This window comes from Diplotaxodon limnothrissa, linkage group LG15, assembly GCF_057381915.1.
Source record: "Diplotaxodon limnothrissa isolate DT_005_m linkage group LG15, D_limnothrissa_male_GT1.1, whole genome shotgun sequence".
NCBI lineage: Eukaryota > Metazoa > Chordata > Actinopteri > Cichliformes > Cichlidae > Diplotaxodon > Diplotaxodon limnothrissa.
The window spans coordinates 23189848-23312359 of NC_140610.1; the positions used below are offsets into that span (position 1 = coordinate 23189848).

The 122512-nt window shown below is 41.9% G+C and overlaps 4 protein-coding genes, 1 non-coding gene and 1 pseudogene across 10 annotated transcripts in view; 3 read left to right on the forward strand and 3 right to left on the reverse strand.

The window, feature by feature from the left end:
- Nucleotides 1-47076, forward strand: part of LOC146617540 (polypeptide N-acetylgalactosaminyltransferase 14-like) — a 243147-nt gene extending 196071 nt beyond the window's left edge. The window contains exons 11-17 of the mRNA XM_085373147.1: nt 2435-2538; nt 13591-13717; nt 19011-19103; nt 19992-20075; nt 22372-22516; nt 30788-30907; nt 46918-47076. Coding sequence (XP_085229273.1) covers nt 2435-2538; nt 13591-13717; nt 19011-19103; nt 19992-20075; nt 22372-22516; nt 30788-30907; nt 46918-47076 — 832 coding nt within the window. The remainder of the gene's footprint in view (nt 1-2434; nt 2539-13590; nt 13718-19010; nt 19104-19991; nt 20076-22371; nt 22517-30787; nt 30908-46917) is intronic.
- A 4253-nt stretch (nt 47077-51329) lies between these two features.
- On the forward strand, nt 51330-59519 carry LOC146617542 (RNA 2',3'-cyclic phosphatase angel2-like). Of its 5 annotated transcripts, none has more exons than XM_085372351.1 (9): nt 51330-51532; nt 52880-53775; nt 54251-54462; nt 55063-55132; nt 55660-56090; nt 56351-56486; nt 57506-57575; nt 57707-57840; nt 58493-59519. In XM_085372351.1, the coding sequence occupies exons 2-9, from the start codon at nt 52887-52889 to the stop codon at nt 58654-58656; spliced, it is 2106 nt and encodes a 701-aa protein (XP_085228477.1). In that variant the 5' UTR covers nt 51330-51532; nt 52880-52886; the 3' UTR covers nt 58657-59519. The 5 variants fall into 5 exon arrangements, with proteins under 5 accessions (XP_085228477.1, XP_085228479.1, XP_085228480.1 ...); XM_085372353.1 differs by having other exon boundaries at nt 58520-59519; XM_085372352.1 differs by lacking the exon at nt 51330-51532 and adding an exon at nt 52071-52260.
- Nucleotides 59520-71115: 11596 nt separating this feature from the next.
- Nucleotides 71116-104961, reverse strand: LOC146617543 (tubulinyl-Tyr carboxypeptidase 2-like). Its single transcript, XM_085372644.1, has 9 exons — nt 104796-104961; nt 103297-103734; nt 88498-88586; nt 88239-88295; nt 87859-87933; nt 82361-82598; nt 82130-82273; nt 76489-76607; nt 71116-71347 (listed from the first exon to the last, which is right to left on the reverse strand). The coding sequence occupies exons 2-9, from the start codon at nt 103615-103617 to the stop codon at nt 71278-71280; spliced, it is 1113 nt and encodes a 370-aa protein (XP_085228770.1). The 5' UTR covers nt 103618-103734; nt 104796-104961; the 3' UTR covers nt 71116-71277.
- On the forward strand, nt 86133-86205 carry trnat-ugu (transfer RNA threonine (anticodon UGU)). The gene has a single exon. It is a non-coding gene; the product is annotated as a tRNA-Thr (tRNA).
- Nucleotides 104962-106221: 1260 nt separating the features above from the next.
- LOC146617545 (cytochrome P450 2K1-like) lies at nt 106222-110412 on the reverse strand (annotated as a pseudogene).
- Nucleotides 110413-111379: 967 nt separating this feature from the next.
- On the reverse strand, nt 111380-114735 carry LOC146617546 (cytochrome P450 2K1-like). 2 transcript variants are annotated; one of them, XM_085371984.1, is made up of 9 exons: nt 114432-114735; nt 114166-114328; nt 113933-114082; nt 113687-113847; nt 113388-113537; nt 112947-113088; nt 112544-112728; nt 112058-112199; nt 111380-111984 (listed from the first exon to the last, which is right to left on the reverse strand). In XM_085371984.1, exons 1-9 carry the CDS (start codon nt 114636-114638, stop codon nt 111797-111799), a joined length of 1488 nt encoding a protein of 495 aa, XP_085228110.1. In that variant the 5' UTR covers nt 114639-114735; the 3' UTR covers nt 111380-111796. The 2 variants fall into 2 exon arrangements, with proteins under 2 accessions (XP_085228110.1, XP_085228109.1); XM_085371983.1 differs by having other exon boundaries at nt 113388-113567.
- Between the last annotated feature and the right edge of the window lie 7777 nt (nt 114736-122512).

Consider the following 122512-nt stretch of genomic DNA (forward strand, 5'->3'; position numbering starts at 1 on the left):
ATAATAATAATGGATTGGATTTATATAGCGCTTTTCAAGGCACCCAAAGCGCTTTACAATACCACTATTCATTCACTCTCACATTCATACACTGGTGGAGGCAGCTACGGTTGTAGCCACAGCTGCCCTGCGGCAGACTGACAGAAGCGAGGCTGCCATATCGCGCCATCGGCCCCTCTGGCCAACACCAGTAGGCAGTAGGGTAAATTTATTATATTACACTATATTATATTATATTATATTATATTATATTATATTATATTACATTATATCCTCTTTCACATTAGAGCCACGACAGGACCCACTAGAACATGGGAACAAGTAAAAGTGAAATATAAGAATATTCTACAGAATGGTAATATTTATCACTTATATTGCTTTTAGTCTCTTGGAAAGAGACCCTGAAATAATCTGTTTGTTTATAACAGCAACCAAGAAAAGGGCAGAGCAAACAAAGACAGGTGGTGGTCCTGCACCCCCTCGTCAACAAGTTGGTTAAGTAAATAATACCCTCACGGGAAAATCGATATCTCTCTATGAGCACACTGTCGCGCTGAGCTAAAGGATCCTGTCTATCCCGCAATATACGCTGAATTCTGAAAACTCTCCTTATCAATCTTGCACCTTCCGCAATGGGTTGCTCGCGTATACGGACAGGACATGGCTGCGACAGACTTCCCAAATCCACCTTCGCTTTTATAGCCGTGGTCTCTCATCTTGATTACACGAAGTAATTTACAATTACTACTCTAAAATATGAATTACATCTGAAATAATCAAATACATGAAATAGAATGATTAATAGTACATTTCCCTTTTTTTAGGAAATGACCTGTATGTATCTGTATGAAATCAATAAAAGGATCAAATACTGCATTAACTTTAGTTACATTGATAATATTTATTTATGGTAAAACAGTGGTAAAATATCGCTGTTGCTTTCGTATAAGTGAAGCGGACATACCTGAGTGGCCGCGATTTAATCCTGTTTACATAAAGTAAGCCTGCTCCCGAGCAGGTTTACGCTTACGGATCTGTTGCTATGACAGCAAGTCCCGGATGAGCTTTGGAGAACCGAACGATCCAAGATCACGCAAAATCGTCAACAATCAAATCCAGCTAACTTACTTAGCGCGGTACGAAGAACGGACCCCAGGTCAATCTGTGCTTTGGTTAAATTACTGCTGAAAACACATTTTTGTATGTATGCACACTTTTCTAATGTGTGTTTTCTCCAAACTGAAAAGCACTTTGTATCTGTATCAGAAACTGCAATACAAATAATAATGTTATTATTATTATTGTTACTCATTTCAGTGAAACTGCTCCATAATGCAGTGATTTAAACATTTGTCTAACAAGAAAAAGATCCTGTAAAAGCTCGAAGTGTGCAGACAGACTCGCTGTGGTCACCTTTTGTGAATAAGGGAGAAGCTGAAAGTAGCTTTATTTAAGTGACACTGCGGTAACGTCATCTGAAAAAGGAACGCGGTGGGCGGTCGATTGTGATGAGGTCTGCATTCCCGTAACCTTTGAGCTTAATTTCTTAAATGATCATTACTGAGATTTCTGCTGTTCCAGTCCTATGTCACATCATCGCTGCTGCACTGTGTGGTGTTGTCCGATCGGCCTCGACACTCTAGAGAAAAAATAGCCCTCGAGCATCAGTCCTCATAAAGATAGGGACACATACACATAAATGTCCACAAATAAACGCAGTCTTGTTTGTCTCATCCTATTCATTGCATTTGCCAAGTTATTTTATGCCATTTAACATCCTCACTTTCTGCAGTCAAAGTCTTATACACACACACACACACTGCTACATTCCTTTAAACACACAAGGACAAATTGAGCTTGAAAAGAGTTTATGTTCTGCCACCCACATACGGACACACACACTCGGGGTGCTATTTGCAGGCGATGACAGCGGGATAATTGTTGATAAACAGAGGGTATTTGATGGCGCGTGCTGGCCTTCAGCTATTCAGTCGTCTCATTGTCCTGCATGTGTCTGTGTGATTGTGTGTGTGTGTGTTTGCGTTATGGCAAACAGAAAGGAAACGGCAAAACTCAAAGAGAAACTACACAGGAGCTCCTCGTGTTTGGATTAGATGTGATGAGATTCTGGAGAAATGTGAGGACAAATGTAAGCAGCACAAGCACGTGTGAGGGCTGAAGCTTTTACTTTTCTTTCACATGTTTATGTGTAACTAAAAAGTTAGGGTAGTGAAGGTAGTGAAGATTTATGCTTTTGAAACTCCCTTTTCATAAATGTTTTTTTTAATCTGTTTTGTCATCTCTGGATGTTTTCGGGTCAGTAGTGAGACATAAATCTAGTAGACATGCTTAGGACTTAATTACAAATTACAAGGAAATGTTTTTCTCATCTTGTGACTCCCTTATTTCCCCCCTTTTGTTGTTTCTCTCACAGGACCCCCATCATTGCAGGCGGACTGTTTGTGATTGACAGGTCCTGGTTCAATCACCTTGGAAAATACGACACTGCCATGGACATTTGGGGTGGTGAGAACTTTGGTGAGTCATCGTACTTGGAAGAAAGGTGCTGTGAAGTTTAGAGGGAACTCGTAAAACATTGGAAACTAATATTAACGGTTTAAGCAGTAATATTAATGATGTTTTCTGTTGAGTAATTACATTTTTGCCACTTCTACATTTTTAAAATCATTTTATTTTTGTTGTTACAGACCACCCATCTCAAATGGACTAAACCAGTGAAACCATTATATCCTAACATTAGCAAAAAGTCAACCATCCATTTATGAAACACAAAATAAATAGCTCAAGCTGCATTTTCATCAGTATCTTTTGGTTTATTTACATTCAGTCAGTCCACTCTCACTGCAAAGAAACTGGAATGTATCTTTGGACCAAAGGAGGCCCACATTTTCAGTTTCCTATGAGCTGCATTAGGCTTTAACTGCCAGTGTTGCTTCGGGGTGAGTCTGGCCACAGTGACACAGTCACAACTCCACATCTGGAGCTCAGCTCAGATTAGCCCACAGACTATTTTCCTGTGCCATGACTGGGCATAAGAGTCCAAAGTAAATCAGATTAGGTCCAAATGTGTCTTCTGTCAGGCTGTGGATGGTGTCTTTGTCAGTACGAGGGCCATAAAACTGATTCAGACATAAGTGCAATTAAATTAGCTCGAGTTCGAACCATGACTGATGATTGTCATGCATTTTTAATGATTTAGTGCAAGGTGTACTTACAATGTGCATCAAAACAGCAGGATAACCTGAGTCATTTGTATGGGATCAGGTCCACTCTAACCTGGCTGATCGTAGCCAGGTTAGCCAAAAACGTTTAATTTACTGAATGCCAATGTGCAGACTTAAAAATGCATTTGTCCTAGCTGCCACTGGTCTTTTGAACAGTGTTTTTTATGTTTTATATGATTTGTTATTTATTGCATTTTGCTTTATGGTTGTGTGATTGATCCTTTATCCCAAAACATTTAAAAGTCCAAATATAAGGTGTTCTTCCCTGCAGATTTCACATTATGCAAAAACACATCAAGTAACGCAGATTGGTCCTTTTATCAGAGGAGTTATTACCAAATGTAAGGAGTTAACAAATTCTACAGATTCTTCTTCTCTCTTCCCTTATCGTCTCTTCTCTTCTGTGGCAAATTAAGGTATTCTGTGTTAAATTAAATGACGACTGCATTCATTATTATTTCTCAAGGTACAAAATATAAGCAGGAAAAAATATTAGTCAAGCACTCAATCTTATTTGCTAATGTTTGCAACATGCAGCTTACTGCCAGTTGCGCTGATTTTTAACACTGGAAAAACGCATGTAGGATTTTTTTACGTTTATTGAAATGAACTGACTTCTCCTGTGTAACTACAAAATAAGTCGCCAAACTGACCATCTAAAAACATCATAACATCACAGAGAAACCTGCTGGATGTCTGCAAACTTGAACATCGTCACAAAATTTGTAGGATTATTACCTTAAGGGAAAAAATCATGGTTTTAGTTAAATATTTAAAACGTTAGCTTTCACTTGAAGGAGGAAATGGGCTAGTTTGCTTTTTTCATTTTATACCAAACGCTGCTATTATTTCCTAATCATAATCAATCTTAAATAACAGTGCGAGGGGCCCGGCCCTGGAGCGGGGTGCCGCCGGTGCGTCGAACCACCTGGGGGGGCTCTTCAACTGGTGGGGGAGATGGTCACATCTTGCAGGAGCTTTCCTCTCTTCAGGAACTCTCTCTGCAGGAGGGGGAGATACAGGAGAGGTGGAGGAAGATCTCAGCCTGGGCGTTTACTGTCTTATGTAGTCTGGAAGATGAGTGGATGATGGGGTGGGTGCAGTTTTCTCTGTGGTGGGGTTGGGTGGACTGTCCCGGGCTCTGTGGGGCCGGGAGGCGCTGCTGCACTGGGCCCCGGTCTGGATGGGCCTGGGCCCCCTTTCCCTGGCGGGTCGTGGAGTGTGGGAGTGCCTACTGGGGTCAGCGGGGGAGCTGGCCCCAGGGAGGGGTTACCTGCCCCTCCCTTCCTTCCCTCCCCATCTCCAGCTGCCTCTCTCTTCCCGCTCCACCACAACCACCCACACATGCAGGGCCTTGGAGTAGGGGTATGTCACCAGGGTGCAGAGGAGGCTACCCCCCCCTCTGTCCCCTTCTGGCTGCCTCTGCCTCAATTTTATCCCACAACTTAGACATTCACATTATTCACACTCTCATTACACATACATATAGGATCTTGGGGGTGGGCACAATCACGGAGTCCAAATTACCATCAGGGTGTACACCTCACCCCTGGCGTCGTTGCCCACCTCTCAATTTTAAATACACGTAGACATTGAGGGCTATCAGGAGGGGCTATGCGCTTACCTGCTGCTCCTTGGCAGGTAGCTCCATGCCCTCCTGGGTTTTAATTGCACCTTAGAACACACATGCATCAACACTACAATGAGCGGGTGGAGGGAGGTTTGGAGTCTTCTCCCACCCCCATTCTCTGCGGCCTGCTGGAGCAGGAGGGCTAGGTGGAGTTGGCCGTCCGACTGCGGTCTGGAGTGTGGGGCCTCCCTGCTGCTACGGAGTCGGGGTGGTCTGCCTCTCCCCACCGCAGGGAAAAGGGTAACACCACCTGGGTCTAGGTGCAGTTCCCCCCTCCAGGAGCAAGGGCACCTAGACCCGGTTTGTAGAGTACGCTTGGGGAGTGTGATCGTGTGTACAGCGTCTCTTTATGTCTGTCTCCACGTTGGTTGAGTGTGGAGTGAGTGCATATGAGAGCATGAGGGGGGGAATGGATGTTTGTGTCTGTGTGTGCCTGTATGTCTGTGTCTATATGTCAGGTTGGGTATCAGACGCCACCTCTCTGGGGACACCTCAAGCCCTCCAAGGTTTGGAGGCCTATCTCCACCTACCACCACTTCCCCTGCCGGTGGCGGACTCCCTCAGGTGTCGGTGCATTGGTGGTTCTTTGTGTCTGGGGATGGGCGTCCAGGTACACACCGGCTCACTCCTTGGCGGCCGCTTATCGGGGCCTGGAGCCTGGGGCTCGCTCGGGCCCCTTCGGGGGTGGGGTGCCCCCGGCCTCTCGGCCTGGGGCTCGGTCACTCAGGCACAGCTGGCGGCCGGCGGAGCTCACGGGCGCGTCACTGCAACTCCCCCTGGCTTCTGCTCCACGGCTGCTGAGTGAACCCTCATCTGGGACTCTCCTCAGCTCTTACTGGAACAGTGGCGCGGCTGCCCCTCTGTTGGTCTTCCATGGTTTCTTGTGTTCTGGGGGCCTCTGGATGTCTGGAGTTTTGATCTCCTCCATACCTGCTTCACACCCTGGAGGACGGGGCTGTGGCCCCCCCACACTCCCTAGCAGATCGTTACATGGAGAAACCTTTGGAATACAAGCGCGCTGATCCACACAGGTATGCACACGGGTGTTCACTGCTCGTAGACCCAAATTACACCTTTCTTGGCTGCTACTTCGAAGCACATCTGTCCTGCGTGCTGCACAACAACATTGAATATTTAGTATTTACTGCTGTTTACACTTAGCTAGATTAATGCGATGGTGTTGTGTTTAGTATGTTGCTTTGTTTTTTGTTTTTTTTGTCTTTTTTTGCTTGTTTTCTATTCTTCTCTCAACAGGTGATCCAGGAGATTTTTATTTTTTTTCTCCCCCCCTTTCTCACTGTCCCTCTCCCCTTCTGTTTTTCCTTTCCTTCCTCTTTCTTTCTCCCTTTCCTATCTCTCACTCATGTCTGTCCCGTCTGTAACATCTGAAAATAAAATATAATAAATAATAAAAACAAAGATCGACCAAATGGACCAATACGGCAATGCCACGATGATCCATTTGGCAAAGTAAATCCATTGGGTATCCTTGTTGGTCTTCAGACAACAATTCTGATGGCTAAAGAACCAAATGGGACAGGCGGAAAAAAAAAAAAAAAAAAAGAAAAAAGAAATGAACTGACTTCTCCTGTGTAACTACAAAATAAGTCGCCAAACTGACCATCTAAAAACATCATAACATCACAGAGAAACCTGCTGGATGTCTGCAAACTTGAACATCGTCACAAAATTTGTAGGATTATTACCTTAAGGGAAAAAATCAGGTCAGAATCAGTGAGTGGATGAATTATTAGCGGGTATGAGTTTCTCTCATGTTCAATAAATTTGGTACCTAACAAATTAAAGGTATTCATCACATTAATGCCAATTCCTATAAAAACCCAGAATTGCCATAAAGCAGTTACCGTATCACTTTGTACCATTGCACACAAAGGTCTAATTTGCCCAGAGATAAGGCACTATATCATGATCAGCTTTAATGAGCTCAGTGCTTCGGTTACAAGAAAGCCAAACCTCCTCTTCACCTGCAGTTCTACTGTTTCACATCTAAACTGTATTTTCTTCACTATAGTTTTAGCAACCCTGTCTTCTCACCACCAACATTCAGAAATGATTAATTTACCCAGAGCAAATCTGTGTGGTTGTCATGTTCACTGGCAGGATGATGCTTTAATGCAAGATTCATGTTTTTTATGGTTTTAGTTAAATATTTAAAACGTTAGCTTTCACTTGAAGGAGGAAATGGGCTAGTTTGCTTTTTTCATTTTATACCAAACGCTGCTATTATTTCCTAATCATAATCAATCTTAAATAACAGTGCGAGGTGCAGCCATAGTTAATAAGCATGCCTAAATTTAATTCCTCATTGTGCTTCCAGTGCTGCTGAAATTTTTAGATGGCTATTATATGATGGATGTCCCATTTTGATGGCTTACACCTACAGTCTGTGATTTCACCACATGAATCGAAATTGCACCAACTTCAGTGTCAAGAAGACTCGAGTTTCATGTCAGGTATCATCACTTGTGATGAGAACTGTGTCTGTCTGCAGCTCTGAGACAAAACAGCAGTTTTCAGGAAAAACAGAGACTCAGTGTGCAAGTTTGAAGGTTAAGCATCAGGTCAGGGGTATTACAGTTTTTTACAGCCGCTAGGACACATTTCCCAATACTTAGGTCACTTTTGCAAAACTCTTCACACAATCCTCCTAACTGACCGTCAGCTTGGCAAAGCAGTTCATTTCACATTCAAAATGCACTACAACTACCAAAACACTTCATTCAGGTCTCAAATAAACTCATTCTTCCAGAACACTAGCAAAGGTTGACAGCCGACAAACACACTTTGTCACCCACAAAACAATGACCTGAAAAACACTAACAACATGTAGCATTACACAGTGTTTTCTTGTGTAAAACAAGGACACATCTCTGTTTATAATTTCAATATATGTTACTGGAATGAATCAGACATCATGCAGAATTCGTTAATATTTGTTTATGTATTTCTATTTTTTTCCACTAAGTAATCCCAAAATACAAGAATTTGTATACACACCATCCACTGATACACATACAATAGTAATGCTAATCTACTCGGTCTTCTCCATTTGGCCACAGGTTCTCATCCACATCACATCTTATGTCATCTAGGGCAACACACCTAGGAAAGAATCTTCTGGCATGCCAGAATTGAAGGAGTTGAACAATTGAAGGAGTAACACCTGTGCAGATGTTCATCTACAATGAGAATCAGCTGTGGCTGGTTAAACTGCATTTTTAGATTTAAAATATGTTTCAATAAAATATTGCTGTTGAATTTTGCTGTCTTTTCAAGTTTTGCATTGTGTTATTGTTTTGGCCATAAGTTTAACAGTTTTGACAACAGTATGTAAGCACATGCAAAATGTCCTGTACGTACAAAGATTTTTGGCAGTTGTTGTGTCTGAGTGAGAAGATAATTCATGAAATTTGAGAGATGTAGTCATTGAATGCATTTTGTGCCAAAACAATGATAACTGGTCCTCAGTTTAGCCCACATAGACTTCTGTTGTGCTCACTGTGTGAGGAGTTTTGCAAACGTGACCTAAGTATTGAGAAATGTGTCCTAGCGGCTGTAAAAAACTGTAACACGAGCATACTTGCCATTTTGTTTTGACTTTCACAACACACAAAGACATTGTTGCCCAGAGTCACACTGTCATGGCAGAATTATACCATCATGTCCAGTGGTGTCTGAAAGATAACATCTATTGCAAACCAGCTGAACTGTGCATGTGCCACTGTACCCTAGCACACAGCACAACCTTCACTTACCACGAGCTCGACCAGATGCTCTCTGTAACCTTGTCCTTTTCCACAGAATTAAATTCAAGTTGAAGGTTTGGCCTTTCGACACAATAGTGGGTATCCAGTGAGCATCATTGACGCATACAGAATTTGAGATAGTGATCTAAAAGTAGGAGGACAGCTGTGCCCGAAGGAGACAACTTTAAAGGCGACTGCTCAGTAATTTAAATCAGATTTGAATTCAGATTTGTAATAGTGGAGTGACAGAGGGGGGAAAGTGAGGAGATAACAGCTTGTAGTTTTAGCATACACCTAGCACTGCATCAGATGCATGACTTGAACAGTTTCCCTGGTGTTGACTGTGTGATCACAGACAGCTGAGCCGATTGCAAAGACAGAGGGATGATTAAATTAGTGAGATAACTGCCAGAAACAAAGGTGAAGTTTTCATTCAACAAAAAAAAAGTCTTTACCTTCTGACATCCATCCAGCAGCAGCATCTGGCGCTCCTGCTGCTACCTGCCTCCAGTCATCTGAACTGTGCATGTGTGTGTGTGTGTGTGTGTGTGTGTGTGTTTGTGTCTGTCTGTGGGTGTCTATGGTGTTGAATTCAGTTTGGTGATTGTTATACTGCTGCCTTTTCTCTGATCACTGAAAGATGGTTAGCCTGTTTTTCATCTCCCTTTGAGAAACGTGCGCACACAAACACGCACACACAAACACGCGCACACACACACACACACACACACACACACACACACACACACACACACTCATTTGCTCTCTGTCATGTTTCTGTCAGTCTCACAGGCTCTGTGTCAATATCTCAGCATCTTGCTGACTTCTCTTGTTCTCCTTTGTACTCTCTCGTGTTTCATCTTTGCCTCCATCCCTCCTCTCCCTCATCAAACCAGTCCATGCTCTAATTTTCACTTCCTCTCTCTTCCATGCTCTCACTCTCCCTCTCTCCCCCCCTGTTACTGCAAAAACTTTGTGAAATTTTCAGCTTCTCTTTCTTTGGGGGAACGCTTGTTTCTTTTTTTCTCTGTGGACAGATAGAAACTCTGAGAATTAACACACACACGAGGAATGATGTGAAATGAAGTGAAGTTAGTTTTGTCTTTCATCTGTGTTGCAGTGCTCACATCAGAGAATGAGCACAGTGTAAGCAGGTCATATGAATGCATCCGCACACACATTCTAACACACATAACTCAAACAAACAAATCAGAGTCCATCAGTGTGTCATCAAATATTTAGGGAGGGTTGTCCCACTTAGCTGTGATGTGCCGAATAGAAAAGATACAAAATAGAAAAAAAGGACAACACTTCAAATAAATAAGCGTGAGAGACAGAATGGAGGTAAATTTAACCAGTTAACCTGACACACTTGATGTTTGCCTCCCAAAAGTATGTTAAAACTGGTTTCATCCCTAACACCACCTCTTACTTTAGTGAAGCTTGTTCTAGACATTTAAAATGAACCCCATGTCTGTGAAGGTTCTCAGTCATCCAGGTCATTGTAGTCAAATGAGCTTACAAAGAAAAGCGTCTGGACTTCTTTAAGTTGCTTGAAAATGGTAAATGGCCTGTATTTATATAGCGCTTTACTAGTCCCTAAGGACCCCAAAGCGCTTTACATATCCAGTCATCCACCCATTCACGCACACATTCACACACTGGTGATGGCAAGCTACATTGTAGCCACAGCCACCCTGGGGCGCACTGACAGAGGCGAGGCTGCCGGACACTGGCGCCACCGGGCCCTCTGACCACCACCAGTAGGCAACGGGTGAAGTGTCTTGCCCAAGGACACAACGACCGAGACTGTCCAAGCCGGGGCTCGAACCGGCAACCTTCCGATTACAAGGCGAACTCCCAACTCTTGAGCCACGATCGCCCCACAAAGTGGAAGTGGAAGGGGTTACATGAATAGGATGAATAGGATGAGGGATCTATGGATTCTTCGATACCCAGCATCCAGATTGACAGTCAAACCACTAGTAGCTCAGTGTTCCAACATTCAGTAGAAGGAAATATTCTCATGTCTAGAGTTTGACAAGGTACAACACTAATGCTACGGCAAGGGGGAGCCAGGATGACGGCTCATGGGGGCGATATCATCACCTCCACCCGAGATTGGGTACCAAGCCCCAAGTGCAATGGAAGGAGGATTGTTGAGTGCTTGAGGAACTGTCCTGAGAGAGGGTATCATGGCAAAGCTTGAAACCTGGATCCTCCGTAGCTGGTTACTAAGACTAAGTGAAGTACCATCTGAGGATCTGCTAGATAATGTGAACGGAGTACTATGGACAGTACCTCTGAGATTGCAAGTCCAGACTGACCAACCTGTGCCCTACCTGGATTGACTACAAGAAGGTCTATGACTCCAGTGCCCTGCACCTGGATCCTGGAATGCCTAGAAATAAACAAGATCAACAGGACCCTAAGAACCTTTATCAGGAACTCCATTGGGATGTGACGTACAACACTAGAGGCCAACTTCAAGCCCATAGCACAAGTCACCATCAAGTGCACGATCTACCAAGGAGGTAGTCTGTCCCCACTGCTGTTCTGTATAGGCCTGAACCCCCTCAGTGAGATCACTGACAAGACTGGCTATGGATACCGACTACAGAATGGAGCAATCGTTAGCCACCTCCTCGTTAACCAGGGGGAAGGAAGAAAGAACTTATGGGATCATGCTACAAGTATCTTGGAATCCCACAGGGAAATGGGAACCACTAACAGGCTGCTAGGAAAGCTAGAACCACCAAGTACTTGCAGAGAGTGAGGCAAGTCCTGAAGAGTCAGCTAAATGTTAAGAACAATATCCGGGTTATCAAAACCTACTCCCTGCCAGTGATCAGGTACCCTGCTGGGATAATAAGGTGCCCAAAGGAGGAGATAGAAGCCACAGACATCAAGACAAGGAAGCTCCTGACCATGAATGGAGGGTTTCACCCCAAGCCTAGCACCCTGAGACTGTACACTAAGTGCAATGAAAGAGGCTGAGGACTAGCTTGAACATCCACACCCATGAGCACATCAGGAAGATGGCCTTCACTGACAGCATGCTTAGTTAATACTTCAGGCAGCAAAAATCCAAGAAAAAAGAGGTGCAATAAGGACATGTAAGGACAGGTCCTTGCAGATACCACCAGCAGATAGAAGAACTGTCTGACAATCAGAAATCCTACCAGTGGCTGGACAAAGCTGGACTGAAAGGCAGGAAAGCGGCACTAATCATGGCAGCACAGAAGCAAGCTCCAAGTACAAGATCCATAGAGGCAGGGGTCTATCACACCAGGCAAGACCCCAGGTGCAGGCTGTGTACAGTTGCCCTTGAGAAAATCCAGCACATAACAGTAGGGTGCAAGATGCTAGCAGGCAGGGCATACATCGAACACCATAACCAAGTGACCAACAGGAACAAGTCCTGAGGTCAAAATGGGACACCTAGGGTAGTTGAGAATGACGGATCTAAGTTCCTGTGGGACTTCCAGATACATACAGACAAACTGGTGATGGCTAACCAACCAGACATATTAGAGGTGGATAAACAGAGGGAGATGGCCGTAGTGATAGATGTAGCTATAATGAATGACAGCAAGATCAGGAAGAAGGAACATGAGAAGCTGGAGAAGTACCAAGAGTTGAGAGAAGAATTTGACAAGATGTGGAGGGTGAAGGTAACAGTGGTTCTAGTGGTAATCAGGGCACTCAGTACAGTGACCCCCAAGCTAGGCGAGTGGCTCCAGCAGATTCCAGGAACAACATTTGAGATCTCTGTCCAGAAGAGCGCAGTCCTAGGAACAGCAACGATACTGTGTTGGACCCTCAAGCTCCCAGGCCTCTGATAGAGGACGTGAAGGATAGACTGAAAAGGGGATTTTGAAGTGCAACATTTATTATTTACTGCTTCAGCCATGCCATTTGAAGCACTTTGGGCTATGTGACAGGTGCTTTGTAAAAAACAAAGCTTAGGATGAAAGGCGACATTTATTTAGGGTGCCTTTCAAGAGCAGAACATCACAAAGTGCTTCGCAGAAGAAATAAAACATTTTTGAAAAATTACATAGTGACACTGATAAAGATACACAGAACAGATAACTCTATTCTTGGCTTTGTGTAAGGGATGAGCATTCTTGGGTCAATTGTCATTTTGTTTAGGATAAAAGAGAACCCCCCCCCCCCACACACACACACACACACAACTTTAGCTTTAAAAAAACAAGAAAAATAAAACTTACATCACTGAATAAAGCTACTTCAGCCAAGTCATAAATACTTTTTTTCTGATCCCTCTTATTACAGTTGAGCATTAGTGAAAATACAGAGAAATATTTGAATAAGTATAATTTTACCATTCATGGCAGTTAATTGAGCTGGATGCCTGAATATCTTTAAACAAAAACATCCCGCGTCTTCATATACGAAATGTCTCTACCTGAATTTAATTATTTTTGACTTTGCAATCAAATTTTGCTGTAAGGCTTTTTATTAGATATTAAGCCTTCAGTTTCATTAAAGTCTTACAGACAGATTTACTCTTCGTCATTATTTTATTTTGAGACGTTTCTGTATTTGACTATAAGAACTCTCATCATCAACTTTATGCCATTAATACAAAATAATCAAAGCTGCTCCCAGTGATCAGCTCAGATTGTTTAAGTTTACAGTTTGTCACAGCTGCATGAAAACCAAACCAAAATTATCAGTGATTTTATTTACATTTTTCAGTACAACAGGAACAGTAACAGACTGAACTAAAGTAAATAATACAATATATTACAGAGTTACAAAATATAACAAATAGCTCAATTATAAATATCCAGAATATTACAGAGATTAAATATATATGATTGACATTTTATACAGCTTTAGTGAAACTTTAATAATCGCTTCATATATCAATATCAGGGAATTTAAAAGTCTTTCTTATGTCTGTTTGTGTTGTGTGCAGAGATCTCATTCCGGGTTTGGCAGTGTGGCGGCAGTCTGGAGATCCTGCCCTGCAGCAGAGTGGGTCACGTCTTCAGGAAGAAACACCCATATGTGTTTCCTGAAGGCAACGCCAACACATACATCAAGTAAGTGTCTGAAGGATAATTTATAGAACTATTTTTATCACGGTTTAACAAAAAAATCAGTAATACTTGAGCATGAACCTTTGTGAATTCACTTCACCTGTTTCGGTGCAATTCAGAGGGACAACAGAGGTGTTGGAGAGGTGGCAACAGACCCTCTTCTTATTCCTCCTGACTGAGTTTTTTCTACTTTTTCTTTTTGCTCGTTTCCTTGTCACTGCTGATAGTATGAGACGATACCTGCAGCAAATTTAGGCTGCACATGTAGCCCAGCTCCTCCACAATATTGTAAGGTTTGTTTAATCTCTGGGAACAGACTCAAGAGCATGGAGGAGATACCAAGAGGTGGCTCCTGTTGCTGCTGTGTTGATGCCTTTCTTTGTCACTTTCATTTGTACTAAAGCAGATGAAACTGATCTATAATGGCTTATGTTTCTTTTTTTTTTCTTTCTTTTTTTTGCCATGTATAAGAAATATTTGAGAAATTCAATGTTAGATTGAACAAAGTTATAAGTATCACAATTTTTTAAAGTGCTACACTTCTTGCAGCAAACAAATGTATTTTTTTTCCCGTCTGCTCACTCATTATTGACTCAGTGTCATGAGTCGACAGTGAATCACTATAATGACCATTTGGACCGAAGGAATCTGCTCTGTTCCTGACATTTAGAAGATCACAGTGTTAACACGCAGCCGTCTGTGTCCACACTCCAATGCTTTTGAACTCTCTCCTGGAAAAATTCAGTGAAAATATATTTTCAATAAATAAACCCTTCCAAGTGTATCTGTAGGCTCGGGACAAGAAGAAGCAGAGGGTTTCTGCTTGTACTCAACTGGACCAATCACATTTGAGCAGGCTTTGATTGCATCCAAGGAAAACATCAAACGCAAAAATAAAACGTTTACCAAAATAGAATCAGCTCTAACCCAAAGTCCAGAAAAAGTGGTCTTCAGACCTGCATATACTGGGTCTAAAGACTAGCTGGTCATAGGAATGACAAGAATTCAGCCTCAGCTTTGCTATTAAATCTCACAGCTAAGAAGTTTACTTTCTTCCATCAGTGGTCTCATTCATACTTGGCTCATATTTGGCTCTTTTCTTCACTTTTTTTGTCTTCACTTTCTAAAATGCAGCTGCATAAATATCAAGAATAACGGATCCCCTTTGAGGATATGTGCAAACTCATATTCCCACAGAATCTTTGATTTATATTATACCATTGCAGCTGTTATTAACATTATGCATGTCCTACCTTCTGTGTTTGCTCAGTCACTCAACATCTTTAATTTAATATGCTGGAGGTAAATTAATTATGTGAGGAATATCGTGTCTGTCTAGTTTCTGCTATCTCCGTGGTGCTGACCTTCTAGCCTAAATACTGTTTGTTAACGAACTTTGGTACTGAATTAATAACATATCTGACTTTTTTGTAAATTTATATAATCCTCGAGCATGCGCTAACCTTCCTGCCTAACTAATAATACGAGATCACTTTTGTGTGACTGAATTGCTGTGGCATGCAGAGGAAACAGACATGCAGCATTGCCATTCGGAGCTGTGTGTGTGTTGCAGCCTCCAAATGATGCTCCCATCATTGTTAAAGTGGATTTACAGCTGCCTGGGAGCCTTTGAGCTGCGAGCACAATATTATCCTATTAGCATAAGCTGTATTCTTATTCTGCCCCTGTCAAAGAGTTTGAACAGAAAGATGCTTTCAGGCAGCCCAATAATCCATTAACAGGACTAATGTGCTCAGAATGCTTCCGAATTGGTCTTGTATAAATAGATCAATCATGGCTACAATAACAACTCCATTTAGATTACAGGGTCAAGAACAAAGTAAACATGACTGCAAGGTGTGTTCCTAATAATGGCACGGTTTGGGATTTTGATCATGTTTGTGTCAAGTGATTTACTCAATTATTTTGTACTCCCATTAGTTTTACTTCCTTCCTTTGTTCTTCCCTTCAATTTCCTACCACACACATGCAGACACGCTTACAGTATAAGAAGTTTCTTGTTTTCCTCTCATTAGTCAGAGTAGTCAAGCTAGTTTCCTTTTTTTCTATTTATTTGAATATTTTCCTTGTGCTTATAAAAGGATTTCCTTGGGTATGACTACTGGCTACTTTTATGCTTTTATGCTCTTCTGGATTGTTTGCCATGTTTATTGACCCCTTGTGTATGACCCGAGCCTTCAAATTCTTCCCTTTTGGACTTTTACTTTGCCTCCCGTGTCCCGTATTTTGCTTTTCATCTTATGCTTTAGACTCTTCAATGCCTATTAGGGAACATGAGCTAAAAATTTACATTAAAAAGTTGCCACAAGAGAGAAACTCAATTTCTTCATTTAATATTAAAACCCATTAGTTTAATTGGGCCCTTTGCTAGTGAATATCCAATATTATGTTGAAGCATGTATTAAAAGTCATTCTGGGAAACGCTTAAAATGACAAATGAAAGTAGAAGACCAGTGAGAGGTTATCGAAACCCAAACTGCGGTGCTTTTTTTTCACAAATTAACTCACGAATATATTGATGATTTGTCAGGTGATTTTTTTTTCCTTTAACAGTTCACTAATTCATAAACCTCAGCATGCAAGCAAGGCGCTAGCACTGCCAGCGTTGGGAGTTGAGGTCCCCTTTGTGGCTTAATGGACAGAGCAAGGCACTAAAGATGCCAGAATGAAGGGTTCTGTTCCCAAAATGAGCGCTCCCACTGCTAAATGGCACTTTGGAGCGAAGCCTCGGCCAAATGGCTCATATAAATTTATTGTTTTGTGTCAAGCAGCTAATCCATGCCAACACTGATACTTTTTTTTCAGTTGGGCTGTTTAGTTGCTCATTTTGCTCCCTGTTGGCCGTTACCGAGGCAACATCTGTTCTGCGCAGAAGAAGATGACTTTTATTTGTATCACGATGGCCTGATGTTTGTGATCAACGCTGTCCTCCCAAACAAAGCTGCTGTTGTCTGCTCTCGTGTTGCTCTGCTGGTTAATTAGCTCGAGGCTTCAGTGCTGGCAGTCTGGATTATGAATATGCTAAATAAAAAGGGGCTGCTTAATAATTCGATTACAAAGTTTATGCTGTTTCCTCCCTCGCTGAGGTCTGCTGCTGTGACCTCGTGTTTGCCTGCTTGCGTGTGCACAGTGAGAGGATTTAATTGTAAGCCTGCATGTGACACATATTTATGTTTATACGCCTACAAGCATCTCATATCCCCTCTCTCTTCCCCTTTCATTAAGCTGCCACAGCCAGTGTGTGTAATGCCTGTAATGGAGGGTTTCTGTCATTTCAGTGAGATTGTTCACAGCTCACAGAAACTCAGCTAATAGCTAATTACTACAGAGAGACAGAGGGAGGGAAAAATAGAGTAAATGGAGATGAGAGATAGTGAAAATGTGGTTTACTGTTAGCGCTGTGTGGGTGAATAAAGTGCAGTGAGTTGAACCGAAATGATGAGATACAGCAGTAGCTATGACTTACACTTGGTATCAACATGGCTCTATATGTGGAAGTCCTGCCTGAATAGAAGAAAACATGATGTGCTTGAATGCAAATGCAGAAAACATCGCAGCCAGCCATATGACAGCCTTTGTTGTGATCTCTTCTACACACTGCGTTACAGCTTATATTGTATGTACACTGAATGCCACTGAACTGTACAGTAAAAGGTGGATACAACCAATGTTTAAGTGCCTTAAACTTGCATTCTTTCTGATGCAGTCACAGGTTTCGGGTCATATTAATTACACTTTGATCGTGATTTTGTAAATTATTGACTCGTTCAGCATCTTCTCAGTGAACAAGTTGCCACTGTACATGTATGAACATGCGGTCAAGATGGTGTTTGCCAAAATTCTCAGCTCAAGGCTTTCAAATTAGACTTTAAAAAGTGCGTTAAAGAGATCTCACAGAGGTTATGTGTACGCTTGTATCTGTTATACACACTCCATGGTTCCATGGTTTCTCTGGTGCCCAGCTGGATTGAGATCTGGAGCATCTGATATTCAGGAAGTTGTTTTTGAGGTCAGCAGATCAAATTGTCCTATGGGGACGAGCAGGGGTAGTGACGTTAGAGAGTCCTATTTTTTCATTGTGGTGAGGGAGTGTGCTCGAATCAGTGTTGAGGTGTGCGGTCCAAATAACGTCTACATGAATTATTCCCTGCAGCTGTCAGTTGTTTGAATATCATGGCTGATCTGTTTGTAAATGTGCACGCTAGGGCAGGTGAACATGCAAAGAGACTCCAGTGAGGTCAGAATGGGATCTGATTGATCTGGCTAAGGTTCTGATTGAGCAGGTGATCCGGCTCACTTGGTTAAGTATGTGATCTATATACCAACGGTGGTGCAGGAACCAGGGTTTAGGTCTCCTCCAGACCTTTTTCTGCATTTATGTCCCCCTACTCTCTACCTGCTTTCTTGTCCACTCTGAGCTGTCCTGTTGAGGCTAAAAATGCAAAAAAAAAATACATTTTAAATAAATAAATCAGCCAGACCACATCTAGAGGTGGGTTGTTTCTTTGTGTGTTTAAAGGCAGCAGGTAAATGATGTCTGTTTTTACTTCCTTCCATTTCTCCTTCCTCCTGCAGCCGCTCATCTGTTCGCTGTGGTTAAAATAACAGCTGGATCATATTCAGAAGTAGTTCAGACTGCAAATGAGGGCGAGACCTGACCTTACATATATATGCAAATACTACATTACATTACAGCACAGAGGTTGTGTTGCTGTATCTGAGATGAAGCTGTTCTGTTTGTTCTCATTCTGTTTGTATGTGATTAATAAATTACCTCTTGGTTTCACAATGCATTTTGTCAGTCATAATCACACATGCATAAAATGATTTTTGATGTCTCACATAGTGTTAAATAAAAAGGCCAATTATGCACCTCCTGTTTTTATATTTATGAAAACAAAATCTGCAGCCTGAGGATCAAATTAGAGACATAACATCATTTTAAGTCCCAAAGCTCTCTTTCTCATACACAATTAATATATTTCACAGAGCTGGGAAACACAAAGTTGAAATTAGTCTTGGGTCACATTCTTATCTGAGTGATTAAAGCAAAAACCTTTGTTGCTCAAGAAAACTTTAACATGAAAAATTTCTGTTTTCCAACTAAATTGCAAAATGTCTTTCAGGAACGTGACGTTAGCTTACTCGTTGTCTGGTTTAAATTTGTCCAGTGACCTTGTATAAATCAACAAGAGGAATATTCAGAGTAGCACATGGTCACCATTAATGATTTTTAGCCTGAGTGTGATGTAAGTGTGTGGTTGTGCGTTTGCAGGAACACACGTCGTACAGCCGAGGTGTGGATGGATGACTTCCGGCTCTTTTATTACTCCGCTCGCCCGGCAGCACGAGGCAAATCCTACGGAGAGTAAGAACACACAAGTACATCTGACTCTCACATGTCAGTGTGTCATCTGCGTTGCCTCTTAGTCCTCAGATATTCAAACAGGACTGGTGTTTCTTTATTTGCACCAAAGCACGGGGACTTGTAGTATCGTCTTACCACAAGTAATTTAATGGAAATGTACCCTAACTTTGTTCACCATTAAAATTCAAGCATAAAGTAAAAGAAAGGGACAGATTGTTACATTTTACCAAAGTTAACTCACAGAAGTATAAACTCCTTCCTTTATCAAGTTAACTGCCCCTAGCAGCTACCACAATCAAACTGAATTAGGGCACAGAATAAGGCCATAAAATAGTGTGTTCATTGATTTGCACAATGGAATAATACAATCAGAGAAACTAAAAGGGTATTTCCTTTAACTCTTAGTTATTTAATGTGCTCTGAAAGTGTTGCTTTTGTTTTCTTTCAGCAATTTAAACAGTGAGAGGACTGCAGCTCAGCTTTTCAGCCTGGTGTGTTACTCTTAAAAAAATAAGGGTTAAGCCTAAAATAAATGGTTTATCTGTTTTGATAGCAGAAAAGATATGAGTATCAGAAATGCAGCCAGTAATAGACGCTGGCGACAGTTGTCGGTGAATACATGTCAGTGATTATCAGTCCTGCACATGTAGATGATGCTGCAGCTCTGCTTTAAGATTTTACCTGTTTTCATATCACACACCTCCGTTATTGGTAATGGTTGAACTCTTAGTTTGTCATTACTTGTGTCAGTTTTATTTTGTGTAGTTGCCTTATTGCTTTTTCTCCCCATATGATAGTGGCAGAGAAAAATAATTTTAATGAAAGTTGTTTGCTGATCATCTGCCAGCTTCTGTATCAATCTGATTGTCTGTTTCTGCCTGTGTTCAGTATCCGAAGCAGAGTGGAACTTCGGAAGAAGCTCAACTGTAAATCCTTCAAGTGGTACTTGGACAATGTCTACCCAGAGCTCAAGTAAGTATGTGTGTGTGTCTGTGTGTGTGTCTGGAGACTTATCTGTCTAGGAAAAGCTCCTGCTGAGTATGCAAAGTGAGAAGAGAATTTTTAAAGCTAATGCCGAAAGTGGCTTAAATACTGCCTGGCTCATTGTTATGATAAGATAATTTCTTTTTGTGCTTTTCTACCTTTTTGTTTATCCTCAACTTCTAAAGAAGAACATTTTGCTGTATACACTTAAAGTTTACTTTGCTCCCCATAGGGGATACCTCTATCTCTGCGAAGCTTTTTAACAGCTTTGTAAAACTGAGTGAGTTATTCCTTTTTTAAAAAAACAGGGTCACAGACAAGTTTTACAGATTAGCCATTATCCAGGTCTACGCCAGCCTCTGCTGCTGGAGTTGTAAATGCTCTGTTTTTAATCTGTGTCCTGGATTCTTTAACGCTAATTCTATTCATAAAAAAGTGATTTATGCTTGGCCAATCTCCCCTTCGAGGACAACCACTTAAATCACTTCAACCACAAGTGCCGTTGTGACCATTTGTGATTTGTCAAACTCAGGCAGCCTTCATTTCAATGTTCACTGCTGTTGATTATATCTCATGGATAAATCAGTAAAAACACCCAGAGTGTCTAAACCATCAGGTTAGGTGTGGGTTTTTTGTTTTTGTTTTTTTTTTTACAGTAAACCATCAATGCAGGTCTCAACTTCAATGTCACGAGACATCTGAGGGAACATATGTTTTAACTTTTTGTACAGATCAATACAATAATTGCTCCCCAACCACTTTACCTAATTGATTTTAATGCAATGGCAGCACCGTTTATAAATGCATACATATGAATACTACAAGTAGTAGTAGCAGTGTAGAGCCACTGGTGCATAACTAGCGATAAAGCTCAGCTTGGTTTTTTGCGCTCAAAAACACAGCTGCAGCAGCTATAGCATGGCTGCTCATGAATGGAGTCTGATCAGCACTTTGTATATGGCTTATTTAGCAACTCACAAATGCATCACAAGTTTTACTAATGTTTGCATTCACTGCCGCCACCTTGAAATGTTTGGAAAGCAGCAATGGTTAAGAGACGTGTAAGCAGTTTGCATCATTTCCAATGTTAACAGCTATGACACCCTGATTTGAGGGTGTGAAGAAGCAAAGGTCCCACTGGGTTTGCGTCAATGTGGGACCTTTGCTTCTTTTTTTTTCCCCCTCACTTCTTACTTTCGCTTCCATTAAAAACTACTTGGTTGTGGTCATGAAAAGAGGTTCAGGTTAAAGTATGCCCTTTCACACCAGTAGTGAAAAATGATGAGTTGTAACTGGTCGCTCTCATTTACCTTTGCATAAATGTGCAACTCAAGCAGTTTTCAACCACATCTGCTCACATATACAGCCCATTTTCATGTCCTCTTCAACGCCTAACTGTCTCTGTGGGTTAAATGTCTCCCCGTGTCCTGATTGGCTGAGTTCCCATGGGATCTGCTTCCTCAGACTGACTCCCCTATCTGCACACAACACACACTCACACACAAATATAACTAAACGGCCACACTTAAGTGTGCCCTAAGCTCTGGCAGTGACTCTTCCTTACAAGCACACAACCTAGCAATGCAAAATACCTTTAAGACACATAAACACTTTCATTTAAATGCTTCCTCTCCCTTTCACACACTTTAGCACACACACACACACTCCCACTTAAATACCGGTACCCATTTATCCACTGGAGGCTGGTGTTAATCCCCCAGAATGGAATTAACACGGTTGCTCTCAAGGGAAGACAGACCTGACCCTTAAAACGCAGAATAACCTTTAACGGGTTATTAAAACAGAGAGAGATAGCAGATTGAATTAATGCTACAGGGCTTAAGCCCGAGTTTATAGCACAGTGGAGACTTTAACAAGAAAGAGTGAGAAAGTTTATCACAGAGGAAGACAAGGAAGAAACTTTCTGAAGTAATGAGTTTAGAGAATCGTAGCCTTCAGCAGATTTTTTTAAAGGTGCAGAGCATCTTTTTTTTTTTCCCAAACACTGATAAATTTCTGTCAAATTAAGAGTGTGATCTTGATGTGGCTAATGAGACCATGCAGGAGATGATTAAAGTCTCTGGTCTCATCACAATGACATTCCTATTATAGTTTAACTTTAGGCCAAACTTCCTCTAAAGGCTATTGCTTCTTTTTCAGATATGTGTGTTCTTGGAGATTAAGTACGTATTTTAGTGGTAGAGTTTTTATGGTTTCATGTTGCTCCACATCCGTACGATGCAATGAATACCTTAACTGAAAGGAGTCTCGTTTTCTCCATCAGGGTCCCAGACGACTCCGACTCACAGTCTGGAGTGATCAAACAGAGGCAGAACTGTCTGGAGTCCCGCAAGGTGGAGGGTCAGGAGATGCCCGTCCTCACATTAGCTCCCTGCACGGGAACTGAGGGCGTCCCCGCCATCAATCAGGTGGGTCAGTCAGCAGTTTGAAAGGAAGAGACAGAGCTTGGAGGAAATGCTGAAACTGTCCCTACTGTGAATCAGCAGGGACTACTAGAAATGAAAGAGTGCTGTTTCTTTTATTAAAAGCAGGATGGCAGTTTTATATTTCAACAGTTTAGTTCCTGGTTTGCATTCATTTGGTTCTACGGAGAATTTTATTTTGTTACAAATTTTAAAAATGTGAAATAACTTTTACAAAAGTTGCATTGATGCTATATCTAGGGAAATCTAGGAACAAAGCAAGAAAATGTTTGAAATGCAGATCTCTTTCTTCATAATAATACAGTATTTTTAAAAAGTGATGTGTGAAGGGGTCAATCATCCAAAGCAGGGGACAGTACAGAAGAGAGGTGAAGAAAGAAGAAAGTGCAGGCAGGGTGGAGTTGGTGGAGATGCATGTCTGGTTGACAGAAGGATAGAACCAAGAGTGAAAGAGAAAGTTTACAAGATGATAGTGAGACCTGCTGTGAGGTGTAGTTTGAAGTTGGTGTCACTGATAAAAAGACATGAGGCGGAGCTGAAGATGTTGAGATTTTCATTGGGAGTGACCAGAATGGACAGGAATGAGTACATGAGAGGGACGGCTCAGGTTGAGATTTCTTTTATTATAGTGGATATATTGGACAAAGGATGTTGAAGCTGGAGCTTCTAGGCAGGAGGAAAAGAGAGAGACCTTCATGCGGTGAAGGAAGAGATGCAGAGGATTGGTGGGACAGAGGATGAGAGCGAGGTAGATGATCTGCTGCCAACACAGCCCCTAAAGGAAGCAGCTGAATGAAAATGTAACACATGAAAAATTCAGTCTTCAGCAATAGCATTTTGTTTGCCAAACTCAAAACTTTAGGGCAGGAGAATAATTTGAAATCTGTTGCAATAGCATGGAAAATTCTTCTTATAGTGGCTTTCACCTGATTGTGAGTGTGCGGAAAAGCTGCAAGTGCAAAATGGTGGGCTGAACGGATTTAAAAAAGAAAGAAAGAAAAAGGATGAGGAAATACTGCTCAACCTCAGCTTTCATTTTATTGTCTCTCACTTGCCATTTTCCAGAAAATTGTTCCCCTAAAACACACTAAGGTTTTAAAATGTGTGTTTTTTTGTGTTTGCGACCTTTATGTGTGCATGCTGTGTATAAAATCTGCATGTACAGACAGGATTTAAAGAGAAAAAAAGCTTCTCTTTCTGACCTGGAGCACACAACAGAAAATAGTTGGTCATATACTTTCTCACTATTTGACTGTTTGGTTTAGGTGAAGGTGCTGCTGAAATAGAGCAGGCAGGAGCAGGACACATGGCGCCCTGTCACTCGCTGTAAATTCACAGGACGTCAGTGCGAGTGTGAAAATGTCTTGTTTGTGTTCAGCCAGTTATTTTTTACTCTTCTCTGTGTTTATGTGTGTATGTCTGACCTGCTCTCACTATGTTCATTTTTACTTACTTTGCACAGCAGCATGCTGAGGAGCGTGTGTGTGTGTGTGTGTGTGTGTTTCCCTTTCTCTGAGCTATAATTAATACCCGTAGGATTCTTGTTATTCCATGTTAAGAACAAGTGTGAAGGCTGCGCTTCACTCTAAACAAGCCGCTGCGCAGAAAGCAAATGTGTCAGCAGCTGGGATGCCTAAAGGCTGCAGAGCTTGGCTTGTGGCTGGAAGGTCGCTGGTTCAGATCCCTGAGCTCAAAGGGAGAACCGCTGAGATGTGTGTGAATGTGAATGAGAAACTCTCAGTAATCAGCAACGCAAGAGAAAGGCCTGAAGGGGGGCTCTTAATCCCTGTTTGTTCGTGTTCAGAAGTCTGGTTTGAACTGGGCAGCTCCCAGGTGGGTATAATTTTGAATTTTAATTCATTTCCCCCTTCTGTCATGTTAAGGTTTTAAAGCAGCCCAATTACTATAAAATGAAGGAATTCAAATGAAATATTTCTAATATGAATTACTAAATTTACCTGCGGTTTTGGTCATTACTCCTATCGAGGTATAGTTATAATCATGTCCTGTCAAGGCCGTTCTCAACAGAAAATCGAGAGCATTGACAAAGTTGGATACTGATATATAATTTCAAAACTATCTGGCTGTAAGATAGTGTCTCACTTTGGAAAGGGAAGTAAGAGTTTTTTTTAACATTAATCAGTGTAGCTTCAAATGTATGTAGTTAACCAAACCCAAATCATGCCATGCTCAGGTGGTTACAAATGTGCTGACATCAGTTCTTTTAGGGATAAAAGTCAATTCAGAAATCAGAAAATAAATGTTTATCCAGTCACTGGTGAATTCAAGCAAGCAGCCACAGTATAGTCACGCTGCAGTAGTCCTGTAGTGGGTTTGTTTTGTACTCATTGGTAAGGTTGTGCCATAAATAGTGCTTGGGGGTAGATGTGATATCTATCACAGTTGAAATAAATTTTAATCCCAGTATCGTTTTTGTCTTTTTATACCCAGATTACGAGAATGCTTTAGCCATATGTCACTGATAACACGGGCCTTGTAATCAAATATAAATACTGAAGTTGGCAAGATACCTTTTGATTGCAAATTTGTTAATAAAGTCTTCATGAGGCCAAAGCTGTTGCTATATAAATAAAATGTAATTTATTTAATGTAGTAAGAGAGATTCCATTGTATCTGTCTCTTGACCAAGTCTATACATATTGACAATTCATCATATTCATTACTCCGTAAGACTTGTTGGCATTAATTTTCAGTCCAGTTCTTGTGTAATTTGGCATGCCTCAGCCCTCCCTCCCTGTTTCCTTTCCTTATGAATGACTTCTTGACAGCCGCTTTTCCACTGAGACCATTTCTCATGAGGCTTCAGCAAACGTTTGATGGATCAGCTGAAGGGCCCGATGGTTCCCTCAGGTCCAGCGTCAGGTCTTTGCTGGATTTTTCCTCTTTTTAATATAATATAATTTTCAGATACTGTTCATTGGCTGTAGAGAATTTGTAGGCCTGCAACTTATCTTGACCTCCATTTGTCCAGTTTCCTGAGATTGACAGACTGCACACCGTCCTGAGCTATGCCAAGGTTTTAGCTAATAGCTTCTTGAGAGTCATCTTGTTGATGTGGAACTACTACTTAGTATTACTTAAAATTTTATTTCTGTCTATCTGTGTTATCTTAGATGTTTTCTGCAGATCTGTTTAAAGACGTGTGAGCAAATTATGTGTTTTGCCACAGGATGTTGTTGTCTGTTGCATGTATACAAAACCCTGGTTAATCCCTGAGTTGGTTGTCTTTTTTATGCTTGAATTATTCACCATTCAGTCAGTGTTAAGTGGTTTAACACTGATTCCCCCCAGGAAATCCTGGAGAACTGTTGCTCAAAATCATTTTAAAAAATTAAAAATCTTTTTCTATGGAAGCAAAATGGAAAGAGAGGAGAGTGACTCAAGACTATTAATATTTTGTGCATTATGATGTAGAGTTTTTACAGACATTTTTAAACAAAACCAGGTGAATTGAAAATAGGGAAGAAGTGAGTAAGACCCACGAGGATTCATGGGCAGCAGAGGATGGCTCATTCATCTGTTTCAGAAAGATTGTATAGAAATCTTTGAGAAAATGACATTTGTGTTGATTTTATTTGAAACTTTGTAAACCTTTCCTTATGGATTTATGCTCTCCATCACAGTTAGGAATCTTATTTAATGTAACGTCCATTTTGTAGCTATTACTCACATTTCCAGTGACGTGGTAAAGTGGGGTCTACTTCCAGACTTATCGAAGATTGCTACGAGTCAGTCATGCAAATGTTTTGTAAGCCCACACATCTTAATTTGAATAGTAATTTCCTAAATAGTAGCAAAACCTGTGTTAGTGTTTGAGTAACATAGCAGAGGCCAGAATGGTTCCACCAGCTGATATACAGTACTAGTCAATAGTTTGGATCCTCTTAGCCTGTCCAAACCTTTCAGTGGTTCTTTATTGTCGAATGAGGGTGAAGAAGTTTGTAAATGTCTTTGTTTGTCTCACTTTGGACTCGGGGTGTCCCCTGGTCTCTCTTCCAATTTGTTAGATGAGGATGCTGGATTACCAGCGCAGGCAGCCAAACATGAAGTGAAAAGCAATTCAAAATAGCAAGTGAAAACAAAGCTCTCCCACAGGACATCAACTTGAAAGTTGACGAGAAGTTTTTTGGCATAAGTAATGAAATAATAATGGAATATCAAATATGGGACATTAATAGTGTAAATAATGCAATGTAAGAACAAAAAATAGCCATTCTGAAGCTTAAAAATCTGAAGCTTCGGTCCATCAGAAAAAAAAGAAAAGAAATGTCTTTAAACCTACCATTTTGCACCAACTTTCACATACAAGGAAATAAAAATCAATAGCAGAGGCAGAGAGACCATTTTATAAACCCACAGCAGCAGAAACTAGAACTGAATCCTGCAAAGCAAGGATTCAAATGCATTATATGAGTGTATTAATGGGAGGTGGACAACTGTGTATAACATAGCAGAAATGTAAGATGAGGTACAAGAATGATGGGTATGAAATCCAACCCACTGAGCCACAAAACCATGAATTTAAACACAATTTGCTCCAAATGTAATGAGTGCACAGGCATGAAGTTGTACTTTAATCATTTCTGCTGTCGACTCTGAATGTGCACACAAATAGAAAGTAGTTCGGGCAACTTTCTTTTTTCTTTTTTTTCAGGAAAGAATAAAGCTTACACTCACAGCTTTGTACACAGAGCTGCAGGTGTCATCATTATTTTGAGCCAAAGTCCACTTTGCTTTTAACCTTTTAGCTATCTGGGGAACACTTGTGCTGAGCATGCAGACCTTGTTTCAGTGCTGACCTGCTTAATGTTTAACAGCATAACCAGTGAGCGTGTTTACCCGCAGCCTGATTCCCATCACAGTTAGCAGTCCGCTTCAACCTCTGCCTAACGTGTTTACATGCAGGCGGTGACTTTCTAAAAATATTCCCGAGATACGCATACGTGACATGTCAGGATTGTGCAGAAAGTCGAATCTTGTTGGAACACATCTGAAATAATAAAAATCCTTTTCTCACGTCTGAAACCAGGCAAATTCAAAAGAAAACAGAAGAATAAGGCATGAGTCAGCAGCGAGGCCAAGAGATTATAAACGTTAGGAATAATTATTTGAAAGTAATGCAGGACCACCGTGAGGGCCACACTGCCTTATATTCCAGGAAATATTGAAGTGTGAGTCAGTGCCTGATTTTCGTGTCTTTCTTTACTTAAATAAAGACATTTTCACCAGAAGCTGAAACAGAAAAAGCAGGCGGAATCCTCAGGCCCAGCTATTTAATATGCATCTACGAAAATTATAATAGAAATGTGCTCAAATTTTTATTATTGTTATTATTACAGTAATAACAACAATGATCTTGACGGATTTAAAAATGCTTTAGAATTCTCATTGGAAAACAGGTGTGTTAGTTACATCCCAGCCTGAGCAGTGGTGAGGTTACTGGTTTTATATTGTTGAACACTGACTCTTAAGTACGAATCCTGGGACGTTCCAGTAGAGAGAAGATGTACTGAGCTGCAGGACCAATTAACTTCTAATGTCATTCTCTTTGCTGCAGTTCAATAAATCAATCATGTGATGAAATACACCCCGCAGCGTTGAGATATTTAAGATAAAATGTCATAAATCACCCAGCTGGTTTGAAAAGACCTCCCACTGTTCTGCCATCTGACTCTCGACCTCCATTATTCTATAAGGTCAAGTCAGCAGACTTATAGCAGTATGATTATGTTAATAATGTTTGAATATGAAATGAAGGGGGGGGGGGGGGGGGGGGGGGGGGGGGGTTAAAAAACACATTACTTATTCACTGAAAGATTTAATGATTAACTGAAAAGCAAGTCAACAGAAAATTAATGAAAAGCTAATCTGAGAATAGAGTAATCCATTAAGTTAAAATGCCAAACAAAAAAGAAGTGTTTGGAGTTTAGGTAAAAGCAACAAAGCTCCAGTACAGATCACAAGTACAGAGCTGAAAATTTCATGTTAATGGCTGTAAACACAAAATCACTCGTAATTTGGAAATGTGGCCCTGAATGTTGTACCAATGTAAAATCTAGTATTTTTTTCTTAATGATATACATTCATCTGTATGTACAATTTCCTCAATGAAGCTGATCTAATGTAAGGTGATATCTAATGATTTTATACTTAATACTATTCATGATTAATTATATTTAATATAAAGCTGACTGTTGAGTAGCAATTTTCATGCGTGTTGAATATAAAATGGTAATCTGTTAATTAACTAGTAACTAAGACAATTAAAGTACACCAGTTCCCTGCAGACTGCAGACATTTGTAGTAACTACTAATCATGTCTTGATGACCATTAAAAAAAGCTAATTCCATTGATTTATGAAAAGTATTTGTGTTTTTCTAAGTATCTGTTTTCAACATTGCTCATAAATGTTTGTCTGCAACTCTCTATCTAATTTAAGTTTTTTAAAAAAAGGTACTCGGACTGAGTCTGATATAATCATTTTGGACAAGACGTTCGAGCTTTGTGAGTTATATATTGTCTGACTTTAATCTTGATACATTTATACAATATGCGCTACACAGTGAGCTACACAGTGAGCTACACAGGTCTGATACTCTCTCACAGGCTTCTGAAAGAAATGTATCTGTGGCCGGAGCTTAGTGAGATCGTTTTTGTAGACTGATTATTCTTGGTGATAAATGTGCTACAAATGGATTGACTGATTTTTCTATTTTTTGCTCTATTTTATACAATTCCAGCAGTTTAAAGAAACAACATAACAAAAAAAACGTATTCATGCATTTTTTGCTTCACCAACGAATACTTGAAGATAATGCTGATAATGAGATACACAGTCTGTAACTTGATAGCAGGACTTCTTTCAGTGCTTTCTAAACACAATCCATAAAAATGTATCATTTCAAGCTGTTTTTACCTGAAACTTGTAACACTGCCTGCTTCAGACAAGGTTATATGTCATTATAGTTACCAGGGTGATCTAGCCAGGTGTCATCTTTGTGACATTGAAAACTCTGACTTTAAGCCTTGCATCTGTTGCTAGCTCATTATTCACAGTAAACCCTTCAGGCAGTTCTACAGGAGAGGAAGGTCTGAGCATCTTTGCTTAGACCGCTGCTCCTACAACCTGGACTCAGATAAGCTGGTGAAAATTGAATAATGGAAGACAAAAAGACTGCTTGGGCAAAACTGCTCTGTAATCACTCGGACCATGCAATCAGCCATGAACTTTTCTTTATACTAAAGTATTCTAGAGTCAAATGTGAGGCCATCTGTTCAACAGCTAAAGCTGGGCTTAAATTGGATCATTGCAAAAGGACGATGATAATAAACACAGCAGCAAATATGCAACTGATGGCTGAAAAAAACAATCAAGGTCCTGCAATGGCCCAGTCGGTCCAGACCTCTGCCCGACTGAAATGCTGTGGCAGGACCTTAAGAGAGGTGAGCAGAAATGAATGCCTGCAAACATCAATGAGGGTAAAACAGTGTCATAAAAAAGAGGCAACATTTCTCTACAAGATTTCTCCTTATAAGACAAATTTGACTGAACTATGAAGGAAAATATCACGGAGTATTCTTTTTACCTTTTAGGATCCCGTGAAAACTTTCTTTGTCATGTGACTGTTTATATATATTTATTAAGGCAAGAAATAGCTGCAGGAACTTTTTCAGTATTTTCATATTGAAATGAAAAGTTATAAGTCAGGATCATCCCTAGATTGTTAAATGCCCTTTAATTCTAATAAAGATATATCAAAATCAAACACGATTAAGACGATTTAAACCATTTGCTTTGACAAGCATGTCAGCATTGTTTGTTTGGTCTATAAAGAAATGGCTTTCACAGTTTGTTGTGGATGGCTGGCCTGGATAGAGCCCTAATTTCCTCCCCATTCAGCACATTTGTGCTGAACTGCAATGCCAACTGCGAGCCAGGCTTCACCGATACTCTTGTAGCCAGATGGGAGCAAATCCCTGCAGTCAGGTCTGGTGCAAAGCAAGAAACAATGGGAGTTGAGGATTAAATTCACACCAATTTAATGTTGCTTTTCCACCTGTCTCTACCGCTGTTGTGCTGTCTTTAATGACTTTATCTTCATGACCGCTTATCAGAAACAACACCAGAGGCGGGGCTGCACTTGAAAATGTCAGCTTTCAAAAACCAAACCCACACACAGCATTTCAAAATTCAGAGCAGATAAAAATGATTAACTCCATCTTCCTCTCTGCAGGAGTGGGTGTACACTCACGGACAGCAGATCCGACAGCAGCAGCACTGCCTGTCTGTCTCCACCACGTTCCCTGCCTCCCAGGTCCTGCTGCTGCCCTGCAACATGGCGGATGGCAAACAGGTCTGAGCACATACACGCATACACTTAGACAGACACACACAGTCGAGGAAGACAGGTGGTGCGTATCTGCTGGCGGGTCATAACCGTATATCATATGGCTGATAAATTAATCTAAATGTTAATTAATCTGAAGGCAAATTTGTCTAAAGATGATTGTTATACACACACACATACTCGCACTAACACACACACACACACACACACACACTCTGCAGGAGCAGATGCTTGACAGTTTTTTGGACAGGTAGCTAGAAATACAGACACACATACACACTCGCTCTTGTCATTACCTGACCACTGGGCACCTTGACGGCGTCCCAGAAGCTCCTGCAGCACAGAACGACCTGACAACCAATAAATCACCTGAGAGAGAGAGAGAGAGCGATGGAGAGAGGCACAGGTGGAAAGGTGAAGCTAGACAGACAAAAAGAAAAGATGAGGAAAATAGAAAGGCAGAGGGACACAGAGGAGAGGAAGTTAAGGGAGAGGTATTGCAGAAGATTAGCTCATTACACCCCACCAACTGTTCAGTCTGCATGGAAAATGCACCTATGTGTAAATGTTCATCTGTGTGTGCGTGTGTATTTGTGTTCATCCCATCTGGATTAATAGAATCTACTGGACACGTGGGCAGGATCAGACATTAAAAACCATGTACAGGTGCTAGGGTGTATGATTCACTCAGTGTTCGTCATTGCTCTTATTATGCATTATTTGATCCATTAGTCATTGAAGCGCAAAAAGCGGGGGGGAAAGGAGAGACAGGAAATTGAAGTAAAAGGAGAGGTAATTAGGGGAGCGACAAGGGGCTAAAACCAGGACGAGAAAGACTAAAGGAGTAAGAGAAGAGAAATGGAGGCTGAAGGAAATGTTGATGTGTGATGATAAAAGAATAAAGAGTAAATACTGATAAAAGAAAAGAGAATGAAGGGAGGAAAAAATGTGGATGTGAAAGGAGAAAAAGGTAAAGAAAAGAAAAAGAACAAACAAATGACCTCGTAGGGCAGCCGTTCATCATATAACACGTTGCTGCAGCACACAGTGTACATCAACAAAAGCCCAGAGCAAAAAGTAAACACAATAAATCAAAATAAATCTTGTCACAGGATTCAAGAGTCTTTGTGCATTTGTTCACTTAATTCCTCACCTGAAGAACAGTCCGCCCCATTTTAGCCTTTATGAGTGAGGCTCAGGCTTCTAGGGGTCTGCATATTTTTATACCTCAGCAGTAAGCTCCCCTGTGGCAGCAGCAGCAGAAGAGGATGTGCTGTCACCAAACGAGACAAAAACTTCAGATACAATAGATGTGCCAGCTGAGGGAATCTGGGGAGAAAGTTGTTGCTCTTCTGGATTGTTAACTGGATGTGACTCTGACAGACAGGAGCGTACTCTCCTGCACGTGTGCTCTTTATGGAGACACTCTCAGTACACTGGGGAGAGGGGTTTGGAGGTAAAGCAAGAGGAAGAGCAAACAAAAAGATCTTTATCAGCAAAACTGATGGAGGAAAGATGGAAAACAATGTTTAAAAAAATGAGGAAAGTGGAGAGAAAGAATGACAGAGGTGAAGGATGTAAGGATAGAGAAAATAGAATGATAGAAATACATAGAGGAAGTTAGGAGAGGAGAATGGGAAAGAAATGAAGGAACAAAGGATATGGGAAGGAAAATATAATAGGGACATCAAAGAAAGGAGAGAAAGAAGGAAGAAAGCAAGGTATAGAAAAGAAAGGAAGATTGGAAGAAAGGAAGAAAGAATAGGGAAGGAAAAGAAAGCCCGTGGGGGCATGAAAAGAAGAAAAGAAAAAGAAAGAAGGAAGGAATTAAGGATAGGAAAAAAGGAAGGAAACAGGTAAAGAAGGCAGGGGAAAGGAATGAAGGAAAAAAGATATGGGCAGGGAGGAAAGTGTAATGTGGCATGGAAGAAAGGAGAGAAAGAAAGAAGGAGGACAGGTGTAGGAAGGAAAGAATAAGAAAAGTGAGGAAGAAACAATAGGAAAAGGAAAGAATGCATGCAGGTAGGTGTAAATGGGACACGCAATGAAGGAAGGACGGTAGGAAGGAAGGAAGCAGTGAATGAAAGGAAGGAATGCTAAATAGTAGGAAGCAAACAAAGAATAAATTTATCGAAATGGTATGGATAAAAGAAAGGGAGAAAGAATTGGGAGGGGAGGGAAGGAAGGAAGGAGGGGAGCTATATGAAGGAAGGAAAAAAAGATGGATGATGTAAAGAAGGAATGAATAACAAACATGCATAAATGGGCGAAATGGAAAGAGGACATTAACAAGGAAATAAATAAGGTAGCTTGGGGAACTAAATAGAAAAGGATGAATGAAGAAAAAGGAATAAAGAACAATGTGGAAAGGAAGGAAGGCTAAATGGCAGGAAAGAAAAAGCAAACAGAAATAAGGAAGGGAACAAAGGAAGCAAAACCAAAATAGGGAAAGGAACAGTTTGAAAGGAGGAATTAAAGGAAGGAAGGAAGAACGGAGGTTTGTGGCTAATGATGAAGACAATTGAACACAAAAAGCGCACAGGCAGGTGTTTAAAGCTGGAGTCCTTGAGACTTAAATTAAAGGACTGAAACCACACACACACACACACACACACACACACACCAGTCACTGTGTATGTTTTGTTTGTGTTTTTTAGCTGAGCCACTAAAGCGGATCTCTTTCATGCAACTTTTAAACTTTTGTACCGAGACACACACACGCACACACAGTGTTGTTACATGTCCCACTTGAGAGTGTGCATACGTATGTGTGCGTGCGTGTTTGTGTGTCAGAAGGCAGGAAGTAGAGGGATGATAGCTAATTAGAACGGCGATCCACCAGAGAAACAGCCCAGAGCTGACTGGTAGAGAGACTCAGACCCAGAGAGAGAGAGAGAGGAGAAAATGCAGAGAGGTTAAATTGAGGCTAGAGAAATGTGGGCGCGGTGATGGGACGAAAGACACAGAGGAAGACAGCAAAACGGGGAGTGAGAGTGAGTGGTGAAGACGGAAATAAACAGACCGTGACAGACAGAGAAGGAGAGAGAGGCAGGGTGAGAGAGGTAAAGAGAAGGTGAGAGTAGACCGTTCAGTATGAGAGGGAAAAATTACGTTTGACCTGAGGAGCTGAGAGAATGTAGCCACTTAGATTCGCACTTACAAACACTTTGATTAACATGCGCTGAGTGCCATCTCGTCACTCACAAACCCAGTAGAATAAGCATCCAGTCACATACACTTCCACTAACCTCAGTTTTAGTGACAAACACCTCCTATAGCATACAATTACAACCACAGGCAGTTGCACCACAGATTTTATTTCCTTGCAGATGCACACACATCTGTAGAAGCCCAGCATGCAAGAAGCCTATAAAATTCCTCTTCATACAGTATGGCTATGCAGCCACTGTACTGCAAGGCCACCAGTGCTTCATTGCGAATAGACCAGAAAATAGTATAATAAAACAAGCATTACTCACCCACGCATGACTGCAGGGACGTGTAGGAACACTCACACCAATCAGGAGGGTCAGGGGCATGGATCGGGCCAGTGGTGGAATGTAACTTTGTCCATTTACTCAAGTACAGTTTTAATGTACTTGTACTTCAAGTTTTTATATGTTTTGTTACTTTCTTATTATTTTGCATATTAGAAAAGACATCTTTACTAATATAGCTACCTAATAGTATTAAAAGATTTTTTTGTTAAAAAAAACTTTATTTGTGATGGTTAAACATTCGCTCCGTGAAAGAGGCTATTAGAAGGAGCAGTTTTACCATTTTGCTAAGCACTTTTTCAACTTGAAAAAAGTTTAAACCTTGGAGGAGTGCCATTTTTCATGTAACACCATCTGCATGGCGTATTGCTGCACATGAGCATCAAAATCAAGCCAGATTTTTTTTCTACACTGTGTTTATTTATTATCACATACACTTTATGGTTAAACGTACTGTGTTCCACCTCTTCATCTTTGAATTCAGGTGTTCTTTCAGTCCCATTTCCACAGATGTATAAAATCAAGCATCTAGCCATGATGTCTGCTTTTACAAGCATTTTTGAGAGAATGGGTCGCTCTAAAGAGCTCACTGAAAAACAACAGAGGTGTCTCAGCACAAAAATGGTGCACCCGGAGCTTCGTGGCATTAGTTCCCATGGCTGAGCAGCTCCTGTAGGTGTAATGTGGAGATGGCTCAGTACTTTTGTACACAATACATAATGAATTGTTCTTTCATGCAGATCCCTGTCCCTTGTTCTTGACACATTCTGTGCCCCCAATTTACTTTTAAGTGAAAGTTCCAAATGAGGATAACTTTGATCTATTTTCAAGGTGCACATATTAGTGAAAGTAAATCTAAACACCATCAAGCTTTCTAATGTATAGAAAACATTATCGTGAGACCAGTGCATTTAAGTGTCTGACCTTCATGAAGGTCAGATCTGCTCTTACGTTAGACTGAAAACTGAAACTTCATTATTATTGTGTTAAAAATAGAAACTCTGCAGTAGGACCTCAGAAGGCAGTGCACTTTTTTCCTTTGCATGTGCACATTTATTATTGATGGCAGACTTAGTTGTCCTCGACATGAGGGTGTGCTGCATAGGTTTCTGGAGGGATGTTCTTCCATTCTTCAGAAACTTCTTTTTTTTCCAGCTCTTATTTGCTGGAGGTGCTGTGTTGCTCTATTTTTATCTTTAAAACCCCAAAAGATGTTCTGTTGATTTCAAGCCAGGCAGCATCCTGGGATGTCAAAGTTCTTCAGAAATTCCTGTGTGAAATATACATTTTTATTCTTTAACATTTGAGTGATTTTGCATGGAGTGTGTTTCTTTTGTATACTTAGACTTCCTGTCACACACTTCCACTCGCATATTTTACAGATTACTTAAAATCTCAGCTTTTTCTGATTTCAGTTTTCCACAGAAGCATATCGGCTTGTGTTAACCAGATATAAATCACAGCTTGTGGTTTTTCTTGAACAGTAGGTTAGTAGCACAACTTGTCACAAGGTAAAAATAGGCAAAAACATTGAAAGAAAGTTGGTCTTTCTGTCACGTCCTTAGGATGTTTCTCTATCACAAATCTGTTTTCTTCCTCTGAGGCACCAGACTGTTTTTTCCTGGAACTCATTTCTGTTCCTGGTGCCATGTCTGTTGGATTAGAACGACAACTTGCAGTCAAATCGAAAAATCACAGCACTAAAGAGATGGAGTCGCAGATGTTCAGAGTGAGAAGGAGCAGCAACCTTAATATTGTCAGAAAAAAGCGAATGGGCCTCATGCTGGAAACCAGATTTATTTTTGAATAGAGTACATGAGTCAGAAAATGGTTGGTGTTCACCTCTCTTTTAAAGGTTTGAGTTGTCAAACCTGCCAACATGTCCTCTATTCACCAAGAGGGAAAAAACACAGACACACAAAAACAAACTAAAAGCCATTTGTTTGATGAATTCACCTGAGATTTAAATGATAAGAAAGTGCAGTGGTGCACTTTAGATGTTCAGATATATTTCCTGCAAATCCATCATTGAGGCTCATCAGTGATCAGCCCCAGATTCATTCTGCAGTACATCGACAAGCCCAAACATCCAGCCTGAGTCATAAAGAACTATTTTCAGCCACAAGAAAAACAAGGAGTTCTCCAACAGATGGTTTAGCCCCCACAGAGCGCTGATCTTATCATCATGGAGCCGGTCTGCGTTTTCACAAAGAGACAGTGAGACAGCCTGAATTCACAGAAGATCTGTGGCATGTCCTCCAAGATGCTCAAAACAAAACCACCTGCCAAGCAGGTGTGCCTGCAGATTTATTATTTCAGTGTTGCTTCCTGTTTGCTGTGAATCTTTGAAAGCATCCTTATCCTTTTCTATTTAGAGCCAAAAACTTTTTTCAAGGTGTTTTATAGCTGATTAGATGCAGAAGTAACACTTGACTGTATTACTTTTACAGCTGCTGTATTCAGCCTCCGGTGGACTCTAATGAGACAAGTTCAGCATACTCCCTGTGCAGATTCTTGCATTTTGCACTTTGTTATCTCGCTCTTGTTCTTTTGTGCAATAAAATATAATAAAAATGAAGCTTTATAGTTAAACTTTCTAGCTGGTGACTTTGCTCTCACGCTCTCGTACAAATACGATAATTTCCATTTCCACCCTTATGACACAGTGGCTACATCCACCTTTAATGTACAGTCTCTTACCAGGGTATTTTGATACCTGTAGATTCCTGGAGAAAGGTGATTTCATTTCAGCCTGTGTTGTTCACCAGGTTGTAAAAGACTCCCATCTCCCTTGAGTCATCCTGAAAGGCAACAAAAGGCTTATGAACTTTAATGTGCAGTACTTAAAAGAGAGACAGTGATGTGTAGAGAAAGACCAACGCAACATGTTACTCTCTATAGTCTGCTGGAGCCGACACTAATGAGTTGAATACTAATTAATTTACTTTTAATTATCCCACCGTCTTTTTTTTTCAATTAAAAATCTCGGCGGCCCGTCGCTGTACTCTGATGGGCATGTCATCTTGACAATGCCGCAGCAGACCCACAATGCACTTCTACAGAACAAAGCTGATTTGTGTGTGTGTGAGTCTGTGTGACTGTGTGTGTGTGTCTTTACAATGCCTCATGAGATCAAGATACATGACAGTGATATGCTTCAGAGGCTCAGCAAATACAACATGGCCGCTCCGAGCCAACGTAAGCATAAAAACACTGATACAAGGAGATAACCACACAAACGTGCAAATTATGAAACACAAAGATACAGATATCACACAAATGGCACACACACACAAATAGTTTCTATTTTTCCCTCGTTTTGTCTCTCTTCTTTTATCTTTTATTCTGTTTTTCTTTGTCTGTCTCAGATGGCTGGGTTTCAGACCCACTGCTAGATAAAAGCCTCTTTTCATGTCTGATCATATCTACTGCTTTGTTTCACAGCTAAAGAATCCAGCTATGAATAATACACACACACACACACACACACACACACACACACACACACACACACACACACAGTGTCTATCTGGTCAAAGAGCCACTGGATTGTTGAAAAAGTCAGGAGACTTCTCCATCTAGTGGTGACTGTGGGGAATCACATGCTGTCCATTGTAAACTGAAAGCGGTCAGAATTTATGATTACCTTTTAATCAATAAATGTAGAGAGTATAATTAGATGTGGAAGTACAACCATAAATATGTTTTTATTACCAGGTGGCTTCAAGTAAAGTTGGTGGAGTCATGTGAAAAATGTTAGTCACTTTGCATCTGTAGAAAATGATTTTAATGAATATTAAAGGTGAGAATAATTTCGCTCCTGACAAAAACACAGCTTTTAACATTAGTCTGAATGATTCCAATCAAACAATACAAACAATTATTGAAGTATTATTTGAGTAAAAAGGGAACAAATATCATCAGTGAAAGCAGTTGTAAGCTATTGAGCTGGCACATTTAATAACTCCACCAGGGAGCCTGAATCAGTGTTTGATTTGTTTTTATTATTAGGATTACTTAAATTACTTTCTTTTTTCATGAACATTTTAACAGCAGTTGAGCTTGACACAACTTAGAAGTGATTTTTGGAAGAATATTTTACCATTGTAAGATCCTAATCACTTATATGGACATGGGTCATAGACAGGCTGGAGCCCAACTCAGCTATAGGAGTGTGAGAGGCTGAGTACACCCAAGAGCACAGCCATGCACACCTAAGGCCAGTTTAGAATCACCAATTAGCCCGAGTCATGAGTCCCACTAAAACCCACTGTTCAGAAGGGTTAAAGAAATCTGAGCTGGCAGCAATCACTTCAGAGTGTCGGGTCAGGACACTTGCAAATGTTCAGATGTGAGAGGAACAAACAGGCAGAGTCCAGGAATAAAGTTGTCATTCTTTGTATTTTCAATTGAGAATGTGCCCGCAGCTGGGCGAGATAGAGTGTGTGTGTATGTGTGTGTATGTGTGGTTTCTGCAGACAAAGCATAATAATACAATCAATTAGGAATCAGATTACATAATAAACATAAAGATACAACTGAGGTGTACTCAAGTACAGTATATAGCTAAATAAGCTGACATTATACTTCAGCCTGGTTACATAAACTTAAAGTCAGACATTATGCATTAACACACCGCATACAACTATGCACTGAAGGCAACTGTACATTGGTTTATCATCTGTTACACGGAGCACAGAATCAACAACACGATAACAACGAATCTCTCTCCTAGAAGCTAATTAGTAAACAAATCTGTTATGCTAGCGAACTACCACTTGTACATAATGTCACATAAACAGAAGCAGAAACTGCTGGTAAGTCATCAAATACACTCATGGCTGAACACCAACACAACTGAGTGAAGTAAAACATTAACTTACGGTCTTATGAACGCACACACTGTCCGTTGTTTGGCTGCCGTTTGTCTCTGAACTAAAGTTGCGGACATGCACCCCGATGGTGCATTCAGGGGGCATAGGAAATCCCATACACAACCCTAACCCTTTTGTACAGCCGCCCCCAAATTTGATGTACAAATTTGACCTTGATGGAATGTCCTCTGCACCTAAGCAGAATCCCGGGGTAGAACAGGCAACCTGATGAGCCGGGCCACCGGGCGAGTGTAAGTTCGGTCCTTTACTCGAACGACTGCAGCTCTGACACGATCATCGGCCCCCGGTAGGATAGTTTTCACAGTTCCTACTTGCCAGAGCGCTCGTGGGGTCTGCTGATCAACAATGAGAACCACAGATCCAACTGCAATGTTGTCTGTGTCCTTGTGCCATTTCTGCCGTGGTTGCAAGGTGGGCATAAAATGCCGTATGAAGTGCTTCCAGAATTGGTCAGCCAGGACTTGAGTGTGTCTCCATCTCTTACGACTGAGCAGCTCGGATTCTGGATAGAACACTTGGGGTAGAGAGCAATCTGGCCGCCCCATCAACAAAGAGTAGGGCGTGATGGGATCTGGGTCTGCGATGTCTGAAGAAACATAACCCAAAGGCCTGGAGTTGAGTATACTCTCCACCTCAAGCAGGACAGTCCTCAGCACTTCCTCTGACACTATCTGCGCTCCCAACGTGGTGCGCAGAGCGGTTTTCACAGATCGCACCTCTCTCTCCCAAGACCCTCCAAAGTGTGGAGCACTAGGGGGATTGAAACAGAATCGGATCTGTTCTGCTGCCAGTTGCTGTCTAAGATCTGGCGTTAGGGCGATGAATGCTTCTTGTAGTTCCTTACTTGCACCTCGAAAGTTAGTACCCTGGTCCGAACGGAGTTCAAACGGCTTCCCTCTACGGGCTATGAACCGTCTGAGTGACATCAAGAAGGAGTCAACATCCATGTTTACCAGCAGATCCAGGTGAACTGCTCGAGTAGTAAGACACTTGAAAAGGATGCCCCACCTCTTTTCTGTGCGCCGACCCACTTTAATGAGCATAGGGCCGAAGCAGTCCATTCCAGTCGAATAGAAAGCAGGTCGGAAGAGCCTCAAACTTGAGGGCGGCAAATCTGCCATTTTCGGGACCTCTGGTTGACCTCTCCACTTCTTGCATTCGGGACAGTAATGCTGATGTCTTCTGACTGCTTCTCTCCCCCTTAAGATCCAGTATTTCCGGCGCAACTCAGCGAAAACACGTTCAGCTCCCGGGTGGTTGAGCTTATTGTCACATCGCTGGATTAGAAGCTTCGTAACTGGGTGAGCAGGCTCTAGAAGTACAGGGTGTAGTACCTCAGGGCTCAGGCCTTCGCATCTGCGGAGTCGACCTCCAACTCTAATCAAGTCAGAAGCCTTGTCATACTCAGGAGTGAGGGTAATTAGCCTGCTACTGGATGGAATCAGCTTCTCTGATTTAAGTAATGTGAATTCTCTCGGGAAGCTCTCCATCTGAGAATGTCTAAGCAGGGCCAGCTCTGCCCTTTTAAAGTCATCAGCATCAGGGTGACTGGTGTCATTAGCCGCCCCGTGCATCACTCGAGCAGTGGCTTTCAGGAGTTCCTCATATGTGCTGAACTGTTTGATGTCAGGTATCGCTGGACTAGCGGATCCAGTAAGCAGACCACAGAACACTGGCTTCTTCAGCTCCTCCACTTCCTCCTTAGCTTCTCCCACCGGTGCTTGTGGCCAAAGGCTGGGTGGCAGCTGAAGAAATGGTGGCCCCCGGCTCCAGCGATTTGCACCAGCAAGCTGAGCCACAGTTTTCCCTCTTGTGATATCGTCTGCTGGATTGGTTCCTGAGTCCACGTACCGCCAAGATGCTGCAGCGGAGAGTTCTTGTACCTCTGCAACTCTGGTTCCCACAAAGACTTTATATCTGCATGAATCTGAATGGAGCCAGTTAAGCACTGTAGTCGAGTCTGTCCAGAACACCACATCTTGGATGTCAAGGGTCAGTTCTTTCTTCAGAACAGAAGCCAGCTGTGCTCCTGTAAGGGCTCCACACAACTCTAGCCTTGGAATTGAGAGTTGCTTCTTGGGTGCAACTCTCGACCTCGCAGCCAAGAAAGCCACCTGGACCTTTTCTTCTCCTTGGTCGGTGCGTAGATATGCCACAGACCCATAGGCACGCTCAGAGGCATCACAGAACACATGAAGGCTCCGATGGCTGTGACTACAATCCGAGCGTGAGTCAGTGTAGCATCTCGGCAGCGTTATCTGTGAGAGCTGGCTGAGTTCACTTTCCCACAAACGCCAGGCGTGGAGCAGATTCTCAGGTAAGTGAGGATCATCCCATCCTCTTTTCTTGTCCCAGAGGTGTTGCACGATGACCTTTGCCCTGGTTGTATATGGAATAAGAAACCCGAGAGGATCATACTGCTGGGCGAGCAGCCGATAAATGTTGCGCATTGTTGGCTCTGAACTGACACTCTGCTGATGCTTGTACCGGAGTGCATCAGTCTTACAGTGCCATACGAGTCCTAGAGTGCGCTCTTGCGGATCGGCTGACTCCTGGGAGAGCCAGAGAACGCTACCCTCTGACTGGGATTCAACTGGTAGGTGGCTGATGACCGTGTGGACATTGCTAGCCCATTGTCGTAGTTCAAATCCACCCTCCAAGAGGAGAGACTGCAGGCGATCCACCAACTCCTTGGCTTGGCCTTCTGATGGGAGGCTCTGCAAACAGTTGTCAACATAGAAATTACGTTCTATGGACAGACGAGCATCCTCTCCTGGCTCAGTGTGTTTCTGGACATGATCTTGAAGTGCAAAGGTGGCGCAGCACGGACTGCATGTAGTCCCAAAGGGAAGCACCTGCCATTGGTAGATGGTGGGTTTTTCGTCTACCTTCATGTCTCGCCACAGGAAACAGAGAAAGGGTTTGTCCTCATCTAGCAGACGGACCTGATGGAACATCCCTTTTATGTCACTGCTGAAGGCGACTGGGTGTTCCCTGAACCTGAGAAGGACTCCCAACAGGCTAGCTCCCAGTGTAGGCCCTGGAAGAAGGCAGTCGTTCAGGCTCTGACCCTTGTAGGTGAAGGAACAGTTGAACACTATCCTGTCCTTCCCGTTGTGGTGCACCATGTGATGGGGGATAAACCACGAACAGTTACTCACTGCGGCCTCTTCCGGTGCAACAGCTGTGACGAAGCCAGCCTGCAGCAGTTTTTGGATTTCCCGAGAGTAGGCAGCTGCCTTCTGTGGTTCTCTGGCAAGTCGTTTCTCTGTACCACGAAGCTGGGCCAAAACTGCCTCTGGTGTAGCACGAAGAGGGGGAAGATTCTTCTTCCACAGTAGTGGGGTGGCGTAGCGATTTACTCCATCAATTGTTACTCGCATTGTCCTTTCCTCAAGTCTCTGAATGGCCTCAGCGTCTTGTCGGGACCTAGTAATGAGCCGCTCACTCCGGTATGGCAAGGTATCCATCTTCCAGAGTCTCTCCACATGGCTGAAGAGCTCAGCTTCTGGTGAGGCCCCAGAGGTGAAGAGACACTGCTGTGGGGTTAGCCGCTGACGTAGGAATCTCGATGGACCCTGTAAAGTCCATCCAAGTCGGGTGTGCACAGCTGCAGGTCCACCTGGAGGACCTAGACGTACTGGCTCCACAGGAGTGAGAAGATGTGGATTATCTGACCCAATAAGCAGAAGGGGCTGTACCTCCTTTATGTCTGGCAGTGGCAGGTGCTTAAGGTGACGGTACCGCTCCTGTAATGCTTTTATCGGGTAACTATGGCGTGCTAGGCCAAGTTCCTTTGCTGTGAAGGCTCGGTGGATCTGGAAGGACTTGTTCGGCTGTGAGGCAGGAGAAATGGAGAATGACACAGCAGCACCATGGATGGTACAGCTATCTTGACGGACAGTGCGGAGTGCTAGGTCCTCAGCTTCCCCGTGCAGCCCCAAGCAATCAGCCGCTTCGTGCAGAAGTATGGTACGCTCTGATCCATCATCCAGTATAGCATAGGTTTCAACCATCTTTGTACTGCTCCTAATGATGACACGACTTAGCTTGAGTAACACCTGACTGCTATTGGTTTGCCGGTCTACGTACAGTGTCTCAGAGGTGGAACTTACTAAGCATGTGCTTTCCTCTGGTGCACTGGTTGAATCAGAGGCTGTAGCATCTGGGCTGATATTGACATCATGAAGAACTTCAAGATGTCGGCGCCCACATGGTTTACACTTGGCTTTGAGGTTACACTTAGCTGCTTGATGATCACGGGCGCATCGCCAGCACCTCTTATTCACCTTGATCCACTCTGTCTTCTGCTCCTTCGACAAGAGTTTGAAGTTACTGCACTGATTCAGGTAATGCTGCACTGTATTACAGAATGGACAGTACTTCTTGGGCCTTTCTTGTGCCGCTGACATGTCACCTTCCATCTTTCTCCTGGGCTCACTACCATGGAGAATGGTGGCAACCTTCTGAAACTTATGCTCAGGACGTCTTTCCTTTCGTGAAACTTGCCTCTCCCTGTCAGAGTGGCCGCAATATTGGTCTCCAATTACCTGGACACGCACCTCATACTCAAGCCATTCAGCAAGATGAAGCAGTGTTGGTATAGGAGTGTTGATGGGATTGACAAATCTCTGGAAATTTGCTCTTAGGTCATAAGGTAGCTTAGCTAAGAGGCGAGATACGTGTGAGCCACACCTCAACTCTGTCCGACCTTGTTCTCCCAACTGGTGTAACATACCGACTAGCGCACGGACTTGTAGTGCAAAAGACTTGAAGGCTCTGATGTCACCACTCCTAATGTTGGGTCCATCCATCAGTTTGGTAATCCTTTTTAAGGCCAGATGTTGAGGTTGCCCATACATTTCTGTAAGTGCTCTCATGGTGTCAGCAAATGGGAATGGACTGTTACTGTATGAGTCAGCTACAAGTAGTGCATCTTCACACTTAAGGTGATCTGTCAAGATTTGGAACTTGAAGTGTTCAGGAGCATCAAGTGGAAGTATGTTATCTAGAGCTAGCTTTAATCTTGCAAACTCACGTGGGTCCTCGTGCACAAGGTCGGGGATCGTTGGTTGAGGTCCACGATAAGTCTCTATCGGTTGGGCTCTGCTGAGAGAGAGTGGTGTCTGAGGGCACCCACCTGGTTGCAGGCGATCGGTTGGACACTGTCGGCGGTCATCTGGATAGTTACCACAGCGCCTGTACGGATAACTCGAATCCTGATACCCATATCCATAAGGAGAACGATAGTGACTGTCAGGGCAGCTTGGGTGACCAGGGGTAGGATGCCTGTCATCTTGTCTGTAGTATGGATCATCTTCATAGCAGGCCCCTAGCCTTGGCAATCTAGGAGGAGTGGCAGGCTGACTGCAGTTCCTGTGGCGACGAGCATACACCTCGTCAACCCTTCTTTGGCCTGCATGATACGGTGATCGTCCCCTTGCTGCTGACGCTGGAAGTGGAGAGGGCCTCTCACCTGGTGTCATTGGTGAAAGAAAATCTTGAGATTCAGGGCATGAGTCGACTGAAGGTGATGGTGACTGTGCGCTGCGCTCCCTGTCAAGATCTGCGTCATTTAGACTGTGGGTGAGCTCCTCAATCAGGCCATGCTGGCTGTCCTTTGGATGTTGAGACTCATCCCCAAATGGCACCTGTGGAGCACTTTCAGGCTGATGTGGGCTCTTCTGACCTTTGATTGGCACCAGCTTACTAGTGTGGGCAGGTGTGGTTGACGTCCCATCCTCAGACCGTGATGTGGCATGCTGTGGAGCTAGTACAGGTGAGCTAGAGATCAATTCTGTCAGGCGTTGCACATCTAGTCGGAGTTGATTGTGTTCCTCTTTCATATGATGAATATATTGGAGAATTTCAGGATGAGTAGAATGCTTGCCCTGATCATCATGTGAGAGTCGGTTCTTAGTGAGGTCATCCACTTCATAGTTCTGGAGGTATGATGGCAGCTTGCTATGTCTGTGCGGACGGTCAGACTCTCTGTATGGGTATCGGCCTTCCATTCTGAACATATAAGGCTGAAGCAGTTGCTCACCTCCGGCTCGAAGGACCAAATGTTCAGAAGGGTTAAAGAAATCTGAGCTGGCAGCAATCACTTCAGAGTGTCGGGTCAGGACACTTGCAAATGTTCAGATGTGAGAGGAACAAACAGGCAGAGTCCAGGAATAAAGTTGTCATTCTTTGTATTTTCAATTGAGAATGTGCCCGCAGCTGGGCGAGATAGAGTGTGTGTGTATGTGTGTGTATGTGTGGTTTCTGCAGACAAAGCATAATAATACAATCAATTAGGAATCAGATTACATAATAAACATAAAGATACAACTGAGGTGTACTCAAGTACAGTATATAGCTAAATAAGCTGACATTATACTTCAGCCTGGTTACATAAACTTAAAGTCAGACATTATGCATTAACACACCGCATACAACTATGCACTGAAGGCAACTGTACATTGGTTTATCATCTGTTACACGGAGCACAGAATCAACAACACGATAACAACGAATCTCTCTCCTAGAAGCTAATTAGTAAACAAATCTGTTATGCTAGCGAACTACCACTTGTACATAATGTCACATAAACAGAAGCAGAAACTGCTGGTAAGTCATCAAATACACTCATGGCTGAACACCAACACAACTGAGTGAAGTAAAACATTAACTTACGGTCTTATGAACGCACACACTGTCCGTTGTTTGGCTGCCGTTTGTCTCTGAACTAAAGTTGCGGACATGCACCCCGATGGTGCATTCAGGGGGCATAGGAAATCCCATACACAACCCTAACCCTTTTGTACACCCACACATCCACAGGGAGAACATGGCCCAGCTGGATGGAGGATATATATAAATCAGTGAAAACTTGCACTTTTCATACTTGTAAAATCTGCATACACATGCACTTCTAAAAGTAAAGATTTGATCACCAATAACAGCGTTCAGGATTCAGTGAAGCGTGCTTCTCCGACGGGTCCTCTGATGAGAATTGTGGTGCTAACCTCTGTTTGGTGGTCATCGTGCGGCGTGCGGTTCCTGGGGATTTCTGCTGAAGCATCCTGTTTTTTTTTCTTAGATGTTATGTTGGTGTATTGTTAGATTCGGTGGCGGCTGTATAGCCTGCATATTCCATGCTTTCTAAATTACTTCAGTGACTTGAGCGAGGCCTGCCATTCAGTGCCGTGTGTGCAGGTGTAACCCCTAAAAAACGTTTTCTTTTCATTTTCTTTTTTATGCGAAAGAGTGTGACATCAGCTCTGTCATTGTCAGATTCGTGTTTCTCAGCATATTTCTCTGCGGTCATACAGTAATACACCTGCTCAGCAGAGCATGACTGAAGACCTTTTCACAGCTGCTGCAGGTTTCTGCATTCATTAGATCCTCCGAGCAGCTCTTGACTGCAGTACAGCAGCTGGATCAATAGTGAGCAAAAAAAAAAATGAAGCACAGCAACAACAACAAAAAATTAATTTTTGGACTCCTTATTTGTGGTATGTTTTCCACACTAACCAGTAAATGTTTTGTTTTCTAATTTACATGAGATGATAAAGTAGTTAAGATTTTAAACGTTTGTTTTTAACTTTTTAAATGTTTTTTTTCTTCATTTTTCCTGCAGCGGTGGCAGAAGTCAGGGACTCACTTGGAGCACCTCGTCTCCCGGTTCTGCCTGGACTCGGAGATGGCTCTGGACGGGATGGACGATTCCCGAATGTTGGTGATCAGCCCCTGTGAACTGAGCGCATACACGCAAAGATGGGAAGTCCCCTTCTCCTGACCCCTGACCATGTGACCTTTACTCCCTCTTAAAAAATGTGCCCTGTCACACTCATCCCTCAACTCAAAGAGAGAATGCTGCTCACACACTGACCATGCATGAGCAATCATGTCACAGTGCTGCATCGAGGATATCTGAATAGAAAGCTGATGAAGACTTTTTTATGGGTCTTTGTAGCATGAAAAGAAATGCAGACCTTTCAGGTATAAAGACCTGATTTATTTATGAGCTGCACTGGTTTGAAATAATGTTGCTCCAAGAGAAGCCGGAAAATTGTGTGGTTTGGAGATTCAAGTGTCTGTATTGGAGAGTGAAAACCAAGTGCACCTTAAAACCCAGAACTTTCAAATAGCTGAGATGGACAAAAAAAACAAACAAAAAATAACAATCATAGAATGTTTCCTGTGTCTTTTGCAATCTGCTTTTAAAGGATGTTTAATAAGCTGGAAATTAAAACCAAGCACAGCTCGAGGTTTTATTTCAGTTGGTCAAATACCTGTCACTGTCTTTACTGCAGCATCCCAGTCGGTTTCTTACTGGGATCTAACCAGAAACTCACCAAAGTAAAGCCCCAGTAAACTGCACAAAATGTGAAATCTTTAGTCTGTCACACCAAGCGGGATGCAATCATCTCCAGTCTGGAATATATCCTAAGGTTTTTGTTTGTTTGTTTGTTTGTTTGTTTTGTTGCTTGGCTTAAGCTTTCATTTACTGCTTTGGGAATAGTCTCAGTTATTGAGGTTCTCGATTATGAGAACACTTTATGTACAAGTAACCCCTGTGATCCTAAAGCTCTGGCTCCACCCTGCTCTAAATGCTCCGTTTCATACCATTTTTTTCAACGGTAGGCTCTTTGTGATGTCAGTGAGAGAGGATATTCCTAAAGTGAGCACAAAAGCCCCACCCATCTTCTGTTCAAACCTTCTGTTTGCAAGGGGCAGCCAATCAGAAGAAAGTAAGCTTACAACAGCAGCTCCTAGTTTTTGTGGCATATGCCCCATTTTAGAAGCGCAACACTCTCGAGAGTTTAAAAAAAAACGAGGATGAACGATAACAAAGGATCTTTGTGTGAGGTACAACTCCTCTAATGTTGACCTTTAAAGGTCAGTGCAGCAGCATCAGCTAACTATTTTTGTATACTCTGCCTAGTAAAAGCAAACCCAGTTTCACTTCATATTTTTCACCAGGTTGACAGTGTCCCACCTGCAGTGGCTCTGTGCCCCACCTACAGGACCTGCCCCACACTTTAAGAAACATAGGCTTAAAGGGTGGGTGGCCTTAAAGGAACGGGAACTAAAATGGCCTGTTTCAGAGAGGATGAACTTAGGAGCTGTACCAAGTATGAGATAAAGAAAGATTATTTTGAACTATGAATGATGCAAAGCCACCTTAAATGACTAGAATTGCTCAGTGCTCAGAGTAGAAAAGCGCTATTTAAATATGCCAAAACATTTACCATTTACCAAATAAAAATTAAGAAATGGGAAAAGGAATGCTGACTTTTAGAAAGCTTTGCACCTAAACACAGTCTAGATCTAGAGTAGTTTCTGTACGCCAACCAAGGCTGCCTACTCTGGGACTGCTAGAATTCCCATATTGTTAGTGTTATAGGGTTTGCACGGTGGATGGAGCATTTTAATGGGTTCTTTAAATGACTATAACTTCCCCATTGAAACTTGGCCTCATGCAGCTCTCTTGGCCATGTGAATAGCTTTGATTGCAGAAATATGAGGAAGAGGATGAAAAGGAAAGAAATAAACAATGAGGGGAGTCACATTAGGTAACACAAAACCTGAAATTTAGAGCACGCCCTGGCTTAACTACAGGATGTAGCATGAAAGCAGACAGGACAGAGCTACAGGTGCAAATATGGACAAACAGTCACAGTGGAAAAAAATATGTAAGAGGAAGAACAGCATGAATGCAGCACATGTCAGAATATCTACATGCTGGTAAATCAAATCAGCAAATTTCTGATTCCTGTTGCCCAAATGAAGCAGCTGCTTCACACAGCTGCTGTGCATGTGAGACTTTTTATACACAAATGAGATTTTTTCACCATAATTACAAAGTATTGATATTTATCAGGCAAGTTTGGTAAATTAATAAAAATGATGCTATTTAGGGTTTATTTTAATAAATGTGTCCACTCTCGAGGTGTGCTATGATGCAACCAAACCTTTTGTTTTTCTCCTACTTGAGATTATTTCTGAGCACTCTGAATGGGCACGAGGTTGGGCTGGTGGAGCTCAAACCTGTGGGAAGAGTCAAAATCCAAACTGATGTTAACTGCAAGTCTTCTCTAAATCGCCTCTCTGTCTGTTCACAATGATTTTTAAAAATTGTAGAACTTCTTTGCGGTTCAGTTACATAATGTGTTTGACATCTTCAGCATCAGTTTGATATCCTGTTTGATTCCTGAATCCTGAATAAAGCTTTTATAATGGCTGTTTCTATTTTATTGACATGCTTATTGTGCAAACTGTGAGCTGCTGTTGGTGCAAACACGGTGCTGCTCAAAATATTTACAAAACTACAACTAATCTTTTCTTATGTTTTACCCTTTACACAGTTAGGTCCATGTTTGGACTATGGCACATTTTCTTGTGATCGTGCATCCTCACAGTAGACTTTATATTAATTCATTAAATTTAAGGGCTTTAAAGTACTGCAGAAACAGGTTAGAATTACACAGCCTCATGTTTGTTTATAATGCAAGTATGGTGTCATATATTAGCTTCAGAAATACAAGGGTATTTCCTTTGAGATCTGCAGCTGTGGTTGTGAAAGCTCTGTGTTTAACTTCAACAGAAATCAGTTTATCTTATGAACCAACTGGTTTTGAAGGTCACACCTTTATAACCAGTTGTACATCCTTTATAACTAAGAGTGTCTTTGACAGTGAGGACCTGACTGTTCACACACTGGCTGTTCTGTCCTACATCAGCGTCACATAAAGCAGAAGCCCTGGATGAACAGTCATGTCAAAACACTCCTCAAACCACGCAAATCTGCTTTTAGGTCCACCATATTACCAAATTCAGGGGGCAGTCCAACACAGTTGTGGACCTGAGCATGCATTAACAAAAGAACTAAACACCTTCTTCTCACACTCAAAGTCCACTTTAATCATTCCTGTACCCAAAAAATAATCTACAAACAGCCTCAACAACTTCCACCCCAATGCACTCATACCTGTGATCACTAAGTCCCTGGAACAGCTGGTCTTAAAGCACATAAAGGCCACCCTTCCTGTCTACACCCCCCACCTCTCTGCTGACCTCTCCTGGGCTGCAAACACCTCCACCTCCTACCTGAGAGTGCTCAAAAGGAACAGCATCTCTGCAAAGCTGCTGGTGACCTCCATCACTCAGTCATCCAGAGCATCCTCACATACTGCACCACAGTGTGGTTCACACACTGCTCCCAGGATGAGTGGAAGAGGTCAACACAGTGCAGGAGTTCATCAGCTGCCCCCACCCCTCGGTTGCAGACATCTATACATCCCACTACTGCTGCAGAGCTAATGCAATCACACAAGACTCCACCCATCCTCCATCCCACCTCCACCTGTTTGATCTGCTGCCCTCTGGGAGACTCTACGGGTCCATCCAAACCAAGACTAGCAGACTCACGAACAGTTTCTTTCCATGAACCATCGCTGTATTGAACACATGTGCACCCCAGCCAAACTCACAAACTCACACATCAGTACTGCTCACACTCATACAACACACACGTGCGCCCGCTTTCGGATCTATATAACCCCTGTACATTTGTATAGTTTTATAGTTGGTATTCTTGTTTTTATTGGGTTTTTTTTTTCTAATTTATTCTAAATGCTACTACCATGTAGCTGCTTCTAATTTCATTGAATCTTTGATGTTTAATGACAATTAAACAATTCATGACAAAAGGATTCTGATTCTGTTTGGTTTAAGTTTCTTTGTCTGCTTTAAGAAGTTTCTTGTCATGAACACAGACCATTGTCAACACACAATGGTCCGTACTGCCCAGATTTTCGAGTTTTAAATGCATCATTAGGCTCTCCGTCCGTTTACACGAGCCTTCATGTAACTCAAAAAAATTCTGTGAATATACACATGGGGACGATTTTTGTGCTGACACCATAGTACTCCAAATCTGAAAATTAGCTAGAAAATTCTTCATTTGTGAAAACTGGGGAACAAAACTGGAACGAGGCAGGGTTTGTTTGTCCAAACACACACACAGAGAGAGAGAGAGATACCGTTCATTGCCTCTGTGCCCACTCCTCAGCTCTAACAAACCACTGCTTCTCTAGCCACACTCAGCAAACTATTACTCCGACACAAGACAGCTCTATTTCAGATTTCAACGACGCATTATAACAGAAAATGACACAGACTGGAAGGTGACATTTTGTGTTTAAAGAGGCTTTAAACGACACCGCTGTCTTCGAGAGGCTCGCTTTTACGTAAGTACAATGACCTTTGTTTTAATTCTTCATTCACGGCGCTTTCAATAAAGAATCCTAGCTGTTGACATAATTCACGGGTTTCTTTAATAATGAGTCGCTATCGCTTTTATAACTGATAACCTCAACGTTTGAAGTGACATTTCATAATGCGCTCGATAAAAATGTATAAGCAATGGTAAGTTACGTTGCACCCGGACCACTTTCCGCACCGTACCCGGTTGTCTGTAGTACCTTCAATAGTTTGAACCATATCACTCACTGTTAACTAACTCAAGTAAAAGACTACAACATCCAGCGCGAGAAAGAGACGCATGCGAGAGTGATGGTGATGCATTTATGTAGCCTTGAAAATGTTGGGAGTTGCGCAACCAGCTTTGGCAAAGAGCAAGATTCCTCTGTAAAAGCGGAGTGTTTGTTTCGTTAGCTGTCATCCCACTCTTTAATATTTGACACACCTTTTTTGTAGCTACACTGGTACGTTAGCACACAAAATCTGCGCCGTATGTTGTCCCTGTTGGATTTGACGAAAATACTGACGGTACATGAAGCCAACGCCTCATTCCGCGCTTTGTTTTTACGTTTAGTTACGTAGGATTTCGGGGACTCGACTTGTCTTGATCTGACTGCAGATTCAAACTCAAAGGTCGAAACTTCCATCCTGTTATCTCGTTGTGTCTGAAAATGCACCCAAGCTGAGGCTTAAACAAAGTCGCCGATGACGACACGTAAGTCGACGTGAGCTAGCAGCTCCGGGTTAAAAACGAATCACAGTGTTTGAGTTCTGTTAATTTTCAATGCGGTTGAAATCATTTATAACAAACGCAACGTCAACTTCTGATTGGTGATTCGTCCTTTTAGTATTCGTCTACTCGTTTGTTGTGTAATCCACATTTAAACACACATCAGTTTTAACTAGAAGTGCTCCAAAACAACCAGGGAAGCAGCAGGTAGTTAGCAACTAGCTTAGCCATCGCTGCTTCTGGTAGCTGTCATTTCAACAAAGCAGCTAGAAAGTTGCATGTTTAATGAAGAGTTCATATAACAGTTTTGATAACATGTTCTTGGACACCCCTGGGCTTTTTGCCAGTTAATTTTGCGATTTTAAACTAAATATATGGTTTTGAAAGTAATTTTTGCCTCCACTTAGATCATTCTCTCATCGTGTTATTTCAGACAATAAGTTATCCTTAAATCTAACTGGCAGAAATTTTTTTTTTATCATTTAATCTAACCTGCAGTTAGATAAAAGACATATGGATGTAAAAATAGCAAATTCTCACAACTGAGAACCTGCAGACATCGGCTCCGTGTATTGATTCCCCCCCCCCTAATGTCTCCCTCCAGTCATCCCATGTTCCTTCGCCGGCTGAGCTCTTTGAGCTCATCTTTCCCACCCTGCAGTCTTCCTGCTCTTTCCCAGGCCCGCTTCAAGAGCAACACTGATTCCTCTGCGTCCTCCTTCCTTCCCCAATTCATTCCCACCCCTCATCCATGGTGGTCGGTGCCAGGGTTTCCACCCTGGCCTTCTCGACTTCCCCACTCCCACCCGTCTGCCCTTGAATCTTTCACTCACAGGGCATTACACCCCCTGAACATCAACCTTGGTGACTTTGGTGCTTGCCGCTCATTCCACACCTCTGCAGACCACTTGATGGAGTTCCCCGACAGAGACAGAGGGCCGCCCTACAAACGGAGGAAGAGTGGAGAGGAAAGAAAAGAACAAAATAAAGAAAAGGAGGGACCCAGAGGAGGAGCAACAGAGGGTAAGGAGGGAGGGTCCAAGAGGGAGCACCATCACCTAGATTCCAGAAAAGATGGCAGCCTTCGATCTAGTCACCACTTCAACGATGGAACTAAAGACAGAGTGAAGAATAATGTCGGGAAAGATGTCAGAGGGGAAACCAGCAGAGATAAAAATGTGGAAAGGACTAAAAGTGAGACTAAAGACAGACAGCGAAGAGAGAGTGCAGACAGAGATCACTATCATCGTCATCATCATCATCATCAGCAAGAAGGACATAAAGAATCACAGCCAGTGATGCACAAACCCAACCAATGGTTCAAAGGGAGGGGGTCTCAGGAGCTGGATGGGCCTCACAGGGACACAAAAGGGACTTCAGAGCAGCAGAGGGATGGATGTAGTGATGGAGGGCAGCCTCGCAGCACCACTTGCCCCTCAAACCTGGGGCAGGTACCTGGAGGAAACACGCAGCCCTCTCCACCAAGAAGGGCTGTGAAATGTGAGTCCTTTTGTTAAGTATAATTACAGTTTTGATGTGTCTTTTCTGCTGCTTGAAAACATGTTGGAAGCAGAGTCTCCATTAAGAGATCAGCTAGGAAATTTTCCCTCCACAGAGCAATAATCTAAATCTGAAAAAGTCCAAGTAAAAGCAAAGGTGGAGGTCCTGTCTGTCCCACAGTGGGAACCCTTTTTGGGGAAAGCAGCTGAATCATGTCAAAGACCAGAACAGCAATCTGGCCTGTGGTTTGGAAATGGACATTTTGACAGATTCAACCCTACTTTTGTGTTCAAAACAGGCTGTGAACCTGCATGGAGACGGTGCCTGTTTCAGTGTAATTAACTGGTCAATACAATTCAGACTAAAAGCAAATTGCACACAGAAATGGCTAATTCTTGTCTTCTGGCTGCAGATTCTATTTCTTCATATTTAGAGATTATATTTCCAGCTCTCCATTTGTCTCATCTCTCCTCAGCTCTTCAAAGACACTGGGAGTCCTGCAGCACTGACCTCCACCCACCAGGCGACAGTTCAGTCTTTGACTTCTCGGTGATGTCCTACAACATCCTCTCCCAGCAGCTTCTGGAGGACAATGCCTACCTGTACCGACACTGTGACCCGGACGTCCTGCCTTGGGAATACCGACTGCATAACCTACTGGCAGAGATCCAGCACCACAATGCTGATGTGAGGGGATGCAGTGTCATAAAACGTATTAATACGTATAGTTTAATGGTCTCAGGAGGAAGTTTTGCCCTGATGTTCAGTGGTAAACCTGGGCTGGGCCATAAAAGGAACATATTATCTACTGGTTACTGGCAATTAAACTAATCAAGTGTTCATTTTTTGGGGAGAGTTTATTCATTCCACTTGTAATGATGACTCTTCTCTTTTACTTCTGTTGTGCTTAAGTTTAGAGAGTTACATTCAGTAAAACCTGTTAGGAGTTTGGCCATCACAAGTTACAGGCTGTGCATCCTGATCTTTTAAATATCTTGTTACTCATCTTATCAAAACTTATAGGCTGCACTGGATCCTTTATCCTAGGTTATTTGGAGTTGACATTAACGTATCGATTAAGCCCATTTAAAGCAGAAGTGAAATTGTTGCCACAGAGTTTGTAACACACAGTGGTTCAAAGTCATTGTGCTGCATCATTAATAGGAGTTGCAAACCACCAGAAAACAGCAAAATGCACAGAAGGGTGTTGGTAAACGTGTCCATATACTTTTGGCTCTTCATCATAAATTTATGAGAGGTTTTTTTGTTGTTGTTTTTTTTTTTTAGATCCTGTGTCTTCAGGAAGTGCAGGAGGACCACTATGAAAACCAGATTAAGCCTGCTCTCCAGGCACTAGGTACTGCTGCTCATTTTTGTGTGTACATGTGTGTGCTTGGGAGGGCCGTTAAAAGTGAAAGACAAAAAAAGTGAAGACAGATAAATCTTCCCTAACTAGTGCAAACAGACTGTATATTAAAGATGGGTAAAGCGACGTTATTGCCACTCACTGCTTTTCGGAGTCGAGACTCGAGCATTTTGCTCCTTTCATTTCATTTCTCTTTTTTTTTTAATCGATCTTCTGAGTTGTGAGTCTGATCACAAACTCAGTTTCACTGTCACACCCTAATTCACAACCTGCTTTATTGGTTATTTTACTTCAGATGGATCTGAAAACTCATCATTAAAGTGTTTTCTGAGGTTGAAATGTTATATAAAGCATGCTGAGCTGGTGGGAAAAGCAATATATAAGAGCCAGCCCAGGTTTAAGGCCTTTTTGCTGTGGTAAAATTTGATATAATTTGATTGTTTCTGTCTGTGATATTTCTTTGTCATTTATTCATGATATTTTTAATATAATAACCCATCTTTGTGTGTGTTTGTCAGGTTATCACTGTGAGTATAAAAAGCGGACAGGAAAGAAACCAGACGGTTGTGCCGTTGTCTTCAAAACCTCCCGCTTCTCCCTCCTCTCCTCCAATCCCGTCGAGTTTTTCCGGCCCGGCGACACCCTCCTCGACCGAGACAACGTGGGATTGGTTGTGCTGTTGCAACCTAACAAGAGCTTCAGTCATTTAAATCCCTCCTCATTCATCTGTGTCGCCAACACCCACCTTCTCTACAACCCCCGGCGAGGTGACATCAAACTGGCCCAGCTGGCAATCTTATTGGCTGAGATCAACCGACTGTCCCGCCTCCCAAACGGGCAGGTTAACCCAGTGGTTTTATGTGGGGATTTTAACTCTGCTCCCTGGAGTCCACTGTACAGTTTCCTGACCACAGGCTGCCTGCAGTATAGTGGAATGCAGATTGGCATGGTGAGAATATTGTGCCACTCACAAACTGATCAATTAACTTATAGTTAGTAGACATTCTGGTCGTTGATGGTCATTCATGCAAAACTGTCATCTGTGGTTTTCAGTTCAGTAAATCCAATTTGTTTTTGCCTGGTTTCTGTCGCCTCACAGTGTCCATTTCCCACTCATCAAAAAAAGAAATACTCGATGCTTCAATCCCCAACACTCACTTCTCCGTTTTGTTTTTCTTTCCCCCTTTTCTTTTCTGGGTGTTTGTGTAGGTGTCAGGTCAGGAAAACAGTCCCAGAGGTCAGCGTCTCCTCATGTCTCCAATCTGGTCTCCCAGCCTGGGAATAACCCATCAGTGCCAGTATGAAAACAAAGCTAGTGCTGAGACCTCGCCCACCAGCCCTACAGGTAAACTTTGGAAAAGCTGTTTTCTCAAAAGAATTCTGGAAAAAGTCAAAAGATTCCAGCCGGCTCGTTGTTCAGAGAGGTGGTTTCTCACACTTAGAGCACAGTGGGAGTCGGTTTGCGTCAGCTGCACTTCAGGGCATATCGTGCCTGGTTTACGTGAGAGAGATGCCTGAGTGGAACATGCAGCCGGCAGGATAGTTGACGACCACTTGCAGTTTCTGCTCTTTTCTCATACGGTGCTGTCAGAAATCCCACATCACTGTGTGCTCGTGAGCTGGCAGGTTAAAGACGCAAGGTGTCTGAAAGCACTTCCAGTAGTACACTGTGCACGCTACATAATCAGCTGCTTAGTGTGCAAAAAGTGTGAGAAATGGTTCAAGTCGAAGAGCTACTTCTCGATGATTTTACACTGAATGATCTTCCTGACTCGACCCTGCCTGTTTATCCAGGCCTCAGACTGGTGCTAGTAGTGCACTGGCTCGTGGACTCCCTGTGGCTGCGTTTAGCTCTGTCTCAAAGGACTTATTAGAAATCAAAATATAGCGAATCCTCTAATAATATAGAACTGTATCAATGGTTTGCTTTTTTTTTCTCCTCTCCTTCAGCTATTGAGGGCACAAAGTGTCCAACCATCCACTTCCAATTTTCTGACCATTATGAGTACATCATGCCTGTACTGGTATACTCCAGATAGCCATTTTTGTCGGTATGAACATATGTATGTACTTAAAATAATAAGTGTAATTATGTGTGCTTCTCTATCGGATGATGTCTAGAAAAATTCAGGCCTCCAAAGCTTAACCTGCATTTAATTTAACATCCACTTCGCAGTGCAGCACGTGATTAGGCAGGTTTGACTTTGATCTCCATTTGTTTAATCTTTTATTCAGACTTTGCTTAGAAAGTTACTCATGTTGTCCTGGATTGTCGCCAGTTTGCCTGAGAGATGTTAATAGAGTTTAGTGATTAGTGTGTTGAACCTCGTCACTAACAACCGCCTGTCCTTTTCTCTCCGTCAGCTGTAGAGGGAGCGATCTCTAATCTCAGTGTGGAGGATCTCGCTGCCAAAGCTGCTTATGAATTCAGCAGGTAAAGTCTCGCCGTCCTTCTCTCGTCACTCCCTCCTCCTTTCATTTCTGCCTTTTTAGTTCTCAGTAATTGAAAAGCTGGTTGTCGCCATAATAAAAATGGACAAACTCTCTCTAACCACGCGTATGCAGAGCGTGGAGGATCGAGCACAGCCTGAAGCTGCAGTCGTCTTATCAACATCACCTGATGCCTGACAGGAGACCTGAGATCACCACCTGTCACTCCCGCACGGCCCTGACAGTGGATTACATCCTGTATAGTCCCGGTACGCTCTCTCACAAACACACAAACACACAAAGGTCAGATTTTCTTTAGTATTTCTATTAGTATTTAAGTCTTTTAAAATCTCAGACTTTAAAGATAGGTACATTTCCTTTAATTGCTGTAAGCGTCTATATTGGCAATAATATGCTTTCTGTAGATGATCATGGGTCCGTCTGGGAACAAATGTCTCTAAAAGGCTGTTAATAGATTGAGCAGGCTGTTAAATCCTTTACATGTACAAACCCTTTCACTACTGCTGCTGAATGTGCCTTTATGGCTGTTTTTAGCTTCCATATCCAAATGTCCTTTGTTGACACTGAACCCTCAAAACTGTGACAGAGGCGTGAGAAATAAAAAACTTCTGTATGAGTTAATGTGAAAGGGTGACTGTTGTTTCTCTGCTTGGAGTGGCTTAAAAATGAGATGTGCTGTTTAAATGGAGTCGATTTCCTACTTTTTTATGGGTTAATTCATTTATTTGTCTTTATGTTACCATACCGTCACTGGTGACTTTTCAAACAGTAAGATCTTAAAGCTGTATTAAGTAATACCTGCTGGAAGCCACTATCTCTGAATTCCTTCTGCTTCTTCTTTAATCTTTAATCTCTTTAATTCAGTTTCTCTCTTTTCCCTCTGTCCTTTTTCTCTGAAAGATTTCGTTCCACCTCCCTCACTTCCAGGTGGGCGGGGCCTCCAGCTGCTGGGCAGGCTGTCATTGGTCGGCCAGGCGGAGCTCGAGGAAGTCAACGGCCTGCCTAACCATCGGCACTCATCGGACCATCTCCCTCTCCTCGCTCGTTTCCGCATTTGGTGCTGAAGCGCTGCAGGTCCACTGAGGAAAGTAGGAATGTTCAAGGAATCTGCAGTTTCTTCCCCACATAAACAACAAAAACAGGATGAACATTAAATGCTGGGGTGTTTAATTCAGTATGTGATTTTATTATTAAAAGGGAAAACCCTTTTCAAGTCCTCTCCAAGAGTGGCTGCAAGTTAAATTAATGATTTCATACAGATTGCTTCACGGAGTTACAACAATATTTATTTTTCTCTATTTTTTTGTGATTAAACTATTGATACTATTTCTACCCATCTATACTATTATTACTTTTCATGTCTTGTTATGGGATGAAAAACAAACAGAAGGTAGAGGAGGAGCCTAAATCCCCGTTGAACCACTTAAATTATAATTTGTGATGTTTTCTCCAAAAATGCCCCATCTTTAAGTGGCAAAATGTTTAAGTCTGCTTATGAAATGAGACCCACTTGCTAAATGGCTTTGTGCAGAGGACTTTCACCTGAGAGAGTGGGGATGCTTATGTGGTGGGAGGAGCTTGAAGCGTAAGGAGAGGTATCTTTCTAAAATAACATTTTTTTTTCTTAGTTTAATTTATTTTTTTTGTTCAGGCAGGAAAAAGTAATTATGTTAAAGCTTTTCTTGTTTTTCCTGCTGCATGGTGGCGCGTCCCATTTCTTAACCCCAGCAGGCGGTTGTTTTCCTGCACATTATGTTCAGGGGTTTTAACTAAAAGTTTAGGTCTTGTTCTTTAAATGATGAGTAAAAAATGAATTCTGGCAGTCTGGATTTCCCCTGAAATGATTAACGTGTTCATATCTCTAAACATCCAAATGATCATCATTTTAAAGCAGTAGTAACATATTTAATTTGACATTTTTCCCACCATGTAGAGATGTTTACCATATTTTCTTTCTTTTGTTTTTTAATAAATAGAAAGTTTTCTTTCTTACTAATGTTTCCTTTCGAGCTGTATCGATGAAGGGATGGATTTTAAGTCACTTTTTAAAGCTGAACGTTTACTGTAGTGCTGCTAATTTGGAAAACTTGATCATTTTCTTTTGATAACAAGACGGTGCTCATTCTCCTTTAAAAACTAACAAAATATAAATAAAAGTTTAGCTTGTATTTCTAAAGATCTTCAGAAATATCTCCTGTGTCGGTTGCATCACAGCCATGTAATGATTTTCTCTTATATTTCACAATGTGCCAAAAATTAAACTAAGCACTATACAGCACTCAACTAGTTCTCATATATTTCAATTATTTATAGTTAAATTAAGATGTTATATGGAAAACATGGATGTATATGTCCGCTGAGGACTCTAAATTTTAATTCTGCATAAATATCAGTATGGTCGGTTGTTACTGGAGCGGTCTTGTGTCATATTTTCACACATGTAAATACTGAAAATAAAGACTGGATGTATTTTTGTATCATTTTAAGGAGTTGATTTTTGCTGGAAGTTTACACTTTGTAAATAAAAGTTCTTTTTCTATTACATTTACCTTTGGTTTCAATCATTTTTGCATTTTATACACTGACTTCTAATAAAGCTTTAGCACTTTTTGTTTTGTTTTTTTACAGTAGTTTTTCTCGGGCTAGCTTAACAGACTCATTGGACTGTAACTGCTCATATTCAAACCATTAATTTGAAAATGATGTGGTAGTTGTTATTTTGTGTCACACACTTTAGTTGTTGTGGTTGTTATGTGTTGATATACATTTGGTGTATTAAGTTAGCTCATGTATCTTGTCAACCTACCATCGGCTTTTTTGCCCTAATAAGAAAAAACGAAATAAGTGAACATGTGGTGCCACTCATTGGTTACTAAAGTCCTGTTTGAAGCCTCGCGTTCAACGTTTTCGTTGTCACCATTTTGGTGTTTTGAAACTAGATGTGAAAAGTGAGGCTTTGATGTCACTGAAGCCAACTCGTGGCTCAAGAGTTGGGAGTTTGCCTTGTAATCGGAAGGTTGCCGGTTCGAGCCCCGGCTTGGACAGTCTCGGTCGTTGTGTCCTTCACCAAGACACTTCACCCGTTGCCTACTGGTGGTGGTCAGAGGGCCCGGTGGCACCAGTGTCCGGCAGCCTCGCCTCTGTCAGTGCGCCCCAGGGTGGCTGTGGCTACAATGTAGCTTGCCATCACCAGTGTGTGAATGTGTGGATGACTGGATATGTAAAGCGCCTTGGGGTCCTTAGGGACTAGTAAAGCGTTATATAAATACGGGCCATTTACATCAGTTTACAGCTTCATCATTTTGCCTCCCAGCCCCCCCCCCCGTGGAGGAAACTTACAGCCTGCATTCAGAGTAGCTGTTAAAATGTTGCATACAGCAAGATTGCATAACTGTGTGCTGCAAAAGGAAAAACACTGATATATGGTCATAAACAAGACAGACAAGTGGCCGAATTCATGCTATATTCTAGTTGTTCTCAAGTTTATTTGAGGTGTTCTTATTAGACTTGTAGGCAATTTTTAAAAATTATTGTATTCTTTAATTTTTCTTCGTGTTCATTGATACTGAGTTGCTTTTTACTGCATATTTTCATGTTGTGCTGTTTGTTCTGCACTAATCTGCATGAAAAGTGTTATACAACATTTGGTTGACAGTAATTTATTGCCCTTCCTACTGTTCATCTTCTACAGTAACAGACTGTTTTTTGCAGATAACAGGTCCACAGTAAAATAACTTTACTGCTCTTTAATCTGACTGCCAGTACTTTACTGTCCAGGATGTTCACTAAGTAGTACACACAGTGTATACTGATTACTGCATCTTGGAATATGTTCTCAGACTATTTTAATGTTTCTTTTTGCCCATATATAATAGAAGATGTCATTGTTGCCCTGTTATTTGGTTCTTGGAGAAATAATCATATAAATTAGGATCCTGCTGTTTGTCCTCCTGGTGGGAAACAGTTGTTTTTTTCTCTACAGTCTTGCCTCTTTGGCTGTTAATGGAAGTGCTGGTGTAATTGTTTTTGACGCAGAGTGTGCCTCTGCATAACAGGCCCCACATCTTTCCACATTAGCGTGAGTGCGATGGTGACAAATGGCTGCATCGTTTACCTCAGTTCACTGTGTGCTCAGGATGCAGAGCTTTTGATATTCTGAGCGTCACTCCGCACTGCAGCAAGACACTCGGCTGGATCTCAGCAGGCTTCAAGGGCTCCTCTCTGCATCCTATTGCAGAGTCGACGGGGGTCGGGTTTCAAAACTTGCCCGTTTACAGAGAGTAACATTATAATCAGGAAAATTATACAAAGTGGAGTTGGTATTGGTGATTTCTGCAGCATTTATGAGCAAGCTTCTGTCAACAGCTGACCTCTGTGAGTCTTCTCCGATGCTGCTGATGCACAAAAGTTTGTGCCCATCAGATTTCTTAGCAGCATACCAACAAGCTTGTGGCAGGTGTCTTTGGAGTTGTTTGAGTTTTGGCCACTAGATGTCAGCAGCAGAGTGCTTGTAAACAAATGAGGTGGATGGCAGGTGAATAAACACAGTTTTGGTTGGTTGAGAGGTGCAAGATGATGACGATGATGGATTCAGAGGTTTATGTGGATTTTTGATTGAAAATCATCTTGAATTCATTACTAAAAACTGACTTAGAGCTGAGGTATGTGTGATATATGAGATGTTGCACTCACAAGTCTGTGAGAGAGCTGCAGCACTGCTGGTACAACCAAAGTCTTTCAAGAAGCAAAAGTCACCATCTTAAAATGCTGTATTTTGAGCACTACCAAAATGATTTAATATCCTTAATATAATATCATAAAACTGCATGTATAGAATAGTTAACACTGATTTAAAAGCAGCTTAAAATGCTTGTTAACTTTGTGCCAAAGTAAGGTTTTATAAAATGTTTTCTGTATCTTTTTTTTCTGTTCAGGATTCTTTGAGTCTCTGGTTCAACTTTGACTGGAAAAGGTGTTTAAAACCTAATTTTAGGGGAAGTCAGCTAAATCTGAGCCTTTTTTTTAGGACAGATTTGTTTGTGTTTGTTCAGTGATTAAAGTTAATACAGACGAAGTTTCAAAATAACTGCCCGGAATTTCAAGATTGTTGCACAGTTGAGGTTCTGAATGTCCCTCAGTGGAACAGATGCTCACAGACCAACAGCATGTAGCATGATGGAGAGGACTGGAACTGGCAGGTCTGCTACTGGCGCACCCGTCTCCTCTCTAAATGATGCTGGGACCTCATTCTCACAGATGATCGAGTCTTCTCTTATTTATTCATTTATTTTTAAACAGTACATAACCTGATAATTACTGCCTTAAACAACTATTCTATTTACCAAAGTGGTTTGATTCGCTGAGTGTTAACATGGATGTGAAGTTCAAGAAGTGTGAATGCTTTGACTGTGTGTGGCATTCATGAGGGTAGCTCCCTTGCATGCCTCCTGTCTCCTCAGCTCACCTGAACAATACGGCAGATTTCTGGAATCTTCAAGGAAATGTACCTGTAGCCAAAAGGCTTTGAAACGTGTGTGGGTTGCAGCAGTCCTAAAATCAAATCTGTAATCTGAGGAGGTGCTGCAGATGAAAGGTTTAAGTCAGTTTAACACAGTTTCAACAGGGAACTTTTGCTCTGAAAAGACCGCACAGGTTGCAAAGGGACTTTTTGGGTTGATGTGATTTGTGGTCCTGGACAGTAAAAGGTTTCACACATGACCCCCAGGAAGGACAAATCAAAAACCCAGGGCCAACCAGAGACCCAATCTGACCTCTCTTTTTCATAACATTGAGAAAAGCTCTGCTGGCTTCTCATCTCTACAGTTTGATCCCTGTGACAGTGTTTTTGTGCTCACACACAAACATTACATCACATTAAGCTGAGTGAGGTGAACCTCCCCTGCCTTCCAATCCCTGAGCTGCTGCTGAAAAATGAAGGATTATTTCTCTAAATCTGCTGCCTCCATGTGCTTGTCTGAAACACACACACATCTGCAGTGGAACGTAAGCAGATTATTTTATCAAAAGGCTGTGTAGCACAGAGGTGTACGACGGTGTGCACAGGAGCGTCACTTAAAGAGGAAGAACACACTGTAGTTTCCCTCTGTTTGTCTTCTTTCTGTTGTTCTCCCTGAAAGTTTAAGGAGAGTTTGCTGCGAGTGCGTTTAGCTTTGAACTTCACACCAGAGATCAGATTTGTAGGGCTGAGCTGCTGAACAGTGCTTCAACAGGAGAGGAGAAAGTGCCGATTTTGTTGTTTTCTTGCCTTACCCGCACTTTCCTCATGAACGCTGCATCACGTTGGTCCCGTGCTGTTTGCTTTTCAAGATTGCTGGAGGGCTTTGTGCTTTGCTGGATTTTGTGAAACATGTTCTCTGAGATAATTATGAATCATAATTGTTCCATACATTTAGCACTGAGTCAGCCAATGAACCAGTCTACCGTTCAGTCAGATAGACATGCTTGTGTAATTGAGCATGCTTACTTTTAAGATTAACCCTGTTCATTCACCAGGAAGTCCAACAATCACTCATCACAACCAAGGTATGCAGAGAAGCAACTCTGAACACACAGCACGTCAAACCAGAACAGAAAACCAGGACAGGTGCCACTCCTGTTAGCTAACAGGAAACTCAGACTAAAAGTCACGTGGGTGCACCAAAACTGTACAGTAGAAGACTGGAAAAACATCTGGTGAGTCCTGATTTCTGCTGCAACTTTTAAATGGCAGGATATTCTGATATGGTGTAAACATTATAAAAGCATGGAACCATCCTGCCTTCTGTTAGCTGCTGGGCTGGTTTGTAGACATATTCTTGGTACACTTTGGCTCCCTTTGTACAAACACCACAGCCTACCTGATTATTGTTGCTGACCATGTTCATCTCTTTATTACCACAGTTTACACAGATTCTCATCATGGATGTGCAGCCAGCAAATCTGCAGCAACAGTGTGACGCTATCACATCAATATGGACCAAATTCTCTGAGGAATATTTCCAGAAACTTGTTGGATCTGTGCCATGAAGAATTTAGGAACCACAAAGAAGCTATACCTCATGAAGTGGATGATGAGCGTATGAAGCCAAAAATGCTTGTACTAAACTCATTTGACAAGTATGCTCCATGTTTGTGCTTCTTCAACATGTGGATAAAACCAGCTTAAACAGGTGGTTGTCCAACACAGTCTTTAGTAAAGTCTAAATGAGCATAACAGTTCCCCTTATAAAGAGATCAAGTTACATCAAGTTGTATTTGGCTGCCAAGACATGCCAGACAAGTCTAAAAAACGTTAGCTAGTTTTCTGGTTTAAGGATCTATTAATCAATCCGTCACTAATTTGTTATTAATCAGTTTGACCACAAGGTTAAAAACATAGAATATTTATTAAAAGAACACATGCTGCTACAGTTGTTGATAAAAACAGCTGCTATCAAGACCAATCACACTGTAACAGTAGGAGATTTACAATAATAATGATCACTGGGCTCACAGTTTCTCCCACTATTGATTGCCATAAAACAAAAACAAAAAAAACCTCACACTGTGTTTTTACACAGGAAATCTGGATGAAGTGTGCATGTGTGTGTTCTTTAGAGCACTTTCCTCAAACTCAGTGTTCATCAATCCGATCCATTGGCTCCAGTCGGTCCACTGAGCTGTTAAATCAAATTCATCACTGGATAAATATGCAGCTGGAGTTTCATTTCACACACAGACACACTTATTTTTGCTTTTCATGGGCCACAAACTAGGCTGCCTGTCCCTTTGTTCTTTGCAGCACGAAGTAAACGTGTCCGCTTTACAGGCTCACAAAAAAAAAAAGAGGAAAAAAAAGAAAATCAGGCAAGAAAACAGGAAACAAAACAGCTTTTTTTGCTTTCTTATTTTCACAGAACATCTGAATAAAACCGGTGAGCCAAACACGAAAGGAAAACGTGCGGTCAGCGTGAATGACACGTTATTCGTGGAACACACGAGGGCAACTCCCCCGAACACAAAGCAGAGATACAAGGTTGTAATTAAAGTAAAAACATTTCTATCTGACACGGCTGAGGCACTGGAAGCTTGGCGTGGATACGCGTCACAGTCCACCAGACTGTTTGTATTTATATGTGTTTAAGTGTGTCAGCAGCTGTGGCACAAACAGATTTCTATTTTTTTTTTTTTAATTACTGGATGCAACAGCAGGCTACGTCTGTGATCGGCGTCCTTGTTCTAGGCCATCAAGATGGCTATGATGGCTGTGACATCTGTTGCAATAATGTGGCTGCAGGAGGATTTGGGTTTTTTTGTAATGTGACAGTACTTTTAATGTAAAGCTGATTTATGAAAAGCTGAACTTAAGAACAGGATATAGTACATTTTACAGTATAGCAGTGCCTCTCAGAGGGACTGGTGGATCTGTGTAAAGCTGCTGCAGGGGGGAAAAAGTGGTAGTTTTACTGAACAGTTTAATACTGTTAGCCGCCCCATCACACAGGCCTAGAGTCAGTGACCCTCAGCAACCGCTTCTTTGGAAAAAAGCCCTCGACCAGTTTGCAGTTGTTAGGTGATACTGATTGCAAAGAGGTAGATGGTGGTGCGCTGAAAACCTCCTCGTCATTAATTAGGTCCACTATTGTTTGGTGAGTAATTGCAAGTTTGTGTCCTCAATGCAAACTATGGGCAACCGTGGGAATCTGCTAGCAACCAAAGCAACTTTGTGACCAATTTCACCTGGCAACCACCAGCAACCACTCGTCAGCTGGTCAGTGAAGGCGCATTTTTCCCTAGCGACAGGAAGTTGCCAGAGAGTTACCAATCAGTCTTTAAGCATGCACGAATTAGGTGATTGGCTGAATATTTGATAGAAATTAAACCAACTTTTTTTTTTGTTTTCCAATCTTCTGAAGTCGAGCATGACGGAAGAGGTTTGGGAACAAGACCAGAACAGTTAGCGTCAGAGTGGAGAAACATGGTATGAGCACTTGAAAACAACTCAAAGGCCTTCAAAAACAGCACCTGCTACAAGTACAGGCTGTTTTTTTTTTTTTTTTAAAGAAACACTTGTCATTCAAAATGATAGATTACAATCGATTATTAAACTCCAAATAAAACTAATTCAGTCAGATAAATTGTCAAGCACAGAAGTTGCAATTGCAAACGGACACAGAAACAAATGTAAGTTGCTACATGGAGTTTAACTGTTTCAGGTTGCTTTGCTGCCATTTGTGACCTCAGTGAAACGTAACATGATGCAGTTTGTGTGTCCCTGCTCAGCAGTCTGGTTGTTTATCACTGTCTTTGGGTAAAGTTTTGATCTTTCTCTTTGAACAAAGTCATCATAGTCATAGAGAGCAGTCTGAAGTTAGGCCCTTCGAAACTTGTTGATCATCAGTTTGTAGTTCCAAAAATACAAAGGCATCAGTGCCTGTCATTCCTAAAAATCTTCTGAGATATGTTGCTTCTTCAGTAAGAAAATGCATCATTTCATTGCAGTGAAACAGCCTCAAAAAGCAGAATAACTTTGTGCTTCTCCTATATGCTAACAAACATCAAGCCTTTAGAAAGTATCAACACGCAACCATCAGCACAAATATGAACGCGCTCGGCTGGTTAGTTTGCTCCAGAGTTTCACATGTAACAGTCTCCGTGCTGTGCTGGTCCAAACATCAGGAATATCTAAAAAATATTCTGCTTTGCTCACAGCACCTTGAATCAGCCTGGATATACAGAAGAAAAAAGCTAAGTAGAATCATTCTGAAAGATTTTTTTCTGTGCGGATGGTTGAAAACACGACTTGCCTTGTGTACATTGAGCAACAAACACTTTCCCCCTCCAGCATTTCAACTTTGGAAGACAAGGATTCATATGTTTCGGTTAACACAGTGCGTGCATAGCTCACTGTTGAAGCAAAAAGCTAGCATAAAATGTTCGCAGTGGCAAGTGGCAACAAAACACACGTTCTGTGATTAAGAGGGTGTAGTGAAACAGTCAAAGAAAATCGATAAAACAATCAAATGATCACATTTACACATAGATTTCCGAAATCCTTCTGAATAACCAAAGAAAAAATAAAGTTTTCCCAAAACGTTCCAGCCATTAAAGATCACCTTTGCTCTGTTAGACACACAGTTCAACTAAGACCAGGTTCACACGCTGTTAAAGGCACCCAGTGAATAATGCCAAATTAAGGGTTCCTCACCACAGTCTTTCCTTAAGGGACAACAAATGTGTTTGATTCCTTCATATGCATATCATGTTCTACAACTCTGCTAATAGTAGTAAAACATTGCATGATCAAAGTCTGGACAATCTTCCTTGTTGGGTCATCTCCTTCTTCCCATCTGAACCTCTTCCAGGGCAGCTGGTGTGACCTATTGCACTGTAAATTCTCCCTACCAAATCAGCTTTAATTCGTGTGTGGCACTATATGGATAGACACTGTGCTGAAAAAGCAGATTTAGCTACCTCTGATTTTTCTAGACTTTCTGGACTTTCCTTAATTATGTTAAATTCATCAGCAACCTACTGCCACTAACTGTCAAACAAAACAGGAACCACTCCTCGCCTCTTTAACAATGTCTAACTTTCCTTTTTTAAAACCGAAGCACAAGGTTTAAAAACAGCGTTCCACAGGGATCTTTACTCAGCGCCCTGGTGTAAGTGAACAAAGATGAGCTTTAAACTTTGGGTGTTTTGGGAAACACAAATCTGAGTTAAAGGTTCAGGTGAAAACTATAGAAGTCAAATGTTGAATCATCAAATTATTCCACCATACAATTCTGAATATTTATCCTAAGCCACCAAATTCATGTAAATTTCTCTGAATGAGCTGGTCTGTGGGCAGTGATGGAGGACTGTGGATGTACTTAGAAATATCTTGTTTTGAATTAAAACTGACTTCTGCAGTTGTCACCCAAAAGACTTAAAACCATGCGGTACATTCTGCGGATGTAACAGACACGATGTAGATCACAGATCACATAAAGGCATGTATGCTTAAAATCTGCTTTGATTAAACGTTTGCGTACAGTTTGAAAGAAAATCCGGATATGCAGATATGAGATATTCAGCCATCATTTCAAGCATTTGTATTCAGATGGATAAATGCTGAACGCATGTAATGTGTGATTTCAAGCTTCATTAATTTCAAGCTTTTGAGCTTAGCTTAGCTATTCACTGAAGGCCTCAACAGGAGAATCCAAAAAAAACATTGGATTTAAGCTTGACTGGAATTTTTGGACCACCTTTACAATAGATCAAGCATGAAACTGCATACAGTACTGAATGGACTCTTATAGGTCACTTGGCTTCAGGGGGCAAAAACAAACTTCTTCGGGCTGCTCTGAGAACTTGCGTGTTTTGCCCTTATTGTCTCCTGTACTTAGACAAAAAAAAAAAAAACCACAAAAAGATTTGCACTCATTTTGCAGACGTTGCACGGTTCTCACAAATAAATGATTTGGTTAGAGTGTGTGTCACACTGGACGGCACACAAGTGGGAAGCTAAAGAACATCGAATATCGTCCTTTAGGTAATATCTGATCATTTTTTTAAAACAGCTTTATATTGGCTGTAAAATATATATTTTTTCATGCTATTAAGAAAAAAAAGCCAATCTAATTTAGATTAAAACCTGGAGATTTCAGAACTATTTTTCTCATTTTGTACCAAAACACCTTGAAGGGCTCTCTGGCCCCGTCTCTGATATCTGCCGACAGCTTGCACAGACTGTTACATCCTCTCTGGCCGTCTTGAATGAGGCTTTTGTTGCTGAGATTCATTCAGTCAGCAACATCGCTCCTTGTTTGCCTTAGTAGAGAAACTGGCTACAGCTGATCTTGGACCAGCTGAATCATTTTATGTCCCAGCTGTTGGTGGAACAGCAGTCAACTGGCCAGCACTATGTTGGTTTACTGTGTGAACATGCAGAGTGGCCACAGCTGAACTCTACAGGTTTTCTCCAAGCCAGATTTAGAAATAATGATTCCTGACTTTTGGATCAAGATTTTTCTTCTTTTTGGTGCATTGTGTGAGAACAGAACACCGTGTATTTAACGTTTGGCTTGCAGGTTCTTGTTTTTATGTCAAAGCTTACCATTTTCATTTGAGCTCTGCTTTTTTCAGTGTAGATTTTTCCTATTTTACCAGGAAACGGGAAATCCAGTCGGTCACTGGTAAATGAAAGGATGAGAAAAACAAAATTTACATATTGATTTTCTCCCCCACACTACAAACCAAAGATTATGATCAATGTTTCCCAAGATCTTGGCCAGCTTTTGCCGTCCCCCCCCCCCCGCCCGCCTGCCTGCCTTTATGGCTCAGACATGAGCTGTGTGAGAAATTATACCCACAACTGTTTTATTTATTTATTTTTTTAAATTTGTCTGACTTCCATCCAACAGCAGAGCTTTTGTTTGCTCTTTGCTGCAAAGTGAATATGATGGAAAATGAGTCTCTTTAATAAATATAGATGTGGACGTAAATGCTAAGTCTGCCTATTTATCTTGACAGAAAATGTGTCCTTCTGTCTTCATATTAAAAAAAAGTGACTATTAACTGGGTCTAGCCTGTTCCTGGAGTCTTTCGATCTTCTTCCATGAAGTTTTGCCATGAGTTATGGTTACGTTTCAACAGACGCCTGAGGAAGAGGAGCAGATGAAACATGAACATTGCCGCAGTGCTCTAATGATCACTCCGTCTTCTGCAGTGAATCGTCTCTCTGAATCACTTCCTCGTTTCTCACACTGCTTTACCTCATCCTCTTCTTCTTTTATCCTCTCTATTGATTCTGCATCTTTGATTTCCCCGCATACTTTATCGCACTTCCACTGTAATCAATACAGCTGGCACACAGGAGTTTACGTAATCATCTTCCTAAAACTGCTGCTGGTTGAGGAGTAAGTTATGACTTGGATCATTTACAGCAAACCACAATATAAAAGTCGAGTGTTGTTTTGTCATTCTTAAAAAAATGTAAAAATGAAGCTTTAATCTCTTGTGCTTGTTAACACAGGTGGTAATTTCAGTCGTCTTCATGGTGGCTTTGCCCAAACAAACAAACAAAACAGTCATCATTACTTCCACCTGTGATAAAACATAATTCCCCTGGTGTTCTGAGAACTGCTGAGACACCAAAACAACCCACAAGTGAATATTTCACCAGTTGTGTTTGATGCAACGACACCCGAACATCTCTTTGTTCCAGCACGACGATGTCATTTTAACCACTGACGAATACTTTCAGTTATTTATATTGACAACTTCCCATTCCACCTCCTGGTGAATACATATGATAACCTAACAATAAATTTGAGCTGATTTTGCTCGAGTGCTTGTCTCTAAGAGAGGGTGACTATTTCAACCAAAAAAAGAATACTGGTTTAAAATACCAACAGAATGATAAAAGCCACCCTCTTGGCCTGTGAATGATGATGATGAGACTATTTTAAGGGATTTATTGCTACAGAAATGAGCAAACACTGTATGAAATATCAGGACCAGGTCAACCATTATCACGGTCTTCCATTTAAGCCATTCTCTTGTTTTAAATAACACCATCCACCTCGTCTGTGTAAAAAATGTGGCTCGGGTTTTGGCGACTCTCTTGCTGGGTTGGGTAGAGACTCTTGGATCAGGGTGGCTGAGGAGCCTGGACGGATATGGAGAAGCTGAGGGAGTCTCATAGGTGAAGGAGGGGATCAGATGCGGATCTGGTAGCCGTCATTGAGCATGCTGAGTTCTGGAGGTTTCCTCTCCACTGAGGCCAGCCTGAAAGATAGGACATAAAGTTGCTGAACATGCACTGCATACTAAGAGCACAGTGGCAGAAGAAACTGGAGAAGCTCTTTCATTCTGACAAGCTCCTTAATGTTGTGCAGCAGAGCTAAACGAGAGCAAGTCTCCAAACTATCTCCCAAAACTCTCCCCAGCATGGCTGCAGTCGCTCATTATTTTCTTACTGTTGATTAATCTGCAACTTTTTTCTCATCTCACTCAAAAATAACACAATAATCACTGTATATTAAGAGTTCAGTTGGTTGTTTCGTGGTTAAATGCAGTGAGCTCATTTTTACAAGGACCATCAAAACCAACAGATATAAATTGAAATCACCTGAATTTTGAGTGTTTTGCTTAGAAACTGACCAAAAAAATCAAAAAGTGGCTAGAAATACAAGACTGCCTGACACAAATAAAAATCATGTTTTAGTTGCTTAAAATCAGGGGCACAGATGCTTTGATTGGCAGGTGGACACTAAAGGGTCGTCCACATGGGAGGTAACCAACAGTAGTAACCAGAGATGGCAGGAAGTCGATTCGGATCCTGAATAAAATTTTTCTCAACCTGGAGGCGAGTGACTAAAGCGATTCTAAATATGCAAACAGTGTTGTTGTGATTTGGCGCTGTATAACTTAAAGTGAATTTTGGAACTGCAGGTGCTGACAGCACATAAAGACCCTGATATTGTAATCACAAACAAATGTGTAACATAACATTATACGCAGTCTAGTTGTTCCCTAGTTCACTGTACAAAGAAAGAGAAAAGGCTTCTAATAAAACGAGAGGAACTAGAGATGGACCGATCTGATATTACGTATCGGTCCGATACTGACGTAAATTACTGGATCGGATATCGGAGAGAAATAAAAAATGTAATCCGATCCATTAAATATCAAAAAAGCACCTCACAAAACTTGTGACACAGCATAACTCGGCTCATAACCTAGCATGTCGGAGCAGTGTGCGTCATGTGATAGAGCAGCTGTGTGTATTTGTAGCCTTGCTAGCAATCCCGCATTTCATCTCCGAGGAATTTATCCCAGAGAGAAGGAAAGCAAGTGTGTAAGTTCATCTCTGAATGTTTGTAAAGCATTCCAGCGTTAAGCTTAACAACCAATATATGGAGCAACGGCCTCTTCTCTCTCCCTCCCTCTCCTGCTGCTACTTCAATCATGAAACTGATCAATGATCAGCTGATCGGCTTTTCTGTCGTGAGTCCGTCTCTCTTCTTTGTTTTTGGCCCACTTTGCACCAGAAAGAGGAAACCAGCGGCTGAACAACAGCAGCACGTTTAAGCTTGATAAGCTGTTGTTAGAATTTATTTAATATTACTTTGTACACCAGGATCTTTTTCTACGTAGCTGACGGCTGGTAACTGTGCAGGGGCGGATCTAGCAAAGTTTAGCCAGGGGGGCCGATAGGGCATTAACAGGGAAAAGGGGGCATAAAGACATACTTTTCTTTCTTATTCTCATTTAAAAGGTCTAGCTTTTAATAAATAATTATCCGAATCTTACACCCAAAGTTTTAATCTGATGTAAAATGTATAGAAGTCCATTACTGTATATACCGGTAGTAACTGTTAAGTCTAATATACCCTAGTAAACTATAGTACTTTTTCCTTTGGGAAGGTACCATCTGTGCAGTCTGCAATTCTGTTGAAGAAAGATGTTGAATCTATTTAATTATTTTTCAAAATTAATTGATTTCTGTGCATTTTTTCCCCCACACTGCATCAAATTAAAGTTGATTACGTCGATTAAGCATCATGAGGTGGGGGGTGGGTTCCCTATTTTTTTACTGGGAGTTTTAGAACCCTATTAGTTAGGTTGCTTACTCTTTTAAATACCAGAATAGGAAGGATGGAGTAAGTTTAACTTTATTAGATTGATCAGTATTGCTGAACTATGAGATATTTTGGGTGCAGTGTATTTTTTGCATACAGGTATAAAAGAATAGCTTTAGTGTTTTGTTTTTTAACTTGAGTATGAACTTATACAAAAAGCAGCAAGATATTAAAAAATAAGTTTTATTGATTAAAAAACACTATCGGATTCATATCGGTATCGGCAGATATACAAATTTATGATACTGGTATCGGAAATAAAAAAGTGGTATCGTGCCATCTCTAAGAGGAACACAAATATATCACTGTCAGAATGCAAGCTTAAAAACAGGCAAATTCACCACAATAATAATAATAATAAATAAAACAAACAGTGACTTTAATCCAACCTTCTTCAGCGCAACTCAGAAGGAAAGAAACAAGTGTGAAGACAGCAGAAAATCAAAAAGGCCTTCTTATTTCTAAAAGCCCAAAAGTGTTCGATTTAATCCTCCTTCAGTGCTTTCCGTCTCTCCTTTTCTCCCTGCCCTCTCCTCTAATGTCACATTGTCCTCCCTCGCCTCCCATCTTTATTATTTCTGCTCAGAAGGAAGCTTTCAAGCTCTCTGACACATCACAGAGAAGTGTTCCTTGTTACAACCAGTCTGGAGAGCTGACAGGCTTTTTATTCCTTCTCATCTTTTGCCAGACCTTCACCTCTTTTCTCATTCACTCTCCTCTCTCACCCTCCTAACCCTCCCCTTTTTCCACTTACTCAGTTTCTTCTCCCCCTTCTCGCCATCTTTTTCCATCTCTTTTGCCCTCTAACACATAATTATTCTTTTTTCCTTCATCCCTTCTCTTTGCTTTCTATCCTTCTATCTTGAACGTCCCTGTGTAGAGAGCCGCTTATGTAACAATAATATTACAGAAATTCATTTTGAAAATTGAGTCATTTGTATAAAGCGGGCAGTGCTGATAACAGCCTCCTGAAACGTCTCGCTCGAGCTGTAAAATGAGCCGGCGCTGTTGTGTCCGCACTCTCAGCTGTTTGAAGCAGCAGCAGGTTATTACACCATTTCTGCTGAAGTCGTCGCTCTAAGGTGGCAACATATTGTTAAGGGTGTAAGTGCTCCGTTGATAACAGTAATAGCTTTTTAAGTATCGCATTCAAGTGGCTAAAAGTGGTGATGTGCTGTTCTAAACATTTTAACTGCTTCTCTGAGCTGATGAAACTACGGCGCTTACAGAAAGTGAAAATTAAACCATGGCTAAATGAACTCTGAAGGTAACAGAAATAGATTTATGCAAATGAGGAAACCATTTCACATTTTCACAACTCATTTAATTAAAAAAAAAGTCTTGCTTTTATCTAACTAACATGCTCACTGCAGACCATTAAGATCTGTTCCTTGATTCTGCACATAGCTGTGCAGTTACACTTTATGGTATCAGTTCAACTGAAGCCCCAGTTATAAGGCAGAGGATAAAGTTTTAGTGTTTGGATTAAGGGTGCCTCAAAAGCACAAACATACATTGATAGAAAGACTCTTTGTTACTGCAGAGGTTTGAGTTAGTTAGCTCACTAGACTTGTTCATCATCTTTTGAGAAACTCTCTTTTTGTCTGTGTCAACTGTTGTAAAACCACAACAAAAGAGAAAGACTTTGAATAGCAAAATGTTCCAAATGCAAATCAACAGCAGAGTCACCAACAATAAAAGGTGGCATGCACCTCATGTCAGCTAGACTTCTACTGCAAGGTATAAAAGATCTGTGGGCATGAGAAGTCTAAAGGGAGTCTAAAAGTCTTACGTCAGTTGGTCAGCTGTTGGGGGATTCCATCCATCCAGCCACTCATTTTCTTCTACTGAACCAATTCTCAATCACACCTATGGCCAATTTAGTTAACCTAACCCCATAAACACGTATATTCAAATGGCAGGAGGAAGCCACGCAGAAACAGGGAGAACCTGCAAACTCGGACCAAAACCCAGACTGGATTCTTACATTTAATTTTCTGAGGTTTACAGAAAAACTCAGCAGCTGTGCTGGTGATCTCAGGGACAACCAGAGTCATCAACAAAGCCTGGCATCTTCAGCTCTGAATACTTTTGTAGAAGCTGTATGCCACAGCCCTTTTTAATTTTCATATAAACTTGCATTCAAAGCTAATAAAGATTAAAGTGGATATACTAAACAAAAACATACGAATGCAGCTGAAAGCCTGTGAAAGCTTAGCTCAGTGTGATAATATGTGTGGTTTAATAGCTCAATTACGTCAAGAATTTTAGGATCATCATCTCAAACGATGCGGAGATGATGATCTAATGTTAGATGACTGACAGTGATTTAATTGAAAAGCCAAGTGCATTTCCCTAACCACCAACATACACATGCAGATCCCCAAATAATTACTCTCTTAAGCGCAGCAGAGCTTAATATATGAAAGGTCAACAGAGAGTCAGCCAAATGGCAACACTAGCAACGTCAGCAATTCGTGTGCCGAGTCTGTGTGTGTTTGTGGTGACTCTGCAGTACGGCCACGCTTCAGCTGTCGTCCGAGTCAGATTGTGTTACATCCCACCACACAGCTGACGGCACATGCAAACACACTCAGCATCGTCATACGTGTGTGTGTGTGCGCGTGTGTGTGTCAGAAGGCTACAGTGTTAAACTTTAAATACTTCAAACAATATCTTGGATTCTTTAATATGTTGGCATAGAGGCGAACAAGGACGCTCTGATTTTACAGACTTTATATGGAGTTTGTTTTTAAGCCTGTGTTTGACAAGCAGCATTAGAGACCTTATATTCTGCTGAGTGCTGGTGATATGGACACACACACGCACACATATATCATAGTGATAACACTGTCAGCTGAACACAACAAGGAGTGTCTGTCTGATGATAATGCTGAGCTGTCGGCGACAAAAGCAGATAAGCAGACCCACACACTCATACATAAAGTCCTCAGTGCCACCCAGCAGATACACAGTTGTTGCCACTAAGATGTCAGAACAATTTATTCTTTAAAGGCGCACACACTAATTAAAGTCCAAACTTTCCTTGACCTGAAGAGCAGACCTTTAGAGAAAGAAGACAAGGGGGAGGAAGATGGAAGTACCACACAAAAGCTGACAGACACCAGCTGCCAGCACTGCTGATTAACCCTGCTCTAAGTGTGGAAGCCTTCTGTATTTTAAGGATGTCATCAGCTGCTTAACCAGTGGAAACTGTCGGGGAAAGAGGATATGAGGCAACGAGCGCCCTGAGCAACAAACTGTTCAGCGATGGGAAGAACTTACGATTTGTCTCTGTGGTGCATGGAGCGTCGCTGGGGGCTGCTCTGTCGACGCCGTGGCGATAAGGACTTCCCTCGGCTTCGCTCTTTGATCGGTGACTGGGCACTGGATGATTTTAGGATCTTAAAAAAAACAGAAGAATCAACATCACTAATTGTAGTTTATTAAAGTTTTAAAATTTATTAACACTCTGCAGACCAGCACGTTTTCATTCTTTTCTAGCTTATCAGTGTACTATCATCCAACCATTTTAAGCCGCACCAGCAGCAATATGCACCAAAAAAGCTCTGATAACAAAACTGTACACTTTTACCACCAAATATCGGAAAAAGTTTAGATAATTGATGATGGAAGTTGAATATCCAGTGACACTCGGGTCCAGTCGGAGTGTATTATGAGGTAAAGGTGATCACTAAGAAACCCTGGAGAACATCTCGGTGAATAATCATTAATGTTTCCCATTCAGAAATGAAGAATATTTGAATAAAATATATGCTGCTGTGTATCTGACAGAGGCTAGTCAGTGTTTGGACACAATGTTAGCATTGATCCAACAGAAAGGTTAAAGAACTTCAGACTTAAAAGCTGCACTTTAAGTCATATTGCCTTTTCACCAGGTGGACAAAAATCATTGTCACCTATTTCAAGGTTAATCTTTTAATTATTATGAACTGTGATAAAAGTGCAGACAATACTGGAAAAGTTTAGAATGATGGCATTAAAAAAAAAGCAGTGAGTGAGAAGAGTTTGGCAAAACATATGGCTGTTTACACCCTGCTTTCATATTTACAAAGAATCCCTGAACTTCTAACATTTCAGTGTACAGCGGTTATGTTAGCATGAAGGGAAGAAAGCGTCACCGTGATGAATGGAACAGCAGACAAATGTATGTGATAATGTGTTTTTCTCTATTTTAATCTTTCTCACTGTTGTGACAGATGACTCATGCAGACAATACAGTTCAGAGCGACAAATGAGGCATTCTTAGTGTATTAAGCAGCAACTTGAAGCTACCATTAAGCTCTCAGCAGGAGAAAAAAGAAAAGGATGACTCCGGATGGCAAGTTTTCCTGAATGCAGTAAAGGAAGTTGCTAATATCCTGCAGCTGGTTGTGTTCGTCATGTGTTTGTGGTACAAACATGGATCATATTTCTTTGTTTTTTGTAAGCAAAACTATTTTATTCCTTTTCTTTTTTCCCCCTTTTTAAATGTCTGATCCAATAGCTAAATTACATCTACTACACTGCTGAGTACCATTAAAACACCCGAATAAAGTGACTATTTGCTACGACTGTGCTTAATTATATAGCAGCTTTTCAGCTTCACGTTTTCACTGTCATTTGGACAGAATTCCTATTTATCTCATGTCTGGCTCTTTATGTAACCTTGGGGTTCATGCTCTGTCTACAACAAAGGTTCTTATGAAGACAGAAATACAATCTGTGTAAAATGGAAATGGAAATAGAATGCAATGATCTTCAAATCATATATTGTACTAGAAATAAAACACAGGAAACATATCAAATGTTTGACAGAGAAACTGCAAGAAAAATATATAGAAAAATAGTTGCCATCAATATTGAATTTGATGGCAACACAAAAAACTCAAAAATGCTGGTACAGCAGCGCAAAAAGGCTAGAAAAATATGCAGTACTAAAAACAAACAGCTTGAGGAACATTTCGCAACTAATTAAGGTTAATTGGCAACAGGTCAGTTATATGATTGGGTAGAAATAGAGCATCTTAGAGAGGCAGACTTTTATCATTCTGCAAAAAAAACTGACACAAATTATGGGGTGATTTCAGAATAATCTTCTTCAATATAAAACTGTACAGATTTTAAATATCTCACCATCTATAGTACATCAAATATCATCAAAAGTCTCAGAGAATCTGGAGAAATCTTTGTACACGAGAGACAAAGTCTAAGCTCTTCGGGCTCAAAGGCAGCACTACATTAAAAAGGGAAGGATTCTGTCATAGAAATCCTAGCAAGGAGTCAGGAAGACTTTTCAGACATCACTGTACGTGAACACAGCTCACTGTGCCAACCACAAATAGAGGTTAAAGCTCCATCACCCAAAGAAGAAGCCATATATGATCATGATCGTCAAACATCTGTGTCTTTTCTGGGCCAAAGTTTAAAATGGGCTGAGGCCAAGTGGAACTCTTGAAACTTTAAATTCTTTTCAGAAATCATGGACCCTGCATCCTTTGGACTAGAAGAGAAGATAAACCATCCAGCTTTTTTTTTTTTATCAGCACCCATTAAATTTTTTTTTTTAAAAAGTAAAAAACTAATCTGCATTAGCATTCATGGAATTCGCAATTTTTTTAGCAACGTTCAGATCATGGTATTTTTAGGTCTTGCATATTTTAGCAAGACAATGCTAATCTGCATACTGTGTGTATTTAAAAGCATGGCTTCATAGTAGGGCTGCCACAAACGATTATTTTGATAGTCGACTAGTCACCGATTATTTTTGCGATTAGTCGACTAATCAGATCCATTGGACGTAAAACGTACAGCTTATTGCACCAGCAGCACCTGCTCTTATATAACTAGCATTAGCTTACAGCTTTAAGTGTTTAAGGTATGTGCTAACTAAAAATAAAGAAAAGATGATAGTTTATTAAATTTTAATGAAATTTGCAGATTGTTTCGGTGAAGTTTAATAAACTCCTTGCTATCTAAAATATAACAGGACACCGGAGTAAATTCTGGAGCATCTCACACTTCTGATAATCAGCTGTCTGCTTGACGTTTATTCAGCTGTGTAAAAACTATAACTTTAATCTCAGCCAAACCGATTTACTCAGGAACAAATAAAATACTAAAAAAGCCAAACAATAACATTTTTAAGTTATCTAAGTGACTCATATATCATGTTTAACCTGAGTAGCGAAAGACGGCGGTGGGTTTGAAAACGATTTGCCGGGAGTCCGCTGTTCTCACGGCTCTAGTTAGCCTTGCCCCCGGCTAGCTATCGAGCTAGTGGGTAACAGACGTCTCCGAAAACGTCGGAGCGCTTTTGAAAATATGCGGTGTCTTGATAAACTGAGCAGATATTTGAGGTTTCCACAGCTACATTCTCGCCTAAAAATATGTTAAACGTGTATTTTGTGACCCAGAAAGAATAATAAGAGTAACATTAAAACTAACTAGCTGCCGCCATTGTTGGAAACTGAGCTATGAATTCTGGGACACAGCTTCTTCTTCGGGGTTTAACGGCAGCTGGCATCGTTGTACATGCAGTGCTGCCATCTTCTGTTTCAGTCCGTTATTACACTCTTAAATCCTGCTACTCATTCCTGCGTCTTTTGGGATCTTACAAAGCTTCAAACGACGCGTCGACTATTAAATCAGTCGTCGACGATTTTGATAGTCGACGTAATCGTGACTAGTCGACTAATCGTGGCAGCCCTACTTCATAGTAGAAGAGTCATAGTGTGTGAAATGCCCTGCCTGCAGTCCAGTCCTTTCACCATCTGAAAACACGTGGTGCATTATGAAATGAAAAATTCAACAAAGATGATCCAGGACTGCTGAGCTACTAGAATACTAATACAAGAGTGGGAGAATGTTCCAAACGTCCAAAAAAGCTCCTCTCACTTCCCAGATGTTTACAGAGTATTGTTAAAAGATGAAAGGGTGCTACACAGCGGTAAACATAGTCCCACTCCAACATTTAAAACATGTTGCTGCCATTAAATTCAAAAAGAGCTAAAATCTTTCTTAAAATGCTGCATTTTCTCAGTTTAAACATTTGGTTTGTTTTCTATGCTCTACTGTGAATAAAATATAGGTTTATGAGATTTGCGGATCATTCCATTTTGTATCTATTGACATTTTTATGCAGTATTACAGCTATTTTATTTTGTACATGGGCACAGACACAAACGCACTCTATACTAACTTCACATCCTCTGGAGCACAGCAGATTATACCAAAGTCTCACAAACCCCAATGCACTTGACCTGTGCCTGCCCGTGATTCTATGTGCGTGCGAGACAGCTGCAACCTTACTGACCTACATAACTTGCTGACATACAGTACATGTTATATACTGTATCACTGTCTAACATCAGCGTCTATCACACAGCTACTCACACATTGCTTTCATGGAACTGCAAATGCTGCAGGAATACACAAAAAAGAAAGAAACTCATAATAAATACAAATAAAAACCTACGGGTCCTCATAAAACATTTAACCTTGTGCAAAACACTTCTGCATCTCCCTTCCTCACACGTACACTCACACATTCCTTCTTCCCCATCGTGCCCTAAATAACTCTTGACAGTTTATATTCCCTGTTCAGCCCAAAGGAAACGACATCTATCTCTGGTCCGACAGAAAAATATAATAAAGGTGTTTCCCTGGTTCTTTCTCTCTAAAAAACAAAAAAGGCCATGTCTGTCCAAACAAAGGATGCAAAAAATTGCATCAGAGTTGAATCACAGATAGCAAATTTGCTTTTATTTTAAAATTTAATTAATACGACCATGAACTGAAACTGTGTGTGTGTGTGTGTGTGTGTGTGTGTGTGTGTGTGTGTGTGTGTGTGTGTGTGTGTGTGTGTGTGTGTGTGTGTGTGTGTGTGATTTTAAAAAGGTAATTTTTGTCAGCTGATCTAAGTTTGAGAGACATTTTCATCTTTTCTAGTGAAACTATTTTCACTGAATTTTGTCAAACAGACCCCTTTCCCACAGTGTGGAATTACCCACTTTCCCCATTTTCACCTCCTAATATTCAGTTTTTCAGCATCTTGGCTGATTTATTTTGTGGTTTGTTTGTGGTCTGTATTTTCCACTGCTGCTGACTGTGGGCTGCCAGTTCTCTCTTCCATTCCAGGCTGTTCTTACTTTCTCCCTTAGTGTACAACCCTTTTTCCATTTATGCATTATTGTATACATAATATATCTAAGTCTGCCGGTTAGAAAAAAATGTCTGAATGTTCACAAAGTTGCTTTTTTCTCTTTTTTTTTTTTTCAAACCAATAAAGGTGTTTCTGACCTGATTAATATTTTAAATGGAGCAATGCTGTGAGACTCTATCTAGTGTCTATGTAGTGTAATATACAAAACAGGAAAAACCAAACCTTAAGTGATGCTGATGGAACATTTAATCATCAGTCGAGAAAAGCATTATTTCAAGCAAGCTATAACGGTAATTTAATCGGAAACGTCGACAGTGCCAGCCCACTTTAGATACACTTCTAAACACCCAAACGTCAGCTTCTTTAAAAGGTTCTTTCTTACAAGCCTCATTCACCCAGTCACACACACATTCATACAAGCACCTTGCCTAACATTGGCATACAGTCACATGGGATGGGAAAAGAACCACCAATGCTGCAATTGGTAGATGAATCGCTCTGCCTCCTGAGCCACAGTAGCTTTACCCGACCTGCATTTGCTATGAATCTGCAAGCCACTGTGCAACCCACCATCACCCCAGTTCTTCTTTTTCATGCCGTTTCTGATTTAATCGATAACATATATATTGCGATTGATGATTGCTTTTTCATGTACTGCCCAGGGCAGCAAATTCCCATAACAGAGCTGTGGCACAAAAGCAAATTAAATGTACAGAGAAAAATACCCTGGGGCATATCTGTATGTGAATACACAATATGTACCTTCATCCTCATGTCCCGCCCATGTTTCTCTAGCTCTTTTTTCATCTCCTGAGCTCCCAAACAGGCCAGGTTCAGCACCAAATGCTTCCATTCAATTGGCTGGAAGACATGTGGGTCGTGAGGCACGTACAAACCAATCTTCACCTGGTAGAAACAGAAAATGTGTTTAAAGGTTCTTCATTAACTCTTGGACTGCATTTATTTCCCACACCCTTTATCTTCTTCCTTTACCTTCTTTAGTGTGTGCTGGTATCTCTTGTAGGAGTTTTCAAATTCAGCCACCAGTTCTCCGAGAGTCCGATGGGTGAGTGGTTTGTCCATCAGGTCCTGGCGGCGGCTCATACCTAGCGACCCATACCGGCCATTGCAATAGACGCCCAGCACAACATGGTGAAAGCAGTGACCCGAAAACTGGGTCTTAAAGCTGATGGGGAAACGCTCGAGAGACGTCAGCCCATTGGTCAGGTAGCTGATCAACACCGCAGGATTAAGGAAAGACCTGGAAGTTTTTTTGTGGTGTAAAAATATTATTGGGGTAAAATAAATGTCTGCTGTGCTTTTATTGCACCTCTGGAACTGCTCAAAAATTATTTACCTTTGAGTACAAACCTGAGAGTGAAAGTGTATTTGTTTGAATTTGTCACAGCAGAGGAAGCAAAGCAGCTTGAGTTGTTTGAAATGAGATTCAGTCTGACTCTCAGAAGGCCTATAGTATGAAAATGTCACTGGGTAAATAATGTCTTCTGAACACAGTTTGTGTGCTCATGAGAGTTTGTGCAGCTCCATCGGTCTTACTGAATCTGTCAGGTTCACTGATGTTTTTACATTTATTCAACAAGGAAAACAGGGGCAGAGAGATATGATCTGTCTGGTACAGAGGACACGATAACACACACATCAGATCATATGTCTGCTGATCTTAGTGACTCACCAAGACGTCACAAATGAAGGCAGGATTCGACTGCATGTTCATACCATAAAGACATGTCAGTCCTGTTTTAGGCCACGCCCCAAAACACACCCTTCTTTATCACCTATTTAACTTAGAAACTAAGCTTCGTGCTGTATTAGGTCAAACTCAAGACTGGCTATTAATACTGATGAGGAAGGTTTTTACTGAGGTGACAAATCAAGTGATTGAGGGTTGATTTTCCAATTGAATTCTATATATTAGTTCTGTTTTTGCAATCACAAAAATTTATAGCTACTCGTTATTAGAAGGAAATGCATCCAAAAGATCAGATTTTCAGTAAATTATTGAATCTATATTTAGACAGATCTCATCCTGTGTACTGCACATCTTCATGCTACATGCATCCAACTGTAGCAATCTGTTCTACCATACAGCAACAGAGAAACTTGGAAGATGTCTTTGTGGGCCAGTAGCCAGCCATCTGCTCTATTCTGCCTATGGATGGAAGTCTGCCATTGGTTAGAACACATGTCTGTCACTTCACCAGCCTGGATGCCACAGCACTGCTGTGTTTTCATTAAATATTCACAAAGCAGACCACTGATGACATGCACATACCAATGTATTTCAATGTGTCTCTCTGGCTGTGTGGGGGAGTTTGTGGTTTTAAAGTAGAACACGGATCTAAACAGGGTTGGCTGGACAGTCAAGTAAAGAAACCACTGAACTTCCACAGTCAGCGTGCTGCCCAAGTGACTAAACCTTGGGATGAATGCTTGGACGGTCACACATAGGTTTTATTTGTGCGCAAACATACCACCTGCATTATTCCCCTTAACAAAATAACTTAATCAATTAATAGCACAGTCAAAATAGAGTTAAATGTGTTAAGAATGTGCTTTTGCTTGTATCATATTGATCATATATTGAAATATTATTTTAGGTAGGCACACTGTTTTCAATCCACAGACTCAGATATTGATACACCTTCTTAACTGGTCCACTTGACATCCCTCTCACTTACAAAAAGGATCAGCAAACATCAGTTTATCAAAACAACACAAACCTGGTAATTTCTTTGCTACTTTTAGCAACTTTTTACATCCTTTCAGCAACAAAAGCCTATGGAGTTCACTACTTTGCAGCAAGATCGTGCCTTCCTGGCACAGAACAGAGCTCTCTCTCTGCACTGTTGATTAGATCAGTCAGAGGGCAGCTCTTTCTATCGTCCCGTTCTAGTTGTCTTTTTTTTTTAATTTGCAATCATGTAAATAGATATCAAATCACAGCACAGTCACTATCTTTGATTCTTTGAAAATATTTACTGTTTTTACTGTTTGTATTTACTGATTACCAATGAAGCTCAAGAAGCCCCCAAAAACTGATCCTGGGTATCCTGATATAACCGACTGTCACAAAATTAATCTAAACCACAATAGTTCTGACAAGAGATAATTTAAATCAGGGTTGATGATTGTCTTATCCTATTCTAATAACAAATATCATAAAAAATATTTAAACATGTTCATTAGTAAGAAGCTTTTATGAGTGTCATATTTTATTGTGATTCCTTTTCTTCATTGGCAAAAATGAAGAATGATCCACCAATGACAAGAATGCCTGGACGCCAAATGTTTATGTTTGGCATCAGCTTTAACTTCCTCTGACAGATTCCTGCGAGTGTTTCATTTTGGATCAATATTTATCCTACAGGATGAATACAAACATGAAAATCATACACCAACACACCCTGCTGTTTCTTGCTAATGAATGCTTCATTAGACAGGCGTACTTCCTGTGCCAGAGGACATGTGACACTGCTAGCAGTAGCTCCCTGACTGAGACTGCGACTAAAAGAGCACCTATCACTACCTCACACTACTCATCCATCTGTCAATTCTAAAGCAAAAATTAAAACAAACCTCTGTGGATTAGTTTCTCTGCCCCACAGGGATGCTCTAATGCAACAGAAATCCATACTTGTTCTGTTTCTGAAAAGCAGAGGTAACTGAAAAAGCTTAATAATAAATATAAATTCGTTGCAGCAACAATGTTCTGGTTAACTCTCTCACTGTTCCTCTTACCTTTTGCATCCTTTTCCTCTCCAATCCTCTACCCTCCCTTCCTCAAGTTTCTATGTCAGTGCAAAGATTAAAGATAATATTTTAGAAGCATAAAATTCCCTTTACATATATTTTTTCCTTTAATCAAGGATATACTAGGATACTTCCAGCTTTGTGGTCTTTCCTTATTTTAAAACAGTAAAACCTTATATATATATATATATATATATATTACATGCTTCATGCTGTTTATATATATTGTATAATGGCAGATTTTGCTGGATTATTTTTATATTTATAAACAACTAAGTTTTACACTAGGATTCAAGTGGAGGCTGCTTTGTGCTCTAGCCTTACTCTGCAAAGCACCAGTCAGTGATGGCTAATACAATGGGACATGTCACACACACACACACACACACACACACACACACACACACACACACGCACGCGCGCGTATACATGCACGCATGCAAACACATGCATGCACACACACAGAGCTGGTTGGACCCAAGATAAACCCTGCGTATCCTGGAGAGATTTCAGATCACTGATAACGTGGAAGAACAGAGAACCAGAAGCAGACTAAACCCAGACAGACAGCCACCACCATTACAGACTACAACAGTGGCTACTCATCCCTTTTTCTTGCCTACGTTTCTATCTTGGCTTTCCACTACTTCTCACAGCGTGACTCTTTCTCACAAATGAAGTGTTTTGATTGAGTTACCAGGTAGGTTAACGTTGCAGGTAAATGTGTGTGAATGACACTGGGTCATTCTTGTTTCACAATGATCCATACAGATTTTTATGTCTTTTAAGTCACTGTATTTTATGTGTGATAATATTATTTAGGACATTATTTAATACTGATGATCCATTGCGTTAAGACATTTCAAAATCAACTGGTTAGGTTGGTTATGCATTAGCATAACAATAGCTGGAATCCAAGGAAGGCGTGTCTATTAATTGGTGTGGCCTTGGTTGACATTCAAATTACACGTAAACCACTGCGGTCAACAGGTGAGGCCTCATAGCTCAGTGGTTAGAGCACTGGTCTTGTAAACCAGGGGTCGTGAGTTCAATTCTCGCTGGGGCCTGAGAACTTTTCTTTTCACCCCGCTTAAATTATATTTATCAGTCCTGACCTCATAACACAACCAAAGGTGAAACCACACAATTACTGTCTCTTATAGCTCTGAATGTCACTGTGGGGTTCTTTAAAGGGCATGCAGCAAATGGAAAAACAAAACAAACAAAAAAAACTAAAACTGCCACTGTCTTATAAATTCTCCTGTCCTATGGTGACCCCCCGCCCCCCAGAGCTCCTACCGTCCCTCCCAGCTCACTCTCTCCCTAAAGCCAGTCTCAATTAAAGTCACTGTCAGCTGTCACCCTTACAGCCCTTGAGGAAAGCAAATATGAAACTAGCACATGCGAAACTGGACCAACAGTTCACAGACGGGGAGGGAAATCTCTCATCTGGTGACACTCAAAAGTCCTAGTTTCCTGACCTGCTGCTTGTATTTGAAAAGTATTTGGTTGCACTGAAACAATTTTAATATATTTTGTTTTGCAAACTAAGCCATTATTTCACAGGTGTGCAAATCCAATCAATCAAATGAATGTTGCAATGCAATGTGGTAGGCTTTATAAAGTGTGGACCGAAATTCAAAAAGAATTCAACTTCTGAAAAATCATCCATCCCTTTTTGCTCTGCTTATCTAATTCAGGGTAAGGGATGAAGCATATCCAAGCTCTGTTGGGGCAACAGGTGGGGTATACACTGGAAAGGCCATACAGAAAGGCCCCAGACTGGATTTAAACACAGGACCATCCAAACCGCCACTGTTCAACATCTGCTGATAGATCAAATAATACTTTGTATCTTTCAGTTTAATGGTTAAAGCTGGTAATATATTTTTTCAATATGGAAAAATGTTACTTTTGACATGTTACTTTGGTCTGATAAACATAATCAATGAAACAAAACAGAAGCAGCACATTTGCTACAACAGTCATTTTAAACAATAACTCTAAATCAAGGATGGTTTAACAGCGCCTTAGTGAATTTACCATTTAAAAATAAAATCACTTTATAACATTTTCTTCAAAATGACACACATACTCAGTACAAGTGTATTTCTGTGAAGATAGCCATTTGGGTGTCAACTGGCCTTTGGAACCAAGTAGCCACTAGAGTAACTGCAGTTTTTAAGCACCTCTGCATGGCTTTATTTGGAGTTTAGTGCATGGAAAAGCATTACAGTTCAGCATATCAAAAACAACAACAACAACAAAACAACTGGCAAATCACTTGTGGTAAATAGTCAAAACAAACATTTCCTTTTAGAACAATGATGAAGAACGAGTTCAGATTCTAATTTTGCCATAAGCAAACATGTTTTCAAGGAATTGAAAAAACACTTTCTCAAATCGCAATAGAGAAGGAGTTGCAAAAATAAAGCACTGCTGCTTTCAAATTTAAGCTCTGCTGGATGATACTAAGCTGGTGAGTATTGGGGGGGGGGGGGGGGGGTGTCGGTTAAACTTTGAAGTGGGCTTGTTGCCAAGCAACACGGCAAGCGCTGGAAAGAGTGGCAATGGTGGGGAGCATTAGGATATTACAGCAGCATGTCTTATTGATTTCACCCACAAATAACAAAATGACCTTTTGGCCCTCTGCTTAGTGTGTGTGCGTGTGCGTGTGTGTGTGTGTGTGTGTGTGTGTGTGTATATACAGGAAAGGATACATTCCCAAGATGACGGCCTCGAGGCATTTGATTGGTAAAGACTCCCTGATCATCTCTCTTGCTGTCTCCATTAATCTGAATGGGGAGGAAGATGATGAGACGAGGAAGAGGAAGGAAAGGGAAGGGTTGGAAGCAATACACCTTGCACAGAGACAGCATTGAATTAGACACATGATTTAGGCACTGTGGTAATGTTACATCCCAAAGTCATAATCAAGTAACTCAAGCAACTTAGCTGTTGCTTCCTATTCAAGCCAGCTTTTCATCCAATCAGTAAAGATGATGACAAAAGGGTGATAACAGGACAGTTCTGTTTATATTACTGTGATTGAGTCACAGTGTACAGTTACATGTACTTGCCAAAGCTGCAGTTCACTTACCCACACAGTGGACGGCTCTTCTTGATTTCAAAGAACTGAGTTCCTGTGTGGTTATATCTGATGGAAATGTCAGGGACAACAGCGACTTTACAACACTTCAGTCCTGTGGCTCAACTCCTATTGACATAAGTGATTATGGTGTTTTGATCACTTAAAGTCTATAAGAGCATCCAATGATGTGAGGCACAAGCAGGACTAGCTTCACCTGACAGATAAAAGCTTATACTGTCCTCCCTGTCGTGCTTGTGATAAAGGATACTGCAGAGCCTTCATGAAGTTTTGGACGGCCAACAGCCAGTCTGGGACAGACATGGATGGCTTGAAAGTTGGAATTGAGGGAATTGGATGCTGGAAAGAGAAAAAGAGAGAGCATTAGAGATATTTTTTCCACATCATTTTCAGTAAGTCGACATATGGTAACACTCAGAGCCCCCAAACCACCTTCCGCCATCTTTAAAAAAACCCTGCATTCCTAATGTGCTGTGACTCATTGCATCTCATATAGCTGACACACACCGCTGTTCCTTAAACCAGTCTTCTTTATTTTTAAACAACAAACACCTCATTAGAAACTCACCTCTCTTTATACTCGAGTGCAGTGCATGTCTGACACACAACATGAGCAAGTCTCTAACTCAAGATATTAGGGTCATGTTCTCTGCACCACCTCTACGCCCACAGATACCCACATGGTGAACAGCAACATGGGGTGAAAATGAACTCCCACTGCTGCTTTGGCAGCTGTTTCACCTCAACAAGAACCACTACAAAGAGGAAACAGCGGCTGCAAGTGTGGATACATGAACGGACGCGACCACACCAAGAGAGGGTGAGTCAGGCTGAAATACAGACTGAAGCTTCCTCATACACAGGCAGCCTGCGTGATGTACATATGTGTGTGTGTGTGTGTGTGTGTGTGTGTGTGTGTGTGTGTGTTTGCGCGTGTTTGTGTGCAGGAAGGGTGAACCATAGCACAAGGCCTATCATTTCCTGTGGGTTTTGCTCCATTCTTTATTGACAGCATAAAAAGGGAAGTGAGAAGGAGGACAACAGAACAACATGGTGACACAGCTCTGCATGCTACAGTGTTTTTGGTCGCTTGTCTTTCGTTTCCATAAAGAAAGATTTAAAAAGAAGGAAGTCAGAAAGGTTTGTTTTACAGTCCCACAGGAGGTATTTCACCTACACGCTTCAGTTGTTGGCCTCGTTCATGTATGATAAACAGACACATTTCTAATTTAATCACTAATGCTGTCACAACAAACAGAGTCACACTGTAACCCAAAACATATTTATAAAATTGCAGCATTATATGTTTTTTTTGAGCCCAAACTTAAAATGATAGAAATGCTAATTTCATTTCTATGTGCAGCCAGCTTCTTGGTAGAAGGCTAAGCTATATGACACAACTAAATTGAAATGATCAAAGGTGATTAACTTCGGACTGGTTCAAGGGTTTATGTGATATGTTATGTGGAACATGCAGTTAAAATTCACATACACACTTTAGTGTATTTATGTTTGGGCCAGTGTAGCCTCAGTGAAACTGAGCTGATGCTATCCTACATCTGACCGTTTCATCTAGGTCCCTTGGTTTGTCCATAATCTACGATGGTTTGACAATTTTGACAGTTAGCCTGATCCCACTCAGTACAGTACTGCTACAGTATACAGGCTACACACACATATGTTTAAACTAATATCTGACAAGGCTCAATTGAAATTGAAATTATTAAATCTAGCTTAAATGGTTGCCAATTAACTTGTGTTTCCATAGAGACAAAAAAGTCAAATCGACTTTAAAGCAGACGCCAAGCCAGCCAGGCAACCTGTCAGACAGTAAGTCACAGAGCAAATAAAATAATCAGCCAACTGGCCACTCGTACAGTTATTAGGCAAGTCAAAAGTCATTCAGCCCATAAATCAGTCTGCCAGCTGGCCCAAACCAGTAAATAGCAGGTTTTACTACCACATAATCTCTCATGTAGTGAAATCCTCACTAAGGCGTTATGGAGTGGCTACAGCAGCTGACACACACACAAACACGTGCGCGCGCACAAACACACTAAAGCGGCTTTCGTCTGGGTCAGGGAGTGAGATGAGTGCTGATCTCTCCGTTATCATCCTCCCCTCTCTCCTTTCCGCTACAGTAAAAGGATGATGGTGACTTGCACAGCTTAATGTCCTTGTGAAGCGTGCGTTAAGCAATCACATTGGACATATATGTACAATATGCAGCACACTCTTATTAACTATAATATACTGTAGACAGCAACACAGTGTCAGGATGCAGTAGCCTTCCCCCTGTCTATTAAGAGTTCAGCTTGGAGAGCATCAGTTCAGAGCCACAGTTAACACTGATAATTAATCTGTCACTGGTTCCTTTCCTGTTTTCCTCCCTCCTCTGTAATCTTGTCCCTTTTCCTCTTTCTTCTCCAACCATCCTTTTGTTATGTTTTTATAGTCATCTCTACTCTACTCTACTCTACTCTTCTTTTGCCCTTTCTTTCCCATTATATTCGTATCTATCATCTTTTTTCCCCCCTTTCTGTAACGCCCCTCGTTTTTCTCCCTCTTCTCATATGTCATTTTGTCCTCCTTCTGTATCTTCACCAACATGTTTTTTCTCCACCTCTACAGTCCAGAGCCAGCTTTACATCCACCAGATCTAAACATCATCTGTATCCGTCTCCCCTCTGCTGGGTCTCAAGGACTAACATATCCCATCCAGCAGCACAGACAAAATACAAAGCGACTGGGACACAGAGGAGACAGTATGACTGTCCTGGTTTTTGAATTTTAAATTGTTTGATGGAAATGGGGGATGAGCAGTAAAAGGCAGTATAAGAAAGAAAAGGAGGTGGAAAATAGTAAGAGAACTGCAGAATAATTGCCAAGAGTCAAATTAATTTTATAACTAGTTTTAAGAACAGGCTCAGCTGTTGTTAACAAATTATTAAAGCTGAGCAAGACATGTAAATTTATTTACAATTCCATGCCTTATCTATCCAAGCTTTTTGGGAGTATAAATAAACAGATGAGTGTTTTTGTCTTTAATGTATGCTGGGTAATACTAAGGTGACAGATACTACAGATAGCTGTGTCCTCTACAACCTTTAAAGCACTTTTGCTCTGTGTGATGAAATATTCAAAACAAATAAGCAGGACAGAAAGAGGGAGAGAGACCGATCAAATTTCCTGTTGTCAAGTTATCTTTAGAGCGGGACATCCCAAGGAATGCCTTTTTCTCTGAGCGTGTGTGCAAAAAAGACAGCTGAGACACCAATGATTAATCCTCAGCATAAGACTTCCTTTTTTCATTTGTATGAAAAGTAATGACAGCATTCCCTGAAGGCTTCCACTAGTTCACTGCAGACAGCAGTACTTAACTGTGGCTTGTATCTGCTGCAAGACTATGATAAGCACACACACACACACACACACACACACACACACACACACACACACACACACACACACACACACACGCACACACAGTTTCAGTTTATGGTCATATTAATTAAATTTTAAAATAAAAGCAACTTTGCTATCTGTGATTCAAATCTGATGCACACACACAGTCACCGAATGTATATATTATATATAATGTTCTCCCCCCCCTCCCTTTTGCACAAGTCAGGCTACATTTCACTGTGTGTTATACCTGTATAACTATGCATGTGATGAATAAAGAACCTTGAACCTTCTTGAAGATTACTGCTGCTGTCTGTAATTCTTTGCCTCAGAGCACATCTGTCTGCAGTAATCCTTGTTGGCAGGCGTCCATATGTATCAACGTCCGAGCCAAAACATTTCTACTTGAATTACACACATAGGGATGTCTGTAATTCAGCAGCACTGTTTTACTCTGGACCCTGATATATATTAGGGCTGCCACGATTAGTCGACTAGTCACGATTACATCGACTATCAAAATCGTCGACGACCAATTTAATAGTTGACGCGTCGTTTGAAGCTTTGTAATATCCCAAAAGACGCAGGAATAAGTAGTAGGATTTAAGAGTGTAATAACGGACTGAAACAGAAGATGGCAGCACTGCATGTACAAGGATGCCAACCGTTAAACCCTGAAGAAGAAGAAGACATCTCATATTTTCAAAAGCGCTCTGACGTTTTCGGAGACGTCTGTTACCCACCAGCTCGATACCTAGCCCAGGTTCAAGGCTCACTAGAGCCCGTGAGAACACCGGACTCCCGGCACATCATTTTCAAACCCACCGCTGTCTTTCGCTACTCAGGTTAAACATGATATACAAGTCACTAAGATAACTTAAAATGTTATTGTTTGGCTTTTTTCGGTATTTTATTTGTTCCTGAGTAAATCAGTTTGGCTGCGATTCAAGTTATAGTTTTTACACAGCTGAATAAACGTCAAGCAGACAACTGACTATCAGAAGTGTGAGATGCTCGAGAATATACTCCGGGGTCCCGTTATATTTTAGATAGCAAGGAGCAGACGGCTGAGTTTATTAAACTTCACCGAAACAATCTGTAAATTTCATTAAAAATTAAACAATCATCTTGTCTTTATTTTTAGTTAGCACATACCTAAAACACTTAAAAGCTGTAAGCTAATGATAGTTATATAAGAGCAGATGCATGCTGGTGCAATAAGCTGTAGGTTTTACGCTCAATGGATGCATGATCTGATTAGTCGACTAATCGCAAAAATAATTGGTGACTAGTCGACTATCAAAATAATCGTTTGTGGCAGCCCTAATATATATAACAGGTCATATTCGCTAAACTATCCCACAAAAATAATATCATTTTGGGAATCTGTCAGCTGCAGATTTTTTTCCTGCTTTCTTGTTGTTATGTCACTTGTTATGTCACTCAGGTCATTCTGCTGGGGCAATGCTAAAAGGTTATAGTTGTACTGTGATCTGTTAAGGCCAACCAAAATAAATAAATCCTATTGTCATTGAAGAGAAACATTTACCCTTAAAAGAATTCCTCCCTGAAAAAAAACTGAAAAACGTGATGACCAACACTTTGCCAGATGTAGAAAAGTAAAGCAAAAAAGCCATTACACTATGGCTTTTTAATATTTTACATTGGGTTGAGCAGGTCACTGCAGGGGCCATGGTTTTGCATTTCATTGCCCTGTTTTCTCTCTCTGACTTCCCATTTACTCTACTGTCCTGTCAAAAACTGTCCCCTGTCCCTTTCTTTTCACCACTGCTACAAAATCTCCAGGCATCAGAAGATATAACCCCTGCAGACTTCCTGCTTGAGGCTCTGAGCTGCATGAAGTAGACATGTGATTTTGAGTTTGGTTTTAGCCCGGACAACGTTGGCTATACCCAGGAGCTCTTGCATCTCGCCAAAACAACTGGCTCTCCTCCACTGGTGATGTAAACAGACCAGATGAGCGGTATCATTGAGAGTGGAAGGGGATTGGCCTACGTAAGAGGAAGACTGCAGAGCTGTAAGGTTTTTAGGTTGGGTGGTGCAACAGATGAAAAGTCCAAGATAAGCTCATCCTTGGTCCATAAGTCTTGCTTGAGCTTCATCACGTTTTTTTTGGAAACTTAAGTAAGCAAGCCATGATGATGATGCTAAACATATGTTCGCAGTGACAAAGGTTAAAAACAACCTGATATCTGTCTGTGGAGCAACACCTTAACTCAGCTTTCTGTATTCTATCTTTCTACAGCTGTTTCTTAGATTTATAGTGCACATATTATTTATTAATGCACTTTGCTCTACTATCTACTCTCTTAATCGTACCTTTTACTCTTCTTTAACTTAACCCAATTTTTCTTTTCTTTTTTAAAAATCTGTTGCATACATAAGTTGTTTTTCTGGCAGTATAAGACCCTCACTATGTACCTGGAGGACTTTTACTTAATGTTGTTTATTGTAGATTGTATTTTATTCTTTATCCTGCTGCTGTAACACAACAATTTCCCTTGTGGGATCAGTAAAGTAAAGATTAACCCATCTCTCTAAACAGATTAAAATCTATAGTGCAGTATTTATTAAAGTCAGTCAAGTGTATAAGAGTAAGGACCAAAATCCAGTCCATAAAGCACAAATTAAAGCTAGGAGAAAGGCAGTCAAAGTCTCGTGATTTAAAATAGTGAGCAGGAACCAGAAGAATCGAAATCCAAATAAAAATCAACATGTCTGCACTTTTGAAACAATGGCTGGTTGTCTCTTAGGAACCAAATTTCACCTGATTTTAGACTCTAATCAGAAGTAAATTGGTTAGTGTGATTTAGTGAATGGTTGCAAATAAGCTGTATTCAATCTGTTGTAATAGCCTGAGAAGATTAATTGCCATCGTTCAGCCAAGTGTACATGTAAAGACTGGGACTTTTTAGAGGCCACGGCTACCCGACCAGATTTAGCCCAGAAAACCAGGTCCATGGATATTGGGTGCTTCGGGGAAAGAGAGTGCAAAGGAAATGAAAAACAAATGTATCCTTCCCCTCGACTGACAGCATCTGTACAGTTAGATTTAGCTCATGTTCCACTGACCAGTAACCAAGCCTCAGATGTAGCACAACAGAACACACAGCAGGACATGAAAACAGACCATGCTTCAACCTGTCACGCTGTGCTTTTAGGGCTTACCGAAATGTTTCAGATAAAATTAGTGAAAATTTAAAACCCTCAGGAAAAATTGCAAAGTGAGTACTGGCTGTAATTATGGTGTAGTTTACAAGGCTTGCAACTTTTGGAGACACTATATCCTGAATCAAATCATTTCTTTCAAGCTTTGGTTGTAAAACAGATCTTTGCTCTGTAGAGTTCTCGCTTGTTTTGTTTCCCCATCAAAAACCCTTCAGGCAGTCCAGTTGGTATTCAGAGATTATCCACCACCCAGATTGTATTAGAGGGATTATTTGGGTGCTGTGGTATGGTGTTAGGACACAGAGAATGGTGACAAGGATTCTGGTCATAGACTGTAATACTGACCTATATTTTAAAAAGCATGTCAAGCTACCACATGTTGCACTATCTTTACAAAGTTATATCGTGGCTAATGATGTTCCTCTCACCATTTGTCTTACTGTCATACGACAAATGGTTTATAAAATGTAAATTTATATAAATTATAAATTTACATTTTATAAACAGCAGCTGTTAGAAATGTCACATTAACAGAGACTACCAAATTCAGATTACACTATATGACGATAATATGCTAATTAATAAGTTAATTAAACATTTTTGGCTTTCACTGTCGGTCCTATTAGGGAAGCAAAACCATTTTCACTCTCATGTCTTCTCCTTGTTCTCTTTCCCCACCTTAAAGCACAGTTAACCCACCTTGGTTAGTTGTGACTGTATCTGTGGTAACCACCCGTTTTACACCTTATAGACACACACACACATACACATACTAGAAGGAGTATCAGGTTACAATAATGGATTGGATTTATATAGCGCTTTTCAAGGCACCTAAAGCGCTTTACAATCCCACTATTCATTCACTCTCACATTCACACACTGATGCAGGCAAACCACAGTTGTAGCCACAGCTGCCCTGGGGCAGACCGACAGAAGCGAGGCTGCCATATCGCGCCATCGGCCCCTCTGGCCAACACCAGTAGGCGGTAGGGTAAAGTGTCTTGCCCAAGGACACAACGACCAGGACAGAGAGAGCAGGGGGATCGAAGCAGCAACCTTCCGGTTAGAGATGAGCTTCCCAATCCCCTGAGCCACGGTCGCCCCACGGGGCCAGGTTACATATCAACAAAGTTACAATGGAAACCAACTGACAATGGAGATACCTACATAAAGCACCAACACAAGACATTACAATAGACAGAGACAGGAATCGAAATCCATGGAAACAAATAACAAAAATGGTAGATGAAGTATAACTTACACAGCTGATGGTTTTTTTTTATTATATTTGTAAATCAGATTTAAGTGGTGATTCTTAGCATTACTTAACGTCATATTAGTTCATTGGTTAACTTAGCTAGCAGAGGAACTCTGTTGGCTGTTATGAGATTGAATTGAGTTAAGCCAATTTTGCAACATAACGGTACTGATCCCTGGTTAAAGGTGACCCCCTGTGAATTTTTGCCTAAGCTCTCAATAACGCTTAGAATCACTAGTGACTTTGGTGGTCTGATCTTGACCTGCGGCGGGACAGATTCCAACTCCACCTTTGAAGTGGAATCATGTTCATGGGCTATGACACCGAGTTGACTAAGAACACAGACTATGAGTTGTAGTCCAACACAGCGGACTTTTAAACAGTTTTATTTAACAGGTTATTTGTGAGACTTGATTCATAATGTATGCAAGTCTAGATTAGACACACTGAAGAAAAAAAACATCAATTTGAAGGTTTTAAAAAGTAGACTAATTGTTTACATAAAAATGTGTTTATATTTTCTTCGTATTAATTATTGCTTCACTGAAGACTGCAAGTTGTAGTGTGTCTTACAATATGCAACGCTAAATCTGTCCAAAAGTAGATACTTCTACATATACAAGGCACAGTTTAGTGTGTTTGTGTGCACACACAACCTGATGCTGTCCTTGTATCTGGAACACAGTAAGTGAGTTTGGCATTGCTAGCCAACCAGGTCACTAATGACCACATGGCCAATTAGCAGAGCCAAACAACAACCGGATTCCCTTCACCTCTGCCTGCAAAACAACAAGCATTCATCCAAATCACTGACGGGAAACTATGAGGAAAATCTGGGCTGAGGGGCCTCAGAAGCAACAGACAAAGATAAATATGTGTTTATATATATATATAAAAAACACCCAGCACGCCCCTGCGGGCGGTTTATCCTTCAAGCTCGGGTCCTCTACCAGAGGCTTGGGAGCTTGAGGGTCCTGCGCAGTATCTTAGCTGTTCCCAGGACTGCGCTCTTCTGGACAGAGATCTCCGATGTTATTCCCGGGATCTGCTGGAGCCACTCGCCTAGCTTGGGAGTCACCGCACCTAGTGCTCCGATTACCACGGGGACCACCATTACCTTCACCCTCCACATCCTCTCGAGCTCTTCTCTGAGCCCTTGGTATTTCTCCAGCTTCTCGTGTTCCTTCTTCCTGATATTGCTGTCATTCGGAACCGCTACATCGATCACTACGGCCGTCTTCTTCTGTTTGTCTACCACCACTATGTCCGGTTGGTTAGCCACCACCATTTTGTCCGTCTGTATCTGGAAGTCCCACAGGATCTTAGCTCGGTCATTCTCCACCACCCTTGGGGGCATCTCCCATTTTGACCTCGGGACTTCCAGGTTATACTCGGCACAGATGTTCCTGTACACTATGCCGGCCATTTGGTTATGGCGTTCCATGTATGCCTTGCCTGCTAGCATCTTGCACCCTGCTGTTATGTGCTGGATTGTCTCTGGGGCATCTTTACACAGCCTGCACCTGGGGTCTTGCCTGGTGTGATAGACCCCAGCCTCTATGGATCTTGTACTCAGAGCTTGTTCTTGTGCTGCCATGATTAGTGCCTCTGTGCTGTCTTTCAGTCCAGCTTTGTCCAGCCACTGGTAGGATTTCTGGATATCATCCACCTCCTCTATCTGCCGGTGGTACATACCGTGCAGGGGCCTGTCCTTCCATGATGGTTCCTCGTCTCCCTCCTCTTTCTTGGGTTTCTGCTGCCTGAGGTATTCACTGAGCACTCGGTCAGTTGGGGCCATCTTCCCAATGTATTCTTGGATGTTCGTTGTCTCATCCTGGACTGTGGTGCTGACACTCACCAGTCCCCGGCCCCCTTCCTTCCGCTTAGCGTACAGCCTCAGGGTGCTGGACTTGGGGTGAAACCCTCCATGCATGGTAAGGAGCTTTCTTGTCTTTATGTCAGTGGCTTCTATCTCCTCCTTTGGCCAGCCTATTACCCCAGCAGGGTACCTGATCACGGGCAGGGCGTACGTGTTGATGGCCCGGATCTTGTTCTTACCATTCAGCTGATTCCTCAGGACTTGCCTGACCCTCTGCAGGTACTTGGTGGTTGCAGCCTTTCTAGCGGCCTCTTCATGGTTCCCATTTGCCTGCGGGATCCCCAGGTACTTGTAACTGTCCTCTATGTCTGCAATGTTGCCTTCTGGTAGTTCAATCCCCTCAGTTCTGACTACCTTCCCTCTCTTTGTTACCATCCGACTACACTTCTCCAGTCCGAACGACATTCCAATGTCATTGCTGTATAGCCTGGTAGTGTGGATCAGTGAATCGATGTCTCGTTCACTCTTGGCATACAGCTTGATGTCATCCATGTACAGGAGGTGGCTGACAACTGCTCCGTTCCGTAGTCGGTATCCGTAGCCAGTCTTGTTAATGATCTCACTGAGGGGGTTCAGGCCTATGCAGAACAGCAGTGGGGACAGAGCATCTCCTTGGTAGATCCCGCACTTGATGGTGACTTGTGCTATGGGCTTGGAGTTGGCCTCTAGTGTTGTACGCCACATCCCCATTGAGTTCCTGATGAAGGCTCTTAGGGTCCCATTGATCTTGTACAATTCTAGGCATTCCAGTATCCAGCTGTGGGGCATTGAGTCATAGGCCTTCTTGTAATCAATCCAGGCAGTGCACAGGTTGGTCAGTCTGGTCTTGCAGTCTCGGCTGACTGTTCTGTCTACCAGTAGCTGGTGTTTTGCGCCTCTGGTATTCTTGCTAATTCCTTTCTGTGTCCCACTCATGTATTGACCCATGTGCCTGTTCATCTTAGCCGATATGATGCCTGACAGGAGCTTCCATGTAGTACTGAGGCAGGTTATTGGTCGGTAGTTGGAGGGGACCGGTCCCTTCTTGGGGTCCTTGGGGATCAGGACCGTCCAACCTTCGGTTAGCCATTCCGGGTGTCTCTCGTTAACTAGCAGCTGGTTCATTTGTGCTGCCAGACGCTCGTGGAGTGCAGTCAGCTTCTTTAGCCAATAGGTAAGTCGCACCTTTCTGCAACTCCGTTAGTTGGCTAACCTCCCTCCGTGCTACTTTGATCTTGCCCTCTAGCCTCCTTCTCCATGGAGGGTACTGCCCCTTGTGGCTGTTCAACTTGTAGCCAAGCATCTCACTGATCACTGCTGCCGTATTGTAGATCAGCTTGTTAGTGTCGGTAATCGTGGTTGTAGGTATTGTCCGTAGTGCTGCATTAACATCATCTAGCAGACCTTCTGAGGGTACTTCACGTAATCTTGGTAACCGGCTACGGGGTATCCAGGTTTCAAGCTTATATATATAAGGGGTGCAACGATACACAAAATTCACGGTTCGGTTCGATACTTTGGTGTCACGGTTCGATATTTTTTCGATACAAAAGAATGTTCATGCATTTTTAATTTGTCATTTATTAAAATTATACATATATATTTTAACTCAAAAGCACAGTTTTTAAATTTAACCCTAACCCTTGTGCATGTTTTTTATTTTGACAGCGAATGCGCACCTGCGGACCACTTATGTGCAGCCCTGGTTATTTAGCTCATCATATTGCAGCCACAGAAATTCTTTTGTCCATGAAACCATAAAGCTGCACTTTCTTTTTGCCTTATAGTCTGATTTGTCATAACTTCTCCGTTTTGTGGTAAGCTTTTCTTTGGCTGTCACTTCTTCACCCTGACCTGTCTTATTTGGCTCAGCAGAACTGAAATGCTTTTACACACGCACTCACATAAGCTCAGCGATTCTCTGCGCGATCAACCTCTCACATGTTTAAGCTTGCTGCGGGAGATTTCACTTGTCATGTTTGCATAGTAAGCTAACGATTAATAAGACGATGTCAGAGGAATTGGTGCACAAATTATCATCACTCACAGATCAGTGCTGTCGCTCTCTATACACAGTTCGCACGATTGCAAAGTGAAAGCAAAAAAACAAGCGCAAATTCAAACGCGACTTCAATATGTCACATATTGACAGTGGCTCACCGATGCCAATGACATAATTACCCAGCTACATTTCTGAAAGAATGCAAAAGCATTGACATATATTTTTCCTACAATAGCCCGACGGGCAGGGAAGAGATAGATTTTGGTAGCCCGACTGAAAAAATCTCTAGCCCCGGGACGTCGGGCTAGCGATATTGCGAGCCCTGTATCTGATTGAGGAATCACTCATCTTTGGAAAAGAGAGTTTATTACAGAGAAATGTCTCTTTCCAAAATAAAAGCTATACTATCCGCTTCTTCTGGGCTATATTCTCAGCAGCATATTAAACATATAAAGAGAATCATGTGCTAACAGCTGTCTAAATGACTCAGCTAAAGTTAGTAGCAAGCTTGCTTTTTTTTGTCTGCTTCCACTTGTCTTTGCACTAGGATGATGTCGGCGTAAATGTGCAGTCATATTCGTTGTGTTCCCACTAGTGCTTTCAGGTTAATCTCGTTGAAATGACCTTAACGCCACAACACGGCAAATCTCCGTTAACGAGCTACCGCCGATCGCTCCGTGCATGGGGCTAGACGGCCAACACGTTAACGAGCTAACTGCGCTAACACACTAGTTCACACCAATGTAATTGAGCATTGCATGGCACATCCAACATACTGTTTTACTTTAGTCCATGACTCGCTTACCTTCAGGGTCATATGTCACATGAAAACCAAAATAATTCCAAACGCCAGATCTGAATGAGGTTCAATTTGCCTGTTGCAAGGAGAGCTTAACTTCTGTCTCGCTAGCTTGCCCTGCGCTCTTCCTTCTGACAATGCTGTCTGTGTTGAACGCTCAGTGGATCTGCGCTGGACAGTGCAGCCTAGGCGGAGTAGTCGAACACAGATTCACTGAGCGCTCAACACAGACAGCATCGTCAGAAGGAAAATTGATAAAATAAATTACAAATGTTGTATTGTTCGATACATATGCGTACCGAACCGAAAGCACTGTATCGAACGGTTCAATATCGATACGAATATCGTTGCACCCCTAATATATATATATATATATATATATATATATATATATACACACACATAAATAAAAATTCCCCACTTGCCCCTGGGGGCGGTCAATCCTTCAAGCTCAGGTCCTCTACCAGAGGCCTGGGAGCTTGTGGGTCCTGCGCAGTATCTTAGCTGTTCCTAGGACTGCGCTCTTCTGGACAGAGATCTCCGCTGTTGTTCCCGGGATCTGCTGGAGCCACTCTCCTAGCTTGGGAGTCATTGCACCTAGTGCTCCGATTACCACTGGGACCACCGACACCTTCACCCTCCACATCCTCTCGAGCTCTTCTCTGAGCCCTTGGTATTTCTCGAGCTTCTCGTGTTCCTTCTTCCTGATGTTGCTGTCATTCGGAACCGCTGCTTGGGTCTTAATGCCACTATAAGCATACCCTATTATTGTTATCGAAACAGTCTTCTAACAAACAAACAGGTTATGATAATAAGCCTGTGTGTGTGTGTGTGTGTGTGTGTGTGTGTGTGTGTGTGTGTGTGTGTGTGTGTGTGTGTGTGTGTGTGTGTACGCGTTTCAGAAGTGACACCGAGTCCCACTCAATGTGACAAATCCAAAATGCAGAACTAATTTCAACTGACAGGTATGATGGCTCAATTTAGCACTACTGTTGTCATGGTAATGCCATGCATTTGTCTGTGTGTACACCTGAGAGTGTGCATCCGAGAAACAACAGACTGTGAAAACAGGCTGACATCAACACCTAAGGCGACCATTATGCCAACGACTTGGAGATACACTATCTGACGCCCCGACTAACATTATAAAAACATAAATTCATTAAAGTTGGAACAGTCACAGCAACAGGAAGGATAACACAGCTAGATAACAGTATTTTTTATAATGCAGTGACTCAGATACATGTATTTATTTAAAAAAAATTTCTTTGCAATGTTAACAAATGATCCATACAAGTGTAGATTCATCTAACTGCAACAATTAGTCAATTAAATGTAGTCAACTTTAATCACTGAATCTGTAAATAACAGTTTATACTCAGTGATGTGCCTGGTTATAGATAGGATATGTGAGAATTAAAATGTGTTTTAGCTAATCAGACGTGAGGATTTCATGTCATACAAGACAGAAAGTGAAAAACAATTAAAAAGCTTCACTTTGATTCATTAAGGAAATACCAAGCATACTAATCAATAATAAAAATGACGAGTAAGTGCATTGCAAGATAGGATATAATATAGAATATATACTATATATAATGCTTTTAAAATCCATCTGTTCGTTCAAAAAGCTCTTGATGATTTAATATATCTTGTGGCAGCCAAGTATGTTATGTAAGGACAGAGTTATGTCCCAACATGGCTATTCCACATACCCATCTCTAACCCAGGCAATCATATAGTCCCTACAAACTAGACAGCCTAGTACATTCAGCACATTCAGAAGATCTTTGAATTTCTTTGAGATGAGAAGATTCAAGGAACCTCAGAGGGCTCAGTGAAACCCTTCACAAAAAGTCCATTAACAGTGAAGAAAACCTTGGTGCACATCTAACTGTCATATTTTTACTACTACACACAGTGATGTCATTTGAAAAGCCCTCTGGCTCAACTGAGAAATATTACGCTATGGTGTTATGAGAAAGAAGGAAAATTAGCAGGAAAATTAGACAAAATAGTTCAACTGTCTTGTGCTATGCCAACCAGGTTTTCTTTTGCAACCCGGTTTATGCTGGAGTCTATCATAGTTGCTTCAGGCAAAAGAAAAACTGGGGTGCAGTGAACACCAAAATGCTGCCATAAACTCCATCTAAATGTAATGAAATAATAAAAAACTAGAGTCCATAAAGCACTAGGATCACACCTGTCTCAGAGCAAGTTACTTCTCAAATCATGATCAAACTTGGCCTTCATTTTGATGTAAGATGCATATCTGAACCCTTTCGTGTTGAAAGGCAGACATACAAACACCTGCTTTTGTAGGACATGCACACACACAAGGTAAAAACAATTCCAACCTTACTACTGTGGTGAGTAAAAATGGCATGCACTTCTGTAACACATAAACGATAGTAACAAATCAAAACAAACCAACAGATGTCTAAGCATAACATCTAGTTTAATTAATAAAGACATTTGTTGCAGTAGAGAATTTAAAAGCACTGAGAGATGGCCCAGTCCCTTGGCCAGCTGGCTTACCTTGGGAAGGTATGTAGCATTTTGTATCCTGTCCACCATCTCCTGTCCGTCAGGGTGCACGGCCGCCACATGGGACCACATCCTCTCCCAGGTGACACTCTCGATAGGAAAACCAGATCGATTAACGTAGAAAAGAACCCCTCCATCCTTCTCCTCTTCCTCCTCGGGGGATCTCGAGCTGTTCTTTGGGGGAGACAAAGAGGAGGACTCCTGGGTGCTGCAGCGGAGGAGACAGTGCGAGCTGGTGCTCTTGGACCGGCCATGCCTGCTCAGCTTGGCTGTAGAGGTGCCAGTCCGGTTTGGGGAGTTGGGTCCAGTCATTGGCCCCAGGAAGAAGTAGAGGAGGAGGAGGAAAAGTTAGGGCAGGCAATCTTCCTCCAGCTACAAGAGCTTCTTTTTGTTAGTGAGCAGTGCAAAGCACATGTTGATCTTCAAGGTCTAACGTGGTAATGGGGGAAAAAAAGGAAAAAGAAAACGCATTAACTCAACTATGCTTTTTAAAACGACAGTACATGTACATGACTGCCCAGCAAGGATCACTACAAAAAGTGTTTGTATAACACAGTGGGGATTTTTTCAGGTACTTTCCACTGAATTGTTACAAAAAAAAAAATCAACGTTATCCGTATTTAAGAAAAGGGGTGATTGTGATAAAGAAGCCAAAAATGCAGCAACAGTCGACAATAAATGTACCAAAAACAATATATGCATAAATAATAACTTCTGATTCCAGAGTAGCTCAACAGCTGATAAAAAAAACCCTCCGAGCATTAAAAATCAACATTAGCAGTCATATAAACTCATGAGTATGAAATACACAGTATTTCGACACAATATAGCAATCTGCGGAATGAATTGATTAAATCTCACTAAAGTGTAACTTAACAGAGCAAAGGCAACTTAATGTCGACTTAAGTTTTTCTTTTGATTGAATCAGCTGAAATATCCCAACCGTTATCATCCTGACCGTATCGTGTTTTCCAGGAAGGCTTCTATTTCACATAAACAATCGGACTCCCGGTTGAAAAGGCATTAGATCTTAAAATCAGTCACCAAGGGGAGGTGTGTTCCATTCATAACAAAGCGGCGTTGTCCACCACAGGCTTTAAAGTCTTGTTTTGGTTCAAGGCTTTGTAACTTCACCTCTTCTGCTATATGTCAAGCTAGCACAAGCTAACATTTGCTAAGAAGGAATTAGAGCGCGATTCCTTTCAAAATAAAACCAGTACTTTGGTCAATCGTTCATAACAACTGATTACTGCGAATCACCAGAGGACACTCACAACTCCATCATTTGCTTGCCTGTAAGGCTTCTAAAACGTGTTAAAAGTAATTACGCACAGAACCGTAACGAAACAAATCATTTGTCTGTGGATATGTTTTTATTTTGATAGCGCCGTCCAGGAAGTTCCCCTCTACTGTTTTTGCTAGCTTTGCCGCTGTATCTCGGAACACTGCGGGGGCCGTTGCCTCCCACCACCACAATACGGGGAAATTACCTCGTCTCTGCATTTCTCTCTGTCAGCAGCCTGCAAGGAGCCTCGATATCAGCTACCTCCTCAGAAAATCCAATTTCATGGTGATAAAAACGCTTCTTTACCCTCTCATGTGATTAAATCATTGGGGATAAAACGGTCCTACTAGCGGCCACTGTTCTCCCGTATCTGTCCGTTGCTCGTATCCCCTACGGTTGTCACTGCTCAACAGCTTCTCATTGGTCGAGCTAACAAAGAGAGGCGGGTCAGAGAGTATTCGCTACCTTTTTTGGATCGGGTGGTGCCCTCTGATTGGTTAATTTTGATGGACGAAGAGGTCAACAAGTGATAGATCTGCAACAAATTGGATTTTCTTCCACTTGTTATAACTGTTGATTTGGAATATATTGTTTTAGGGGCTGGACGCTTTTTCTTAGTAAGAATGAGTTTAAATACATTGGAAGAAACCTAAGCAAATAGATAGACTACAGTCAAATTATTCTAATGGCATAAATTTATAACCACACACATCCCATAATATAGAGTTATCAGTTTTATTGTGATTTCCAACTGTCAATAATGAATGCATTTTTTTAAATAACAAAAAAAAATATTATTATTATTTTTTACTGATGTTACAATTATATGTGAAACATACTAGAAACAAAGTAGACACGTGAAAACCTCCCACCTAGCATTAGATGTGTGGCACAATAATATACAGGACCTGTTGGGGGTTTTTTAAATAAAAATTGTCATATTATGTGTGATATTTTTGTGGCACTCGACGCAGCAATATGAATAATGGGCTGCTACATTTGCAGTAGTAACGTAACTTGACTTAGAACTCCACCTTATGGACAAATTGTTTGTTACAGCACACAAACAATTTGGCACACCTTAGTCGTTTTCTCTTTTATAAGAATGGCTTCTTGACAACCACCTTCCACTGACAGCACGTCTGATGCCACTTCAGCAAACACCAGATGAATGAACTGAAGGTCTAGATCCATCTCTCTGCACTATTGCTAAGGAGCACTTTTGACAAGACAAGAAAGTGTTGCTTTTTGGAAGCAAAATATACAGAAATCAGAGGTGGCTCAAGACTTCTGCACAGTACTATATGGATGTCGCCTCCCATATAGTACTGACTCCCTAAACATGATGGATTGTAGAATAGTGTAAAATTATTCCACACCTATTTGGCTTGATTTACTCATAAAAAAGACTCCATTTTGACATATAAGGAAAATCATCAGAGGGCCAGTAGCATTACAGTTACATTAAAGATTAAATGGGAAACAGGTCTGTATGAAAGTTCTTTGTGTTTTATATTCCAGCTGGTCAAACATAGACACTTAGAAGACTTGCTGAGAAGACTGGTGGAGTGAGGAAGGAAATGATGTGTGAGGTGTATTCATTTTAATATTTCAACTTTATTGTGGAGAAAATGAAGAAAATATTAAGTCTTCATGAACAAGAGAGAGATTAACATGTGCTTGTGCAACATTTTTAAGTTACAGTGAACATGTTGAGCAAAACAATCAACCAACTTATGAAAAAACTCATTGGAGACTCCATTTCCAGGAGAAAATGCTCACTTAGGCTATGTTCAAACTGCAGGTCTTAATGCTCAATACCGATTTTTTGATCAAATCTGATTTTTTTTTTGTCTGCTTGTTCACACTACAAATAAAATGTGACAGCAAACGCGCTCTAGTGTGAACCCTCAAAGCGGCCCACATGCGCATACGAAAGTGACCCAGGTCGGATTTGAAAATATCAGATTTGTGCTGTTCAAACTGTCATACCATGATCGTATATGGGTTGCATAGGGTCAAAAAAGTCGCATTTGATGCACTTTCGCCTGCAATGTGAACGTAGCCTTAGATTCATGTGATGGAGCTGTACAAAAAGCTTAAATTTAAAGGATCGATATCAAACCTATAGCCCAGAGGTCAGTTCTGGCTTTGCAAACTCTTAAATTTCCAAAGAAGCCTTTACCTAATCCATTTTTTTCCCCAGAATCTATTACGATTACTTGTACGTCATGAAATAATAACGTGATTCAGAGAAGACTGGTTCAGCGTTCAAATACAGTTTCCTTACATACGGGAAATAGCTCATAGTTTATGAGGCAAAGGGCTGAGAGTAAAACCCACAGCTGGAGTCAGATCTAATTCATCCTCTGAAACTCCAGGTGCAGGGGTGAAACGAAAATGCTGAAGGAGAGTGGTGAAGAAGAGGAAGAGCTCCATCCTGGCCAGACTCTCTCCGAGGCAAATCCTGCGACCTGTAAGAGACAATTGAAGAATAACTTCAGCTGTCCTGTCAGCAGATGTAACCTAAACAGAGATGGCTGAGCTCACAAACCTGCAGAAAATGGAATGAAGGCATCTCGCTTAGCAAACTTTTTCTCGTTGTCCAGGAAGTGAGCAGGATAAAAGCTGTGTGGTCTCTCCCACTCCTTGGGATCATGCAGGACAGATGTCAAGAGAGGAAACACCGTGGTTCCCTGCACAAATTACAATACACAGGCTGCTAAAACCTTTCCCCACCTTGTATTTACATGTATTTTATCTGCATTTATGTTTTCCTACCTGCACTACCAAACCATCACCCTTTACACATAATTATCATAAAGAAACAATCCACAATGCAGTTATATTTTGTTGCACTTGATGGCTTAGTGCAGGCCAGGTTTTTTAAAAGCGGTAGGTGTGTTATGCAGTCTTACCTTCTTGATAGAGTGACCCTGAAAAATGATGTCTTCGGTGGTTTTGTGAGGAATTCCAGTGGGAACAATGCTGCTCAGTCTCTGTATCTCATGGATGACGGCGTCAGTGAAGGGCAGGCTTTTCCTGTCTGCAACCTGCACCTGTCGATCTCCTATGACTCTCGTCAGCTCCTCCTGGACCTCATCTGGTGTATAAAAGTAACAATAATTAAATTTCATCCCTATTAGAATCACTCAAACACTCCATTTTACAGTGTTTTCACAGAAATCTATGCAATCTTGTAAAAAAAATTAAGTGCACGCCAGTTGAAGTAATAGTTCTTTTTAAATTATTTTATCAGTCTCTCACATTTGTGTAGAGAAATTTTGGCCCACTCTTCTTTACAGTGCTGCTTTAGTTCATTGAGGTTTGCAGACATTCAGTCAGGCATGGCTCTGTTAATGTCTTGTCACAGCATTTCATTTGAGTTTATGTCTGGACTTCGACTGGGCCATTGCAGCACCTTGATTGTTATCTTTTTCAGCCATTCTTTTGGAGAGCCCAGTTTAGGCCAATCTGGGACAGATCCTCTGACATTTGCTATAAAATACTTATGATCATTACAGAGTTACCCAAGGTACCCAAGTCCTGTGACTGGAAAAATCAACTGCAAATCATCACTCCTTTAGCACTGTGTGTGAGTTTGTCTGAGGTGTTTGTGCTGACATACTGTGTTGGATTTGTGCTTGATGTGGTACTTTTGCATTATGATAAAACATTTCTAGTTTTGTCTTGTCAGTCAACAGGATGTTGTCTCAGAAGTCTATGCTTTCTTTTGGCAACTATTTTAAACAAGCCGTACCTGTTCTGACTTTTTTTAATTGTAGAACTGCAGAATTGTACTAGAATAAACTGGTTTTTAATTTGGGGTGCATTTACTGGAACTTCCACTCCAGGGAAGAATGAAGCCCTCAGGTGTGTGTTAGTCCACACCTGAAGGCTTCAGTCTAACAAACTATAAAAAATCTGTCTTCATTCAGTTGCTCACACTTGCTAAAGATCAACTAATCGTGCTTTTGATTAGCACCTTATTGATTGGCTGCTACTCCTAAATCCCATGAAGGGAATAATTTGTGTTTCACAGGACTAAAAATAGAGTACTTTGAAAACGTGATTTTTCACACGGCTATAAATGAAGGTGACATTATTTATTTGATTTTGTTTTTGTGACAGTGATTTGATTTCATTAGCACATTGAAGTTAAATTTTTAGGCTCCTCACCCTGAATCTTTGGATATTTGGCCATAAGCAGAAGTCCCCATCTCAGTGTAGTTGATGTTGTCTCAGTTCATTACTGTCATCAAAAGGTTATCATCATGGAAATGACTGTTGGTAATCCCAGATTCCTTCAGACATGCAACAATAAAATGCCAGTAAATCTAATTCCCTTAAAACTGACAAAATGTGTACTTTGTTCTTACTAGGACACAGCATATTTGTTTAGTTAAGCAGGAATGTGCACAGCTTCACCCTGAGCTTCAGTTAATAATTTCAGACTACAAACTTGACAAGTGACAGAGATGCCAACCTCCAGAGTTTGCTTGCGGAGCAGAAAGGCATCCACAAAGCCTCTGCACATCTGTGGGTTCAGAGTCTCTTTTAAATGACTGAAGATGCCAAGGTTTTGTTTGCTACTGGTAGCAGACATTTCGAGCAGTTCCTTCCTGGCACCAATCCAACTCAACAGCGCTGGACACATGTTGTACATCTGTCAAAAATTATATAACCACCAGTAACTAGAATAATATTTTGTTATTTGCAACAACTGATGCTTTATGTGCTTATGAAAGTAACTATAGAAATGACCTGTACTGAAGGAGAACCCAAAAGTTTAGCACCTCTGCTCATTCGATCTACCAGAGATGTAAACTCTGGATCATTATATTCAAATCTGCTTCCATAGACAATGGAGCAGATAATATTAGAGACTGCATATGATAATCTTTGGTTTGTATCAAAAGCTTCTCCTGTGACAAGACAAGTGAAAGGAGTGAAAAACAAATAACAGTCAAATTAATCTTCATCAACCTTCATTAATTTTTTTTAACATAAACAAATCTTACCTTTGAATTTCTTAAAAACCTCAATGAGGTATTGACATTCTTCAATTATTTTGTCCTCACATGCTCTCTTGCCCATCCCAAAGTCTCTCAGGTTAGTCAGTGCAAAGCGCCTCATTTCCTTCCATGAATCACCGTTGGACCACACAACCCCTGTAATGAAGTGTGTATAGAGTTTAAATAACAATAATTTAAGACACATAATGTGGTTATGCCCATTTTTTATTTTATTTATTTATTTATTTATTTATTTATTTTTACCATTTCCATGGTTCATTTGATGCACAATTAGAATTGGATCTCTGTCTCCAAACACTTCATCATAGTCAACAAGTGCCTCCTTCACTGTCTTGTATCCTGCCAGCACCACCACTTTTTGGGGTCCAAGATAGACAGTAAAGACTGATCCATATTTCTTGGACAGCTAAGAAGGGCAGAATATGTTGATATTTTGACACACATTAGAGAGACCCTGGAAGTTGTAAGAGCTGCATGGAAAGCTGAATTTATAAGTCAGCCTAAAAGAAAAGCAGCCCAATAGCTTTACCTCACCTCCAATAATGTTTTGTAGGGTCTTTTCAGGTTCATCTGAAGCAAGTTCCCAAACAAGGGAAGTGGTCTGGGTCCTGGGGGATCCTGGGTACTAAAGCTAGCAGAGGAGATTAAATAGATGAGCAGGAGGACCGTCAGAGCCCCCAACAAGAAGGTAGAACTGAAGGCCTGAAGAAAAACATTTAATATCCCCATGGTTTTCAAGTAAAATATACACTCTGTTACTTGCACTGAAAACTCAGTGACTGTGAAAGACACTGCACAGGGATAAACAGTGCAAACAGTGTTCTGTGGTTATGAATGAGTAAATGATTAATGTTGCAGTTAGTACTTTGGTCTGTGTCAATATTATATTTTCAGAATGAAAAAAAATAAATAAATAAAACACGTATAAATGTGTGTACCTGATATCAACACAGTTATTTGTGTAAACACTTTAAAGTGCAGCATTTTTTTTACTATATTTTAACATTATTTGAAACTGAAGCTCATTTTTTTGTATTGACTTTTAGAGTTGAATATATGATAAATGTAAAGAGCATTTATATTTTATGCTTTTCTATAAGACTTCCAAACCGGAAGTATGTCATAAATCAGAAAGTACGGTAAATAACTTTTTATCCAACCTAGCTGAGTGTAGGATAAAACGGGTAACCAAGCAGTTTTGGCCAAAGTGACTGGGTAGCAAAGCAGGTTTCCTAACAACAAGGGCAGCAGGTAAATAAAGTGGCAATATCTAAGAGAAGCAATAAGGTTGGAGAAACCTGCATTCAGCTAAGACTGAAGAAGTCACTTGGATGAAATGCTTCTCCCGCTGAAAAAACTACGTCAAGATGAACTGAATACACTTTAATTATGGGTGACTTAGACAGCTACAAGTGATGGTCATTAGTTTTTCTTATCACTAAATGAAAAAGTGAAGCGGACAGATAGAAAATGGCCCAAAGAGTCTGGTAACCATCAATTAGCCCCCCAAAATTATGAAAAAACAATTCATCTATACAAATAAACATTGATATATATTTCAGTTCCTTTCAGACATTCTTCTTCTCTCTAAAGAGGTCACATGGAAGACCAACAATGTAACAATAATGTGTTGTCAACCCATCTGTAAACTTCTCCAACCACCAGGGGGCGTGGCATGGCGGTACTTACTAAGAAAACTGAGGGTGTCTTCTTTCTTGAGGGGCAGTAATGAGCACGACATGCACTGATGCAGCATTTGATCTTTATTGTGGAGGAAAATGTTTAACATCTTACATCTTTATGAGCAAGCGAGAGAGCGATACATGGCAGGTGTAGCATTTTTAAGTAATCAAAACATTCTGCCTTTATTGTCAGTGAAAACTTTGAAGCCAACAGGCAATCTTTACCTACATGAGATGGGGCTAATAAAATCACCTTGAAACTAAAGGAACAATTGAACTAAACATTTTGTAAATCATGTCAGTGAGCCTGAAATTGTTGCCATGATGCCAGGTCTCTCTTGGAAATTAGATTTTTAATCTCAATGAGATTTTTTTTACCTGGATAAATAAAGGACTAATAATAATTAAGGACACAAGAAAATATTCTGCTAAAAATTGACTGGAGCCGTTTCACAGGACAACAAAAGCTTATAAAGACCATCTCTTCCTCACATTTGGGAAACAGCACATAATTTGTGAATCGAAGGGCTGAGAGTAATGCTCACAATTGGAGTCAGATCTAATTCATCCTCTGAAACTCCAGGTGCAGGAGTGAAACGAAAACGCTGCAGGAGGGTGGTGAAGAAGAGGAAGAGCTCCATCCTGGCCAGACTCTCTCCGAGGCAAATCCTGCGACCTGCAAGAGATGAATAATAATCAATTGTCCTGTGAAGAGATGTACCTCAGTGGTAATGGCTGAGCTCACAAACCTGCAGAAAATGGAATGAAGGCATCTCGCTTGACAAACTTTTTCTCTTTGTCCAAGAAATGAGCAGGATAAAAGCTGTGAGGCCTCTCCCACTCACTTGGATCATGCAGGACAGATGTCAAGAGAGGAAACACTGTGGTTCCCTGCAGATAACAGCTGATTTCAGAGATGCACAAAGTACAAAACGTACTAAGACAACACATAAAAACAGTACATACTTTTGATTTGGATTCAGTTTCAAACTTTCCCGTATTCCTGTGATTGCCCGTCCAAGATGGCATCAAGCTTCTGTTTTGTGCACTCAGTAAACTGATAACAACTGTTCCCACTCATGCTTACTCTTTGTGTCTGCACTTAGGTTTTTTATAGCTTTAGAACTTTGGCACCTCAACTCAAAGTTAATGCAGGACGATCCAGGATGTAGTTACATTATCTCAAAACATGGCTTGATGCCGAGCAGATTCGAATAGATAACAATTAGTCTAACCTTCTCAATAAAGTGACCCTGAAAAGTGATGTCTCGGGTGGTTTTGTGAGGAAGTGCAGTGGGGGCGATGCTGCTCAGTCTCTGTATCTCATGGATGACGGCGTCAGTGAAGGGAAGGTTTTTCCTGTCAGCAACCTGCACCTGTCGATCTCCTATGACCCTCCTCAGCTCTTCCTGGACCTCATCTAGAGTATAAAAGTAACAGTAATTGAATTTCATCCCTATTAGAATCCTCTGGAGTCTAAACGAGAACAGTGGACACATTACACTTGTGTTACACTGACAATAACACTCCAGTATATTTGATAAATGTATGCTTATTGTGATATTGCTCTTGTGACATGTGTCATGTGATTTCCAGTAAAAGAGTGTATTCAAGTTGTGGATTATTTGAGCTCCTCACCCTGTATCTTCGGATATTTGGCCATTAGCAGAAGTCCCCATCTCAGTGTAGTTGATGTTGTCTCAGTGCCGGCAGCAAACAGATTCATGACTGTTATCAGAAGATTATCATCATGGAAGTGACTGTTGGTAATCCCAGATTCCTGCACATAGACATTTAACAGCAAAGTCACTAAAATCATTCTAATCCCAAAGTTGGATGGGGGTTGCACAGTAGAAAAAGAAGTGTCAAGGCACCGAACAGTAACGAGGATGTAACATACACCAGAAGAATTACAAATGATCAATAGTGTTCGCATACATCTGCTGGGTGATAAAGGTATTAGGATGCAACACAGCTGTTTTGTCTTAACCATAGCTGAGCAGGATAAGGCACAGTTTCACCATCAGCTTAAGTTATTTATTCCTGAACACAAAGTTAAAAGATAATAGAAAGTCCAACCTCAAGATTTTCTTTGTGGACCAGAAAGGCGTCTACAAAGCCTCTGCACATCTGTGGGTTCAGAGTCTCTTTTAAACGATGGAAGAAGGCACGGTTTTGCATTTTATTGGCAGCAGCCAGTTTGAACCCTTCGTTCCTATCAGCAGTCCACTTCAGGATTGATGGAAACATTTCATACATCTGTGAATCATCAAATATACATCTGTACATAAAATACCATTTTTCATTTACAAAGGTTATTGAGTTGTACCTTGAAAAAATCTGTAACTCCATAAGTGTCACAAAGTAGGAATCAATACCTGTATTGAGGGACTTCCACGGAGTCTGACAAATCTGTTTGTTCGATCTACCAACGATGTAAACTCTGGATCATTATATTCAAATCTGCTGCCATAGACGATGGAGCAGATAATATTAGAGACTGCACAGTTAATTGATTGGGTTGTATCAAACGCTTCTCCTGTAGCAAAACAAACACATACAGTCAGTATAAGTAATTGGACCATTAATTCAATTCAGTTCAAACAAATGTGATAAATTTTTACCTTTAAATTTCTTAAATACTTCAATGAGATGTTGACATTCCTCAATTATTTTGTCCTCACATGCTCTCTTGCCCATTCCAAAGTCTCTCAGTTTAGTCAATGCAAAGCGTCTCATTTCTCTCCATGAGTCACCATTGGACCACAGAACTCCTGAGAGTGGTCATATTTTAGTTTGACAGTACCAAAATAGAAAAAAAGCTAAAAGATTTTAAGAAAAAATATTATTCCTTTACCATGCTCTTTGGTTAATTCATGCGCAAGTTTCGTTGGGCTTCTGTCTCCAAACACATCATCATAGTCTACAAGTGCCTGCTTCACTGTCTTGTATCCTGCTAGGACCACCACCTTTTTAGGTCCCAGATAGACCGTGAAGACTGATCCATATTTCTTGGATAACTAAGAACAGAATATTTTCATATTTTCACACACATCAAAGAAACCAAAGCTAAAAAGCTGCCTGGAGAACTGTATCTGCAGCATAGTTCAATTACTTTCTCACCTCCAGCAATGTTTTGTAAGGTCCTTTCAGGTCCAGTTGCAGCAGGTTCCCCAGCACAGGTAGTGGTCTGGGTCCTGGAGGACCCTTTTGTTTTTTTTGAGAATTGAAGCTTGGAGTGACGATGAAATAGACAAGGAGGATGACTGTCAGTGCCCCTAACAAGAAGGCAGAACTGAACGATTGGAGAAAGACATCTAATATCCCCATGGCTGTGAAACGAATTCTCTGCTATGAGTTCTTTGTACTGAGAGCCCAGAGACTTAGTGCTTTTTGCGTTGTCTGCCAAATTTCAGTCCTGTACTGTGCAGCATATAATACAAGGTGTGACAGTAACAGAGCAAAGGTCCTCTATGAAAGAAATAGTAAATCATTAACGTTGCAGTTGATACTTTGGTCTGTAAAATAAATGGAAAAACATTAACAAACCAACAAAATAAATTAAACACAGAATAAAAATATCTACTTGGATGTTAGAATAATTTTTGACAGAAGTGAGTATATCTGTTAAAAACGTAATAATAGTTTTCATTTTTGGTAGATTTTAGCATTAAAATTCAGGGTTGCCATGGCCGTTTTATCTATCTATCTATCTATCTATCTATCTATCTATCTATCTGGCAAGACTGCAAACATGACAGATGTATGTATATATATATATATATATATATATATATATATATATATGTACAAGACAACGAAGCTCCTGACCATGCATGAAGGGTTTCACTCCAAGTCCAGCACCCGGAGGCTGTATGCTAAGTGGAACGAAAGAGGCCGGGACTGGTGAGTGTCATCACCACAGTCCAGGATCAGACATGAACATCCACTAACACATCAGGTAGAAGGCCCCAACCCAAGAAAGAGGAGGAAGAGGAGGAACCATCATGGAAGGACAGGCCCCTGCATGGTGTGTACCACCAGCAGATAGAGGAAGTGGCTGACATCCAGAAATCCTACCAGTGGCTGGACAAAGCTGGACTGAAAGACAGCACAGAGGCACTAATCATGGCAGCACAGGAACAAGCTCTGAGCACAAGATCCATAGAGGCTGGGGTCTATCACACCAGGCAAGATCCCAGGTGTAGACTGTGTAAAGATACCCCTGAGACAATGCATGACATAACAGCAGGGCACAAGATGCTAGCAGGCAGGGCATACACAGAACGCCACAACTAAGTGGCTAGCATAGTAAACAGGACCATCTGTGCGGGGTTTAACCCTCACCCCAATAAGGGAAATTTAAAACTGTTGGTTAAGGGTAAATGTAACTTCAAGCGTAAACATCAATTGGAGCTCACTAAAATTAATATTGAATCCATGTGTAACTTTGCCAAAACAATGCCAGACTCTTTAGTTTTCTCTGGTCCCCTCCCCAATCGCACCATTCCTTAATTTGCTGGCTGTCTGAGTGGTGTCCACAAAATGATGTGGTCTTTATAGATAATTGGAGAAAACCTGGTCTTGTTAGGAGAGTCGGCATCCATCCCTCTTTGGATGGAGCTTTTATTTATAGAAATTTCAGTCGAGCCCTACCTCCTCCCTGTACTTTGCAAAAACCATATTTTTTGAACCAACTTTAAAACTGAGTTATGCTGAGACATTGCTTCAGTTCTTCAAGTAGTCTATTCCAAAGCTTCACTCCACACACAGAGATGAAAAAACGTTTTAGTGTTGTACAGATTAATTAATGCTTCAATACAGGGAGGCTTGCCCGATGGCACTTACCGAGACGTGGCTGATCGATGTGGACAGTGACACTTCACTGCGAATCAGCGGCTTTGGGACTAATGTCCGGACAAAAAACAGTTGTGTTGCCCTTCAGGGGTGTTTTGATTGTACTGACTGGTCCTTGTTTCAAGAGAGCACTTCTGATTTGGATGAACTCACTGGTGTGGTGTGTAGCTACATCTCTTTTTGCAAAGACTCTGTAATTCCAGTCAGAGAATTTAAGACTTCCCCCAATAACAAACCGTGGCTGTCAGGGTTCCTGGGTCGTTGACCCAGTGATTTCAGTTTGTTCATGTTCAGTTTGGTTCGCCACATTAATGTTCTCACTTCCTGTCTTTTCCCGTGTCAGCTTGTCTCCCGTGTCATTAGTCAGATTATGTTCAGCCCTGTACTCACCTGTTTCCAATCATTGTCATCATTCAACCTGTGTATTTAAGTTCCTCGGTTTCACCAGTTCTCTGTCGTGTCATTGATGTTGATGTTCATGTGATGTTCTGTTGTCGTTTCCGCCTGCGTTCAGCCAGCCAGCCATTCAGCCTTCCAGTCAGTTGTCCAGCCAGCCAGCCATTTTCTCCCTTTGTTCTGTTCATCCACTCCTCATAATAAATCTGCACCTACCTGCGAGTCCTGCGTTTGGGTTCCTTCTTCCTCGCCTCCACACGACGCCTGACAGAATGACACGACCCGTGCCACGAAGACACGATTGGAACCCAGCAGACTCGGACCTCTACGAGCGGCAGGAGGCAGCGCTTTCCCGTTGGGCAAAGGAGCTCAGGGGAAAACAGCGGCTCTTCGCGGAGCGAGAGCACGTCTTCGAGGGCACTCGCTTGGCTCTGGGCGGGCCTCGGAGACGCCGCGTTCCCCCACCTGCTGCCTCACCTGTACCGGAGCATTTGCCGTGGAGAGTGGACGTTCCACGCCGCGCTTCGGCCACTCCCTCTCTCGCCACTCCGCTCCTCGCTCCCACACCCGCCGCCTCATCCGCCGGACCTCCACCATCGCCGCGGCACAACGGCTACGCCTCCCACCTCAGCTCGACGGAGGCTACCGCGCCAGAGGCTCAGCTGTTTATCCCGGCCGCTTCCTCTTCCCGGAGAAAGCGGCGCACACGCCGCCATAAAATGGACTATTTTCAGCAATTCCCGGTGGTGAGTTCCAGCGACTGTTTTCCACCCTCGTTTGACTCTCCACTTCAACCCAATAATAAACCCGTCTTTGATTCATGGGACGTTTCCCTCCTAGAGGAGGAAGTGGACTGGGAAGAGTTTTTCTGCTCTGCTCCTCCAAAGACTGTAGATAGTGGTGGCAGGAAAACCCGAACATTCTCCCATACACCTGCCAGTAACACACACACCGTCACTATTTCCACACCCATTATTGAGCCATTGCCCACCAGCATGGGGGCCCAGTCTATGCCCACACCAGTGCCAGCTCCCAGGAGGAGGGCAGCTGCGACCCAGTCTACCTCCACACCCGCTCCTGTTTCTCGGGTGGGGGTGACTGGTGTCCAGCCACCTTCTGTGCCTGTCCCAGCGCCCAGGCTGAGGGCAGCCAGAACCCAGCCTGACCTCCCTGGAGGCTTGGAAGAGCTAACCGGTCCACCTACTACTTCACCCTTTCATCCACCTCCTGATCCAGCTTTTCACGCCCTCGCAGTATCACTGGTTAGACTAGCTGAACTGTCCCCTGCCCAGGCACCAGCCTTACGAGCCCAAGCCGTAATTTTATCTCCGTCACTAGCTCACTCTTTAGCTCAGCCATTAGCCTCACCGGCCTCTGTTTATCCGTCAGTCTCCTTAGTCCAATCAGTTCCCTCACCTGCTGTCCAGTCTCCTGCTGCCCTCCAGTCAGTTCAGCCACCTGTAGCTCAGTCTCCACCTGTCCTCCAGCCACCTGTAGCTCAGTCTCCACCTGTCCCCCAGTCACCTGTAGCCCAGTCTCCACCTGTCCCCCAGTCACCTGTAGCCCAGTCTCCACCTGTCCCCCAGTCACCTGTAGTCCAGCCTCCACCTGTCCTCCACTCTTCTGTAGTCCAGTCTGCCGCCCAGTGCCCTGTAGTCCAGTCGCCTCCTGTTCCCCAGTCACCTGTCCACCATCCCGTCCAGTCCCCGGACCTGCAGCCACAGCACCCAGAGCCAGCTGTGAGCCTTCCTGCTTCTCAGCCAGGGGTTTCCGCACCCGCTGGCCCGGCCGCTCCTCAGCCAGGGGTTTCCGCACCCGCTGGCCCGGCCGCTCCTCAGCCAGGGGCCTCCGCGCCTACTGGCCCTGCCTGTCTCCGGCCAGAGGCCTCCGCGCCTGCATCGCCCGGCCCGGCCTCTGCCTCAGCTGCACCCACGCCCGGCCCGGCCTCTGCCTCAGCTGCACCCACGCCCGGCCCGGCCTCTGCCTCAGCTGCACCCACGCCCGGCCCGGCCTCTGCCTCAGCTGCACCCACGCCCGGCCCGGCCTCTGCCTCAGCTGCACCCACGCCCGGCCCGGCCTCTGCCTCAGCTGCACCCACGCCCGGCCCGGCCTCTGCCTCAGCTGCACCCACGCCCGGCCCGGCCTCAGAGCCTTCGTCCGCTGCGGCCTCAGAGCCTTCGTCCGCTGCGGCCTCAGAGCCTTCGTCCGCTGCGGCCTCAGAGCCTTCGTCCGCTGCGGCCTCAGAGCCTTCGTCCGCTGCGGCCTCAGAGCCTTCGTCCGCTGCGGCCTCAGAGCCTTCGTCCGCTGCGGCCTCAGAGCCTTCGTCCGCTGCGGCCTCAGAGCCTTCGTCCGCTGCGGCCTCAGAGCCTTCAGCCTCGCCTGGCCCAGCCTCCGTGCCTTCAGCCTCGCCTGGCCCAGCCTCCGTGCCTTCAGCCTCGCCTGGCCCAGCCTCCGTGCCTTCAGCCTCGCCTGGCCCAGCCTCGTTTGGGTCTGGAGCTGAACGGCCATTTTCTAGACCGCTGGCTGGGCCACTGGCCGGGCGCCATCGCCGTCGTGGGCGGCCCACAGACCCTCTTCGCCTGAGTGGCCGCCGTCGCCTTCCGCACGGCCGGCCCCCGGACCCTCTTCGCCTGAGTGGCCGCCGTCGCCTTCCGCACGGCCGGCCCCCCGACCGCCTTCGCCTGAGTGGCCGCCGTCGCCTTCCGCACGGCCGGCCCCCGGACCGCCTTCGCCTGAGTGGCCGCCGTCGCCTTCCGCACGGCCGGCCCCCGGGCCGCCTTCGCCTGAGTGGCCGCCGTCGCCTTCCGCACGGCCGGCCCCCGGGCCGCCTTCGCCTGAGTGGCCGCCGTCGCCTTCCGCACGGCCGGCCCCCCGAACTGTCTCGTCTCGGCCACGGGCCGCGTGGACGCCCACCTGAACTGTCTCGTCTCGGCCACGGGCCGCGGGGGCGCCCACCTGAACTGTCTCGTCTCGGCCACGGGCCGCGGGGGCGCCCACCTGAACTGTCTTGGTGTGGACTCCGTCCCTCCGTCCTGGGCCCCCTCCGCCCACCCTGTTCTGGTTTTTTTTTCTTTCTCTTTTGGCCGTCGGGTGCCGGCCTTTGAAGGGGGGGGTACTGTCAGGGTTCCTGGGTCGTTGACCCAGTGATTTCAGTTTGTTCATGTTCAGTTTGGTTCGCCACATTAATGTTCTCACTTCCTGTCTTTTCCCGTGTCAGCTTGTCTCCCGTGTCATTAGTCAGATTATGTTCAGCCCTGTACTCACCTGTTTCCAATCATTGTCATCATTCAACCTGTGTATTTAAGTTCCTCGGTTTCACCAGTTCTCTGTCGTGTCATTGATGTTGATGTTCATGTGATGTTCTGTTGTCGTTTCCGCCTGCGTTCAGCCAGCCAGCCATTCAGCCTTCCAGTCAGTTGTCCAGCCAGCCAGCCATTTTCTCCCTTTGTTCTGTTCATCCACTCCTCATAATAAATCTGCACCTACCTGCGAGTCCTGCGTTTGGGTTCCTTCTTCCTCGCCTCCACACGACGCCTGACAGTGGCTCTCTAAAGATATTAAGGATCTGATTCTTAAAACGAAAATTGCTTTTAACAAGGGAGACATTCCCACTGTGAGAATACTGAGGAAGGAGGTGAGGGCCGCAATACAGATTGCCAAGATGAGATACAGAAATAAGATTGGGGGAAAACTCCACAGTAACAACCTCAAAAGAGCTTGGCTTGGTATGAAAACAATGGCAGGGTTACAGATGAAAGGTAAAAGTAATATTACCTTAGAGGGGTTTACCTCTAAAAACATCTGGCAGACAGTCTTAACAGTTTTTACCTTTGTTTTGAGAACTTTGACTGTTCTAGGCAGACCAGCACACTGAGGGAAAAGACTGTCACTCCCCCATCATTTTGTATTGATGAGAAGGGGGTAGCTAATCTCTTTAGACACACTAAAAGTAAGCGTCCTGGACCTGACAACATCTGTGGACAGGTACTGAGAACTTGTGCTGATCAGCTGAGTGGGATTTTTCACCATATTTTCTCACTATCTTTAGAGTTTCATTCAGTACCTAAGATTTGGAAACATGCTGTCATTGTTTCTGTTGCTAAGGGCAGAGCCTCTGGCTCTGACTTCTTTAGTGAGGAAGTCCTTTGAGAAGATAATTGGAAGGAGATTTTAATGCATGTTGAACACCATCTTGACCCCTTCCAGTTTGCCTACAGAGCAGGAAGAGGTGTGGAGGATGCTGTTGAAACACTCTCGTATTTCTTGTATGAGCATCTTGAGGCCCCTCACATCCAATTCAACACTTCTTACTTGCTGGCAGGCTTTACAATCATTTTAAACTTGATACTAGTCTGGTCAGCTGGGTGACAGACTTTCTGACTAATAGGTCACACTGCGTGAGGGCGAATCATGTGTTTTCTGATGTGCTCTCCTGCTCTACTGGATCACCCCAGGGTTGCTGCCTCTCTCCCCTTCTGTTCATTCTTTATACAAATGAGTGTCGCAGCAATTTCATGAACAGACACATCCTGAAGTTTGCTGATGACACAGTGATCGTCAGTCTTCTAGTGGGAGACGAGTCAAGCCATGGACAGGTTGTAGTCCTTTCTTTCACTTAATGTGTCAAAAACTAAAAACATGATTATTGATTTTAGGAAGTCCTCTTATAGCTCATCACCTACTATTATTAAAACTGCTGAAATCGGGATTGTTGAGAGTTACAAATATCTAGGTGTGGTACTTGACCATAAACTGTGTTTTGAATCTCATTGTCACAGTGAGGTTCACCGGTATGTTAGTTAGAGCAGGGCCCAAGAGCAGACATAGGCAAGGAGACATGATATGAGTTAACAAAAGGCGAGCCTTTATTATGGCTGATGACAAAAGGCAAAACAAAAGCTAAACAGACTATGAAAAACCTATGACACTGAACGCTATGCGAGACTATGAAACGGTGATAAAGCTATGAAACTTTGAAAACTGATTCTATGACTGTGACTATGAGAACTGTGATGACTATGACGAGACATAACTGGGAAGGTTACACAGACGACGCGACACAGACTGAATGAAACACAGAGACTAAATACACATAAGGGAAGATCAAGGGAAGTGGCCACACAAGGGAGCACAGCTGACACCCGTGAACCTAATGGCAGGACAGGGGAAGTGAAACTAAATACAATGAACAAAGAACACTGGACTCTTTCAAAATACAACAGGAAACATGGAGTCGTAGACATGACACAAGGGGAACCTGATAAACCATGAACTAAACTGCAATCTAGGCCTGACTGAATAACTAGAAAACTGAAAAGAAACTGGAATACAGATGAAATAACAAAATAACATGAAACTCAAAAACACTGGGTCGCATGACACAGGACCATGACACTCATGCTGATGCCACTACTAAAAAGGTTCAACAAAGAATGTTCTTTTTAGGGAAAATGAAATCTTTTAATGTCTCATCTGAGATGTTGTCTTTGTTTTATGGAAGTTTTATCAAATCTGTGATGTCCTTTTGTATCGCTGCCTGGTTTGGTAACCTGACGGTGAAGAATAAGAATTGAGGTTGGGACTTCTGGTAAAAACTGCTAGCAAAATTTCAGGGCACTGGCAAGATGGACTTTTGGCCATCTACAACAAAAATGTGCTTAGAAAGGCTCATTCTATTATGAATTGTTTGAACCATCCACTTCACACTGAGTTTGAGTTGTTGCGGCCATCGTTTTAGAGTACCTCTGAGGAAGACTAAAAGACTCCAGGTTTCTTTTATCCCTACTGCATCTTGTCTCCTTAATGGCAAATAACCGTCCTTGGACTTTCTATCACTACTATTGTCATTATTATTTTATATTATTGTTCTGTTTACTTTTATCCTGCTGCCAAGCTAATCTTCTTTGTCTGTTTTCTGATACATACAGGTTTATGAGTGTAAATGTGCTTTG

Coding starts and splice junctions, on each gene's coding strand:
- LOC146617546 (XM_085371983.1), bottom strand. CDS start 114,638: ATGGGGATATTAGATGTCTTTCTCCAATCGTTCAGTTCTGCCTTCTTG. Junction 114,083..114,165: donor TGAATTAACCAAAGAGCATG/GTAAAGGAATAA, acceptor GACCACTCTCAG/GAGTTCTGTGGTCCAATGGT. Junction 112,200..112,543: donor AGGGTCACTTTATTGAGAAG/GTTAGACTAATT, acceptor TGTTATCTGCAG/GGAACCACAGTGTTTCCTCT.
- LOC146617542 (XM_085372350.1), top strand. CDS start 52,866: ATGTCTCCCTCCAGTCATCCCATGTTCCTTCGCCGGCTGAGCTCTTTG. Junction 53,776..54,250: donor ACCAAGAAGGGCTGTGAAAT/GTGAGTCCTTTT, acceptor ATCTCTCCTCAG/CTCTTCAAAGACACTGGGAG. Junction 55,133..55,659: donor GCCTGCTCTCCAGGCACTAG/GTACTGCTGCTC, acceptor TGTGTTTGTCAG/GTTATCACTGTGAGTATAAA.
- LOC146617543 (XM_085372644.1), bottom strand. CDS start 103,617: ATGACTGGACCCAACTCCCCAAACCGGACTGGCACCTCTACAGCCAAG. Junction 88,587..103,296: donor ATGCTACATACCTTCCCAAG/GTAAGCCAGCTG, acceptor TTCTCTTTCCAG/CATCCAATTCCCTCAATTCC. Junction 82,599..87,858: donor GAGGCCGTCATCTTGGGAAT/GTATCCTTTCCT, acceptor GGTGTTGATCAG/CTACCTGACCAATGGGCTGA.